Source organism: Sorex araneus, chromosome 3, assembly GCF_027595985.1.
Source record: "Sorex araneus isolate mSorAra2 chromosome 3, mSorAra2.pri, whole genome shotgun sequence".
Taxonomy (NCBI): domain Eukaryota; kingdom Metazoa; phylum Chordata; class Mammalia; order Eulipotyphla; family Soricidae; genus Sorex; species Sorex araneus.
In genome coordinates, this window is record NC_073304.1 from 213,657,791 (window position 1) to 213,795,905 (window position 138,115).

General features: G+C 58.2%; 4 protein-coding genes across 5 annotated transcripts; 2 read left to right on the forward strand and 2 right to left on the reverse strand.

Moving 5' to 3' along the window:
- Positions 1-10,019: 10,019 nt before the first annotated feature.
- On the forward strand, positions 10,020-23,134 carry PPP1R9B (protein phosphatase 1 regulatory subunit 9B). Its single transcript, XM_004608899.2, has 10 exons — positions 10,020-11,975; positions 15,725-15,857; positions 16,651-16,771; positions 18,022-18,126; positions 18,787-18,922; positions 19,332-19,484; positions 19,583-19,636; positions 20,992-21,221; positions 21,456-21,552; positions 21,664-23,134. The coding sequence occupies exons 1-10, from the start codon at positions 10,548-10,550 to the stop codon at positions 21,715-21,717; spliced, it is 2,511 nt and encodes an 836-aa protein (XP_004608956.2). The 5' UTR covers positions 10,020-10,547; the 3' UTR covers positions 21,718-23,134.
- Positions 23,135-27,738: 4,604 nt separating this feature from the next.
- SAMD14 (sterile alpha motif domain containing 14) lies at positions 27,739-44,975 on the forward strand. Its single transcript, XM_055133869.1, has 10 exons — positions 27,739-28,070; positions 31,693-31,747; positions 39,434-39,600; positions 39,966-40,254; positions 41,314-41,401; positions 41,489-41,563; positions 41,644-41,803; positions 42,397-42,516; positions 42,600-42,755; positions 43,304-44,975. The coding sequence occupies exons 2-10, from the start codon at positions 31,705-31,707 to the stop codon at positions 43,463-43,465; spliced, it is 1,260 nt and encodes a 419-aa protein (XP_054989844.1). The 5' UTR covers positions 27,739-28,070; positions 31,693-31,704; the 3' UTR covers positions 43,466-44,975.
- PDK2 (pyruvate dehydrogenase kinase 2) lies at positions 44,464-59,991 on the reverse strand. The gene is made up of 11 exons (XM_004608673.2): positions 59,760-59,991; positions 57,951-58,092; positions 50,838-50,909; positions 50,345-50,529; positions 49,567-49,656; positions 49,328-49,405; positions 46,738-46,814; positions 46,553-46,651; positions 46,292-46,399; positions 45,781-45,894; positions 44,464-45,268 (listed from the first exon to the last, which is right to left on the reverse strand). The coding sequence occupies exons 1-11, from the start codon at positions 59,875-59,877 to the stop codon at positions 45,128-45,130; spliced, it is 1,224 nt and encodes a 407-aa protein (XP_004608730.1). The 5' UTR covers positions 59,878-59,991; the 3' UTR covers positions 44,464-45,127.
- A 10,106-nt stretch (positions 59,992-70,097) lies between these two features.
- ITGA3 (integrin subunit alpha 3) lies at positions 70,098-103,798 on the reverse strand. Of its 2 annotated transcripts, none has more exons than XM_055133675.1 (26): positions 103,684-103,798; positions 102,988-103,220; positions 96,048-96,175; positions 95,631-95,710; positions 93,508-93,757; positions 90,079-90,165; positions 89,535-89,742; positions 88,894-89,090; positions 86,736-86,824; positions 86,486-86,622; positions 86,255-86,341; positions 84,823-84,890; positions 84,615-84,751; positions 83,852-84,001; positions 83,659-83,756; positions 83,221-83,368; positions 82,992-83,060; positions 82,482-82,561; positions 82,307-82,384; positions 81,549-81,651; positions 81,227-81,409; positions 80,748-80,870; positions 80,126-80,239; positions 79,272-79,370; positions 73,657-73,782; positions 70,098-72,538 (listed from the first exon to the last, which is right to left on the reverse strand). In XM_055133675.1, the coding sequence occupies exons 2-26, from the start codon at positions 103,194-103,196 to the stop codon at positions 72,383-72,385; spliced, it is 3,204 nt and encodes a 1,067-aa protein (XP_054989650.1). In that variant the 5' UTR covers positions 103,197-103,220; positions 103,684-103,798; the 3' UTR covers positions 70,098-72,382. The 2 variants fall into 2 exon arrangements, with proteins under 2 accessions (XP_054989650.1, XP_054989651.1); XM_055133676.1 differs by lacking the exon at positions 103,684-103,798 and adding an exon at positions 73,176-73,315 and having other exon boundaries at positions 72,400-72,538; positions 102,988-103,404.
- Between the last annotated feature and the right edge of the window lie 34,317 nt (positions 103,799-138,115).

Sequence of the window (138,115 nt, forward strand, 5' to 3'; positions counted from 1 at the left end):
TTCTCTCCATACACTCTATTGATTCAATGTGGATCCAATAAGCATACCACAAGACTTTTTTCAGAGAGCCAGACAACTAGGTTCCAAAATTCACAAGGAAAAGCAAAGGACTGGGCTGGAGCGATAGCACAGTGAGTAGGGCGTTTGCCTTACACGCAGCCGACCCGGGTTCGATTCCCAGCATCCCATATGGTCCCCTGAGCACCGCCAGGAGTAATTTCTGAGTGCAAATCCAGGAGTAACCCCTGTGCTTCGTCAGGTGTGACCCAAAAAGCAAAAAAAGAAAAAAAAAAAAGCAAAGGACTGAGATGAGCCTGTAAATTCTGTAAACAAATGATCCCTTTCCAAATCCTGAAGCTTATTCGAAAGTGATACTAATTAAAATAATGTGGTATTGGTGCCGGACTAGACAAAGCGATCAATAGAACAGAGTACCCAGAAACGGGTCCAAGCGGATGTGGGCTTTTGATGGATGATGGCAGAGGCATTGAACTCAGTGAGAGAGAATGGTCTGCTCAATAAAAAAGGGGGATGACAATTGGCTTTTCATAAGAAAAATCCTCACACCATCCGTAAATATTCATTCCAGATGGATTAAAGACCTGAAAGTGGGAAACCAAACTTTAAAATAATTAGAAAATGTAGATCTCAAGGGAGGAAAACATTTCTCAGAAGAGGCACAAAGAGTTTTGATCTTCAGAATATGGGCAAAAGAAAAAAGAGAAAGAAAGAAAGAAAGAAAGAAAGAAAGAAAGAAAGAAAGAAAGAAAGGGAGGAAGAAAGGAAGGGAGAAAGGAAAGAAGGAAAGAAAGAAGAGAAAGAAAGACAGAAAGAAAGAGAAAGAAAGAAAGAAAGAAAGAAAGAAAGAAAGAAAGAAAGAAAGAAAGAAAGAAAGAAAGAAAGAAAGGGAGGAAGAAAGGAAGGGAGAAAGGAAAGAAAGAAGAGAAAGAAAGACAGAAAGAAAGAGAAAGAAAAAAGAAAGAAAGAAAGAAAGAAAGAAAGAAAGAAAGAAAGAAAGAAAGAAAAAGAGAAAGGAAAGAAGGAAAGAAAGAAGAGAAAGAAAGAAAGAAAGAAAGAAAGAAAGAAAGAAAGAAAGAAAGAGAGAAAGGAAAGAATGAAAGAAAGAAAAAGAAAGAAAGAAAAAGAGAAAGGAAAGAAGGAAAGAAAGAAAGAAAGAGAAAGGAAAGAAAGAAAGAAAAAGAAAGAAAGAAAAAGAGAAAGGAAAGAAGGAAAGAAAGAAAGAAAGAAAGAAAGAAAGAAAGAAAGAAAGAAAGAAAGAAAGAAAGAAAGAAAGAAAGAAAGAAAGAGAAAGAGAGAAAGAAAAGAAAGAAAGAAAGAAAGAAAGAAAGAAAGAAAGAAAGAAAGAAAGAAAGAAAGAAAGAAAGAAAGAAAGAAAGAAAGAAAGAAAGAAAGAAAGAAAGAAAGAGCCCACTGCAAAAATACGACATTATAAACCACTTTGAAAGACCAGAAACATCTGGAGTGATGAAGCTGGCAGCCCATAACACCAAAGGTTTGTGTTGCGGCTGTGTGAAGGAGTGCCCACAGGCCGTTGAGGTGGCTTTCCTCCTCCTCTTCCTTGCTAATCAGAACCCCAGCTTCCCTCCAAGCCTTCCCCAGCTCCGTCAGGTGATTGGTCTCCCGTGTAGCAAAGCTCAGTCCCTCTGGCTGATGATTGGCTTAGGGCGTACACCTATGAATCGGTGCCACCCCGAACGGAAGAGAGCTCTCCTTCAAGGACTTAAAAACAAAATTATCATTGCTTTTGTTTGGGGGATTATTCTTATTATTATTGCTTTTGTCTGGTTTAAGCCCCTCAGTTGCTCAGGGCTAACAACTTAGTTCTGTGCTCAGGGTTCACTCAGGGGATCCTATGGGATCAAACCCAGGTCAGCCTCATGTGAAGTAAACTCTGCCCACTGTACTATTGCTCTGGCCCTTCCTTCAAGAGCTTTAGGGAAGCAACACTAAGAAAGCCGCACTAGTTTCTTTGGTGCAGGATATCCAACCAGGATCAGCACAGAGAGGCCTTAAACGCCGGCTTCTCTCCACCCAGCATTACTTTCTCCTGCCTCTGGCCATAGCTATCTACACCCAGAGCAGAGGCTTGGATGCAGGTCACAGAGATGACAAGAGCACAGGGGGCTGTTGTGGGAAGATGGGGAGAAGCTGGTCCTACTATCACAGCGGAGCTTCTGAATTCTGCCTTTCGGACACCTTCTCACAGGGGATAATAAAATGTCCCTTTTTTGGTCTAAAACCTCTGGCTGGGCTCTTCGTATCACTTATCAAAGGCTGCGGTAGGTAGCAAGGGTGATTCACCCAGATGGACAAGGAGCACGATAAGCTGTGTGAGCTCATAGGTAGAGAATGCAGATTCAGACGAGATACCACTTCACACCCCTCTGATTGGCAATAATACAGTCAAACAAAAGCAGATGTTGGCAAGGATGTGGTCAAACAGGATATCTCCTACAAAAGCAGCGGGAGGGAGTATGTGCTGAGCAGAGAACATTCGGACTGTTAAAGGTGTCTTTGCTCTTCCTCATCCTCCTCCTCCTCCTTGGTTCACACGTGCTAAAGGTTGGTCCAGGCAAGTTCAACGAGGGATCAGTGTGGCCTCCTTTATAAAGCAAAACAGAGAAACAACTCAATGCCTATCAGCAGCAGAACTGATAAATTGTGGCTTATTCACAGGATGGAACAGTAAACACACTCAAAGAGGGAACCAAAGCCATCTGTATAGTGTGGTTCCCCGGGGCAGGGAGGGTGTAGGGGGGGAACATGTCAAGAGAGAAAAAAGCCACCAAATGATATACACAGTGATCATCCTGGTATACATTCTAATGCAGAAAGTATATCAAGATGCTCCTTTAAGTGTGGAGGGACACAGGAAATGATGGGCTCGATTCATTTAAAGCAGGGATAAAGGGAAGGAAAGTCTGGGCCAGAGGGACGGTGCTTGCCTTACACACAGATGACCTGATTTCGATCCCCGTAAAAACCCATATGGTCCCCTGAGCCCTGCCAGGAGTCATCCCTCACCACAAAGCCAAGAGTAAACCCTGAGCACTGCCGGGTGTGGCCCCAAAATAAACCAAATAAAAGAAATGGGGAAAAAAAAAAGGGAAGAAAAGTCAGGAAGTCTAAAGCCAATCCAACATAACAGTAAGGCTGTGCCTTGTGGGAGTTATGCTGAGTGAAATACGTGAGTGTAGTACCCAGGGCTCATGCCTGACTCTGGACTCAGGGATCACTCCCGGCAGGCTTGGAGGACCACTGGAGGTAACAGGGAACCAACTCAGGTCGGCCACGTGCCAGGCAAGCGCCCTCCCTGCTGTCCTATTGCTGAGGCCCCAACTCTGTGGTTTTCTTCATATCAACTTCCTAGAGAAAGGGTTGAGTTCTGGGCAGTTAGCTGAGAGGTAGGGGTGAGGTGGAGCAGGGAGACTGAGTAGAGAGTTTTAGGGGTGATTACTACACAACAATGCGAATGTGAGTAATGCAGATGACCCGCACTCAGACTGGTCCAAATAGTCCTTCTTGGGCTTTGGGGGGCAGGGGTCAAGACAAGGGCTTCACACATGCAAGGCCGGGCTCTACCCGAGGCCCGCACACTACCTATGTTTTACAATTAAGCATAGTAGTAGGGACATAGGCTGTACGCTTTCTTCTTTTAATTTGTTTTTTGTTTGTTTGGGTTGGGGGGGCACACCCAGCAGTGCTCAGGGCTTACTCTGGGCCCTGCCTCGGGGGGTCACTCCTGTTGTGGCTGGAAACCATGAGTGACACTAGGGATCTAACCCAGGTCCACGAGGTGAGTGCTCTACCCGCTATCTGACACTCCAGCCCTAGGTGCATGGTTTGCTGACAGGAGGTCCCATTCACCCCCCATTCCATGGGGTCCCCTGAGCAACTTCAAGAGACTCGCAAGCACTGAGCTGGGAGTAACCCCTAAGCACTGCCAGGTGTAGCTCCCAACCAAGAGGAGAAGCATGTCATAATACTACAAAACTAGGGACTGGAGCGATAGCACAGCGGGTAGAGCTTTTGCCTTGCATGCGGCCAACCCGGGTTCAATTCCCAGCATCCATATGGTCCCCCGAGCACTGCCAGGAGTAATTCCTGAATGCAAAGCCTAGAATAACTCCTGTGCATTGCCAGGTGTGACCCAAAAAAAGAAAAAAAAAGTAAAAAAAATACTACAAAACTATGAGCTACAAAGGAAACTTTGCATGAGGTTAGGGACTGGAGACAAAGAAAATTTCAGCTCCAACTCACTTCTTACCTAGTTTATGCGAAAGGCCCAGATGCCAAAGTGACATCATGTTGGCACGGTGTACATTGAAGCCGCTGGCCGATTTTCTCTGCGTTTTGCTCTTAAATTTTTTAAACCCTAAGGATATTACATACGCTAAGAATTATTAGATTCTAGAAATAAGAGTTCCCGGGAGGAGCAGGACCGTGTGCTCCCCTTTCCACTCACCCCTACTTCAGACTGAAGGGCCAGAGTGTGGGAGCCCAGAGCGCTGGCATTTGGAAGCTGTATCCGTGCCAGGCTGTCCTTGGCAGGCGGCAGGAGGGGAGGAGAGCTGGCAAGGGCAGGATGCTCGCTCCCTTGACCCGGGGCAGGTGAGGCAAAGGCTGCTGGAGGAAGTGGAGCTAAACCTGTCTCCTGCACGGGGCCCAGATGAAAACTAGGAAAACATCGACACCCAGGAACGGGTGTTAGTAGCCCTTGAAGCTGGCAGTAAGAAAGAGCTCTTTGAATCTGCTGATGACAAAACATCTTACCCAATCTTTCCGGTTATTATTATTTTCTTTCTTTCTTTGACCTCTCAGCATATCTCTGGAGCTCCCACGGCTAGGGCTGTCTGCATTGCAAAATACATATTTACAGGCCCTCTAAGTCTGGCTAAATATAGGCTTTCTTTTGAAGCAACTGATGATTTGGAGAAATCTTTCCTCTGTCCCACCCCTTCCCACCCCACCCCCCACCCCCCAATACGCGTTCACTCTGGCTGCGTCTGGCGCTTCTGAATCTCCAAGAGGGGTCTGTGCTTTCCAAGGGGTGCTGGGTCCAGTGTGAACGGAAGAAAGGGGAGCAGACCGAGGGCTGCAAGGACAAGCCAGAGTCCCAGTCGTGGGGGCAGCCAAGCACCTCCCTTCTGGAGCAATGAGGCAGCTGAGGTAGGAGATGCAAAATGCAGAGTCCTCCAGGGCTGTGGGAAGGGATGTGACCTTCCCCCCACAGAAGGTCCCAGAGGAACTGGGAGAGCTGCAGGCTGGGGATCCCCGTGTTTCACACACCTGCCTGGCCTTGCAGGAAACAAGAAGTACAAAGTGCCCTGAATTAACTGAGGGGAGCTGGAGAAATAGAATAGAGGGCAGGGCACTGCTAACCGGGATTTAATTCCGTGCATCCCTTATGGTCTCCCCCGCCCCCAGCCCATCATCCCTGAGTACAGCTGGGTGCGGTCCAAAATCAAACAAACAAAAAATAAGGGCTGGAGTGGTACTACATTGAATAGGTAGGGCCTTTGCCTTGCACACGGCCAATCTGGGTTCAATCCCCAGCATCCCGTATGGCTCCCTGAGCACTGCCAGGAATAATTCCTGAATGCAGAGCCAAGAGTAACCCCTAAGCATCTCTGGGTGTGACCCAAAAGCAAAAATTAAATAAATAAAAGGTTTAATTGAGAAATGCACAGAGGAATTTTTTTTTGAGTGTGTGCCACACCTGCCCCACACTTGCACATGTGTCCATGTTCAATTACTCATGCCACCAGTGACCCCCAACACCCCAAACTTCCGCTTTATCTCAGGAGCTGTTACTTCGGAACGCAGTGACTGCTGAACAGTATGGGCTGGGAGATGAAATCCGTTTTCTGGATGAAGGACTGTGGAAACTCGGTGGTTGGAGAATGGTTGGTGTGGATTTGATGAGGGTCAAAGGTCAAAGGTCAGCTTCAGAGCCTCCTTTCTGCATCCAAAGTGGTGGGCCCGTAGGGTTATGCTGTGCTCAGGCCAACATATTCAGACATTGCAATAGTACTTTCTGAAGTTTTCAGGGAAAATGACTTGCCCAAGGTCATCCCAAATAGCACCTTTGTGGGACTGGATAGCACAGTGGGGAGGGTGTTTGCCTTGCACACAGCCGACCTGAGTTCGATCCCCAGAATCCCATATGGTCCCCCCGAGCACCGCCAGGAGTAATTCCTGAGTGCATGAGCCAGGAGTAACCCCTGTGCATTGCTGGGTGTGACCCAAAAAGCAAAAAAATAAAACAAAACAAACCCAAATAGCACCTTTGTGTCACTAAACTGATCCCTTGACCCTCTCCTGGCCTCTCTCTCTTCCCTCAGGGCTTAGCCTCTCCTCTCCACCGCCTTCCTCCTTCCCCCGGGGAAGGGCTCCCCCAGGCAGGCTCACTCAGGCCCCTCCAGCACTCACATCCCGGATGTGTGACCTTCCTCAGCCAAGCCCGGGGCCCAGGAGGGCCGAGAAAGGAGTGGAAGGGATGGGTTAACAGGCTCAGGAGAAGGGCCGGAGGGCAGGGCCGCAGTGAGCCTGGCTCTGAGGACCTTGGGCACAGAAACCGTCTCTAGGGCTGAGTCTCCAGGCCCGGGGCGGGAAGAGAAGCCAGCCTCGGCATGTGGCCAAGGCCCCCGGCAGGCCTGGGGCACTGAGCTCTTATCACAAATCAGGCCACACCCCGCCTGCCTTCATCACCCATCTCCGCAGCTGCACCTGGTGTTTAAGACGAGCCTCCAGGAACAGTCCAGAGGGCTCTCATCAGATTGGGGGGCAGTGTGGGAACACAGGAGGCACTTTATCGGGAGGAGGGTGGGGGGCCCATTATCTCTCGCTCTCTGAAGCCCTTGCAGAGAGGGCTGCTCCTTCCCACGCCCCCTCTCACCTGTGCTCCTGGGTCCCAGGACCGTCCACCCAGCACCCAGAGAGGCTGCAGAACTTGTCCAAGGTCACACAGACAGCGAGGGGTAAGAGCTGGGAGGAGCCCTCTCTCTTCCTGGGCAAAGGTGAGGAAGCTACTACTCCAAAGACCACCGGGCAAGCTAGCTAGTCAGGCCCCCTCAGCCAAGGACAAAGGAAGGAAGAACTGGTGGGTTCCCAGGGATAAAGTGGAGGAGAGAGATGAGAAAAAGTCCATCTCAGAGTCCGGGTACCCTCCCAAATGAAACAGCCCAAAGGCTCCAGACTGGCAGAGATGCACCCACTCACAGGCCAGCCAGTTTGCTGGCTGTTAATAGACGAGTGTTAATAGAGGAGCCACTCCTGGCCCAGTGCTCAGGGGTCACTTCGAGTGGTGCTTGTGGAACTATAGGGTGCCGGGGAGCAAACCCAGGGCTTCAGCATACAAAGGAGCTGGAGACGGCTGTTCCCCAGCCCTCTCTGAGCCGTCTCCCTGGTCCCAACAAAAGCGCCTTCTGACATTTCTGGCTGAGGCGGGGCCGGGGATAGTCCTGGACTAATCACCTCACTCACTAGCCTCAGCCTTCCAGGCCAGAGCTCCAAGCTCCCAGACACTTCAAGGCGGTGCCCCCAGGAAGCCTCAGAGTGAGAGGCCGGCTCCTCAGCCACCCGAGCTCCTTCCAAGCAGCTGCGGGTGATGTTTCGGGGGTGCCAGGGTCGCTGGGCCTGACAGCTGGCTCTCGCTCCTCTCCCGCCCACCGGAGCCAGGAGCGTGGGCACAGACCCCTTGGACTGGGACCAGTTAAAATGACTCACCAAAGGGTGTGGGAGATTCTGGGCACACTACCCAGGGGCCTGCGTTCTTCTCCAATCCACCAAGAACTTCTGAGGACACGGGCCCAACCCCCAGCTAGGTGAGATTTTAATTTTTGATCCCAACCAACATCCACAGTGGGTTTTGTGTGCGTGTGTGTGTGCGTGTGTGTGTGTGTGTGTCCAGACCTGAGTCCCAAAACTTGTTCCTGAAAGGAGTCTCCTAAGAGGGATGAGGAAAGAGGGAAGATGGGGCACCAGAGCAGTAGTACACTGGGTAAGATGCTTGCCTTACACTCCAGGGGCAGACTTGGTCCCTGAGCATTGCCGGGGTGATTTCTGAGTGCAGAGCCAGGAGGAACCCTGAGTATCGCCAGGTGTGGCCCCTCCTCCAAAATAAAAAAGAAAAGAGGGAAGATGTGGGTGATGCCCATTCTCTCCCATGGCAAACGGCGCAGCTTCGGGGGGGGGGAGAAGTTTGCAGCCCAGTGAGGCCACGAGCAAGTGGCCTTAGAAAGCCTGGAGTCTGGGTTCATTTCCGGCTCCAGTTCAGTTTCCAAATCTTCCCTCTCCCTTGGCTTCTGGATCACCGGCTCCAGGATTCAGTCCCACTGTGGCTCGTGGCTCCTCCCTGCCCCAGTATTCAGGGTTCCCAGGCGGCTTCCCACACCCCATCTCTCGGGTTCTTTTGCAATAGCTAACGGGGCTAATACCCCACCCAATGCCAAGACACTCCTACAGAGGAGGGGTGGGAGCACTCCCTTTGACAGCTCTCCTAGGCCAGGGGCAGCAGCCGAGTGTGGGAGACTGGGAAGAGGAAGAGGATGGAAGGGAAGAGGGAGGGGGAGGAGGCAGAGGCCCCGGGAAGGCCTGAGATGCAGGAAGCAGCTGGGAGTGTGGGGGGGAGGCTTTGTGCCTGAGTTGTTCACTGGGTCCTAGGGTCCACAGTGTTCATCATTTTCTGGAATCCGTGACTGAGGCCCTGCATGTGGACCTGTCAAATCCGGGAACGTGGACCTCCACCCCCAGGACCTGCTGAGGGATTGAGGGCAGCCCCAGTTCCCTCGAAACACGCAGGTGGGGTCAGGGGGTTACACCTCAAAACAGTTTTCTGGGAGCAAGGTTGGGGTGTACAGGTCATTGTCACCCCCTGCTACTCCACCCCCCCCATACACACTGACCTGAATCCTTTCTATTTAAAATTTTTTAAATTTATTAATATTTTTCTCGTTTTCTGGGCCAAACCAGTGATGCTCAGGCTCTGCACTCAGGAATTACTCCTGGCCATGCTTTGGGGACCATATGGGATGCTGGAATGGAACCCGGGTTGGCCACACGCAAGGCGCGCTCCCTACCTGCTAGACGGACCCTTTGGGTTAGGGACCCAGGTTAGAGCCTTCGAGGTTGCTACTTGGCCCCAGACTCCAGAATTCTTCCTCCCCTTTGAGGAACAGGAGCCTAGGGAGCGGCAGGGATACTGGGGTTCCTCCCCCCTGCAGGCAGAGCAGGCAGGGGGCAGGGTTCCCCCCCCCCTTCCGTAGAGGGCCCAGAGCAGCCTTGGGGCCCCTGGCAGTGCGAGAGCCACCTCCATTCCCCATCTCTCCTCCTCCACCCTCTAGCACAAGTCCGTTTGGGGGTTGGGGGGCGGGGGGGGGGCACAGTTCAGTCCCTAATGTGCCTTCCGGGGAGAAGTTCGAATGCAACTGCCCGGGCCCTGCCTCCCTGGCCTTCCCCTTCACCAAGTCGGGTGGGGTGGGGGGAGGCCCGGGAATCTGAGTTTTCCCACCGAAATGTCCCCGGCGACTCTGGATGCTCGCGGCCTCGACCCTTGAGGGTGGAAAGGAGGGGATCTCTTAAGGACTGGAAGGAAATCGTCCCTCGCTCCTCCCCAGTGATGCCCCGTCCCTTTCGGGGCGGAGAGACGGGGCCGGCACGGCCACCCCCGTGCTCCGCGGTGCCTGCCAGCTATATCGCAGGTCCGGTGGCCCGGGGCCGGGAGCAGCCGCCGGAGGAGGCCGAGCCGGGAGGCCGTGGGGAGCGCGAGCCGCGGCCAGGGGGGTCGGCGGAAGGCTGCGGGCGCGGGCGCGGCGGGGCGGAGGGGAAGGGGAGGGCTCCCAGGCTCCGGCCCCGGAAATCCGATCCCTCTAGGACCCAGAGGTGCCAGTCCCCCGGCGGCGGCGGCGAGCAGGGCAGGCGCGCGGAGCCGGGCAGCCGCCGCTCGGGCAGCGCCGGAGAAAGAGCGAGGCTCGGGGCGCGGGGGGGAGGGAGGGAGGGAGGGAGGCGCGGCGGCGGCGGAGCGGCGGGGCTCGGCGAGCAGCCATGGGCGCCGGGGTGCCGGGGCCCGCGAGCGCCAAGGCCCCCGGCCGGGCTGGGGGGCGCCGGGGCTGCCAGCCGCGCTGACACCGCCTCCGCCGCGGCTGCTCCTGCGCCGGCTGCGCTCGCCGTGCCACCGGCCCGGCCGCCGCTTTTCCAATTGGGGTGGGGGCGACCGTTACCAGGCCGCGGGGGGGCGGCGGGAGCCTTGGAGGGGCGAGCGGGGAGCTGTCTGGGCAGCTCGATTGGGGGAGGCGACCCGCACAGGGCACTCGATCATTTTTTTCCCCCCCTTACAGCCCCATTTTAAATTAAAAAATATTTTTTGGCAGCTGGGAAGGGGAGCCTAAAAAAAAAAAAACCCAAACCCAGGCCTTTCGGGGATTTCTTTTTTTTGGGGGGGAGGGGGCGGTGGTCCCGACTTGGCCAGCCGCCGGGTGGACGGGGGGAGCGGGCCGCCGGGGGATGCGAACCCGGCTCCCCCCATCATGATGAAGACGGAGCCGCGGGGGCCCGGAGGTCCCCTCCGGAGCGCCTCCCCGCACCGCAGCGCCTACGAGGCGGGCATCCAGGCGCTGAAGCCGCCCGACGCGCCGGGGCCCGACGAGGCCCCCAAGGCGGCCCACCACAAGAAATATGGCTCCAACGTCCACCGCATCAAAAGTATGTTCCTGCAGATGGGCACGCCGGCGGGCCCGCCGGGCGAGGCGGGCGGCGGCGGCGGCGGCGGGGGCGCGGGTGCCCCCGAGGCCCCGCGGGCGCCCGAGCGCGGCGGCGTGCGCCTGTCGCTGCCGCGGGCCAGCAGCCTCAACGAGAACGTGGACCACAGCGCCCTGCTCAAGCTGGGCACCAGCGTGTCGGAGCGCGTGAGCCGCTTCGACTCCAAGCCCGCGCCCTCGGCGCAGCCCGCGCCGCCGCCGCACCCGCCGTCGCGGCTGCAGGAGACGCGGAAGCTGTTCGAGCGCAGCGGGCCCGCGGCGGCGGGTGCGGGCGCGGCGGGCGGCGAGCGCGAGGCGGCGGCGCGGCGGCTGCTGCGGCAGGAGCGCGCCGGCCTGCAGGACCGGAAGCTGGACGTGGTGGTGCGCTTCAACGGCAGCACCGAGGCGCTGGACAAGCTGGACGCCGACGCCGTGTCGCCGACGGTCAGCCAGCTCAGCGCCGTCTTCGAGAAGGCCGACGCCCGCACCGGCCTGCACCGCGGGCCGGGCCTGCCCCGGGGGGCGGCCGGCGGGCCGCAGGTCAACTCCAAGCTGGTCACCAAGCGGTCCCGGGTGTTCCAGCCGCCGCCGCCGCCGCCGCCGCCGCCCGCCCCGTCGGGGGATGTGCCGGCCGCCGAGAAGGAGCGCGGCCCCGCGGGCCAGCAGCCCCCGCAGCACCGAGTGGCCCCGGCCCGCCCCCCGCCCAAGCCCCGGGAGGTGCGCAAGATCAAGCCGGTGGAGGTGGAGGAGAGCGGGGAGTCGGAGGCCGAGGCGGCGCCCGGGGAAGTGATCCAGGCGGAGGTGACGGTCCACGCGGCCCTGGAGAATGGCAGCACCTTGGCAACCGCGGGCAGCCCCGCGCCCCAGGAGCCCCAGGCCCCGGCGGCCCCCCTGGAGGCAGCGGCAGCGGCGGCGGCCGCCGCGGCGCCCGAGAGAGGGCTGGGCAACGGTCGGGCCCCGGACGTGGCCCTAGAGGAGGCAGATGAGTCCAGGAAGGAGGACTTCTCGGAGGCGGACCTGGTCGATGTGAGCGCCTACAGCGGGCTCGGGGAGGACTCCGAGGGCAGTGCCCTGGAGGAGGACGACGACGAGGAAGATGAGGAGGACGGGGAGGCCCCCTATGAGCCCGAGTCCGGCTGCGTGGAGATCCCCGGGCTGTCGGAGGAAGAGGACCCGGCCCCGAGCCGGAAGATCCATTTCAGCACCGCTCCCATCCAAGTGAGTGAGCCCCCCGGGGCGCCCCTGCCACGTGCGCGCCTTCGCCCCCGCCCTGCCAGCCGGCTGTGGCAGGCTGACTCAGCCACTGCCACCCAGCCCCCTCCCCAGAAGTTACCACCTGAGGGGGACGAGGGGGAGCTCCAGCTGTTTGGCGGAGGGGGCGGGTTTCCGGTGAGGGCAGCGCTAGGGAGCCACGGGGTTCTTGCTGGGGTGCCCAGGGCCCTGGGGGTGGCACCCTTCAGGCCCAGGAGGGTCCTGGGAAGTATGTGTGTACGTTTGGGTGGGTGCGTGCTGGGATGGGGGAGGAGGGCGCAGGAAACTTCCCGGAATGAAGGTTTGGAGGTCATCTGCCCTTCCCAAGGCCAGCCTGCCACCCTCACCCCAACTTTGCAGAAGTGAAAGAAGGAAGCAGCTCTGGGAGGGTGAGCCGGGTTGCAGCCATGTGACTGGGGGCGACGTGGGGTGCAGGCATGACAGTGGGGCTCCCCGGCTGCCCAGGAGAGTCTGAAGTCCCAGGTCACCCCCGGGGCCTTGCCACATTGGCCTGGGGGTCCCACATTGGCTCTGTGGTGGGGAGGGGTTTCTCATGTTGCCCCTGCACCATTCTCCGGGACTGGCCTGTCAGCTGTAGGTGAGGCCCAGAACCGTGCCCAGGGGCCATGGGGGAGGGTCCTCTCCTGAGGAGCATTAGTGGTTGGTTGGGCAGGTGCCTGCTTGTATGAGGTTCCCGGGTTCCATCCTGGGTGCAGGAGGAGCACCTAGCCACTGCCCCTCCCCCCCCCCACTGGCACTTCAATCATGCCACCTCTGCTGTGCCAGTCCTGGAGTCTTTATTGGGGTGTCCAAGTCACGGGGCTTTCCTGGCCTGGGTGATCCAGCCCTGACTTCTTCCCTGCCAAAACCTCCCCCCACCCATTTGCTAGCAGTTCCCCCAAGTCTCCTCTCAGCTGCCCAGTAAGTACCCCACCCCCATGAGGGCTGAGGGTGCTGCCCTGGCTGGGTGACTTCCCTGGGATTTCCCCCTCCTCCTCCTGGGCAGCGGGCCGGGGGGGCTTTCCCTTCTCCCTGCACCTCTCTCCTGGGACACTGTGTCCAGTGTCGTGTCTCCAGTGGCCTAGTTCTGGCCCTGGTGGAGGACAGGTCCAGACTGTGATGAGTTCAGAGGATGGGCGTGAAGCAGTGCACCATGGAGGGGTCTGGGGGTTCACGCCGGGATTCCCATGGGGGTAGGGTGTGATGGGCTGAGGAAAGGGGGGCTGTGGGGCTGTTTTGGAGGTCATAGGATGTGCATGTGCGCTGCTGTGTGTGTGTGTGTGTGTGCACGCGCGTGCACATGCATGTACACATATGTGCCCGGAAGAAGTTTGGGTGATCCAGATCACCCTAAAAACTGATGAAGGGAAGATGCCATCTGCTAGAGCAGAGGGTGACAGGCGGGGACTCGGATGGGAAAGTGGGCCAAACCCAGTGGTGCATCTCACCGGCCCTGTCCCCAGACCGGGGCGCCCCTGCCGTGCAGTGGGATCGTGCCACCCATCTTCCAGGGCCTGGCTGGGCACCGCGGGTGACCTTGGAACTGGCACTGCACACCAGGTGGCGTGCCCCAGGGGGCTGCTGCCCGAGGGAGGGCCAAGGAACTTTCAGGCCTGAGTGCCAGTTTCTCGGGTCTGTGGAATTGAGGGCAGCCAGTTTAGAGGCAGCTCAGGGTTTACCCTGGGAGCACACCCCCCGCCCCCTGTGCACGAGAGCCAGCCTCGGGGGGTGGGGGGGCGCGGCTGGTGACACTGAGCAAGCCCAGACCCAGCCCTGGGCACAAGAATGCCGGCCAGGGTGCCCGTGGGCCTGCTCCTGGCGCCTCAGGCCTGCAGCCAGACTTCCCCCTCCTTAGCGCTGCCCTCGCCCAGCCTCGCCCCCGCTTGGCTCCGAGTGGTGCCAGCCTGTCGCTGCAGGCAGTGAAGCACAACCGTGTGGGGGACCCCAGTGGAGCTCACTCACCTCCTGCCGAGGGCACCCCTGTCGGGGCTCAGAGCTCGGCCCACTCAGCCAAGATAGCGGGCAGGGGCAGCGGGCAGGGCTGGCCAGGGTCCCCCAGAGCCGGGCGCACTGTGGACTGGTTGTGGCTGATGCCTCCCTGGTCCTTACCTGCCCGGGCCCCCTCGTGTCCCTGGGGTTGGGGATGACTGAGCAGAGTCCGGAGTGACCCAGGCCTGGCCATGAAGCAGAACCCTGGGGCCCCTGGCCATGAGGGGCGGTGGTCCCTCACCCCAGCCTTGGCTAGGAATCCTGGGTGCCCCTCCACAGTCAGCCTGCCCCCCCTCTGAACCCTCCTGGGGTCTCACTCCGCCCCCCCCCCCGCCATCCCCATCTGGTAGCTTCCAGCATCTTCCCCCTCCTGCCCCCTCCTACTCTCGTTGTTCTGCCTCTTCTGCGGCTCTGCCTGGGTGCAGGGGACCCGGGCCCAGTGCTGGACACCTTCTCGAGGATGGCCCGTTCCTTTTCTCCTGGTGTGCTCGCTCATGCCCATGGTCTCTGAGTGGGGTCACTTGGGGCGCGGGAAGGGCTCTTGAGCTCCTCTGGGGTGGTGTGTGTGGTTGTGGGTCCAGGTCCGCCCTGCTCTGCCCTGCTCTCTGCCGCTATGTTTGTGTGTGAGTGCTGGTCTGCCCTGTTCACCCACTGCCTCTGGGTGTGTGTGTGTGTGTGTGTGTGTGTGTGTGTGTGTGTGTGTGTGTGTGTGTGTGTGTGTGTGTGTGTGTGTGTGTGTGTGTGTGTGTGTGTGTGTGTGTGTGTGTGAATGCTGCTCTACTCGGCTCCCAGCCACTGTGTGAGTGTGGGTGCTGGTCCTCCCTGCTCTCAGCCACTGCAACTGTGTATATATAGTAGTGTGTGTGTGAGAGTGTGTGTGTGTGTGTATGTGTATGTATATATATATATATATATATATATATATATATGAGTGTGGGTGCTGGTCCTCCCTGTTCTCAGCCACTGCAACTGTGTATATATATGTATGTATGTGTGTGTGCGTGTATCTGTGCGTGTGGGTGCTGGTCTCCCTGCTCTCAGCCATCATGAGTGTGTGGGTGTGTGTGGGGGTTATATGTCTGTGAGTGTGGTTGCTGGTCTCCCTGCTCTCAGCCATTGTGAATATGTGTGTGTGTGTGTGTGTGTATGTATGTATGTATGTAGGTGTATATGTCTGTGTGTGTGGGTGCTGGTCCCCCTGCTCTCAGCCATCACGAGTGTGTGTGTGTGTGTGTGTACGTGGGTGTATATGTCTGTGAGTGTGGTTGCTGGTCCCCCTGCTCTCAGCCATCGTGTGTGTGTGTGTATGTGTATGTATGTAGGTGTATTTGTCTGTGCGTGTAGGTGCTGTCCCCCTACTCTCAGCCATCGTGAGTGTGTGTCTGTGTGTGTGTGTCTGTGTGTGGGTGCTGGTCCTCCCTGCCCTCAGACACCGAGAGTGTGTGTATATATGTATGTGTGTGTGGTGTGTGTGTGTGTGCATGTATGTGTGCGTGTGGGTGCTGGTCTCCCTGTGCTCAGCCATCATGAGTGGGTGTGGGTGTGTGGGTGTATATGTCTGTGAGAGTGGGTGTTAGTCCCCCTACTCTCAGCCATCGTGTGTGTCTGTGTGTGGGTGCTGGTCCTCACTGCTCTCAGCCACTGCAAGAGTGAGTGTGTATATGTATGTGCTTGTGTGTGTGTGAAGGTGGGTCCCCTGGCGCCCCTCTAATGGGCTGCACCCACAGGTGTTCAGCACCTACTCCAATGAGGACTATGACCGGCGCAACGAGGACGTGGACCCCATGGCGGCGTCCGCCGAGTACGAGCTGGAGAAGCGGGTGGAGAGGCTTGAGCTGTTCCCCGTGGAGCTGGAGAAGGGTAAGAAGGGCCCGGCCATGGGGCCGCCGCCGTGCTGCAGCGTTGGGCAGTCCAGGGGTCCTGGGCTCTGTGCTGGCCAGACCACCGTGGGAAGAAGCAGGATTTCTCAGGACCAGAGAGGGACAGGCCTTGCATGCACCACATGGTCCCCTCCAAAACCCCTGGGAGTCACCCCTGAGCACAGAGCCAGGAGTACCCCCAGCAGGGCCTTCACCTCAGGACGCCCTGCAGGAGGCAGCTATGCGGGAACAGGGCTGGGGGCTGTGTGTTTGCCCCAAGTCAGACCCGAGGAACAGGAGGGACTCGGGCTTGACTGGATTCAGACAGTGAGGGGGGCCTGGCCTGTGTCCCAGGTCTCGTGTCCCCCAGGAAGGCCGTTTGGTTTCCTAAGGTAGATGGGAGCCACGGAAAGATGTTCTAGAAAGACCCCCGCCAGCAGGCCGTGATGGGGGGGGAGCGACTCCCAGAGAAGGACAGTGCAGAAAGTGGGCTTTCAGGGGGACAGAAGAGGCAGGATGTGGCGGTTGGGCTGTAGGCGGGGAGGGAGGGATCCAGGTGACCCCCAGGCTGGCGGTGGGTGGCTGGGGTGCTGGGCAGACTCTGGTGGTAGGGACAGCTGGGTGAGGGGAAAGGCAGGAGGGACCTGCGCTCTGGGTCCCCAGGCAGAGAGGGAGGGGCCTAGAGTCCAGCTGGCTGTCCAGGCAGGTCTCCTGAGCTGGGGGCTGCCTCGGGTGAGAGCGGGGAGCCTGCCCTGCCCACCAGCGCTCCCTGCACGCTCGCCCTCTGCCCGCAGACTCGGAGGGCCTGGGCATCAGCATCATCGGCATGGGCGCGGGGGCAGACATGGGCCTCGAGAAGCTGGGCATCTTCGTGAAGACCGTGACTGAAGGCGGCGCTGCCCACCGCGACGGCAGGTGAGGTCCCCTGGCACCTCTGGGTGGGAGGCCCCACCCTGGGGATCAGGCAGACTGTGTGTGTGTGTGTGTGTGTGTGTGTGTGTGTGATGGGGAGGTTGTATGAGTATGTGTGAGTGTATGTGGGAGAATCTGTGTGAGTGTGGATTGTGTGTATATGAAACTGAGTATATGTGGGGGAGGCTGTGTGAGTATATGGAAGGAGTCTCTGAATGTGTGTGTGTAGGCTGTGGTGTATAGGGGTGTGTGTGTGTGTATGTGTGTGTGTGTGACGTCTGTAGGTGTGTGTATAAAGGCTGTGTTATGGAGAAGTGTGCATGTAGGCTGCGGTATGTGTATGTGAAATCTGTATGTAGGAGTGTGTGTGTGTGTGTGTGTGTGTGTGTGGTTCGGTATATGTGTGCGTGTTGTGGTGTGAGGACTTTGGGGCCACACCAGGATTATTGTGAGCAGGGCTTTAACATCGGGGTCCCTCTAATCTCAGATGCCTTCCATGTAAAGGTGAGGGGTGTCCCTCTGAGGGGGGGTGACGTGGGGGCGAGAGGCAGGGCTGGAGCACATGCTTTACATGTGGAGACCTGGGTTTGGTCCCCAGCATCTCCAGGTATGGCCCAAAAGACAGAGACCCAAAAAGCTGCTAGAGGTGGGTGACCTCATCTGGAGGCTCCGCAGTGGACAGATGGCGTGGGGACGGGGGCAGAGGACAGGAAGGGTGCACGCCCAGCTTCTTCACACAGGGATGGAGCTGGCGGAGCCAGTCCCTGTGGGAGTATAGAGCATGTATGTGTGTCCTCTAGCCGGTGTCCATGTGTGACGCATGGGGCAGGCTGTTCCCAGGGGTAACACGGTCGCTTCCCCGGGGGAGCCTTTATGGAGGCCTGAGCCGAGGGAGGGACGAGGAAGCAGGTGTCCAGGGCCCCGCAGCCTGTGAGGAGCCAGCAGAGCAGTATATCAGGGTGCGGCACCACCCGCGTGTCCTGGGAGCAGTTTACGGGGGTCCCAGGCACGCAGGGCTGGGTCTGAGCAGCAGTGCAGGGATGGGGGGGTGCGGGCGGAGCTCTGGGCTGCCATGCTGCTGTAGCTGAGAGGCGGGGACCGAGTGCCTTGGCAGGGCCGGCGAGTGATGCGTGCCGGTTCCTGGCCACATGCTGCAGGGGCTCCCTGCTCCCCAGACTCGCTCCGTTCACAGCCAGACCAGGCCAGGGCCCTGTGCTTCCTGGGCCGCCCCTCACCCCGTGTCATCCCTTCAGGATCCAGGTGAATGACCTCCTGGTGGAGGTGGATGGGACAAGTCTGGTGGGAGTGACACAGAGCTTCGCCGCCTCCGTGCTCCGGAACACCAAGGGCCGCGTGCGGTGAGGACAGAACGCCACGGGGGCTGGGGGGCTCCACAGGCAGGGGGCTGGCCAGTGCCCACCATCCCCAGCACCTCCAGACAGCCCTCTGGTTTCTGTCGCCAGAGAACCAGCAGGGGTGGAGAATGCCATCGGATTGGAGTCCCCACGGGCACCTCCTCCCTTCTCCCCTGACCGCTAGTAATCCAGGGGACTCTGAGAGGGGCTGCGTGGACGCGCTGTGTCCATCGCTCGTGTGGCTTCTGGGGACCACTCCCTGACCCCAGGGGAGGGTGTCGGAGAGAAACAGGATGTGGGTGGCCATGGAGAGCAGGACCGGGCCTGGAAGTCCCCCTGCTTCCTCTGCATCCTGTCTCCAGTGGCCCTCATCCCGCCCCCTTCCTGACACTCGGGGTGCCCTCCAGACACACCTCTGCAGTCCGGCCCCTCCAGCGCCTGGGAAAAGCCTGGCAGCTCCCGGAGCCAGTCCTGGGCGCCCATCCTCAGCACTGGCCAGTGGCCCGTGGGCTCTCTGGGGAAGGAAACCCAGTAAGGGCCCGGCTTCCTCCGTGCATTATTAACACGGTGGCCTCGGGACCCAGCCCGCTCATTCACCTCCCCTGGGAGGGCCCGGAGAGGCACGGCGGGATCCTGCCGGAGGTGACCCTGGTGTCCCTGCAGGTTCATGATTGGCCGAGAGCGGCCAGGCGAGCAGAGCGAGGTAGCACAGCTAATTCAGCAGACTCTGGAGCAGGAGCGATGGCAGCGGGAGATGATGGAGCAGCGGTATGCCCAGTACGGGGAGGACGATGAGGAGGTAAGGACTCTCAGCCTGGCGGCCAGCGCCACCGCCCCCTGGTGGCCACACGAAACACTCGCAGTCCAGGGCGCTTGCCTGGAGGATACCCCAGACAGTGAGAGCATGCAGACCCTTCCCTCAAAGGACCACTAACCTGACAGAAGGGACACTGCCATAAGCCTGGCCCTGCAGGGAGATGTCCGTTCCCTCTGGGCCCCAGTGAGCGGAAGCCCAATCAAAACTCCCCTCAGGAGACCCGGGCCGAGGGAGCAGCCCAGACCCCGAGCCCCAGAGTGGGAGGGGCACAAACGGCCAGTCTGCTGGGAGAAGGTCTTCATTAGTCTGAGGGAGGCCCCAGGGTGACCCCACTGCTGTGAGGGCTGAGGCTGAGGGGGTGCGGGCCCCTGCTGCCTCTCTCCCTCTGCAGACAGGAGAGTATGCCACCGATGAGGACGAGGAGCTGAGCCCCACCTTTCCCGGCGGCGAGATGGCCATCGAGGTGTTTGAGCTGGCAGAGAACGAGGACGCCCTGTCCCCGGTGGACATGGAGCCAGAGAAGCTGGTGCACAAGTTCAAGGAGGTGGGAGGCGGGGCCTGGGGGTCAGGGGTCGGGGGCCAGGGGCGGGCAGCGGCCTTGGCCAGCCCAGCAGAGCTAACGCCCCTGTCCTATCCTCGCAGCTCCAGATCAAGCACGCCGTGACGGAGGCAGAGATCCAGCAGCTGAAGAGAAAGGTGAGGCTGCCCCGGTGGGTGCGGGGTCTGCGGGCGCCCCCCTCAGCCTCACACACTCACATAGAGGCGTGTATCCGCCGCCTCCCTGCAGCTCGGGTGGGCAGTGGGGTGCTCAGAACAGCTTCCTGCTCGGTGCCCAGTCTCCACCCACCAACTCCTCATGTGCCACAATGACAGTGGCACCAAGGGCTCCCTGGGAGAGGATCCCCATCAGACCTCCAGCCCTGTGCCCATTCTGTGTGTGCAGAGAAGTGAGGGTCGACCGTGAAGACAGGAGCCCAGGTCCACACTGTCCGTAAATCCATTTCACCTGGGCCCAGAGATCAAGACAGAGCGCATGGGACTGCCTGCACACACGTGCATACACAGGGGCACATACGCGTGTGTGTGCGCACAGGCACACACCCATGTGTATACACACATGCTGACAGGAACCTAGCCACACGCACCCACACACCCGTTCGCCCCACAACGGGAGCCCAGCAGCCCTGCCTCACGCAGGTCCGGGTTTGCAGAGCCCCCGCCCCTCACCCCATAGCTATGCGCTGCTCAGACAGCGTCACGGCGCAGGAGAGCCCCAGGATAGGCGAGGTGCCGGCGCTGCCAGATGGTGGCACACACATGCACTATCAGAATCACACACATACCCTCCACAGACGCCTACACGTATGCTGGGTGCCAGCCCGCTCCAGGCACACACGCTCATGGGCCTCTGATGGCACGTCTGTCAGACACAGGCCGTCTGACCCAAGGCTGCTGCCCAAGAGGCAGGGAGAGGTGAGGCCACAGAGGGCACCCGGGCACCCTCAGGAGTGAAGGTTCACCTGGGAGCACCGGCGGGTCACAGGCAGAAGGCAGAGTCTTCATGGTGTGGAGGACACCCCCGGACTGAGTGTGTGGAAAGGGGAGGCAGAGCCGGACGGCCAGGGTGGCTGCGGTGTCCGTGGGCCTCAGGGGGCCTCAGGGAAGGTCAGGGCCTGAGCTACAGAGCTGCAGACGGGCCCCTCGCTCTGCTCCCTCCCACTGCCAGCCCGCTGCAGCCCTCAGGCCCGGCTCAGACACAGGGCGCCCATCCTGCAGATGGCAGCGCACAGGCCCAGTGCAGCCGCTGCCTCCTGTAAGCTACCAGGCTGGTCAGGCCCTGCTCCGGCCTCCTGCATTCCTGGAGTGCGGTTCAGCGCCAGGGCCCCTGGCCTGGGAGCTGAGGCCCACCTCTCCCCTCGGGGTTTCGGTTCTCAGGCTCAGCCATTGCGAGTGGGTGGGCTCCAGAGACTGGCCGGTGCCAGGAAGGATGGGGGTGCTCCCGGGCCCCCCTCTGCCTCCCTCCAACCCGGTGTTGCCCCTTCCTCTCTCAGCTGCAGAGCCTGGAGCAGGAGAAGGGCCGGTGGCGGGTGGAGAAGGCGCAGCTGGAGCAGAGCGTGGAGGAGAACAAGGAGCGCATGGAGAAGCTGGAGGGCTACTGGGGCGAGGCCCAGAGCCTGTGCCAGGCCGTGGACGAGCACCTGCGGGAGACGCAGGCCCAGTACCAGGCCCTGGAGCGCAAGTACAGTAAGGCCAAGCGCCTCATCAAGGACTACCAGCAGAAGTACGTGGCCGAGGCTGCGGCGGGCCCCTCCTCACCCCTGCTGACCTGGGCTAGCCGGGCGTCGAGGCAGCGCAGGCCATGGCCCACGGGCTCTGGGGGGCCCAGGGGAACCTCTGGAGCACAGGGAGAGGAGAAGGGGTGGAGCGGTCCAGGGTGGGAGGGGGCGGCCTGAGGACCCCAGCTAGAGCACCACACCCCTCACTGCTCTCCGTCCCCTTCTCCCCGGGTCCCCAGGGAGATTGAGTTCCTGAAAAAGGAGACGGCCCAGCGCCGGGTGCTGGAGGAGTCGGAGCTGGCAAGGAAGGAGGAGATGGACAAGCTCCTGGACAAGGTGAGGCCCCAGGCCCGGAGCCCTGGTGGCAGCTCCCACCCACACCCCCTCTGGGTTCTGAAGGGAGGGAGGGTCCCTGCGAAAGCTCACTCCCGCTCCTCTGTTCTCCAGATCTCAGAACTGGAAGGGAGCCTGCAGACACTGCGGAATTCCAACTCCACCTAACAGGAAGCACTCCCAGACTGGACAACAGGAGTTCCCTCCCTCTGCCCTCCCTCCCCTGTCCTCAACACTCCACCCCACCCCTGCCAGCCTGGGGACAGGTGCCCCGACACCCCCTCCCCTGCCCCCCAGCTTCAGGGACCAGCGGGCCGAGCACAGGCTCCTTCAAGCGGGCGGCGGCTCAAAAAGCTCCGCTCCTGGGCAGGCTGCCGAGAGCCGGCCTGGATGGTGGATGGACACAAGGACCTGCAGACCAAACTGCCAGCCTTCCCAGCCTCCAGCCTTTGACTCTGGACTGGAGGGGGCCGGGCACTCTCCCAGCATCTCACCGCCTGGCCGCTGCTCCTGCCCCTGGGCCTCTGGACAGGAGACGCCCCCTTCTGGGCCCTTTCCCTGCCCCCTTCCCCGTGCTGTGTGTTCATTCCCGCCCTCCTGCTGGGGGGGAGCATCCCCCCAGAGCCAGGCCCTGCACTGACACTCTTATCCTTCAGGAAAAGGAGTGAGAGTAGGGAAGGGAAGGGGGCATCCAGGACACCTGGTCCCCCGTTTCTCCTTTCCCGGGGCAGCAGTCCTCAATTTTCTCCTTGTGCCTCCCCTCTCCCAGGTGCCAAATAGCCATAACCTCTTCCTGAAACTTCTGCGGCCTCTCCGGGGCCCAGGGTCCCTGGTCGAGCCTGTGAACGCCAGGGAGGAGAGGGGGTCAGCTCAGGCCGGCCTCCGTCACAGGGGGGCCGCCCTGCCCTGCGGGGCCACACCTGGAAGCCTTGTACTAACACCGTGACCCAGCCGCACCCCACTCCTGCCACTCTTTTCCCGTGTTTTGACTGGAGGGCAAAATTTTACTAGTTCTCATCTTTTTGGAGACCAGGGCCGCCCTACCGCAGCCTGCTTTCTAGTGAAATCGATTCCGTTTCCCCACTTGAACCCCAAATTGGGGCTTGGACCAAGGGAGGTGTGACCCCGCCCCAGGTCCCCTCCCCCTTCTGACTCCTCTCCCCTACGACAACCGCCTCTACCTGCCCCTGCACCGTCTTGGTTTGGGTTCTTTTTTTAAAAACAGACACCCTTCCCCCCCCACCCGGGTCCCGTCCGTTTCGGCTTCAAACCCCACCCCCCCTGTAAATAGACCCGGCCATCGATCAGTATTTCTGCCCCCACCGCACCCCTCCCAGTTCCCACGTGCCCCACCGCTGGGAGCGCGGGCTGCCCGGGCAGGCGCGGGCGCGGGGCGCGCGCACTTCACCTCCTGCGCCCCGGCGGGCGGGGGGCGGGGCCGTGGGCGCCCCCGGCCTGCGCTGGGCCGCCCGCCCGCCTCCGCGGGGCCGCGTCTCTGTATATAATATATATATGTATGTATTGTTCCCGGTTTTGTACGGACCATGCCCTCTGTCAGGTTGTCCCCATAAAAGCCGCCCCCGGAGCCTCGCGCCTGGTTTCTTGCCGTGCCGGGAAGCGGAGAGGTCCCCCAGGGGGGTTGGGTGGGAGCGTCCTGCCTGCATCCCTCCTTTCAGCACCTGTGGGTTAACTGGCTGGGCTTTCTAGAGAATTCTGGCTTTTTTTTTTTTAATGGTATTTGGGCTATGCCTGTCAATCGTGCTTTGGGGTTAGCCTGGCTCTGCGCTCAGGAGCCATTCCTGGTGGTGCACACAAGATAATGTGGGATGCTAAGAATTGAATCCGGGGCATCCGCGAGCAAGGCAGGCCCCTTGCCTGCTGCACCATCTTTCTGGCCCCTGGCTGCATCTTTCTAACAAGGCTTCTGGTGGGAATCAGAGGCAGAGTTAAGAGTGGTAAGGGCAGGAGACTCCGATCCCAAGGGACACCCAGCTTCCTATTCCCAGAAGCCGCCTGTGGCGGTGGGACTGGACAGGGGGGAGTAAGGGCTCAAGGGTGGGAGTTGGGACGTCAGTTTCCTTCCCAGATCCAAGGATGGCGGGGTGGGGAGCCGCCAGGCTTTAGGAGCCCAGGTGTGTGGCAAGTCAGTTTGCTTACGCCGTCAGCTCGGATGCCCATGCTCTGGGACTGCAGACACGGGGGTCCAAGCCCAGGGTCAGCTCTGGTGTCCTGTCAGGGAGAAGGGAGAGTCAGAAGGGAATCGGGGCCGAGGTTCTGGCTGTGGCTGCTGGGTAGCTAGGAAGCACGTGGGGGTCCCTGGCCTGCTCTCCTGGGGAGTCTCATTGTCCTTTGCCCTTTACCAGTAGGAGCAGGAGTCTCCAACATCTGAGGGGTCTCTGCCAGCCCCCCACGGTCAGTGGCCTTGGCCGGGATTCTCAGGGGCAATTCTGGAGGCAGCTGTTCCCCCCGGTGGCTCTGTTTACACTAAGCCACGATCTGGCTTCCTGGAGCTTCCATTCAAAAGAAGCTGTAGTGGGGCTGGAGTGATAGCACAGTGGGTAGGGCGTTTGCCTTGCACGCGGCCGACCCGGGTTCGATTCCCAGCATCCCATATGGTCCCCTGAGCACCACCAGGGGTGGTTCCTGAGTGCAAAGCCAGCAGTGACCCCTGTGCATCGCCGGGTGTGACCCAAAAAGCAAAAAAACAAAACAAAACAAAAAACCAAAAGAAGCTGTAGCTCTGGTGCCGCCTAAGACCTGCCACCCACCAGAGCTGACCTGGAAACCTGGGGAGGGGAGGGGGTCAGGCTGCTCCAGGCTCTTCTCTGAGCAGCCAGGACAAGTAGATGGCTAAAGCCCCAATCTGAAGGTCACCACACCTTAATCTGCGACTCCAGAGAACACCAAGGCCTGCCTACACAGGAACCCTGGCCAAGATGTGCCAAGAAACGGTGGCTGGGTCTTTTGGGGGCGTGGGGGGCAGCCCAGGGCTGTAGTGAGGCCTTCCGCTGGTCTAACTGGGGCTAAGTATTCAGGGGGGTCCGAAGGGCCCCCATCTGTCCCCACAGGGTGGGGGGCCTTCACACTTCCAAAAGGGGGACCAAGGAGCGGCCCCCAATAAGCCTGAGCCATGTGTGGCTGCGATGCTGTTTGTGGCTTGGCTTCAGCTGCCTCAGGCCTGAAGTGTGACTCATCCATATGACACACCCATGTCTGGGGCTCTGTCTAGTGACGACAGGCTGGACCATGGGCAGCTTGTCACCTCCGCTCAGCCCTGTTTCCGCTGAGTCCGGGGAGCTGGAGGAGTGCCATAACCCCAGCCCTTACGCTCAGAGAGCGAAATCAGACAATGGCCTTCCTCGGTTCCCCGAAACTAAATTTACTGTGAGGAACGGAGCCCTCCCTGGACCTCCAGCCAGGAAGAGACACACACTCGCTGTGCCCTCCTGCCCCCGCACCATTTCAACATCTCACACCCTCAGGACCCAGAAGGCTATGGGTCAGTCCTGCTCCAGTCACACCCAGATCTCACCAGATGCTGCAGAATAGCAGAGTTCAGGATCCCAGAGAACCCCCAGAGGCTGTCCCTGAGGTGCCACCTCCGCTCCATCACCCAGCCAGCCACCCATGACGGACAGAGCATTCCAGGGACACCCCTAGATCTCCTTAGACAGTTTCAGTCCTAAAGGTTACTCATTCCGTCCCCCCTCCCCCATCCTCCTTTATCCTGCCACCTCCTGCAGCCACTCAGGGATGGATGCAGAGACCCCCTTCAACCTGGACTCCCGCGTGAAGACCCGCCCCTGAGTTCTAGACCCTCAGTGCAGTCAGTCTTCTAGGTCTCTGTGTCTTTGTTCTAAAACGTCATAGAAACACCCACCCCTGGGTTCACAGGGCAGGTGACAGGAGAAATTTAGGACACCCTAGCCACCCCCAGTAGGGACTGTGACATGACCCCCTGGCTGGACTGTCCCACAGCTCTCCACGTCCATTCTGATTTCACTGACTCACAGTCAGCCCACCTCAGTGCTCCAGGTGGATCTCTCTCTCTCTCTCTCTCTCTCTCTCTCATACACACACACTGCCCACCTCATTATTCCACATCCACTGTGATCTCATACACTCACACATATGTGCACACAGACACTGCCCCTCAACTTCTATGTCCAGTCTGAGCTTACACACACACACACACACACACACACACACACACACTGCCCCTTCAGCTCCCCATGTTAGTCCGAGCTTACACACACACATAAGAAATATAAAGTGGAGCAAGGAAAGTCTCTTTAACAAATGGTGCTGGCAAAACTGGACAGCTACATACAAAAAAATGGGTTCAGACCTCTACCTAACACCGTACATACACACACACTGCCCACCTCAGCGCTCCACATCCAGTGTGATCTTATCCAAACATACACCACACATAGGTGCACACTGCCCCTTAGCTTCCATGTTGTCTGAGCTTATACACACAAACACACACATTCTCTCTCTCTCTCTCTCACACACACACACACACACACACACAGAGGCCCTCAGTTTTCCATGACAGTCTGTGCTTACACACACACACACAGATTCTCTCACATTCACATATACGCACAATGGCCCCTCAGCTCCCTATGTCCAGTCTGAGCTTACACACACACACACACACACACACACACAGCCCCCTTGACCCTCCAGTTGGATCTTATATATATATATACTCTCTTTCACATTCACATACATTCACACACTGACCCCTCAGCTCTCCATGTCTAGTCTGATCTCATCCATATACACATGTACTCACACTCATACATGCATGCACATGTCCCACTTCTTGCACACACAAACTCACGCATACATGTATGCATCCCCACACATTTCTGCCCACTCCACCAGTACATACGCACATGTTCTTGCACACTAACATGCACACATGTGCACACAGGCACACCTTTATGTTCCTGCACATTTCCAGTTTCTGCACACACATGCAGTCACGTGCACATACATATGAACACTTGTGCACATGCACTCAACCATACATCCACAAGCCTCCCTGGCCTTGCCACTCTGCCTGCCTCCTGGCCACGTGCCAAGACCTACAGCTACCCACACCCCTCCTCCCGGGTCCAGCTGGTGCCCATCCTGTCACTGTCTCCAGCCCGGTTAGTTCTCACTTGATCTGGGACCTGTCCAGCCGCTGGCCGCGTGGCTGACCTCTGCACGCCTCCCTGCCTCCAGGCTGCGGAGTTGAGCTGCTTTTCCTCCACTGCAAGCCTGAGCTCGCTTATCTGCCCCGCCCCGTGGGGTAGGGCGCAAACCGTCCTTCCTTCCTTCCCTGCACCCCGCAGCCTCACCTTACTCTTGCCCAGTCTCCCTAGCGCCTCTTCCCTCTGCCCACCTGCAAGTAACCGAACAGGTCACTCCTGGTGGACCCCCACCCCCCAGCTCCCCCACCGCCGCCGCAGGCGCCTCCCGGCTCTAGAGTGTCCTTTGTGAACCAGACTCACGGGCCCTGGCACCCCCGCTCGCGTCTCCCCCAACACCGCCGGCCCAGAGCGTGGCCTGGCCCTGGGCCCCGCGGACCTGGGCGCACTCGGCCGGGAGGTGCAGGGCGGCTGCTGAACGGAGGGATCTGGGGCGCTCCCAGACCCAGACGAACCCACCGAAGCCCCCCGGGGGTCTCCGCCCGGACTCCCGCGAGGCCACGGAGTAGCAGCAACTGGCCAGCCGGGTCCCGGGGCGGCGCGGGGCGCCTCCTCCCGGCTCGGCGCTCCTGTGCCTCCGCCCCCTCCGGCCCGCCCGCTCTTTGTCTCCCCTGCGCCCGGCCTCCCCGCCACGCGCCCCCTGCGTCGCCGCTTCCCGGGGGGACCCCCGCCGACGCAACGCACATCCGCCTGCCTGCCCGCCGGCGGCCCCCCACCGCCGCGTCCGGCCCGGCCCGGCGGGGAGGGGCGGGGGGTGGCGCGCTCCCGCTCGCTCGCTCTCTCGCTCGCTCTCTCTCTTGCTCTCTCTCTCTCTTGCTCTCTCTCTTGCTCTCTCGCGCGCGCACTCTCGCTCGCTCTCGCTTGCGCTCGTGCGCGCACTCGCTTGCTCTCTCTCTCTCTCTCTCTCTCTCTCGCTCTCTCTCGCTCTCTCTCTCTCTCTCTCTCTCTCTCTCTCTCTCTTGCTCGCTCTCGCTCCCTCCCTCCCGCCCGCCCGCCGCTCGCACACACGCGCGCACACACGCACGCACGGAGCATCCTTCTCCGCGGCTCTCCGGTCCAGCCCCGCCCGCGCCCGCCGCTTCCCGCAAACCTTCCCGCTCTCCCCACGCCCCCTCCCCGCCCGCCCGGCTCTCAGGACCCTCCTCGCCGACCTCCGCCCTCCTCCCGGCATGGAGCGCTCGGAGCCGGCGCGGAGCCCCCCGCGGCCGGGGTGACGGCCCCCCAGCGCCCCGCTCCCGCCGCGCCCCCCGCCCCAGCACCATGGGCCCGAGGGGCTCCCGGGGCGCCCGACGCTGAAGATGACTGATGCTGGAGGTGAGGGGCCGGGACCCCCCCCCCCGACGACCCCCGGCCGCCGGCCACGCGGGGCCGCGCGAGTGGGTCGGGTCCGAGCCACGGGGCCTTTCTTCCCCCTGTCCCCAGGGGGCCCGGCCAGCCGGCCGCGAGGGTGCCGCCGACAGGGGAGGGGGCGGAGATGGGACTCGCCCCCTGATCCTGCCCCTACCGCCCCACAGCAGAAATTAATAAAAAATCTGCCGTGGGGGGAGGGGGAGCGGCTTAACTCCTTCCTGTCTGGGGGGCAGAGACACTCGCAGCTCCGCTCCAGAAGCGGGGAGGCCCTGGAGGTGCAGAGGCGCCTGTGTACCCCGCCTCTGGACGCCTCTGGACCCTGGGAGGGGGGGTTCCCACTCTGGTCAGAGACCCCCAGACAGCACTGCGTCCTCCGGATTCAGCACTGCCCCCACGCCCCGCCCCCACCCGCTTCCGCTCTTCTGCCCGGCCTTGCCCAGGACCCCTTGGCTCTTGCTGTCTCTCGCTGTCTTCTTGGGGTCCCTCTCCTCTGGCTGCCCCTCCGGGACTCAGACCCTCCCCCAGTTCTCCTGAATCCTCTCTGAGCTCTGGCCCCCCACTCCTTCCTCTGAGCACTCCTTTCCAGCCTGCCTGTGCCCCTGCCCCCCACCCCCTCGGCAAACCCTTTCGCCAGCTCCTTCCCCTGGGTCCCCCAGTTACTCAGAGAGCCCCAGAAGAGGCCAAAGGTCATGTGCGCACCCTGGGAATTGGAAGCTTTGGGGGGGGGGAGGGAGTGGCCTGGAAGGAGCCTGGCTGTGTCCTGCACAACAAGTTCATTTCCACTTGCTGGCAGTTGCCTGGTTGGCATGTGCGTAAGTGTGGAGTGCGTGTGTATGGTTGTATGCGGTGATGTGTGTGTGTGTGTGTGTGTGTGAGAGAGAGAGAGAGAGAGAGAGAGAGAGAGAGAGAGAGAGATTTGCCAGGCTGGGTGGGGGCGGTTGGGGGCACACCCTGTGATGCTCACGGCTTATTGCCGGCTCTGCACTCAGGAATCAGGAATCAGTCCTGGCGGTGCTTAGGGGACCATTTGGGATGCGGGGTGCTGGGGATGGAACTCAGGTCTGCTGCACTGTTGCTCTGCCCCCGTGCCAGGCTGGGTTTTGAAAGACGGGAGAAAGCTGATGGCCTCCTGGCTGCCCTGCTCCCCAGGCGCCTCACTGGACAGTGTGGAGGCTGGGGGCTTAAATCAGACCTTGTGGGCCTCCATTCTTAGGTGGCCTAGGAGGGGGATGGCCTCCAGCACTCAGGCAGCCTCTGTTTTGATGGTGGAGGTGGCGGCGGGGCCGGGGGCGTGGGGGGCGTTCTTATCCTCAGAGAACCTCCTAGTCTGATGGGGAAGACTGGCCCTTCCACTCAAGGAAGTTCCCCCTTAGGGGAAGCAGAGGGCAAGGATGGATGCAGGAGCATGCGGGCGGACTCATGGGAGAAGGGCTACCCAGCCGTGCTTTCTGGGAGAGGCGCCCCTGGGTCCTGGTCACAGGACTCTCAGTGGCTGCAAGATGAATCTGATTCTGTCTTGGAGGCAGCCCATCCTCTCACCTGGCCCCTCTGAGTGGCAGAGAAGTCTGGGGGCTTCTCCTTGGAGGCTTCCTGGAGGTTCAGGATAGTAGGAGGCATCTTGGAAGGCCTGGTCCAGCCCCCTCGCAGGTCTGTCTGTCCCCCGATTCCTGCCCCCAGCACCATGGGGAGGGGGGTGGAGATAGTTTCAAGGTGTCCCAGTCCTGGTGGGTATGTTCCAGCCACTGAAAATCCTCTGACCAGTCCTGTCCCAAAGGCCCTTCCCTCTCCCAAAGGCAGAGGGTCCTCTGGGTGAGCACCCAGGAAGTCAAGGCTAACTTCTGCCTCCGATCTCCTGCCTCTCAGTTTCCCCATCTGTAAATTGGAGTTGCTCAGAATCCTGAGCCTGGGCAGCTCCCCAGGGGCAGGACAGGTCCCTGAAGACTGCGGGCGGGCCTGGCTCCCCTCCTGTCCTAAGGTGGAACGCACAGAAGATCCCAAGGGCCTTTGTCCGTCTCAGGGGGACCTGAGACTCTCAGCCATGCAGCGTGGCCGCCCGAGCTGCCGTGTGCCTCCTTCCCCGGTGTTCCCGCACCTGCGCCCTCAGGCCCTCCAATCCCACAGCTTCTAGGAAGCCTGCCCCCCGGGGGCCCACCACACGGACCCTGCTTCCTCATCACCCGTTCTGGTTTCCCAGAAAAAAATAGCCAGGGCCCAGCCCAGACCCGTCCACACTTCTTCCCAGACCATGTGAGATGCATTCTGGAGACTGGGCTGGTCTGGTTCTGCCCTGAACATGTTTCATCCTCCCCGACCTCTGTGAGACTGTCTGGGACTCAGAGCTGTGTGTGGAGAAGGGGGTCCCTGGCTAGGATGCCAGCTTCCTGGGCAGTTTGGGTCCAGGGACGCAGGCAGGTGGCAAGGCCATCAGGGATGGGAGGGCAGCAGGACCGTGTGAGGGAAGCTGGAGGGGTGGATGGATGGATGGACGGACAGGGCCAGAAATTGGGTGGGTGAGGGCCAGAGAAATAGTACAGCAGATTGGGTATTTGCTTTGCACATGGCCAACCTGGGTTTGATTCCTGGCATCCCAGTCCCCTGAGCACCACCAGGAGTAATTCTTGAATGCAGAGCCAGGAGTAACCCCTGAGCACTGCTGGGTGTAACACCGCCCCCCCTAAAAAAAAGAAAAGACATTAGATGGGTGGCTAAGTGGACAGTTTGATTGAGTAAAAGTGGACAGCTGGGGGCCGCAGTGATAATACAGCGGGGAGGGCATTTGCCTTGTATGTGACTGACCTGAGTTCAGTCATCCCATATGGTCCCCTGAGCAATGCCAGGAGTGATTCCTGAGCATAGAGCCAGGAGTAAGCCTTGAGCATCTCCAGGTATGACCCAAAAAGTCAAGATAAACGAATAAATATTTAGAAAAAAAAGTGAACAGTTAGAGCGAATAAATGGAAGAATGGGCAGGTAGTTGGTTAATAAATAATAGGTAAGTATATGGATGGATGGGTGAGTGGATAGACGGGTAGATGGGTGGATGGGTGGACAGATGGATGGGTGGGTGAAGGATGGATGGATGGATGGACGGGCAGATGGATGTGTGGATGGATAGATGGATGGACTGATAGAACTTGTGTTCTGCTCCTGGCTTTGCCATTAACCTGAGACGCTGCCTTATTCATCCTCCCCTGTTATTTTACTTGTGAAACAATGGGTTTCATCTGCATCTGATGGTGGTTCTCAGATTTAATGTCCCACCCTTCGTGCTGATTGGTGCTCAGGCAGTGCTGCTGTTGGGAAGGCCTAGGACAGGGAAGGCAGTTCAGTGACCTGTGACGGTACATGGGAAGCAACTCAGACAGCACTTCCCTGGCATCTACAGCCTGGACTGATTCTGCCCACTGCCCCATTGCCCCCAGATCTGGGGTATGGTTCAGATGACGGCTCTTCCTAGGGCCCCAGGAGGAGTTACGATGGTGGGCAAGGGGCCTGAAGGCCCCAGGGCAGGGACCCCTGGGCAGCATCTTTGACTCCAGTAGGGACCACTCATCCAGGTCTCTCCCTCCCCTTCATTTTTTTCCAGCCGTCCTGAGTCATGGCTTCCTCAAAACTCCGAGAACTCACCGATGAGGTTTTTGGTAAGTTCTGCATGGTTCTATTGCTATCAGTGAGTCAGTATTCTTCTTGGGCTGCCTGGGATTGGGGGATTGTGGTTCTCTGAGGGGCTTCTGCGTGTGTGTGTGTGTGTGTGTGTGTGTGTGTGTGTGTGTGTGAGTGTGTAGGGGGCGCCCGGGGGTCTGACATCCAATTGGTCACCACTCTGTTTGCTAAGGACAACAATAATTAATGTCCCCATTTTATTTTATTTTTTCTTTTTGGGTCACACCTGGCGATGCACAGGGGTTACTCCTGGCTCATGCACTCAGGAATCATTCCTGGCGGTGCTCAGGGGACCATATGGGATGCTGGGAATCGAACCCGGGTCGACCGTGTGCAAGGCAAATGCCCTACCCGCTGTGCTATCGCTCCAGCCCAATGTCCCCATTTTAATTATTTAAAAACATTTTTCCCTTGGTTTTTGGACCACACTCGGCAACGCTCAGGGGTTACTCCTGGCTCTGCACTCAGGAATTATTCCTGGTGGTGCTCAGAGGACCATATGGGATGCTGGGGGTCAAACCCGGGTCCACTGTGTGCAAGGCAGATGCCTTCCCCGTTGTACCATCTCTCTGACCTCAGTGTCTCCATTTTATTAAGTGCTTGTCTCATGCCAGATACAAGGCTGGCACTGCGTCGCTATCTGTGGTGCCATCGACCCTCATAATAATGCCAAGAAGTGGGGCTGGAGCAATAGCACAGCGGGTAGGGCGTTTGCCTTGCAATGCGACCGACTCGGGTTCGATTCCCAGCATCCCATATGGTCCCCTGAGCACTGCCAGGGATGACTCCTGAGTGCAGAGCCAGGAGTAACCCCTGTGCATTGCCAGGTGTGACCCAAAAAGCAAAATAATAATAATAATAATAATAATAATAATAATAATAATAATAATAATAATAATAATAATGCCAAGAAAGGTGTGCGGTGGAGGCAACTGGCTTTAAAGATCAGAGTGCTAGTGGGGCTCCCAACTCCAGTCTCCCTGTGCGTGGATGTTCCTGGAAACGCAGAGCACAGCTCTGTCTGCCATGGCGTCCCCAGCCTACCAGTGGGGTAGGTTGGAGACATCACTGGGGTGCAAGTCCAGGCATCCCCCTCGGCACCCCCGCATCCACATCGCTCCTCCATGCTGTCTCTATCGTGTAGACTAGCGACGGAGCATCCTGGCCAGGCAGAGTTCCCAGCATGCACTGGGCAAGAAGGGTGCTTCCCAGCATGCACCGGGTGGGACGGCTGCTTCCCAGCAGGTCGAGAGCACAGGACCGAGGAGGGACGTAAAGGGAGATGTGGGGACCGGAGTAGACCCCTGTCGGCCCTTCCAGATGTGTGTGCAGCCTCTAGGGGCTCCCAGCTTCCCTTCCCCTCTCCTCCCACGCCCTTGGCACCTCAGGGCTCTCCTGCCATCCCCTCGTGCCCTGGCAGTGCCAGGATTACTGGTGCCCGGGGTGCACTGCTATCCCAGGGAGAGCGCTTAGCTCGGGCCTGCACCAGGTCTCACCCCTTCCTCACCCGCTTACTCCGAGCCTCCACTGCTCCACCCTCCACCCTTCCTGTTTTCCTTTTCCCAACCTGCTGAGGTGGCCTGGCCCTGCTGGACCGCTTCCTGCTGCAAAAGGCCATGAAATATTCATGCCTCCCTGTTGCCCCGAGCTGGCTCACTCCCTGCTGCACCCCCCCCCCCACCTCCCACCCCAGAGGAAGAGACAGACGGACAGACAGACATGGGGGAGAGAGGGGAGAAAACAGAGAGGGAGGAGGATGCTGGGACCTGAGGTGGCCCCACCCCCCACCAAGAAGCCCTTTCTGCCCCCCAGACCCTCCAAGAGGAACTGGTCCTGGGGGGTCTTCACGAGTGCCCCAGCAGTTGGCACCAGCCAAGGGGTACCGGGGCAGCGGCCGCACCCTAGGCCACACCTTTCCTTTCTGCGCTTCCCTTCCCGGTCACCAGTGCGGGAACACACAGGCCACGCCCCTGGCTGCCTCCGGGGAGGGTTAGCTCTGTTTCTGAGCCCGGCTGCCAGGAACTCTGGCCCGCTGGGCATCTGCCAGATGCCCTCGGGCAAATCAAGGCGCCCAAACAGGGAGGGGACACTCGGTCTCCTCCAAGGCCCCGGGAGACTTCGGAGCCAGTGCCGGAGCAGGGGAACGCTCAGCCCCCTGTCTAGTGCTGGTCTGTGCTCCGGCCTCCCGGGGCTCCGACGCCCTCCCTTCCCCTGGTGCCTCCAGACATCAGAAGTGAAGAGGGAACAGCAGAGGGGCCCCTCCGGAGGAGCCATGTCAAAACCACCATCAGAAATGACCGTCATCTCACAGGCCCCAGGCAGCGGCCACGGCCCCGGGGGAGGCATCGCTTAGCTCAGCCGGCCTGTTCTCTCAGCTTATAACAACTGGCCCCTGGCCGAGGCTCAAACCTTCCAGCCCCCCCGCCCACACCATCCTCTCTTCTTATTTGGGGAAGGGGCACCCCCGGTGAAACTCAGGAGGTGGTAGGGAAGTCCTTCCTGTGATTCTCCACCAACCGGGCTGTGGGTTCAGAGCAAGGGACTGAGAATGTGATGGTGCTGGGGATACCTGCCCCTCCCCCCCGCCCTCGGCGGTGCAGGGGTGCTGGCACCTACCCTAACTGCTACCCTCTCTCTGGCCGATGCCATCCCCTCTCCCTCTTAAATGTGTGTGTGCACCTGCGCGCGTGTGCGTGCACACACACGCACATACACACGTGCTGTTGCCATGGTGACTGGGTTCCCACACAGTTGTGGTTGCCAGGTTCTCTGGGGGTCACACACCAAGACATGCTCCAGCACTCTTGTTTCAGACGTCACACACTTCGAGGTGTCCCTGGCGATCCCACCTGGCCTGTGGGCAGTGCTGGGATGAAACCAAGCAGGTACTCCACCCCGGAGCCCTCCCTGGCCTCTCCCCGGCCTCTGCTGTCCCCCAGACCTCTGCCTGGCCACACCCTCCAAGGCTGCTCCCCCTGTATGCTCAGCACACCCTGTCTCATCCATTGGACAAACCTCGCTCTGCTAACGTGTGCCAGGACATGTTCTAGAAGCACCAAACGGGCTAAAGAAAGGCAGTCCCTGGCCGGGGCAGGGGCCGGAGTCGAGGGGTTAAGGCCCTTGCAGGCGGCCAGCCCAGGTTTGGTGGGAGTAAGCCCTGAGCACTGCCGGGGTGTGGGTAGAGAGGTACCCTCTGCTCAGGACCAGAACGAGAGGTGACCGAGAAAGTATGGGCTTGGGGGCAGGCGTCTTCATCAGCCCCTGCGTGGTGCTGAGTCTGTCTGTCCAATGCTGCCCTGATCCTGGGAGTCTGTCTGACTTGGCTGCCATTTGTCCAACCCAGGCCGTGCCCCTACTCTGCTGTCTCGCCACCCCCCGCCCTCCACCCTGAGCCGCCCTCCCACTCACAGCCCTTCCCTCTCCACCTGCGGGCCAAGGGGACGGCTGTCAGCAGGGAGGGGAGAGAGCAGCCTGAGTACCGGAAGGAGGAGGAGGAAGAGGTGGGGGAGGAGAGGCAGGGGGCACCCAGCTGTGGGTACGGGCTAAGCACCATACCTGCCTCCCCGGCCTGCTCTCAGGCGGGGAACTAGGCCTGGATGCCCACAGCTACCCACCACCAAGAATATGGGCCAGCCAGTGACCTCCTTCTGGCCACAGTCCGGCCACAATGCCTTTGAGGAGCATGTGATACGGAGTCAGGGTGCGGGAAGCTAACCCCTTTATTTCTATTTATTTATTTATTTATTTATTTTTTGCTTTTTGGGTCACACCCAGCGATGCTCAGGGGTCACTCCTGGCTCTGCACTCAGGAACCACCCCTGGCCGTGCACAGGGGACCATATGGGATGCTGGGAATCGAACCCGGGTCAGCCGCATGCAAGGCAAACGCCCTCCCCGCTGTGCTATCACTCCTGCCCCCAAGCCAACCCCTCTAAAGGCTGTGGCTGGGTGAGAGGGGCGTGGGCTTCAGGTGTGGCCCTTGGCAGCACCCGGCTCCAGGTTTCAGAAGCAGGCCGGGAAGATCGCTCCAAGGCGTGGCGCTGGAATCAACCCCTGAGCACTGTGGGGGCTGGCCTGGCGAGCCCCACACTCCTGTGCCCTGCCGTCTCCATGCGGCACTGGGCCTGGCCCCGGGGGGGGCCCCAGCACTGCTGGGCAGGCCTCCCCGAACAGAACATAAGCAGAGTGAGGGCACGCTGACAAGGAGAGAGAAGCGCCTTTGACGCTGCTTCTAGTTTGTGAGACCAAAGAGGGTGTGTGGTGGGGGGCAGGTCACGGATGGCAGGCTGGGGTGAGGGGATGAGGCAGATGGGGGAGGCCTGAGGGAGGGCAGAGGCCGGGCCGGGCCGTGCAGGAGGAACATAAATGCACAGATCATTGTGCTCTTTCTCAGAGGTGCTGCTTCCTGAGCATCTACTACGTGCCGGGCAAGGGCATAGTAATACTTGCTCACCCCGAGCCCATGCTGGGGCCGGGAGAGCATAAACGCACGGGGAGAAGGAACAGTTAGGGCGCCAGAGTGCCATGAGTGGAGGGGGTGGCGGAGGGAACGTGGGAGGGCAGGGAACGAAGAGATAGTGCAGCAGGTATGGTGATTTTCACACAGCCGTGCCTTGCATACTGCCAGCCCACGATTCGGCCCCCCACACCCCGTAGGTCCCCTCTGAGCCCTGCCCACAGCCTAGACTAAGCCCTGAGCATCGCCAGGTGTGGCCCCCAAAACCAAAACATAAAGCTCTGGAGGGAGAGCAGGGGTGGAGGGCGGGGAGCGCTCGGCCCTGGCTGGTTTGTTCGTGAAGCTTCCAGGGCGTGAGGCGGGAAGCAGCACTGGGGCTCCGTGGTCAGGGCTGGACAGGAGAGGGGAGAGAAAGGGCCCGGGTGCCCGCGGGCAGGGGGCGGCGAGGGGGAGGGACCCGAGCCTGCATCCCCCACCCCCACCCCCAGACCTGGGCTCTCACTGTGCAGGCGCCGTAGTGACAGGTCACATCAGGATCACTCAGCCTGTGCGCAGAGACGGGAGGGAGGACTGTGATCATCCGAGAGTCAGGAAGGGGTCAGAGAGATCTGGAGCTCGGGCTTTGCCAGTGGAGCCCGGGGCATCCCGACCCCACATGGACCCCCTGGGCACGGCGCGGAGAGAGGCAGCCCCTGGAAACAGAGGTGCACACAGTGGCTCGAGGGGCTCCCTCCTCCTCTCCCCTCCTCTGTGGTTGTCCCTGCCCAGGTCCCGGTCCGCTCAGGCTCCAGCTCGAGGCTCCAGGATCCCCCTCCGGTCTTGGGGGCCTGTCCCCCAGCCCCCCTCCCCGTGTCCAGCCCCTCTTGGCTTCCTCTCCACTCCTCCCAGGCTACACCCCTGGGCCCCGGGATTCTTCTGAACCGAATCCAAAGCATCAGACCACTTCTCCATGAATATTTCAGTATGTCTCGATGTGTTTGGAGACACAGAGCTAACGGGAACTGAAGGTGGGAGGGAGAGAAGAGTCGGGGCTGGCTCTGGGGCTGGCGCTGGGGCTGGCGCTGCCACTCATAAGGATGGGGAAGGCCTGTGGGGGGGCGGGGCGGGCTGGGGGCACCATGCCTCCAAGAGGAGGTGTCAGGCAGCTGACCCGATGGGACTGGGACTGGGACTGGAGGCAAGGGACGGTGGGGGGAGGGGTGGCTGGGGGACACAGGTCTGTTAGAGGCGAAGTGGCTGGCTCTGTGAATGGCGGGGACAGAATGGGCGGGGTCCCTGGCAGCTACGAGGGGCCTGGGCTTGGAGTTCAGGGGGTGGGGCAAGGCTGGGAACACAGGTGGTATGTGGGGTGGCTGAGGGGGTCTGCAGCCAGGGCTGGAGGGTGGGTATGAGCCTCAGGGGGAGCTCCCCAAAGTACGGAAGAATGGAGGTGGGGGTAGGGAGGGTTGGAGGGCAGGGAGGAAGAGTGGCGGTGAGAGACTGTCTTCTCCCCTCCTGGGGTTCATTCCTGGGTGAGACAGTGGCAGGTGACAAGCTGGAGCAATGTCACCGGCAGGGGTGGCTGACCCCTGAGACTGAGCCTAGGGCCACAGACCCCCGGGAGGGAGAGGCGGGGCTCAGGGAACTGTGGGTGTGCCCCCATGGTCACTGACTGGCAGGTCCCTCTGCACCATTTCAGCTTGGAGCCTTCTAGAAGCTCAGTGGCATGGCCAGAGGTACCTGGGCATGATCTCTTAGGCCAGTGTCCCCTTAGTCACCCCGAGCCACAGTTCCGCTTGTGTCTCTTTTTTTTAATTTTTGGGTCACACCCAGCGATGCTCAGGGCTGACTCCTGCTTCTGCACTCAGGAATCACTCCTGGCGGTGCTCAGGGGACCATATGGGATGCTGGGAATCGAACCCGGGTCGGCCGCGTGCAAGGCAAAGGCCCTACCCGCTGTGCTGTCGCTCCAGCCCCGCGTCCCTGGCCTGAGGCCTCCCCGTTGGCTGTGAAGTGTGGGCCGGTGCCAGTGCTCTGAGATGAGCTGAGGAGCGGCTTGGTGGCATGGAAGAGGCACTCCTTTTAATTTTGTGGGGTTTGTTTTCTGCCACACTTGGCAGTGCTCAGGGTTTACTCCTGGCTCTGTGCTCAGGGGTCTCTCCTGGTGGGTTTGCAGGACCCTGTGCAGTGCTGGGTCGGACACATGCAAAACAAGCACCTCACCCACTGCACTAGCTCTCTGGGCCAGCTCAGCCCCGGGCCCCTCTGCCACACACCTGCCCCACAGTGGCCCGGGAAGTGCCACAAAAGACCCCACCCCTAATATAAAGTAACACAGTATGAGACTAACACCCAAGGACAGCAGGCAAGGGCCAGGAGGATTGCTCCACGGATGGAATCCTGCCTCATGAGCTGGGGGCAGAGGCAGTTGGGGTGGGGAAGGGACCTCGAAGTCAGTGATGGCTGGAGGGATCGCTCGGGAGGGGAGATGTGTGCTGAAAGTAGACCAAGGACCAAACCTGTTGGCCTCTCTGTACCTGTTTGCAAATCATAATGCCCGAGAGGAGAGAGTAAGAAGGAAGGCGCCGGCCACAGAGGCAGGGGGTGGGATGGGGTGGGGATGGAGGGAGGGATACTGGGAACACTGGTGGTGGAAAATGCATGCTGGTGGAGGGATGGGTGTTCGATCCTTGTACCACTGAAACAATCATGAAAGCTTTGTAACTGTATCTCACGTTGATTCAATTAAAAAAAAAAAAAAGATGGGGCTGGAACGATAGCACAGCGGGTAGGGCGTTTGCGGCCGACCCGGGTTTGAATCCCAGCATCCCATATGGTCCCCTGAGCACCGCCAGGGGTGGTTACTGAGTGCACAGCCAGGAGTAATCCCTGTGCATCGCTAGGTGTGACCCAAAAAAAAAAGCAAAAAAAAAAGCCCCACCCCTTCCTCCGTGCTGAGGACCTGTGTCACAGGGACCGTCCCTCCCGTCTCTTCTCTTGCAAAGCCCACCCAGACCTAATCGTGTGGGTGCGTGCTGCTCCGGCCCAGGCAGACAGGAGCAGCTGGGTGCTCGGGTGCTGGCCCAGCAGGCTCTCGGGAGACTGAGGCGCCCCGTCTCCCACCTATAGGATGTGAGATAGTCGCAGTGTGAGTGGTGAACTTCCGGGCTTGCCTCACACGTCTGGTCCTCACGCGTCTGGTCTTTGTGCCCCTCCCCCCCACCCGCAGACCTGGACTTGGCCGTGCCCGAGACCGCCAGGCTGGACAGCAGTCTACACAAGGCCCGGGCGCAGCTGCTGGCCAAAGGCCGGAGACACCGGCCCTCCCGCTCCCGGCTTCGGGACAGCGCCAGCTCCGCAGAGGATGGGGAAGGCTCCGATGGGCCTGGGGGCAAGGTGGGCCCAGATATACGTGTCCCACCCGCCCGTGCCCCTGGGGAGCCCCTTAACCACTCCTCTAGGTACTCCCCATATCAGAATGGGGCACCTCTGGCTGTTACACCCTGTCTGGGAAGGTACCTGCAGGCCCATGGTGCAGATGGGGAAACTGAGGCCTCTGGGAGGCTCAGGAGCAAAGCCACTTGGTTACCAGGTGAAGGACACAGGGTTCACCCCTGTACCCTTCAGCAGGGTGGAGGTCGGGGACCACCCCCCTCCCAGCCCCTCTCAGCGACGCCGCACAGGGTGAAAGCGCCCCCCAGGCCCCGTGGGAAGTGGGAAGTGGGGAGGAGGGTTGGCCGTGAGTGACTGTCCCTCCCCAGGTGACGGACGGCTGCGGGAGCCCCCTGCACCGGCTGCGTTCGCCTTTGCACTCGGGCCCTGGGTCCCCGGCGGGGGGCTCTTTCTGCCTGGAGCCCCCCGGCTTGCGGCGCAGTCTGGATGAGGACGAGCCCCCGCCCTCGCCGCTCGCGCGCTACCGGCCCCTGCACAACGCCGCGTCGCACGAGGGCCTGGCGGCCGCGTCCTGCTCGCCACCGCGCTCCGCGCCCTCCTCGGACAGCTCGCCCAGCTTCGTGCGCCGCTACCCGCGCGCAGAGCCGCACAGCGAAGGTGAGCGCGGCCGGCCTGGCGCCCCCTGCCGGCGCGCCCCGGAACCGCAGCCGGGCGGGGGCAGGTGGGCAGGTGGACCCCCTGGGCACCTGCTGGGCACTGGGTCACGCAAGCCAGCAAGCCAAAGCAGTCCTCGTCTTTGCGAGGCTTGTAGCTCTGCGGAGAAAGCACCGAGTAATTCATTATTTCTAGTTTGGGGGGAAGCAAATTATGGCTCAGTTAAGGATATAGTTGGAAGCTGCCAGAAATTTATCTGGTGTCAGGAGGGCGTAAAGGCTCCTCCGAGTAAGTGATGAGTGAGAAATGGATCCACAAAAGCTGATAATGGGGTCTGGAGAGATGGGTCAAAGGGCAGAGTGCAGGCTTTGCACATGGGAAACCCAGGTTCAATCCCCGCCACTGTATGGTACCCCAAGGACATGGGTACCATATGGGAATGACTCCCTGCGTCCCAATGGGTGTCATCCAAACAAACAAAGCTCCCCAGGCTCCTGACAGTAAGTAGAAATGGCCCCAATTTCTCCAGGCTGGTTTCAGTGTACACAAAGCTTTCATAAACATCCCGCTAGGTCTGGGGAAATAGGCTAGTGGTGTTTGCCCCATATCTAAATTTTTATTTATTTACTTTGGCTTTTTGGGTCACACCAGGTGATGCTCAGGGGTTAGTCCTGGCTCTGCACTCAGGAATTACTCCTGGCGGTGCTTGAGGGACTTGTATGGGATGCCAGGGATCAAATCTGGGTCAGCCGCGTGCAAGGCAAACTCCCTACCTGCTGCTCTGACCCATCACTCCATGTTTCAGATGAAGGAAATTTGGAGAGTTCCAGGTCACACCGCTGGTGAAGGCCCCAGAGCCAGGTGCTAGATTTCAGGAGGTTTTCCTGGGTTAGGGAGATTGTCACATGCACAAATACTTCTACCCCTGGTACCATCTGGGCCCCTGAGCATCTCTGAGAGCAACTCCTGAACACCCCCGGGGGTGGACCCCAAACAACAATTGGCCCCTCCCCTTGTCCTAGTCAAAACCATGCAAGTTCCTTCCTTCTGTGTCCCCCAAAGATGACAGCCGGGATGCCAGCCCGCCTGAGCCCGCCAGCCCCACCATCGGCCTGGACAAGAAGACTCGCCGCAAGTTCCTGGACCTGGGGTGAGTGGAGGATGGGCCGGGGCAGAGACTCAGCTTGCCGGGCACAAGATGGCAAGAGACTCGCTCCCCTCTGCCCCCTCCCCGCAGGGTCACCTTGCGCCGAGCGTCCACGAGCAAGAGCCGTAAGGAGAAGGGCAGTAACCGGCTGTCCATGGGCAGCAGGTAGGACCCCCGGCCCGGGCCTTCCTGTGCCAGGCTGCCCCCTGCCGGGCGCTGCACCCACCGGGGCACTCTCTCCGCAGGGAGTCGGTGGAGGGCTCCGGCAGGTCAGGGGGCTCCCCGTTTCTGCCCTTCTCCTGGTTCACAGACAGCGGCAAGGGCTCAGCATCCTCAGGCAGCACCACGTCTCCCATCTGCTCCCCCAAACACGAAGGCTTCAGCCCCAAGAAGTCAGCTTCGCAGGTGAGCTCCTGCGCTCCTGGCCTGGTGCCCCAGCCAGGGGTGCTCGGGCTGAGGCCTGGGCTCTCCTGGGTGCCCGTGCCCACGCACAGAGCGCCCCCCCCCGGGAAGCTGCCCGGCCAGCCCAGGGCACCGCCTCTGCTGCCCTTCCTGCCACAGAGATGGGGCAGACCTCAGACAGCTGGGAGCCCGGGGGTGTCTGGCCCTCCTGGCGTGGCCTTCCTTATGCCTCCCTGCCCCTTTCCTGACCCCACCACTGTCCTGAGTCCTGGGGTCCTGGGTGAGCAGAGCACAGGCTCTTGGTCGGCTCACGGACTCAGGTGCACAGGGACCTCCACGCTGGACACCTGCAAGCAAAGGGCGGGGTCCTGAGGAACCCTGCTTGGCAGGCTGGGGGGTGTGTCTCTGTGCCCGCATGCTAGCACTGTCCCCCAAAAAGCCCCCTCAGGCCCGAATGCCCCGCATGACGAGCCACACGTCGCATGGGCCAGCCCAGCTCCATGCATGCCTGGGGCGACGGGCCCCGGGCCAAGCTCTGGTGTATCCTGCTGGGTGCACTCACTCGAGTGGGGTCGAGCTCTCCCCTTCTTGCCTAGGAATCCACCCTGAGCGACGACTCCACCCCCCCCAGCAGCAGCCCCAAGATCCCCTGCGGGCCCCGGCAGGAGGCCAAGTGCTCCTACCCCTACCACACGCTGTCCCAGTCGTCTGACGAGGTGAGTGCCCTCCGTGGCTTGCCTGTGGCCGTGGGCACCCACTGGGCACCCCCCCTCACCCCCCTCCCCCGCTCTCGCCCCAGTTCCTGGAGGAGCCGCTCCCTGCTGTGCACCACTGGACCAGCCAGCAGGTGGGCCAGTGGCTGGGCAGCCTCCACCTGGAGCAGTACGCCGCCGAGTTCGCCGCGCGCCAGGTGGACGGGCCGCAGCTGCTGCAGCTGGACGGGAGCAAGCTGAAGGTATGTGTGTGGGGTGCCCAGACTGCCCCCACCCCGAACTGCCAGCCCTGCCCCCCACCTCCTTGCTCTCTCCAAGGCCACGGGTTGGAGACCTCTGACCTCTAGGAAGCATTCTGGGCCTCCCCTCGTCTTCAGTTTGGCCTTTTGCTCCAGCCCAGTTCTCAGGGTCGACCTTGACCCCCCAGGGTCGCTGAACGGACTCTGGGGCTGGCTGCATGGGGGTTCTCAGGCTTGGAGGGGGCCTGGCGGTTGTCAAGGGGAGGCTGGGGTCTGTGACCTTGTGCAGTGGGGTTTGCTCCCCACCCTCTGCTCAAGTTCCCAGGGGTTTCCCAGGGACCTTGGTGACAGAGGAGCTGTGTCCCTGGACAGGTCACAGGTCACCCCTCACCTGTGGGCCTTGGGGGGGGTTGGGTGGGGTGGAGGACTCGACCCCAGAAAAGGGCTCAGTACCCACCTCAGTGCCCACACTCCCTCAGCCCCAGCCCCGGCCCCGCCTGAGGGCAGCCCAGGGCCAGCAGGCCCCTCCTCCCCGCCTGGTTCTTCCGCAGAGCCTGGGGCTCAGCAGCTCTCACGACCGGGCGCTGGTGAAGCGGAAGCTGAAGGAGCTGGCGGCGGCAGCTGAGAAGGAGCGCAAGGCCCAGGAGAAGGCGGCGCGGCAGTGCGAGAAGCTCCGGCGCCGGGAGCGCGAGCAGGAGGCCAAGAAGAGCTAGGGGGGTGGGGAGGGGGCAGGAACGGCCCCCTGGCCTCACGCTGCCTTCCGGACCGATGCCCCCCAGAAGGGAGGCGCTTTGGCACAGAGTTCCCGGGGGAGGGCGGCTGGGGGTAGGAGTCGCTCCTCTCCCCGCTGGGGGGGGGCCAGTGCACTCAGGGTAGCCCCACTCCATACTCGTCAGTGGCCAGGGGTCCCACGGGACCTGCTCGAGGACTCTGGCTGCCCCGCCCCCGTCCCGGGTCCCCAGGGGAGAGAGGACGGTGCAAACGCAGGAGCTGGTGGCGACGGAGCACTCACCCGGCCTGGCAGAGGCAGAGTCTGGGGGGGGTCCTGGAAGACCAGAAGGGTTTACAGCCCACGGGGGCCAGCCCCAGCCCCTGGCGGGACCTCCACAAGCTCCAGAACAGGCACCTGGCAGAGACCCTGTTTCCGGGCAGGCCCTCTGGGTCAGTGGGGTATGTTCTGTTCCCCGACCACATCTGTCCTGGCAGGAGGGGGGCAGGAGGGGCCATCAGACACAGGTGGACCCGCAGCTAGCTCAGTGACTGGGGCACTGGCCTGAATGACCAACGGGGCCGGGGGTCCCTAAACAGAACCCCCCACCTCCTCCCACCTGCCTGGAGCTGAGGGGAGGGACCAATGCATGTCGTCCCCCTTCCCGTCTCGGGGCTGTGGCCTGGGGGAGGGGGTCACCCCTCCCCTACTGGTAATGCTGGGAGGGGGCTTGGGAGAATGAGGGGGCCCGGGCAGCACTGGGCCCAGTGGAGGGGCTGGTGGGCGTTAGGAGTGAGTGGGGTGCCCGCCTGCATGTGGAGGGGGAGCCAGAACTCGATTTCTTTCAATAAACACTTAAGACGTGCAACCTCTCGTCTGCTTGAGTGGGGGCCCTGGGCGGAGACAGGGGCGTGAGTGTGGGGCGGGTCCCCTCCAGGCTGTCCTGGGCGGGAGGGAGTTGGGGGCGTCCTGGGGGCGGCGCAGGAAAGCAGAGAGGCAGGCCACACCATCTCCTCTTTACTGGGGGCGGCCATGCCCGGCACAGGGGAGGCCAGCACTCAGCCCACTGCACCCCTGCCCCCTGCTCGGGAAAGGGGCATGCCAGGCTATAAAACCAGCTATGTACAAAGGGAGCTAGAGAGAAGCACCCCCACGCGTGGCTGGGCGGGCGCCACCACAAGGGGTGCGACGTGGGCTTGGGAGGGAGGACATGCGGGGAGGGGCGGGGGCGCCCTCAGCGTCTGTCCAGTTCCTGCGGGCGGGGCCGAGCACCCAGCGGGGGCTGGGGGGCTGCAGCACCCACTGCCCCGCTGGGAGGCCAAGAGTGCCCCCTCCTAACACTGACAGCAGACCACGCCAGGGTGCTGCGGGGGCAGGAGTAAGACAAGCAGGGGCTGTGGAGGGCAGTGATGGGGGACCCAGGTCCCCCCGAGAAAAGGGGGCAGCACGACGCAGAGAGGAGGACGGCCGCAGAAACGGGCCTCGGGACACCTCCTGGGGGGGGCCTTCCCCAATCCTCAGGCTCTGCCCACAGGCTCGGGGTCTCCATGGAGACAGACTGGCACTTCAGGCCCCGACCCATCACTGCGGTGACTTCGAGACACAGGCGGGTCATCGGGGAGGGTCCAGGCCCGAGGTGACTGTCCCGCGCACGGCAGGGCAGCCCCTAGCTGACGCGGTACGTGGACGTGTTCTTGGGCTCCGTGCTGGGCACGCACCAGTCGCCCGCCTCCTGGATGGTCTGGTAGTGGCGCCAGGCAGACTTGTTGTACACGGGCAGACGCTCCACCGAGTCTGTGGACAGGGCCTGGGGGGGCCCAGGCGGGGCGGGGGGTCAGTCTTGCTGCCCTGGACACTCTGGCCCTCTGTGGGGTGGTCCCATGTCTGCCATATGTCGACAGCAGCCCAGCCCGTGGACCCACCCTGAAAGCCGCCCCCGAGGACGGCCGTCTGGGCCGGCCCCTGCGGAGTGAGGGGTGCTGGGTCCTGGGACCAGCTCTAAGGCCTCAGCAGTTTCGGCACACCTGGCCGTGCTCAGGGCACACTCCTGGCTCCGTGCTTGGGGACCACTCCTGGCGGGGCGCGGGGGACACCGTACGGAACACCGGGGACTGAACCCAGGTCAGCTACATGCATGGCCAGCACCTTACAGGCTGTACTATCTCCCCGGCCCCTTCTCCCCTCCTTCTGGGTCTCGGGGACCAGGCACCCTGAGACTGCTTCCAGGTCAGGGCGAGGGGGTGGGGAGCAGGCGCTCTGGCCTGCCACTCCGTGTGGTGTGAAGATGGGGTCGGCAGCCCGGCGCCCCCCAGGCCTCACCTTGAGATAGATGACAGCGTCCGTGCCGAAGCCCTCCATGGAGAAGAGCTGAAGGTCGCCCTGGAAGTACTTGGCGTAGAGGCGGGAAATGGGGAGCCCATACCCAAAGCCAGCCTGCAAGGGGGTGGGGCGAGAGCAGATGAGGCCCAGGGAGGGGAGGAGGTGTGCCGAGTGTGTGGGGGGGGTGGGGTCCCGAGGAGGAATCCCAGGACTGGAGTGGGGAGGGGAGGGCCTCTGCGGGAGGTGGAGGAGAGGCCAGGAGAGGGCATGGCTCGGTGGGGGGCGGGGGGCGGGGAGCCAACAGGTGAGGGCGAGGGGTGTAGGCCAGAGTCAATGCCCAGGATGGAGAGACCAGGGAGGACAGGAGGGGGGCACCAGCTGAGTGGACAGGTGGAATACCCAGTCTACCCACTGGGTGGACGGACAGACAAACGGATGGAGACGGATGGACAGATGGAGATAGCGATGGACGGACGGACGGACAGAGCAGGGGGGAGAGAAGCCGGCTCACCAGCGGGGTTCCCCCTGTGCCTGGCTGTGGGGTGGGTGCTGTCGAGTACATGTAGCTGAAGAGCCGCTCAATCTTCCTCAAGGGCACACCCCCGCCTCGGTCACTCATCTGTGGGGAGACGGGACACGGCAGGGGCCTTCCAGATCCAGCTCCTAGAGACCCGACCCCCTCCCAGCCTCCCCGCCCCCCAGTGCCCTCCCGAACTCGACTCAGGACAGGGGCACAGCCTCCACCTCCCCTGCAAAGTCAAAGGTCACGTACCTTGATGGACAGGTCTTCCTCCCCCAAGGCCACCATGACCTTGATCGGGGGGAGGACCAGGCTGGACTCGTGGCTCTCCACCGTGGCCCGCATGGCGTTCTGCAGGGAAAGAGGAAGCGAGACAGGCAGACTCCTCTCTGCCCACCCCCTCCACATGGAGGTAAAGCGCCTCCCCGCCTCCTCACCTTAAAGAGCTCGAAAAGCATGTGGTAGAGGTGGGAGGGGACATACACCATGTGGATTGGCTCTTTGGAGTTGGTGGCTGAGGGGAAGTCAAAGAACATAAACTGTCAAGAGGCCAGCAATCATCAGGCACCACCCCGCACTCAGCATCCAGCACACCTACCTCTCCGCTACCCTTCATCTGCCCATCCACCTGCCCACACACCCATCCAGCCTCCATCCATCCGATACCTACCTACCCCTCCATCCATCTATGCACCTAACCATCCGCATACTCATCCATCTACACACCCACCCACCCATATACCCATCCACCCATCCATTCATTTATCCACCCAACCATATACCCATTCATTCATCCATTCATTTATCCATCCACCCATATACCCATTCATCCATCCATTCATTTATCCATCCACCCATATACCCATCTACCCATCCGTTCATTTATCCACCCAACCATATACCCATTCAATTTCATCCATTCATTTATCCATCCATCCATTACCCATTCATCCATCCATTCATTTATCCATCCATCCATCTATCCATTTATCCAGATACCCATCTACCCATCCATCTATCCATCCAATCGTTCATACTTAGATCCATCCACACATCCACCCATACATCCATTCATTTACCTATCTATTCGTTCATTCATCTTATACCCATCCAACCATCCACATACCCATCTGTCCTCCATCTATCAATCCATATACCCATATAACCATTCATCTATCCTTTCATGTATCCATCCAGTCAGTCATCTATCCATCCACATATCCATTGATCTACATACCCACCTACTCATCCATCCATCCATCCATCCATCCATCCATCCATCCATCCATCCATCCATCCATCCATCCACATATCCATCCGTCAATCCATCCAGTCTATTCAATCAAATGCTCCTCCATACAGTACCCATCTGGATGCTGGATGAATATGACTTCTTCATGTCCCACCTATGCAGAGTCCATTCAACCGTCCAATGGGCCTTCAGTCTATGCATCTATTAAAAAATCTATTCAACCATTTTCACAGTACAGATCCAGCCTTCTACCCATCTATGCTGTCTCTCCATCTACCCAGCAGTCTTCCACACAAACAGTACTTTCCCATTCTACATCCAGTATAACATGCACCCGGCTACTAGAGTCTATCTGGAGAGTTTTATCGGCCAGGAAGGAATTTCAAGCCCCGTGCAGGATCCTGGGGACATAAGGATGAGTGAGATCAGGCCTACCATCTTGGAAGTTCAAGCCTTATTCACACTCACACACTCACTCACGAATGGCCTAACTCATACTTACATACACTCCCATACAGAAGCACATACAGAGACAGATACACAAGACCTCATCTCTCTCTCTCATATACATGGTCTATACACTCACACACATGGATTCACACATACATACACAGCCTTTCACATGCTCACACACAGTCTCTTTCTCTCTCTCTCTCTCTCTCTCTCTCTCTCTCTCTCTCTTTTGTTTTGCTTTTAGGGTCACACCCAGTGATGCAAAGGGATTATTCCTGGCTCTGCACTCAGGAATTACTCCTGGCAGTGCTCGGGGGACTATATGGGATGCTGGGAATCGAACCTGGGTCAGTTGCGTGCAAGGCAAACACCCTATCTGCTGTGTTATCGCTCCGGCCCCTAGCTCTTTCTCTCCTACACACGCATGGATTCATAGACACAGCCTCTCTCACACACATACATATGGATTCTCACACACACAGCTTCTCTCTCACACACTTACACACTGATTCTCACATATACACAGCATCTCTCATACACTCACATATTGATTCTCACATACACACAGAGCCTCTGTCTCTTATACACTGACACACACATGGATTGTCATATACACACAGTCTCTCTCACACACTCACAGATATAGGTTATTACCCACACAGTCTCTTACGCACGAGTTCATATACACAGTTTCATTCTCACACACACTCACATACATGGATTCTCACATACAAACACCCTCTCTCTTACACATAGATTCACACATACACACAGCCACTCTCACCCACACATGGATTCACACATATACAGCTTGTCTATCACACACAGATTCTCATGCATAGCCTCTCTCTCAGTCACATGGATTCTCACACGTACACACACAACCTCTCACACATTCACACACATGGATTCTCACATACACACATAGCCTCTCTCTGCCTCTCTCTCTCTCACACACACACATACACATGGATTCTCACATGCAGAGTGCCTCCTTCTCTCTCACACATACACACATGGTACCCAGTGCCTCCTTCACTCTCTCACACACACATGGATTCTCACACACAGTGCCTCTCTCTCTCTCACACACACACACACACAAACAAACACGGATTCCTCACATACACACTGTGCCTCTCTCTCACACAACACGGATTCTCACACACAGTGCCTCTCTCTCCTTCACACACACAGATTCTCACATACAGTCTCTCTCTCTCTCTCTCTCTCTCTCTCTCTCTCTCTCTCACACACACACACACACACACACACACACACTTGGCCTAGCTCACACACTGGACCTCCCCCCCCTCACTCACCATTGACTTCCTGGATCTCCAGGTCAGGGGAAGCCATGTAATACTTGTCGCACAGGAGCTTGGCCATATCATAGGCATCTGTGAAGGAAGGGGGCCATGCAGGAAAGGGGGTGGCATTGGTTGGAACCCCGAGCATCACCAACACGGAAGCCACAGAGTCGGCCCCCACCCACTGGGAAGGGGGGTCACTTCTGGCCAAGTCAGCCCGGAGGGGTCTCCTGGCTGTCCTGTTCGCCTACCTTTCACCACGTCGGAGACACTGCAGTTGGGGTCAATGCTGCCGATGTGCTTGGGGTGGGCCGGGTTGGTGCTGCCGTCAAAGATGAGGGCTGCAGAGAAGGCGGGGTGCTGTGGCAGCGCGCCCCCGGCCTCTGGGGCCCTCCCTCAGGTTTTTAATATTTTTGGTCTTGGGGAACACCCAGAGGTGCTTAGGGGTGACTCCTGGCTCTGCACTCAGGGGTTACTCCTGGCAGCACACGGGAGGAGCACATGAGGTTCTGGGGATCGAACCTGGGCTGGCTGTGTGCAGGGCAGGTGCCCTGCCCGCTGCACTGACTCCCCAGCCCCTCCCTTAGTTTCTCATGTGTGCCACCAGCAAGTGACACCTGTGCCTCTCTCCCGGCCCTCTCTGCCCTGTGGCCCGCTCCGCCTGGTTCAGGGCTTCTGACCTCTGCAGAAGCAAGGGTGTCTTCACAGAGACCTCATCCCTCGTCACGGTCCACACTGTACTGGATTGCTCTGCCACTAAGAAGCCAGTCTAGCCCGCCTGCACTGGAAATCGCTGGTGTGTAAGGACTCACTCAACTCCTGACCACGATTCCTCAACCACCAGAGTGGACACGTGGAAGGAGGAACTGGGCAGCTGCCTCCCAGCGCAGTGGGAGCTGACAAATGCCAAGCCCACGGCTGCTGAGAGGGACTGGGTATGGGGGCTGGCCGAGGGGGCTGGCCGTGGGAGCTGGGTGTGGGGACTGGCCGTGAGGGCTGGCCACGGGGACTGGCCGTGGGGACACTCACTGTGCTGGTTGATGAGCATGCGGATAGAGATGCGGCTGAGGTAGAACCGGTCTAGGAAGTACTGGATGTTCTGGTTGGACACTGGGTCATCGCCGTACGTGTCCTTGTACTCCAGCACGCCCTGGGCCATGGTGGGTACCACATCGTTGTGGCGGTTCCGGATGGTGACCAGGGCTTCCGTGAACCTATGGGAGGAGAGGGCGGGGGTGGATGCTGGCCTGGAGACACACCCCTAGGCTCCCCAGCTCTGGTCTCCAAGCCCCCAACTCACAGTGTCCTCTCCTCCCCTCCCCCAGCCCACCTGCCATCTGGGGACTGCCCAGCAGTGAGGCCTGCCTCCTCCATCAGACTTGGGGGGAGAAAGAATAGGTCGGGGACCATCTCCCCTCTCAATCTGGGCAGCCCCGTGGCCAGCAGTCCCTTCTACCACGGAACTGCGAGGCCACCTCTGGTCCTGCACCTGTCCTCCTGGCACTGGCCTGGTCGCACTCACAGGCTGAGGGTCCGGTGGTCCTCGGGGTCCTTGTCCAGGAAGGCCATAATATCCAGGAGACTCTGCACATACCTGCAGGGCACAGGGCAGTGCCTCAGCTCAGGACGGTCCCTCCCACCCACCGGGGCCTTCTCCCTGGCCCAGGGGCTCCCACATGCCCCTGCCAGCTGCCTTCTGGCCCTTCTCCTCTGCCCTGGACTCCCTCAGCAATACTCCCCTTGGCCCTGAGGACTTCCCCATCCAGGGCATCTCACTAGTGAAGTGGCATCCTGCAGTTGGGTGCTGGGGCCCAAGTCTCTCAGCCTCCCTGGAAATGTCTGTGGGTTTGTCCAGAGGGTCACAGCAGGCAGCGGGCGGCCCAGGGCTAGGCTCAGTGGACGGTCCCCCTGCCCCTCACCACATCTCTGGGCTGGGTGAGCCGGAGCAGGCACCAGGAGCTGTGGGATCAGCCTCGGGCTCGAGAGTCACTTTTCTGGGTGGCGTGGGAAGGGGGTTTGCCCAGCCATGCTTGAACAGGGAACAAGGGAACCAGGGAACCCCTCCCAGGACCGGCGGTTGTAGACGCCTGGGCCTGGGGGTGCTCAGGAACCGAGGGGCCTGGCACATATGCAGCACAGCTCCAACCCTCTGAGCCCATCCCTGACGCCGGATGTGAACTTTTTGTGGAGGGTGAGTGGAACTTGGGGGCTCGGGGGCATGCTTGGCACTGTTCAGGGGAGGGCGACCCCTCCACCTGCAAGCCGGGGGTCAGCGTCCCCCTGACAGAGATCTGGGCAGCTGGGATCAGCTTCTCTGCAGGGGATTCAGTGCACAGGGGGGCAGTGGATGACTGGCCAGCAGGGCCACCCTGAGGCTGGTGCTCCCGGGGAGAGGGAGAGCGGGCAGCTGCCCTGCAGGCACGCTCCGGCCCGCAGGGACGGGGGCACTCCAGAGGGTCTGCCCCTCCCACCACCGCTAGTCTGCAATGAGGAATGGCTGACTGTGTCCAGGTGTGCCGGTGCTGGGCATCCCCCGGCTGGTCCCCTCTTGGCTATAACTGGGCACACACCAGAGGGGGTGTTGCAAGTGGAAGGGCCGCAGAGGAGATCACTGCCTCCTGCCCCCCTCTGATCCCCGCAGGCACTCCAGAGCTCCGCTATCCTGCCTCCCTGGGGGGCCTCACAGCATCCTGCAGAGACATCAGTGCCCATCTAGTGGGAGGCCCTGGGTGGCAGGGGTGGGTGAGAGCCCAGGAGAGTGGCTCCACTGGGCTCGGCAGGTGCACAGGAGGTGGTGGTGGAAAAGACCCCACACTCAAGGTTGGGTGCATGCTCTGGCAGCTGGTCACACCCCTCTGTGGCCGTGGAAAAGGGTCCTCCTGGTCACACACCAGGGAAGGTCCTCCCAGTCATACACAGGCATGGAAGGGCCTAGAGTGTGATGCGGCGGGGTGGAGGGGGGTATGGTGCTGCCAGCAGGTCAACCTGTACCTGCGGGGTGAGTGCGTCAGCAGCCTGATTGTGCCTTCAGGCTTCCAGATATCCCAAAATTGCGGCTGGGCCTTTGGCCAGACCCAAACAACCTGGGGCCAAGTTTACCAAGAAATTAAATGGCCGGAAGTTGGATATGTGGGAGCCACAATCACAAACCACCTCCGGGTCAGCTATACAAGCTCACTTATTGGCCTTATTTCAGAGACCCACAGATAAATCTCAAAAGAGATCAAAAGCCGCAGTTAATCTTGGACCTGCACCTGGCTAGACAGGCCGGGGTAAATTGGAGGCAGGTGGGTTGGCCTGGTGCCCACCCAAGCAGAGCCCCCGGCAGCCGTTTGCTTCCACAATCCAAAAGCACGGCGATACCCCAGCCTGACTCCACCGTCTCAAGACGGACTTCACCAAGATATAACCCGCTGCAAACTCAGGTATGTGCATTTTGTGACGGAAATCTCCAGGCTTTCTGGAGTTGGGGCGGGCAACCTCCCCAACCTCCCAATACTCCTGGAAGCACCGGCAGTCACCCCCACGAATCAACTCCAGCGCCACCCTGTAAGCTCTTCTACTGGCCTTGCTTCAGAGACCCATAAATAAATCTCAAAAGAAATCAATAGCCGCAGTTAATCTCGGACCTGCGCATGGCTGAGCAGAAGACCAGGGTAAATCAGAGGGGGCTGGGTTGACCTGGTGCCCATCCAAGCAGAGCCTCTGGCAGCCACTTGTTTCTACAAAATTTCTCCAAAATTGCCGCCATACCCCCGACCTGACTCCACCATCTCAGGACAGACCTCACCAAGATATAATCTCCTGAAAACTCAGATATGCGGGTTTTGTGACTGAGATCTCTAGGCTTTCTCGGAGTTGAGATGGGCAACCTCCGCCCACCTCCCTGTACTTCGGAAGCCTCGGCAGTCACATCCACACCCTAGAGTGGCCACCCAGGTGAAAAGCTACTCTAGCCTTACCATCCTGATAAAAATACTGAATGCGCTGAACAAACACCATGACCTCTTAGCACCTGTATTGCAAACTATAATGCACAAAAGGAAAAGGAGAGAGACAGAAAGAAGGAAAGTTCCTCCCACTGAGAGAGGGTGGGGGTGGGGATGGTGGTAGGGAAATGGGGGACATTAGTGGTGGGAAATGTACACTAGTGGAGGGATAGATGCTGGCTCATTGTATGACTGAAACTCAATTATGAACAGTTTTGGAATGGTCTATCTCACGAATATTCAATTAAATTTTTTTTTCTTTTTGAGTCACACCCAGCAATGCACAGGGGTTACCTCCTGGCTTTGCACTCAGGAATCACTCCTGGAGGTGTCAGGGGACCATATGGGATACTGGGAATCAAACCGGGGTCGGCTGCGTGCAAGGCAAATGCCCTACCCATTGTGCTATCGCTCCAGCCCCTCAATTAAATTTTTTTAATTAAAAAAAATAAGTAATGTAGAGTTCATGCCCCATTGAACCAGCTTAATCAATGGCTGAATAAACAGCAGTACTTCTACATTAAAAATAAATAAATAAGGAAGAGTGGGATGTGGGGCCCAGGGCTCCCACCGCCCTCCGAGACCGTCCCTGCAGGGAGGGTCCTGGGCTCTCGGACACTAAAGGGAGCCAAGACGTTCTCCCGAGAGCCCTAGCCTGGTGCCCCCAGTGTGGCACACAGGGCCACGCTGCCGTGCTTGGGGAGGCTTCCGGGGCCAGAGCGCAGAGGATGTCGGGAGGTCAGAGTTGAGCCTCAGCATGTCCACCCAGGGTGACTCACTGCCTTCACCGGGCAGTGCCAGCAGCAGAGCCTGTACCTGCCGCCCCCACAGGGAACAAGGTCGCCCCAGATCCCGAGGCGCCGGCTCCTTCTGGAGCTTCCTCCTGCCCAGGTGCCACAGAGCCTCCACCATGCTGAGCAGGGAGGGGCGGGGTGGGGGGAGCGCGGGATGCAGGGAAGGAGGTGGCGGCCTGTGTGCGTGCGCTTGTGTGTGCGTGCATGCTGACAGGTGGTGCCTGCAGCACACACGGGCCTGTGCGGGAGGAGCAGGCGAGAGTGCTGGGCGTGGGTCTGAGCACCTTTGGGGTACGTGCGTGTACGTGACCGTGTGTATGCAAATAGCGAGTATGTGTATATGTGCACATGCTGAATACTGCAGATGCACACACGTGTCTGTGTGTTAAGTACACACAAGCATGTGGACTATGCATGTGGGTATGTATGTTCATGGGGGTGTGCAGGCATGTGTGTGCACGGGTGCCTATGTGGGTGTGTATGCTGTACGCCCCACTGTAACAGTACCCACACCCCCAGGGACAGGGTGTAAGGGGCGATGGTCTTGTGAGGACGAGAGGAGTGAGAGGTGTCCGGCAGCTGGGGGCTGCTCGGGGGGACACTGACAGACAGATCCCCGTCTCTGTGCCGGCTGGGCCCCCACCCATAAAGTGGGGCTCCCACCTCCCGCTGGGGGAGTGCCGGAGACGCTGTCTTTGCCCCGGCGTGCAGCCAAGGGCTTGGCTAGTACCAGGGCTTGCTTGCGGGGAGTGCCCGGGCCACGGATGTGGTGACAGGGGCTGGGCTCGAGGGCAAGGACTGGCTGCTCCAGGGTGGGGGCAGCCCAGACAGGGTTGGGAGGCCGACGACAAGGTCAACAGTGCCGACCTGACCCCCCCATTCCGTTAGTGACATGAAGGACTGGCTGCCTTCCCTCCTCACCTCCCTCCGTGCCTTCTGGAAGCCTGTCTCTGCCGCCCCTGCCCTCGGGTTCATGCCCTCTCCCCAGGGGGTCCACACTGCCCGCCCCCCGAACAACACCCCCCACACTGATCCCTTCTGGGGAACTCAGACAGAGGAGACAGACCCAGAGCGCCCCTCCCGTGAGGGATCCCGACTCGACCGCTCACTAGGTCACTGCCCAGGTGGAGGGGCTGTGCTGACCCTCAGCTTCTCTCTGCAAAGGGGGCAGCGGCGGGGCAGAGTCTCATTGGACAGCTCTCGCCGCATGCAGGCCTCGGGGCACTGGCCCGTCAGCTCACACTGGCCCTGACAATCCCTTCCTGCCTGGGGCTGCGGCCGCCCAGAAGCCCAGAGCTCCTGCCTGCGAGCATCTTAGCGCCTGGAGCAGAGGTGAGTGGCTCGGAGAGGCCACCTGGCTGGCCCACGATGAAGTGTCCAGCGAGCTGCAAGGCCGGCCCACACACAGGTCTGCTGGCCCACAGCCCTGGCCAGTGCTCTCTCCAGCATTCCCCAGACAGGGCCTGAGTGTCCCACGGAACTGACGGACGCGCCAGTGTGTGAGCCCGAATTCCAGGCGGGCAGTCCCCGCAGCCCACCCATGCTCGCAGAGACCACCCACATGGTCTCTGACCACTGTGAGGGCTTCTGCACCCTCGCTCCTTACTCAGCGGACTCAGAGATGAGAACCAGCCCTGCCCAGCTACCTCTGCCCCTGGGTGGTCTCCCGAAGTGTGTGTGTGTGGGTGGGGGGGGGGATGGAGGTGGGGAGCTATGCTCTTGTTGGCACCCTCTGGGCCCTGTCAGAAGCTGCCTGCCCTTGCCCCATCTGTCTGGGGCAACAGGCAGCATCTCTGATTTCTTAGTTTCTGGGCCACACCTGGTGGTGCTCGAGTCTCACTCTTTGCTCCACGCTCAGGGGCCACTTTCAGCAGAGCTCGGGGGACCATAAGCAGAGCCGGGGATCAAACTGCATCCGCTGTGTGCCGGGCCGCACTGGCCCCTCTCTTTCCAGCCCTGTAGTACCTCACTCTGGAAGCATCTCTGGGGCTGACCCTCTGGTTGAGTGTGAACTCTTACCCCCCGCCGCCCCTGCTGCCTCCCGCCTGCCCTCCTCCAAGCCGGCTCCCCCACCAGGAAGCAACTTCTGCCCTAACCCTGACTGGACATTCTTTCCCAGCTTGTGGGGAGTAGAGCGAGTCAGACCCAGCCCCCACGTTTGTGATTCTCCGGAAGGAGTCTGCGGGGGTGCCGGCTGGGCAGGCCCAGCACAGCCCGGCCACTGTTCCAGGAACACAGAGTGCTGGAGAGCCGGGGCAGCTCAGTCATGGGGCCAGGGGCCAGCTGGAGAGGCGGCCAGGGCAACCTGCCGGCCAGGAGCGGAGGAGGCCCGGCGGGAACAGATGGTACTTTCTGTCCCCCACATACAAATCCACGGCGCCCCATGGCAGGAAACGCTGGTGGGTTCACGGGTCCTAGATACAGAGAAGCACAAAGGGGTGAAAACCCGCCTGTCCTCCATGCACCTGCCTGGCTTCCTCGTTTGTACCTGTTGCGCTTGATGCCAAAAGCCCTATCTCAGGTGCCCTGAGCAGGCCCTTTCCTGCCTCGACACCTTGGCACAAACACCTCTGTGCACTTGAACTTCCCTTCCCGTCTGTGTAGGTCAAGGCTCAAACGCCACCACCTCAAGTGTCCCTTCAACACCACACAACCTGCTGGTTCAACAAACACTCAGGGCGCACTAACCAAGTGCCTGGGCGGGCACATGAGACGCTGTTCTGACCCAATGGCATGAGAAAATGGGCCAGGAGGGCACCGGGCCAAGGCTGCATACCTGACGGGTGTTTGGCTACGAGGCGGAGGGGAGCCAGGCCCTCCTGTTTGCAGTGCCTCTGCAGCGAGGGCAGAGACGCAAGTTTACTTTAAAATCACATTGTTATTCTTAGTGGAAAGAAAAAGTAACTCTGTAGTAGCTCCTGGCTCGTGTCTGTCCAGCCTGCACTTTGCTCTCTCTTGCTATGCTCAGGAGGCTCAGAAGGCAGGTGCACGCGCTGCTCCACGACCCTGTCTCAGAGCCAGGAGGTCTGGCCAGAGATGTCCAATCAGGTGCAGCTGCAGACCAAGGCTGCAGCCAGTGAGAGCGCAAACCGCTGGCCTCCCCACGTGACTGGCCACTGGCTGATGCCGTCCACGGACTGATCCCTGCAGAGTTCCCAAGCACATGGAGCTGAGATGTGCCCTCCGTCACCGTCCTGTGTGGCAAGTGCCCGGCTCAACCCCTCCAAAGCTCTTTGGACTAAATGCTGTGCCCACCCTGTATCTATTGTTGTTGTTGTTTTGTTTTTTGGGTCACACCCGGCGATGCTCAGGGGTTACTCCCGGCTCATGCACTCAGGAATTACTCCTGGCGGTGCTCAGGGGACCATATGGGATGCTGGGAATTGAACCCAGGTCGGCCACGTGCAAGGCAAATGCCCTACCCGCTGTGCTATTACTCCAGCCCCGCACCCTATATCTACTGATGTCTCCTCCGACCTAAACGGTCTGGTAGCATGGATTATGGAACTGAAAGATTTGCTTCTTCCTGGTTCTGTTTCCCAGCAACTGCCCCAGATTAAAAATTACCTCATTGAGCCTGGGGTGCCAGGGCAGGTGATGAAGCAACTACATTAGCCTGACCTGGGGATTGGGCTCAAAAGAGGGGGTTTTCCTTGGTGGATCCAGGTTTCCAAGAAAGGAGGGTGATGAGTACACGCAGACTTGAGGCTGGAAACTTGACCTTGGTCCTGGCTCTGGCCCAGGAATCCTCTGTGACCTGGGGGAAGTCTCCACCCACCTATGCCTCCCTGTAGGCTGCTGGGAGCCACTTCTGTGCCCAGGGACGTCGGGCGCCAGCTGTGGGGGGCTCACCAGCTTTGCACCAGCTGCACCGAGGGCGTGCCCAGAACCCGGTCTGGAAGCAAGTTGATCTCCTTCATGATGTTGGCCAGGCGCACGGGCAGCTCCTGCCTGAGGAAGGTAAAGGACGTCTTCTCACACGCATTGCTGGAGCCTGCGGGAGAGAGCAGCGGTCAGCTCAGGAGCCTGCTGGCCTCACGCCTCAGTCCTCAGCCTCCCTACACCCGCCGCTAGTGATCAGTAAACGCTGTTTACTGATCTATGCCCGACGCTGAGAACCACCCACTGGACCGCTCACTTCCAGGGGGTTCGGGAGAGGTGTGAGCTGCGGAGAAGAAGAAAGCAGCTCTCCTCACCCCCATACCGCCCGGCCTGCTCCTGGGGGCCTGCATCCTCACGGCGCCCCTGCACCGGGGCCTGCTTGTCTTTCTTTAGCCATGGGGACAGGGCCACTTTCAGGCTCACGGTGACCTGCTCGGTTCTGATCCCGCATGCCTGTTTCTTTCCTTCCTCCGGAGCACTCGGACTGAGAGGATGGATCCAGGGGGCCGGAGAGCCTGGGAACCATTCCCCCCGCAGCAGAGAGCCTGGCTGAGGGAGCGGCGCCTGGACCTCTGTGCCAGCTGGATGCCAGGGTCACCTCATGTCTGGGCAAGGCAGACAAGGCCTGAGAACAGGAATTCCAAATACCTGGGAGCTCCTGATCTGGCCTCGGGCTGAGACAAGGGCAGGAGGTAGAACTAACCGCAGCAAAGAGCTCAAAGCCCTGGGGTCTTTTTGCTTGCAACTGTCACTTGAGCCTGTCACCATCCTGTGGAAGGGCTTGGTGGTCCCACAAGTGGGCCAAAATGAACTTCGAGCACCTGCTGTGCCAGGGGACCAGGCTGGGCGGCGTGACCACGGGCACACATGGCTTTCCTGGGAGCAGGCGGCTGGCCCAGGGCAGAGGAGCGGGTGGGCAGGTCCTGGGGAACAGGTGCCCCACTTGCTGGCAGCACCCCCCACTTCAGTGACACAGCTGTAACCTGAGTCAGGCTCTGTGTCAACATCACCGGGAGGCCCTGGGCATTCCCGCCAATCCCTGGCTGGCACCAAGGAGATAGTGCGCCGACAGTCAGGCCCGCACAATGCCCACTTCAGTCGCCAGTTGGCACAGCCTCGCGCCTGCTTCACAGCCGCCCCCAGAACGCTGCAAGTGGGTGATCCTGGCCCAGGAATCTGGAGGAGGAGCGGGGAGGGGAGCTCCGAGGACGGGGAGAAGGGGCCTGCTTACACCTCGGAGGTGCCCAGCTGGTGCCAGGTGGCCAGGCGGGGGCAGATTTGATCTTCAAGTGTCCTTGCCCACTGGGACAGCCCCAGACTGCTCCATACTGGCCAGGAAACTCCTTCCCCAGTGGATTCCCTGTCCCCCACCACGGCATGGCTACCCCTCCCACCCTGCCTGTTACCCCCACCCCCGCCCCAATGCCCCCATGGGCCCCCTTCCTCTCTGGGCCGATTCTTGGGGTGGCCAGAGTAACCGTTAGGTGCCTGGATACTCTCCAGCGCCTCGGTAACACCCGTGCCCTCGCCCCCCTACTCTCCAAGACCTCTCACAACCCCAGGGAGGCACCCTGGACCCTCAGGCTCAGGGCCCCCCACTCGCAATGCACAGTCCCAGTTTCTTTCCCGGCCGGTCCCCACTCCCCGTTAACCCTTTCCTGCTCGGTACTCGGCCAAGCGACCCTCTCCTGTCCCTCAGGGCCTCCCCCTCTCGCCCGCCCCGCTCCTTCACGTCACCCAGCGCCCCCAGCACCCACCCCACCCCCGGCCCCTCCATACCGAAGTCCAGAAACTGCTTCATGGACAGCGGGGACGGGGAGAACTTGCTGAAGTGCTCGATGTACTTGGGCGCCCCGGCCAGGGACGCATTCTTAAGCAGCGCGCGGAGCCAGCGCATGGCGGGCAAGGATCGGGGTTCGGGTCCCCGCGGGCAGCACTCGCACTCGGCTTGGCCCAGCCCGGCCCAGAGACGCGGTCCGGCCGCCTCCTTCCCTCCCCCCTGTCCCGGCGGCTCGCTCCAAGCGCGGGCCAATCGGCGCGGCGCGGCGCCCGGACGTCGCCAATGGCGGCTCACAAACAACTCCGGGCCAGCCAATAGCCGCGCACCCCGGCACGTGGCTTTCCGCTGGTCCCGCCCCCTTAACCCAGTGAGTGCCCCGGACCCGCTGTTGTTTTCCGAGGCCCCGCGCAGCGCCCGCCCGCTAACTGAGCCCGCTCCGCCCCCTTCTCCTGGGCCCTAACCCGGTTAACCCTTCCCTACCCCGAGCCCCGCTTCTGCTGCCCCGATCCCACGCGCACTCCTTCTGCCTCCCCGAATCGCGAAAGAAACTGTCAGCTTCGGCTCAACCGACTCCTTTCGGCCCAAGTTCACGGTTCACCTGTGCTCACCTGTACCCGCCCCCTCCCTCAGGGCACCTGGAGTGCTTCCTGTCCCGAGGGCTGTAACTTACAGCCTGACCCTTTGCAACTTGATGATCTTGAGGCTGGCGTATCCTGACTCTGTAAATAAGGAAGGACAGTCCCTGGCACCAAGATCCGAACGGTTCCGGAAAGATAGTTTACTTTTGCAGTCGAAACCCAGCCCCTCCACCTCCAGTGGCCAACCCCTAGGGGCTAGAGGTGGTGGAGGCAGCCCTGCTCACCGGTGCTACGGTTGAAACCCACTTTGCTATTTTCTAAATGTGACCCCCAAAAAGCAGGGAAGCTTCACCCTAAGCTTCGTTAGTTAAGAGTTGAGGAAGGTGGGGCTGGAGCGATAGCACAGCGGGTAGGGTTGTTTGCCTTGTACGCAGCCGACCTGGGTTCAATTCCCAGCATCCCATATGATCCCCCAGCACTGCCAGGAGGAATTCCTGAGTGCATGAGCCAGGAGTAACCGCTGTGCAACGCCGGGTCTGACCCAAAAAAGAAAAAAAAAAGAATTGAGGAAGATGCTGTTTCATTTCGCTTGGGGTGGAGATGCTTCTTCCCTGGGAAGCCCCCTCCTGGTATGCAGGTCCCATCATCAGAACCAGGTGCAGAAAGCTTTCCCTCTTCCTGGTGCACGTTTCACAGCAAGCTGGAAGCAAATGCTACGCTTTGTGCTGGGAGCACGAAACTCAGAGCATATCAGGTCAGGGTCTTTTTTATTTTGGGAGAGAGATGTGTAAGTTCAATAATTATGGCAGCATGTGAGCCCAACAAGGTGGTATGCAAGATTCACTGGAAGGCACTCAGTGCTGAATAAATAACAACCAAGGAACCCGCCGGATACTGCTGCATGCAGTATTTCATTTAGTTAGTTTTTGAGCCACACTGTGGTAGTGCTCAGGGCTTCTGTGCTCTGGAATTACTCCTGGAGGGGTTACAGGGTGTAGAGGATCAAACTTGGGTTGGCCATAAGGCAATTGCCCTGCCCACTGTACTAGCTCTCCGGCCCCTCATTATATAATTTAATTCTCTGGTGTGCTGTATAAAGATACACCCATCTTATAATGAGGACACTGAGGATCAGGGATCATTCTCAACTGTAAACCTATTATGTCTCCTGCTCACAGCTTTTCAGTGGGTTGCTACTTTTTTTTTTTTAATGTAGGAGTACCGCTATTTATTCAGTCACTGATTAAGCTGTTTGAAGTAGGCAGGAACTCTGCATTACTTTTTTTAATTAAATTTTTTAAAAAATTATGGGGCTGGAACGATAGCACAGCGGGTAGGGCGTTTGCCTTGCACGCAGCCGACCCGGATTCAATTCCCAGCATCCCATATGGTCCCCCAAGCACGGCCAGGAGTAATTCCTGAGTTCAAAGTCAGGAGTAACCCCTGAGCATCGCTGGGTGTGACCCAAAAAGAAAAAAATTTTTTTTTAAATTTTCCTAAAGTTAATAATTATTTACATTCAGTATTTCAACACAAATCCCACCACCATTGCACCTTCTCACCACCACTACTTTGAATCTTCCCACCACCACCCCAACCTGCCCCTAAGATAGATGCTAAATAATATATTTTGTACTGCTTGCCGTGAATAGTATGAGGAGTCACGCGGCCACATAGGTGGCCGCATGATCCTAAAATACTAAAATTTTTAAATATTTGGGGTCCGGAGGCATCTCTGTGACATGCTGCTCTCTTCGGAGATTCATTTGTAAGACTGAATTGTGGTGGTTAATGTGCTTACATGGTGCCCAGAGGCAGTTTTTGGGTGTGACTGCCAGGAAACCGGGAGGCAGGGAGATGGGGGGAGGTTGCCCATCCCGACTGTGCAGCCTGGAGTTTTCAGTCACTGGTCCTGCATACCTGGGTTTTTTTTAGCAGATTCATTCTCATGTGTGGACCTCAGGATGAGCCTGTGAAGGTCGGCCGTGAGTATGGCTGCGATTGGGTTCTGGAGGTTTGTGGCTGCCGGGGTTCATTGGGGACAGTCGAAGAGACACACCTGCCCTCTGCGAAGTGCCCCTGTGAAATCAGCCTGGGGCAGGGGTGAGGAGACATCTCTGCGGCATGCTGCTCTCCTGAGATTCTTTTGCAAGTCTCTGAATCATGGCTATTATTAATGTGCTTAAATTGCCTGCTTTTGATCTCTTTCGAGATTTATTTATGTGTCTCTGAAGCAAGGATGACAGATAAGCTTGTATAGCTGAGCCATAGGTGGTTTGTGGATGTGACTCCCACATACCTAACTTTAGGCCGTTTAATTTCTCGGAAAACCTGGCCCCAAGTTGTTGTGGTCCGGCCAGAGGCACAGAGGCAAGTTTTGGATATCAGGAATCCTGAAGGCCCGCTCCATCATGCTGCTGATGCACTTGCCCCGCAGGTACAGGTTGACCTGCTGGGTGGCACCATACCCCCAGGGTGCTACTTATTTTTGTACTGGAGAGGGCGTGCTTGAGATAAAACAAGGGCCCTGCAGTGCAATAAACCCACCAGCACAGCCACCAAGAGTGCTCGGGCCACTAAGTGCTCAGGGGACCGCATGGCACCAGGGACTGAATCCGGTCCAGGTCCTGTGGGGACAAAGCCTACCCCAGACCCCTAATTTTCCCTGACCCCATTCACTTCTTACTGGAGACATTCCAGTTCTTCTCCCCTCTGCTTTGGCGTCACTCTCCAGCCGTGTCGCCCCATAACCCTCTGCTCAACACCCACCAAGCTTGCCCACTGCCTAATGTCAACCTTCTACCTCCAGGTATTTGCAAATCATCTCCTCTATCTGGGCCATTCTTTCTTCTCACCTTTATCTACTGGCCCCCCAGGTCTCAGCTGCCTTGTCATTCCTTCCCCTGGAGCCTTCTCTGACCTTTCCCAACTGGGTTATGGGCTCCCTGCAATAGCTCCCCCAACCTCTGACTCAGCTTCCTGCCCTCCTCCCCCCACTAGACTATAGGCTTCCTGAAGGTCAGGCCATGTCCATCCTACTCATTGCTCTCCTATGCCAAGGCATCTTGTGGCTCTGAGAAGGGAGAAGAGAATGCACAGAGCAGAAGAGGTGGGTATTTTGGCAGTGTGCCATAGAAGGATCAGGACCGAACATTTCATCAGGAGAGCAAGTGAGACAAGAGTTGGTGTAAGGAACACAGGTTTATTCAAGTACTGGCATTTATTGTTCCCTCCCCCACCCCCAAATCATCTTACTCTCTGGCTGGAGATTGGGGATGATGTCAGGGACAGTGGTTGGGAGGAGGGACCCAATCCTGTGACTGTCATGCTGGGGGCAGTGATGATGGTAATGATGGCTGCCTCGGGTAAAGGCTTTGAAATAACAAATTCAGCCTCCACGGGCCTCCTGTGATAGCCTCCAGACACTCTGTCCCGAGTGCCTGGTGTTTGTTCTCTCCTGTTCTTGCCCCGCCATGACTGACTCCTGCTTTCACATTAAGAACTCTTACATGGAAAATACTCCTTTTTAAAAAATTTATTGAAACAGCATGAGATAGATCATTACAAAATTGTTCATGATTGCATTTCAGTCATACAATGTTCCAACACATCCCCCACCAGTGTAATTTCCCAGCACAATTAGGACAGGCACCTCTTCTCTCTCTCTCTCTCTCTCTCTCTCTCTCTCTCTCTCTCTCTCTCTCTCTCTCTCTCTGTCTCACTTTAGGCATTATGGTTTGCAATACAGATGCTGAAAGTCACCATCTATATCCCTTTACCTGCTTTCAACACTCAGTTCTTGTCCAGAGTGATCATTTCCAACTAGTATTGTGATAATGGACCCTCCTCTGTCTTAACTACCCTCCATCTCCCGCACCATTGACCAACCATTGACCAGTCCTCCTGCCCATTTCCCCTGGCCTTGGACATTAGTTTCATACTGTTTTTTTTTTCAGTCCCACAAATGAATGCAGTTCATTCTATATCTGTTCCTTTCCTTCGGACTCACTTCACTCTGCATGATACTCTCCAAGTTATTTATAAGCAAATGAAAATGCTCCTTTAACTACGAAACAGACCAGGCAAAGGCCAAGGGTGGTGAGGGGTTGTAAGAAGCGTCTATGCAGAGAACAGAGGATGAAGCTCTAATGGGTGACTCCAGCTCTCTGCTGCCAGGACCCCCTTAGCTTCACGTGTGAGTTGGAGGTCGTGGCTAGTCTGTTTCCTGCTGAGTTGGGGTGATGTGGGGATTTGGAATGAAAAAGGTTCATGTGATAAGAGGAGTGATTCTTGGTTCCAAGAATTAGTCAGAACCCTTCAAGCCCGTGTTCTCCCTGAAACATGTACCTCGCTTGCTTATCTCGATGTTTCTTTGCTTGTCTGTTTCCACTCTAGAGAAGCCTGTGTTCGCTCTTGAACTTGTACTTCTCCATCCCTCTCCCCTCACATCTTTCTAGAACAGATTCAATAAAAGTTTCTTTCTTAAAAACAAAACAACCCCCCAAACCAGAACTTTGGTAAATGAGGAGTGCCCCTAATAAGATAAGCAGGTCCAACTTTTTGTTTTGGGTCACTCCCAGCAGTGCTCAGGGCTTACTCCTGGCTCTGAATTGAGGAATTACTTCTGGTGATGCTCAGGGAACCAAATGGGATGTTGAAGCTCGACCCTGGATTTGACCACATATCAGGCAAGCGCCCTACCGGCTGTACTACCAAACCGGCCCAGAAGTCATTATTCATCAGTACTTAATGATCCATTAAACCAAAGTGAAAAGTTAAAAACAATATAAAAATTTCCATGGTTGTAAATATAATTTGGTTTATGTAAAATCAGGGCTGGAGCAGGGAGGGCATTTGCCTTGCATGCAGCTGACTCAGGTTCGATTTTTCCGCCCCTCTCGGAGAGCCCGGCAAGCTACTGAGAGTATCCCGCCCGCAGGGCAGAGCCTGGCAAGCTACCTGTGGTGTATTTGATATGCCGAATACAGTAACAACAAGTCTACAACTGAGATGTTACTGGTGCCCACTTGAACAAATCGATGAGCAACAGGATGACAGTGACAGTGCAGTGATACAGTGATATAAAATAAAAACTAGACAATTAAAAAAAAATACTAGATTTGCTGGGACCAGAGACAGTACTGTGGGCAAGGTGGCTTGCCTTGCATGCAGCCAACTTGATTTAATCCCCGGTTCCGATTATGGTCCCCAGAGCCCTGCCAGGAGTGATCCCTGAGTGCAGAGCCTGAGTATTTCCAGGTGTAGCTGCCCCCAAAACAAACAAACAAAATCCCTAGATTTACTAAAGCCTATAAAATTATTTTGATAATATACAATATCTTGGTTTTCTAGGTAAACTACTCAATTTATAATATATTATTGAAATTTTTTCACAACCCTAATAGATTTGTGTTTTAGTAAATGAAAGGGATCAGTGGTTTAGAAGAACTCTATGGATATTAAAAATGCCATTTTAAACCGCTTTTAACAATTTATTCAATTTCATTCCATTTGACCACACATTTCTTTTCCTAAGAAGTTTTTCCGGGGGCCGGAGCGATAGCACAGCGGGTAGGGCATTTGCCTTGCACGCGGCCGACCCGGGTTCGATCCCCGGCATCCCATATGGTCCCCCAAGCACTACCAGGAGTAATTTCTGAGTGCAAAGCCAGGAGTAACCCCTGAGCATCGCTGGGTGTGACCCAAAAAGCAAAAAATAAATAAATAAATAATCAAATGGTTCCTCTTTGCCTTTTCCTCAACCCCCTTTTCCCCTTTAAAAAAAAAAAAAGAAGTTTTTCCTTTTTGTTTTGTTTTGTTTTGTTTTGGGGCCATTCTGGCAGTGCTCCGGGTTTACTTCTGGCTGTATGCTTAGGAGGCCATATGGGATGCCGGAGATCAAACCTGGGTTGGCCACGTGCAAGGCAAGCACTTTACATGCTGTACTATCTCTCCAGCCTCTTAAGTTTCCTTTCTCTTTTTTTTTTCTGCTTTTTGGGTCACACCGGCAATGCACAGGGGTTACCTCCTGGCTTTGCACTCAGGAATTACTCTTGATGGTGCTCAGGGGACCATATGGGATACTGGGAGTCGAACCCGGGTCGGCCGTGTGCAACGCAAACGCCCTACCCTCTGTGCTGTTGCTCCAGCCCCAAGATTCCTTTCTTAATTATTAATTCTAAGGTTCCTGCACATATATATTTATATCCCTATATTCTGTATAACTTTTCATCATCCCATCTCATAAACTGCCAGTTTTTTTCAACAATTTATAGTTGTTGTTTGGGTCACAGTTATCTATTCTCAGAGCTTACACCTGACTCTGTGCTCTGAGATCTCTCCTGGCAAGGCTCAGGGAACTGTATGTGTAGTTGAGTGTGGCCTAAGAACCACTCCCCACAAAAGAAATCCCCCCAAAAGGCCCAGATATTCAATGAACCTTCATCATTAAAAAATGTAGTCAATGGGGCTGGAGCGATAGCACAGCAGGTAGGGCGTCTGCCTTGCACAAGGCCTACCCGGGTTCGATTCCCAGAATCCCATATGGTCCCCTGAGCACAGCAAGGGGTAATTCCTGAGTGCAGAGCCAGGAGTAACCCCTGGGCATCGCCGGGTGTGACCCAAAAAGCAGAAAAAAAAAAAAGTAGTCAAAACAACATCAGCTATTTCTCTAATCAGGAAACATGAATAGATTTTTGGTCAAACAAACATAAGTAGAATATTATAATTTTATGCCCAATATTATAATTTTAAGGATATGCATGCTCTAATTTAACTTTTAAACTTTAAATTAATTTTTTTTTTTTTTTTTTGCTTTTTGGGTCACACCTGGCGATGCACAGGGGTTACTCCTGGCTCTGCACTCAGGAACCACCCCTGGCCGTGCTCAGGGGACCATATGGGATGCTGGGATTTGAACCCGGGTCGGCCGCGTGCAAGGCAAACGCCCTACCCGCTGTGCTATTGCTCCATCCCCCTTAAATTAATTTTTAGTAAATGTTATGCTAGATTACTTATGCTAGATATCTTTAGCCTGCTTCTCCCTTTGGGAGAAACTGGCAATCTTCTGAGAGTTTCCTGCCCACATGGGACAGTCTTACAAGCTTCCCATGGTGTATGCATATGCAAAATCCAGTAACAAGCTGGATCTCGTTCCCGTGACCCTGAAGAGCCTCCAGTGCAACATCGTTGGGAAGGCCAAGTCCCGATAGACTTCTAAGATCTCAGGGAAAGGACGAAATGAGATGTTACTAGGCCTGCCCGAGAAATCAGTGATTAACGGGCTATCGTGATCATGACGATCACGATTGTGATCGTGATCGTTATGCTAGATTAATTCACCCAGAGGCCAAATGTAAGTGTGGTAGGCACACATACAGACACAAATATCTTTATTTTTCTCTTAAAGTTTTAGTCATAGGGGCTGGAGAGATAGCACAGCGGGTAGGGTGTTTGCCTTGCACGCGGCCGACCCGGGTTCAAATCCCAGCATCCCATATGGTCCCCTGAGCACGGCCAGGGGTAATTCCTGAGTGCAGAGCCAGGAGTAACCCCTGTGCATCGCCAGGTGTGACCCAAAAAGCAAAAAAAAAAAAAAAAACAAATAAAGTTTTAGTCATGTACATTTCCACTCTTAACTAACGCACATAAGCAGCGAGTCTCTCCAGGCCCATGCAATGAAGAGGAAATTTCCTAGTGAGGGGCTTCCAAGTCCCGGAGATGCAGGTTTTTAGATTATCCCATGCAGCTCAAAAGGTTTCTTTCCTTTCCTTTGGCCTTTCTCCTTTCCTTTCTCTTTTCCTCCCCTTCATATTCCCCTTCTTTTTTTTTCTCCTTTTGTGTTTTTTGAGCTACACCTGGTGATGCTCAGGGGTTGCTGCTGGCTCTGCACTTGGGAATTACTCCTGGCACAGGGGACCATATGGGATGCCAGGGATAGAATCTGCAAAGCAAACACCTAACCCCTGTACTATCTATCTCTCCAACCCCGATAGAAAAGGTTTTGGTTGTTTTTATCGGTTTGTTTTGGGGTCATGCCCAGGGGTGCTCAGAGCTTACTCCTGGTTCTCTGCTCAAGCACACTCCTAGTGGGCTCAGGGTACCATATGGAATGACGGGGGTTGAAGCCCTGTGCAAGGCAAACACCCTACCTGATGTGCTATCACTCTGGCCCCAGTAGAAAAGGGTTTTTTTTCCATAGAGTCATAATTGTATATAGTTTAATCAACTAGGAAGCTTCAGTGTCCTGGTAATACTATTATGTAGTTGAGTCTGAATTCCCCATAGCTACAGCAAAATAAAGAAACAAAGAATAAAACTAAATTCAGATTCCAACAGAGTTGTTTTAAATCCTCCTACCAAGAAGACAGGTAGAGGGCTCAAAATTTCGTCCCAGGCCCACTGGGTCTGCAAGTGACAGGAGAGCCTCAATAGTTAAAGCTCGCAAATAGCCAGGCCAGGGACTCACCCAGTCTTGAAGTACATTAACTATTTCCAAACTAAAACCATTTTTCTTGGGGCTGGAGAAATAGAACAGCGGGTAGAGCGTTTGCCTTGCACGCAGCCGACCCAGGTTCGAATCCCAGCATCCCATATAATCTCCTGAGCACCGCCAGGAGTAATTCCTGAGTGCATGAGCCAGGAGTAACCCCTGTGCATCGCTGGGTGTGACCCCAAAACCAAAAAAAACCCCATTGTTCTTTACTAACATTGTGCTCAAGGAAGCTGGTGCCATGAGAGGAAGAAGAGGGAGGGTTTCCAGGACAAATGTGCTTTGGGAGTACCAAAAATTTCACCCATGGGGTATGCTCACCACAGGTCAATCAGCTGCCTCTGCTCCCAGTGCCAGAGTACACAGCCCCTCCTGGCAGGCTTGCCAAAATCTGTTACCAAATCCAAAATCTAGATGCATGTTATTCAAAGTCCAAAATCTGAGAGGCAAGAATGAGAGACCCAGCAAATTCATTCAGATGCCAGCATTCTGAGATGTAGCACTGTAGTCCCGTTGTACATCAATGTGCTCAAGCGGGCACCAGTAGCGTCTCCATTATGAGACTTGTTACTGTTTTTAGCATATCAAATATGCCACAGGTAGCTTGCCAGTCTCTTCCATGTGGGCGGGATACTCTCAGTAGCTTGCCGGGCTCTTCAAGAGGGACAGAGGAATTGAACCTGGGTCGGCCACTCCGTTTCTCATGAAACTTCTAGTCTAGGGATTGGGGGAGTCTAGAGTGGTAGGAAAGTGGGCTGGGGGGAGAAACCCTGTCCTGTGGCCAGCAGGTGATGATGATTGGCTTCTGGTAAAGGCTTGGAAGTAATTTCTGCCTCTGAAAGCCTCCTGAGCTTTCTCTCCCAAGGACCTGGTCATTGTTCTCTCCCATCCTTCCGTGGCCACGACTCCTGTTTTCACACCGTTAATAGGCAATGTATGATAATACTCCTTTAACTAAGAAACAGACCAGGGAAAGGCCAGGGGATAGAGAAGCTGTAAGGAGTGGATGCGAACAAGATGCAGTCGCTAATGCTTGCTTATAGATGCTCTAGAATGAAAAATGGCGACTTAGCCTCAGGTGTGTGTGTGTGTCTGGGCTGCTGTGTGTTCTCACCCCCATGCACACATGCACACACACACACACTCACAATCATATGAAACACTGAAGATTGACGGGAAGGATATGAAGACACAAAGATCACACCTTTTTCTTTAGTGGGAAGCGGTCATAAAGAGGCTGAGCTGGTTTGAAGCTTTGTTCAACCTGAGCTGAACCTTGTCAGATTTTTCTTCTTGTGGGACCGGGAATGGAACCCAGGACCTCACACAGGAAAGGTTGACACTCAACTACTCATGCCACATCCCAGGCCAACCTCAGCTGAACTTTGACACTATGGGGTATTTCTTCAGACTCGGTGAATAATCGGGACTTTGAGAGCTTTGGATGGGGGCGGAGTCTTCCTGGAGGAATAGGGCATCCCCCCTGCTCATCTATCAGAGAAGGGGCAAACCCCGGCACAGAAAAGGAAGGGACAAGGTGGGGTGGGGGGGGACAGTGTGTATGTGTGTGTGGGCGACACAGACCACTGGAGGGGGAACAGTGTGGGCCTGGGGAGGCTCTCAGTGACGCCAGACCGGAGGGACAATCTGCTTCGAGGCTTTTACAGACCATCCCTTCCAGACTCCAGCAGAGTCTGCTGAGGGGCTCAGCCTTGGGGCAGTTCACAGAAGAGCCTGGACTTAGTTCAGGATGGGTGCCGGGGGGGCAGCCTTGCTCCAGTCCGAGGGGCCAGTGTGGAGGGAGCAGGGGCCCGAAGCACTGCTGGGAGCTAAATGTTTAGCACTGAGCACTGCGGGGGCAGCTGTTCCAGGCCAGGCCCTGGTACTCCTGCTGATGCTGGCGAAAATAAAAGAAAATAAAGACTGTCTTGCCAGTCTTGGGTCACCGCCTCACCTTTGGGCCGACGACTTGTCATGTTGCTTAGGGGTGCAGGCGGCGGTGGGAAACCATGGTGCCTGGCGGAGCTCATCTCTGCAAGGGTCTCTCCACCCTTACACCCGAACTCTCTGTACCCTTACCTAATATGACCACTTCCTGCCCTTCCCAGAGCCTGGGCACCACAACCCTACCCTCACTTCCCTCCTCAGGGCCACCACGCTGGCCTCCAACGAGCCTTTGGGATTCTTTCCCTCTCTGAGCCTCTCCCTCCCTGAGGTTCTGGATCGGTTGTTTGTAGCCTTAGCAGGGGGAGGGGGAGGTTGGGGGGGGGCAGGTGGCTGGGGGGCATCCGAGTGCACAGAACACTCCCCCGCCTGGAAATCTCCACTTGCCACCTGCAACACCCCGTGCCCCTCGCTTTGTCCTCCTGAGGGGGCAGCTAGTTGGCACAATCACTGTCCACCAGCCGTGGGGCTGGGGAGGAGGCGGGCGTACAAACGGGAGCTGTTTATTGGTGCCATGAGAAGCCTATATACAAAGAAGGCACAAGGAGGGGGAGGGGGCTCCCCTGATACAGTACCATGGAAGGGGGCATGGGGAAGGGGCTCTGGAAGGCAAGGGTCAGCGGAGGTTCTCTGGGACCAGCCTGAGCTTCTAGAATGGGCCTCGGGGTTCAGTCCATGGCAGAGGAGGCAGAGCCAGTGATAGCCATGAAGTGTCTCCTCCTGCTTCCCGGCCCATGGTCAGGGGGCGCAGAGGTGGTTCGGCTGGCTGGGGCAGGATCGGGGTTCTCTCCCCCCGTCTACATTCAAGCGTCGCTCCCTCTGTGATTTCGAAGGGGGCTGGGGGTGGGGCGTGGGGGTGTCTCTCCAGGCCTCTGGGGGCTGGAATGCAGCGGTGAGAAGTGGTGTCTCCCCTCTGTGCGACATCTGTCAGCCCGGGCTTGGCCCCCTCTGCAGAGGACACATCTGTCCGCGCACAGCGTGTCCAGCAGCTGGTCCCCTGGCTCCTTCGGGCTGCACCGGGGGAGAGGCTGTGCAGCGCGCTATGGAAGCCTTCCTGGGGAACTTTCTAGTTCATTCTGTGCGTGGGTCTGAGCATAGAAGGGCGTGCAAAAGTCCCCTGGGACCACCTCGGGCAGGGGCCCCCTGCACTCAGCATGGGTCCTGAGAGCTGCAGCTGGGCGCCTGGGGGCGGGGGTGGGGGAGTGCATGGCCCCGTCAGTAGTTTTCATCTCGAGGGCAGAGTCAGTCCCGTGACTGCGGCTCGAGGGTCCAGTGTGAACAAGGGAGGGTCGCCGAGCGCTGGGCCCTTTTTCCTCCTGGCTCCGGGGAAGGTCCTTTGGCTTGACTCGGGCACAGGCAGAGGCTGCAGGACGTGCCTCTACACTGTCCACCACGCACAAGCACAGTCCACGAGCAGCGGGGGTCCCCGTGTCTCAGGGCACGGTGTCCCAGCAGTGTGAGGTCCGGGGGGAGAAGCCCGTGGCCAGGCAGCACCAGCCACAGGCAGTGGCGTCTCCTGCACCGTCGTGGGCGTCGTTTACGATAAATAGAAGAAAGGGTCATGGGGGGTCAGGGGGGGTGGGAGGCAGGGGTGGGACCGGGGAGGACGTCAGTAGTACGGGTCCCAGCCCTGCCAGCTGGTCACCCAGTGCTTCTTGGAGGGCAGGGTGCCTCCCGGAGGCGGGTAGCGCTCCTCCTCACGGATCCGCACCGCGTGGTACTTGGGCATGACCTGGTAGTACAGCGTCCGCTTAAAGAAGTCGCACTGGAGGTGGGGGGAGAGGAGGAAGGCGGTTAGTGCCAGGGGGACGGTGAGCCCCTCCCCGTGGGGCGCGGCTCCCTCCCCAGAGGAGGAAGGCAGAAGGCAGAGAGGAACGAGGAGGACAGGAACATGGAGACGGGGAGGCAGAGTGTGGATGGGATGACTCGGCCCCATGGTGATGTTGTGTGAGTGTGTGTGGGGGTGGGGGGGAGTGTCACCCCCAGAGTGCCCAGGAGAAGGAATGTGGCTTCTCGGCAGAAGGACCTGCTCCTTCCCGCGGGTGCGGACAGGGAAGGGGGAGACCCTTCTAGAACTTTGCCTCAAGGCCCCACAGAGATGGAGCCCAGCCTTGGCGTGGACCCTTTTCCAAACCCTTGAAAGCTAGGGGACACGGGGAGGAGTTGAGGACTTCCTCCTGGGGGTCTGCAGTCCTGGAGGGAGAGCTGGTGAGCACAGAGACCCCGGGTGCCCCCGGGCCGTGGAGGGGGCACGGAGAGTGGTCGGCCCCGGCAGGGGTGCTGCTGGGGACCCAGTGAGGTGCAGACGCGCCTCGCGGAAAAGGAGGAGACAGGAGAATCAGAGGCGCCCCGCAAGCTGCGGGGCTGGAGGAGGAGGAAGGCCCAGGGGGGGGCCGCGTTACCCGGGTGGGCCGGGGGTGGGGGCTGCCCCTCAGTAGTCGTCGGTCAGCCTCTCTGTTTCTGACGGCTGGCTCTTCACCTCCGCCTTCTGCCTCTTGGCTTCATACAGGGCGCGAGTGCGGGCTCGCTTGAAGAAGCCGCACTGCGGAGGGGAGCAGGTGGGGATGGGCCGTCAGGGGTAGCCGATGGGGGGGGGGGGGCCGGGCGCCCTGGGGCCTGAGCCCCGGCCGGCTGCTGCTTGGTGGTGTGGTCCTGGCTTGCTGCTGCCCGCCCCGCCCCCCACTTCCCACCCCATCCCAGTGGGAGGGAGCACCTGGTGAGTGAGGGAGGTGAGGCTGGGACACGCGGTGAGCCTGGAAGCGAGGGAACAGGTGGGGAGGCCATGCGGGAGGGCGGGGTGAGATGGACGTGAGGAGTGGGGTGGAGGGGCAGCTGGTCGGTGGGCAGGAGGCGGGTCCTGGTTGGGGAGGCTCGGGCTCTAACCTTCCACAGCAAGACGATGATCAGCCCGAGCACCAGCAGCCCGACGCCGATGGCCACAAGCACCAGCCAGAGCTCAATTTCAGCGGGCAGCTCCTCAGCCAGCTCGGAGTCGATGTCCACGGAGAACTGAACATGGGTTGGAAGGGGTCAGCGGGCTTATTAGCCTGCTGCGGTCTCTGCCAGGACCCTGCTGTTCCGTCTGCGGACCATAGGGGGCGCTCGGCGGCTGGGAAAAGCCGGCCAGCTCCCATCCCATTTCAACCTGGCAGAAAGCAGCCTCGTCTTTCTGGGAGACAGCCTGGAGTCTGGGTTTCTGAACCCACGCATCCCGGTTTGGGTACCAGCTCCAGCCCTGAGAGCTGTGAGATCCCAGACAACCGACTGCACCTTTCCATCTCATGCTCTCTGAGACAGGACTCTCAGCAGAGTGGTCAGAGCCTGGGTGTGAGAGGGGCTGAAGCGACAGCACAGCGGGCAGGGCATCTGCCTTGTCTCCAGCATCCCATATGGCTCCCCGAGCACCGCCAGGAGTAATTCACGAGTGCAGAGCCAGGAGTAACCCCCGAGCATCGCCAGGTGACCCAAAAAGCCAAAAAAAATAAATAAATAAAGTATGGGTGTGAGAAAACACTAGCTGTGTGTCACCTTGGAAAAGTTATTTCATCTCTGTTGTTAATCTCTAAAATGGGAATTATAACCAAAGAAACAAAAACCTGGGGCTGGAGAAACAGTACAGCAGGTAGACATCTGCGTTGCACGCCTCCGACCCGAATTTCATCTCTGACATCCCATCCAGTCCCCCACACCCCACGCCAGGAATGATCCTTGAATGCAGAGTCAGGAATATGCCCTGAGCACTTGCCAGATGTGGCCCAAAGCATAAAAACAACAAAACCAAACACCGCTCTGATGGGCCAGAGAAAGCTCAATGCACTGAGAGTGTGGGAAGCTCGGGTTCGATCCCTGCCACCAGTAGGAGCGACCGCTGACCCCCAATCACAGAGCCAGGAGTAGCTTGCTGCCCTGCCCAGCGTCACTGGGTGTGGCAAAAAAAAAAAAAAAAACCAAGAACAACAAAAACCTACCTCCTAGGTCTCTGGAGAGAATTTAGTATGTTCAACGGGCGTAAACTGCTTTGAGCAGCGTGTGGTACAGAGCAAGCATTCCATATGTACAAAAACCAGAACAAAAACAAAGAACGCATCACATAATCTATCATACTTCTTCTTTTCCTATAGTGGAGGTACGTATGTATGTATGTATGTCGCTGTCACTGTCATCCCGTTGCTCATCGATTTTGCTCGAGTGGGCACCAATAATATCTCCATTGTGAGACTTGTTACTGTTTTTGGCCTATCGACTAAGCCATGGGTAGCTTGCCAGGCTCTGCTGTGTGAATACGCCATGGGTAGCTTGAGAGGCTTTACCGTGTAGAAGAATGGAGCCTGGGTTGGCCGCATGCAAGGCAAACGCCCTACCCGCTGTGCTATCGCTCCAGCCCATGTATGTACGTATACATACAAACACCCTATCTGCTGTACTACACATACATATATTTACTGATTATGTTGTATATCATATTTTACACATAGGGAAAAATTTCTTCTGACCAAAAAATTTTTTTTGGGGGGGTGGTTACACCGGATGATGCCCAGAGGTTACTCCTGCTCTGCATTTAGCAATCACTCCTGATGAGGCCTGGGGGACCAAGCGGGATGCCAGGGACTGAACCCGGGTCAGCCGCATGCAAGGCAAGCATCCTATCCACTGTGCTATCTCTTCAGCCCCTCATTTAAGATTATGTTGATGCTCTCTTTTAGAGAGACCACTCACACTCTGCAGTGCTTGGGGCCACTAGGGCTACTTCCTGTGGTACTCAGGGGCCATCGGGACCCCAATCTGCAGTACTGGGAGTTGGGGCAGGAGGTGGCCAGGACTGAACTCAGGGCCTTAAACTTACTATTACATGCATTGTACCGCTTAAGCCAGAGCCCTGGCCCCTATTTTGATTATTTTAAAGCTAAAGATGATTAAAGATTCCTAGTAATTTTAATCCCTGGGAATAACTACATTTAACATCTTGGTGACTCTCTTTCCATACGAATGTATGCATGCACACACATACACACATAAATTAGTTTTAGGGTCACCCCCTGCGGTGCTGCTCAGGGGCACCCCCCAGGTCAGAGCTTAGGGCTCGGTCCCTCTGCTGCTTGGAGAACCATACATCCTGGGGCTCCAACCTGGGCCTCCTGCGTGCAAAGCATGTTCTCCAGCTCACTGAGATTTCTCTCGGATCGTTATCCTTCTAGCGCACATGTTAAACATCTATCCCTTGTTTATTTTTGGCTTTTTGGGTCACACCCTGAGATGCTCAGAGGTTACTCCTGGCTCTGCATTCAGGAATCATTCCTGGTGGTGCTCAGGGGGCCATATGGGATGCTGGGGATCGAACCCCGTCAGCAGTATGCGAGACAATTGTTCTCCATGCCATACCATGGCTCTGGCACCAAACATCAATCTATTTCTCCCACCTTAGTGCGCCTTCGTGACCCACACACTCCCCTATGGCCTGCTTCCTTTAGTACTTCCTTCCATCTTTCAGTGTCAGTTTATAAAGATCAACCTACTCTCTTCAGAGGACCGCACAGCCATTGTAGGAAATGTATCATAATTTATTGAAACCCACAGAAAGGCAGTTAGAATGATTCCAGCTTTATATCACTATAAACAAAACTTTTAAATGGCCCCATATATTTATCTCTGTATAGCTGTCCAATTAACTCCTGTAGGTGCTGGATCAAAGGAAATGGGCATTTAAAATTTTAATAGATATTGACAAATTTGTCTCCAAAAATAATCTATCAACTTAGGCTCTAATCAATAGCATTTTCTCCAGCCTCATCAGAACCGGATAGCATTATTCTTTTTAATATTTTCTAATCTGACAAGAAAAAAATCTTGATGTTATTTTTATTTCTTTCCTCTTGACTCAAGTACTTATATTTCTCCCTAGAGACACGGCCTATTTATGCTTCCCTTTATCTTTTTGTGGGGGTGGGTTGGGGCCATATACCGCAGCTCAGGAGCTATTTGTGCTCAGGGGATCATATGTGGTACCAGGGAAGGAGTGAACTGGGACCAGTTGCCCTCATACACACAACTTCACTCCTATATTATTTCTCTGGCCTCTCCTTTTTTTCTTTACAGAAATATATCAAGGGGGCCGGAGCGATAGCACAGCGGGTAGGGCATTTGCCTTGCACGCGGCTGACCCGGGTTCGATCCCCGGCATCCCATATGGTCCCCTGAGCACCGCCAGGAGTAATTCCTGAGTGCAAAGCCAGGAGTAACCCCTGAGCATCGCTGGGTGTGACCCAAAAAGAAAAAAAAAAAAAAGGAAATATATCAAGATAGGCTTGTCAGATATGCTGTAAACTTTTATCATTTAAATTTTTGATTTTGTTTTGGAGTCATACCTGGCAATGCTCAGGGTTTACTCCTGGCTCTGCATTCAGGAATCACTCTTGGTGGTGCTCGGGGAATTATATGGGATGCTGAGGACTGAACCCAGGTCAGCAGTCTGCAAGGCAAACACCCTCCCCACTGTACTGTCACACAGGCCCCCATGCTATCACCTCTAAAAAGACCAACACACTCTTGACCCTGTTAATTTCTTCACCATATACTTTTTTCTGTGTACAGATTCAACATTTCATCTAAGTGAACTAGTGCAGCCTGGAGGAAATTCAGGTAGCTGGGAGCATGCTTTGTGTGTATAAGTCCTGGCTTCAGTCCCCAGCACCCCGAACCCACAAGGCACAGGCAGGAGGGGCCAGTGGCTCCAATATCACTTTTTTTTTGTTTGTTTGTTTTGTTTTTGGGTCACACCCAGCGATGCACAGGGGTTACTCCTGGCTCTTCACTCAGGAATTACCCCTGGCGGTGCTCAGGGGACCATATGGGATGCTGGGATTAGAACCCGGGTCGGCGACTTGCAAGGCAAACGCCCTACCCACTGTGCTATCGCTCCAGCCCCTCCAATATCACTTTTTTTTAAAAATGAAAGTAAAATTCGTATAGTCCTTTTTTTTAAAATTTTTCCTGTGATTTCTGTTTTTTTTTAATTTATTTTTATTTTGGGGCCCTACCCGGTGATGCTCAGTCCTTACTCAGAGATCACTCCCAGCAGGGCTCGGGGGGCCGTATGGAGATGAAACCCCGGGCTGGCAAGACAAGGGCCCTTCCTGACATTCTGCCTCTTCTCCCCAACTTCCTAGTTTAATAACATCATTCCCTTTTCCCACAGAGATTAGTATAATTTTCCATCTTTTTCTTCTGGCATATTAGTTTTATTTTTTAATATTTAAATATTTCCTATAACTTAAATATATTCTTATTTATGGTATGAGGTAGTTTATCTTCATTTTCCAAATGTGTTCGCACAGTACTACTTAATAATCTACTTTCCTCAACTCATTAAGAACACCATCTGTTGGGGCTGGAGCGATAGCACAGCAGGTAGAACGCTTGCCTTGCATGTGGCGGACCCGGGTTCGATTCCCAGCATCCCATATGGTCCCTTGAGCACTGCCAGGAGGAATTCCTGAGTGCATGAGCCAGGAGTAACCCCTGTGCATTGCCGGGTGTGACCCGAAAAGCAAAAAAAATACAAAAGAAAGCAAAAAAACACCATCTATCTCATAAGTGAATTTTTATTTGGTTCCATTGGTCTTTCAGGTAAATTTTAGGAAACCATTTTAGTATTTGACCTGCCTCCAATGTCGCCTGCAATTCTCCACTGACATCCCTTTTCACACAAATGCCAGGCTGTTAGTTACACTGGTTTTTCTACATGCAACTCATCAAGTTTGCTTTTGTTTTGTTTTGCAGCCACACCCAGCAGTGCTCAGGGCTTACTCCTTGCTCTGCACTCAGGGTTCACCCCTGGTGGGATCAGGGGGCCACAGGGGAATATGGGGATGCGGGAGATCGAACCCAGGTCACCTGTATGCAAGGTAAGTACTCTACAAGGTGTACTTCTGTTCCTCAAGTTTTGGAACTTGCTTTCAATTTCCTTCCTTCCTTCCTTCCTTCCTTCCTTCCTTCCTTCCTTCCTTCCTTCCTTCCTTCCTTCCTTCCTTCCTTCCTTCTTCCCTCCCTCCTTCCTTCCTTCACTTCCCTTCCCTCCATCCCTCCTCCTTTCTTCCTTCCTTCCATCCTTCCTTTCTTCCTTCCTGCCTTCCTTTTTGAGCCACACGCAGTGATGCTGGGGGTTGCTCCTGGCTCTGCACTCAGGAATTACTCCTAGTGATGTTCTGGGGACCATATGGGATGCCAGGAATTGAACCTGGGTCAGCCTCGTACAAGGCAGACGCCCTCCCTGCTGTATTATCACTGCCTGTTTTCAGCTTTGCAGGTGGTGGAACATCCAGAGACAGGGCAGAGACGATCTCACAGGGCCAGGGCACGGGGTGGGGGTGCCTTTAAACACTTCTATTCCAGAGTCCCACAGACCCGGCTCTCAGGGCGCAGACCCCAGGAGGCCCCCCTGGGCTGAGGACCGCCCAGCTGAAGCGAGCACACACCCCTCGGGCTGGCTGGCAGCCACTCACCGCCACTGTCTTGTTCTCCATGGTGACGGTGCGCGTGCTGGTGCGGAGGAAGAGCGTGGCCGTGCTGGCGACAGTGACTCTGTCAAAGCCTTTGTAATCCTGGAGGGGGGCACGGGGCACAGCAGCCGGTCAGGCCCCGCCGGGCGTCCCGCTGACCCTAGTAGGCATGCCCGCCCCCCAGTCCAGCTCAGCAGCCTGGAGGGCCGCCCCACCACACGCAGGCACGCAGGCTGGTGGTTCCCTTTGCGCCCAGGTCCCCACCAGAGGGCGGGCACAGTCCACAGCACGCACAGGCGTGGGGTCACTCCGTGCTACCCCGGCCGTACACAGCCTGGGCAACGGAAACCTTCTGGCCCGCCCGAAGGACAAGGTTTTACGATCCCTGCCGCCAGCGGGGCCAGGGGGACACGGCCGGTGTGTCCAGAGAGGGCGGGGAGTGTCTGCGTGACTCCTGAGGGAGTCCTGCGTGTCCGCAGGGGAAGATGGGCCGTTTTCAGCAGGGAAAGTCTGAGGGAGACGCCGAAGGCTGACCAGGCGTGCACCCGCGGGGGTGATGCAGGGGACGGAGTGGCGTGGAGGAGGGACAGCCATGGACAGGCAACACTAGGCAAACCCTTGAGTGGTCACTTGGGGCTGGAGACAAAGGTCAGGTCGTGTCCACCCGCTGTCAGGCGGGCCCGGGAGACCTTACTATAGTGGCAGGTGGGGATCTCAAGAGAATCCAATGCATCCCTGCCACATACGCACATGCATGCACACGCCTGGGACACTGCCTGTCTCCCCACACACACACAGCTCGGGCCCCCCCACCCCTGGGGCCGGCAGTGGCAGAGATGCCCATCCTGGGCACTGACCTCGATGAAGGTGCTGTTCCACACGCGCGCCTTCACGGTCACGTTGGTGACCAGCGGGGTGTCGGGAATGGGGCACTCTAGCCACACGCAGCGGGCACTGTCACTGCCACACGTCTGAGGGGGGCGGAGACACAGCACAGAACCTTCCGGGTAAGGGGTTACCCCTCATCCTCCACTCCACCGGGATCTGCCCTACCCAGGGTGGACCCCCAGGGGCCCGGCCCCTCTCTGCCCCTCCCCCCACGTGTCCACATGACATAGTTCTGGGCCGAGCACACACATGAATGCCAGGAACAAGGGGAGCAGGAAGTGTGGTCCCTGCTCAGGGGTCGGGCCTGAGCTCTGACACCCCATTCCCACGCCCCTCTCAGGCTCCTTTCACCTGGGATGCCTCCCCCTGCGGGGTCTCCACGGGCCAGGCCCGCCAATCTGCTTTCCCCGGAAGGTACCACCAACCCCTGGGTCTCCCCACCTGCATCCCAGCCCTCAGCCTGGCATCTGGTGCCCTGTGCTCACTGCGCCCCAGGGGCACTGCTCCCTGGGGACCAGCACCCACCCCACCTCCTCCACAGGGCTCCCTGCACTCCCAACCCTGAAGTCCATTCCCACCCCGGTCGCTCACCAGCGTGGTGCCAGATTTGGCCTTTTTCACTGAAGCCAGAGTGACAGGCGTGAGTGCCGGGTCCACCTCTGGCTCCAGCTCTCGCCGCCTGCGCTGTGGAGATGGTGGCCTGTCCCCGGGGGCCTGAGGCAGGAAGGAGGGAGCTTTGCTAAGCAGAGGTGGGAAAGGCTCCCAAAGGGATGTGGGGTGGGGGGGTTATGGGCAATAGGTTTTCTTTTTCTTTTAAAAGAGTATTAATCACATATTTTTGGTTTGGGGTCACACCCGGTGATGCTCAGGAGTAACTCTTGGCTCTGAGCTCAGAGATCACTCCTGGCAGTGCTCACAGGACCATATGGGATGCTGAGGATTAAACTGGAGTCGGCTGCATGCAAGGCAAGTGCCCTCCCGCTGTGCTATCAACTCCAGCCCCCCTGACAGGGGGCTTCCTGCTGTGCCACAAGCAAGGGAGGAGGGAAGGGCAGATCCAGGGTCCTTACTGGGAAGGAGAGGTTGAGGGGGTTGATGAGGCCCCCAGGGGGCTCGCAGGGCCAGGTCTCGTTGCCCTGGACGGTGATCTCCGTGGGGTACAGCAGCCACTTGCCATTGGAGACTTCATAGGGCCACTCCAGCCCTAGGACCAATGTCCCCAGGGCGGCCAGCCCTTCTGCCATCGGACCCACCTGTGGACACAAGGAGTGTCATGGCTCTGGATGCCATCTTACTACCCACTCCTCATGTCCTGGGACCCTGGACCAGGGAAGAAGACCCCTGCCCCCCTGCCCAGGAGCCTCTAGTCCTGAGTGCCCCAAGCATCCTTACCCGGAACTCGTACTTGAGGGGGCTTCCCACGTCCTCCACGGTTTTCATGCCAGACTCGCCCATCACCGTCCCCCCAAAGAAACTCTGCAGCCGGTGCCGCTCCCTGGGGGCACGGAAAATGCAGTGGTCAGGGGGCTGGAGGAGCCTGGCAGAGTGGGGATGACCACTGAGGAGGGTCAGCCACCGCCCCCGGACAGGAGGGGGCCTGCCAGTTCCTCAGCCTCCCTGAGACTCAGTTTCCTCTTTCCTAGAGGCGCTCACAGTAGTGACTTCTGTGAGAAGCCAGTGACACGGAGGGTCTACACAGTCCTTAGCATGATGAAGGACAGACGGGTCCCACTCCTAAAAGACTGAAGGGCCCCTCCTTCGCCTGCTGGTGGACCCCTCCACTGCCATCTTCTTGGCAGGGGCACTCCTAGGAACCCAACCGCATTCCCCTCACGGCTTTCTAAATAAAGTTTTTTAATTCTCTGGTTTTGGAGCCACACCTGGCAATACTCAGGGCTAAACCCTGGCGATGCTCCAGGGACCATATAGAATGCCAGGGCTCAAACCTGGGTCCACCCCGTGGTAAGCAAGCGAGTGCCCTCCCCTCTGTGCTATGGCTCCATCCCCTTCCCTTGCAGCTTTAAAGGGAAGGGAAGTCTGGGGGTGGGGGGGAATATAGGACCGAAGACACGGCCCAGAGAGGGGACCAAGATCTTGGTCCCCCTCGGAGGCAGGAAGCCTTAGCGGGCCAAAGAGGAGGAGGCACCCACATGCTGAGAGAGGCCTGGAGTGTGTAGTCCACCAGCAGAGTCAGGGTGACGGGCTGCAGGTCGTCCTGGCGACTTGACCTGGCGGAGGAAGGCGGAACAGGGGAGCCGAGGTGGCCTTGCTGGGGCTGTGGGCGTCCCTCCCCCGTGGGCACCCTGGTCTCGGGGCGTCACTCACGTAGAGAGTTGCAGCTGCACCTGCAGGTCCTTGGTCTGCAGAGTCACACCGTTGACTTCAAAGATGATGGACAGCTCCATCTGCCATGGGGTCAGAGGGGGATGGGGGGCATATGGAGCCCAGCAGGGAGGAAGGGGCTGAGCTCTGTGCTGGGACCCCACGACCTACTTGACTTCCCCACCCCCCTTGTCTGTCGGTGGCTGTACGACTCTGAGCCTGTTCCTGACACCTTCCCAGTCCATGAGAACTCTCCCCCAGGAAGAGAGCAGAGAGCTGCACTCAGGCCGACATACAGCAGGTGCTCCGCAGACTGCTCTGTCTCTGCGGCTTGCTCAGGCTTTGTGCAAGACTCCAAACCCGCCCCACAGTCCCAGGTCTCGAGGTCCCTCCCTTTTCCCTCTCCTCCCCTCCCCACTCTGGGTCTGCATGGAAAAAGGGGGAGAAGGGAGGAAGCAGGCAGGGAGAAGCTCAAGACCCAGGGGGTCTTGGCAGGTCTGGTCTGGGGCTCACCCTCTGGTTCCGTTTGAAGGGGTTCCCCAGGTCACAAAGCAAGGTCCCGTTGGCCTGGCAGGTTCCAGACTGAGGAAAGAGCCATCAGTGAGTCAGTCGGGGTGGGAGCAGGGTTTGTCCCACCCTCTCCTGGGGCGCTGGGTCACACACCCTCCCAGATGTTCCCCCAGCAGCAGAGACAGAAGGCCCGGCCCAGAGGGAGCCAGGGGACACTAGGAGCCGCACTCACGGGGCGCACTGAGGACAGCAGCAGGGCAGAAGGCAACTCCAGAGTGAGCAGCGCTTCGTGGGCATCTTCCCCAGCCCGTTCGGGGGTCGGCGTGTTGGTCACATTGACGCTCAGGAGCAGTTTCCGAACTTCTCCACTGTACTGGAGCCTGCCGGCAAGGGACCCGGAACTGAGCCCCAAGCCCCGCCCCTGCCCCTGCCCCCTGCTAGTCCCCGCCCCCCCGCCCTGCCCTAGTCTCACCTAGCCAGTGGAGTGCATCCTTCTTGGCCAATCACATAGCTCCTCTCAGACGCTCCTCCCTGAGGCCCCGCCCCTTAGACCAACCCTGCTCTCCCCAACCAATAGGGCGCTGTGCCACAGCTGGTTAGTCCTGAAGCCCCGCCCCTTTCCCGAAGCCCCGCCCTATCCCTGGTGGACCAAGCACTGGCCAGAGCGCACCTGCTCAGCTGCTGGCCTTGTTCCGACATGAAGGCTGCCTGCATCTGCAAGTTGCTGTCACACCTGTTATCGGGCCCGCATTCCTTCTGGAACTGGACCTGGGGATGGACGAACATGTGGGACCCCCCCCACGATCTCGCCCTCCAGCCCTCCCAGCTCCACTCTTCCGCCCCCCACCCCTCGCCCCACCTACCTCGACGTGGTTCTCCAGAGCCTGCGCCTGGTTGAGGACCGGGTAGGCGTCCAAGGACCGCAGCCCCAGCTTGGGGCGCTCGGGCATTCGCAAAGGTAGAGAGTAGTTCATGGAGATGATGATGGGCCGGAGCTTGTCACGGACGTTGTCCTGGGAAGGAGGGTGGGGTGGTCGCATTCTGCACTGCCCTCCCCTTCAGGTAGAAACCTCACATGACCCTGAGTCCCCTCCATCCCTGAAAACACCCCAAGTCACCAGACTGAGCCCTCCCTGGCCTGATCATCTTTCTACCACCTTAATCCACAAGAAGAGGGATAGCTTCCATTAGAGACCACTCTGGGAGGGGGCAGGACTGGGGTCCTGGGGTGCTTTCTATCCTTTTTGTTTGGGGAGGCCACACCCGGCTGTGCTCCAGGGATAGTCCTGCCTCATGAGTTCAGGGATCGCTCCTGGTGGCGCTTAGGAACCATATGGGATGCTGGAAAAGCCCCCTCCATTTCTACCCTTTTGCCTTTAGGTGGGGTGGGGCTTACGCCTCACTCTGGACCTTTCTCCCCAAGATGAGCTGGTTCAAATTTGGCATGTTCACTTTTTGGGGAGATGATGAGCCCTTTAGCTCCCACCCAGTGGGGTGCACTGTACCCCTTTAAGACCTAAGGCCTTCCAGGTCATCCTCCTCTACTTCCATCTCTGGCCTGGGGGGACTCTGATTCCCCACTCCAGGGGTGATGGAGCCCTTGTCCAGCCCATGCTCCTTCCTCACCATCAGCAGCAGGTCCAGGTGCTGGCACCGCGTCTCGGGCATGGAGAAGAAACCATGGAAAACAGCAGACTGGCTGCCCGCAAAGCGAAGCCGGGGTGGCCGGCGCTCCCGGTCGGCCTCCACCGTGTAGGCCAGGGCTAGAGGGGGTGGGCAGGTTAGCAAGGAGCCGAGTGAGACACCCCACCATGCCCTGTTCCCCAGCACTCACTGATGTTTCGCCTGTAGTTCGGGTTCCCAGCACTCTGGTTGTAAGCAAAGCACAGCTCCACCTGTAAGCTGTTGGGTCAGGGGGGCGGAAATGTAGAGAAGGGGCCTGGTCACAGTCAGCCCCAGGTTTCAGCCCTGGTTCTCACCTGTTGTATGGGGCAAGGAGAAACCAGGGCCCTGGGAAGTGGGGGAGAAGGGAACAGGTCTGGGATGTCCTGGCCTCTACTCTCCCAGCTCTCTTTAGGACCACTGAAAATAGGGTGAGAGGTCGCCAATGGGGAAACTGAGACCCTGAGATCAGAAGGAGTTCCTGGAAGTCATCAGTGGCAGGCCCAGCTCGACCTCCTGCAGGGTCCTAGTCGATTTCTGCTACCACCCACTCCTCTGCCCTGTCTCCCTTTGCTTCCTGATCCCATCCTGTCCCCAGTCCCCTCATTCCACAGCCACCTGGCTTCTCACCATCATTCTCACCATCAGAGCTACTAGGAGCTTCCAGCAGCACTGCTCAGGGCTCTGTTTGGCCTCCTGTAGTTTTTTTTTCTTTTTTGGGTCACACCCAGCGATGCTCAGGGGTTACTCCTGGCGGTGCTCGGGGGACCATATGGGATGCTGGGGATTGAACGTGGGTCGGCCGAGTGCAAGGCAAACACCCCTACCATTGTACTATCACTCTGGCCCTCATGTAATTATTATAGCCACCCTGTGAGCTGGTTCCTCTTTTTTGGTTTTTGAGCCACATGCTGGCGCTCAGGGCTTACCCCTAGCTCTGTGCTCAGGGATCACCCCTGCCGGGGCTCGGGAGATCATATGGGATGCTGGGTCTGCAGCCTGCAAGGCAAGCACCCTGCCCACTGTAGTATCATTCTGGCCCCTGCACCGTTAATTCGCATTCACTGTTCTACAGGGGAGACTCTATGGCAGCTCTCTGCCACAGCTGTTTCCTGAGTTTCCCTCTTCTCTCTCCTGGGAGCTCACTCCCCAGAGTGTGTCCCTACCTATGACAGCAGCAATAAGGCTGGGGTGTGAGCCAGGCTTAAACTAGAGAGCTCACTCCTAACCACCATGCCGTACTGCACCCGATTCCCCTGTCATCTCCTGCAAGGAATTTTGCTCTTGCATAAGGCTGGATAAGGAGGGTCATGCTTGCCTCGAGAACCAGTGCTCAAGGTTGGAGCGACAGTTCAGCAGGTGGGGAATTTGCCTTGCACGCGCCCGACATGGATTCAATCTCTGGCACCCCATGTGGTCCCCAGAGCACCCCCAAGAGTAATTCTGGAGTGCAAACCTGGAGTAAGCCCTGAGAATCGCTGGGTATGGCCCCAAAACAAACAAATAAAAAAAGAATCAGTCCTCAGGGTGTGGTTGGGGGGAGTCCAGGACCTGCCTGGCCCCTGGGTGAGGTATCGAGAAGGGGGGTGGCTGGGGGATCTCACCAGGAGGTATCTGTGCAGTGTGCAGGGTCCAGCACGGATGGCGTGGCCACCAAGGTCCTGTACAGGATGTTAATGACAGGCCGTGCCCTGCACAGAAAACATGAACATCAGGGCTGCTCACCGGGCCCAGGCCGGGCTGGGGCAGGTGCTGGAGCTAAATGAACGTGGGGTGCTCCGCCCACGGGGCTGGAGGCGACAAGGTCCCTATGCACGGGGGGGAGGGGGGCTCACCGCAGCAGCACGATGCGGTCCGACAGGCTCCCCACCAGCAGATCGGGGTAGAAATTGTCGTCCACGTCCATCTGCCCACTCAGGGAGTAGCCGAAGGTGGCCAAACCGGGCAGTCCCAGCTGCTCAGCCTGGATGATCTGGGGACAGATGGGAGTGGTGGGGAGAAGGGCCTGCAGGGTGAGCTCAGGGGGCAGAGGGTGGGCAGTGAGGGAAACAAGGGGTGCCCTCTCACTCCCCTGGGCCTCCATACCTGCTGGGGCTGTTTCAGGAGCCCCCTGGAGCTGCCGTGGTAGATGTACACTTTGCCCAAACCCTCGAAAGGGGCTCCCACTGCAATGTCTGGGGAAGAGATGCAGCGGGTCACTCTGGGGGCTGCGGACCCCACATCACCATTAACCCCCTCAATCAGGCCACAGAGCCCAGCTTGGCACTGACCTTACTCTGCCAGCAAGCTCTGAGCATGAGGGACCAAGCATGGGGGGGGCTTATGGGGAGCACTGGGGCCACTGGCACCTGAGTACCTTCTGTGCCAGTGGGTCCGGCATTCTCCTTCCCACCATGCTCCCGACCCCTCCCCCAGGCACCTGCCTCCTCTAGTGACCTTGGCCTGCAGCCCCCCCCCCCGCCCCCCGCTTTATAGATGAGGGCTCAGACCCCGGAATTCCCTAGCCACTAGGAAGCTGAAAGGCGACAGCTGAGGCCAACGTCTCCAGCACACAGCTGGGTGCTAGTGACAGGCCTAGAGTGAACGTGTTAAATGGCAAGACTTAAGTATGTAACTGCATTAAAAACAAAGCCAAACAAACAATGAGGAACCCTTCCCCAGTGCTTCTGAGCTCTAAGTTGGTGTGGGAAAGCCGCTGGCCAGAGAGCTCTGCGGGGAGCGGAGGCGGAGCCCCAGGCCCCCATAGCCCTTGTCTTAGTTAATGGAACTTTCTGGCACCTATTCTGGCCCTTTGCAGGCTCCTCCCTCTTCCCCATGGCTGACAGCGAGCTTCTGGGAAACTGTCTGGGAGGCTGTTGGGGACTGCCAGGCCTGCCGGGGGGGCCCCCATCAAGTCCAAGCCCTTGGTCTGTCCCTCTTCTAACACCCTAAGTCCCACACAGCACAGGTGGTGGCCCCTCTCTCCACGGCTCACGGGTTCCAGCTCCTGTCGTGCCACACCTGATGGGCTGCTTATATATTCTGTAACAGGGGCCAACATCTGGTAGTGCAAGGGAGTTGGGGGCCACTTCTGGCAGAGACTGTCCTGATGTGGCCAGCAGTGCATGGGGACCATCGGGGCCACACCCAGCAGCCCCCCAGAGGCCATGTTGTGCCAGGGATTGAACTCAGGGCCTTATACTTGATGGGCAGGTGCTCTACCACTTGATTTATCTTGGTGGCCCCAACAGAACACATTATTTATTTTAGGTCTTTGGGTCACACCCAACAATGCTCAAGGGTTACTCCTATCTTCGTGGCCCCCAATATATGTTATTATTATTATTATTATTTTAGGTTTTTGGGTCACATCCAGCAATGCTCAGGGATTACTCCTAACTCTGTGCTCAGGAATTGCTCCTGCAAACTGGAGGGTCATATGGGATGCTGGGGATCGAGCCTGGGTCTGCCACTTGCAAGGCAAACACCCTACCCGCTGTACTATTGCTCCAGGCCCCAATACACTGTATTACTGATTTTCTTCTTTATTTATTTTTGCAATGTCAGAAATTGAACCCAGGGCCTCACATGTGTCAGGCATATACTCTACCATGTAGCCACATGCCCAGCCCCTACACTACTGCTCTTAATTCTTTTAGCCTTGCTTCCCACTATCTTTCTAGAACCATCTTTAAAGATATACGGGGGCTGGAGCAATAGCACAGCAGGCAGGGCGTTTGCCTTGCACGCAGCTGACCCGGGTTCAATTCCCAGCATTCCATATGGTCCCCCGACCCGAGCACCGCCAGGAGTAACCCCTGTACATCTCCAGGTGTGACCCAAAAACCAAAAAAAAAAAAAAGATATACAGCTATCATCTCCCAACCCTGTTCCCTCAGGACCATCCCCCACACTATTACCAAAATATAAAGACCCCATTCCTCTGCCTGACTTCCAAAGCACCCGCCTCACACTCCCATCTGTCTTGCAGGTTCATCTTTACCATGATGGTGGCTAGAACTGGGTTACAGGCACATATCCTACCCTCAGGCTGCACCCCCTTGTCCCCCGACATTGTGTACACCCAGCCCAGCCATAGGCCGCCGCTCCAGGAGGCCCTCCGAGCTTGCCTCTGGAGCCCCCTGCACTTCCCTCCTGAGAGCCCTTGAGACCGGGCCCCTCTTCATTTCCTGTGGGGTCCTGTCAAGTGTGGCGTGCAGCTGGCCTTGTCACTGGGTATGCGGGGGCGGAGTCTGGCCCCTACCTTGAAATCCGTCCTGGTTGATGTCACCAATGCTGGCCACAGAGAAACCGAAGGCGGAGCGACTGGGACCGTGGAGATGGAGGGAGGGCTGGGCAGGGAAGGACGTGCCTGCCTGGTTCATGAAGACATAAACGGCACCCCCTACCTCCTCCTTCCTCTCGAAGTAGTAGGGGGCACCCACCAGGAGGTCTTGCCATCTGTGGGAGAGAGAAGGACGGGGGAACGGGGGGTGTGAGGCCAGCCCCTCCCCCGTAAGCCAGCTGTGCCAGGGAAGGCACTCAGCTCTGCTGGTGGCACCTCTGGCCAGGGGTCATGGGAAGGACATGGAAATGCCCTCATGACCCCTCCCTGTGAAGACACATGTCAGACAGAAGCCGTGCAAGCACAGGGCATGCCCCCGAGAGTCAGACAAAGGGCAGAGATAATAAGACAATGAAATGCACCCGGCTTGCAAATAACAGGCAAATGCTCAGAATCCCGTAAGACACTATTCTAAGGCCACCAGAGGGCACGGACGTGCAAATCCCGACAAATGACAGCCAAATGCACGCGGGGAAACCTCCACGTCTCCGCCCTGCCGTGGGCTGATCTGTCCCTGTCCCCGTTCTCCCTGGCCCCGGTGAACATCCCTGGATTCTCACCCATCATTGTTCAGGTCTGCCAGGGCAAGGGCGCTGCCAAAATAGGCGCCCACCTGCGTGCCCTCCAGGATCTGCCTCCTCTGCAGGTCTCCGCCCGCCTCCTGGCTCAGCAAGAGGACAGCGCCCACATGGTGGTGCCGCGGGGCACCGGTCACGATAGTGATGTCCGTGGGGTGCAGGACGGCGCTGCCCACCTGTGTAGAGTACCCTGGGACGGGAAGACGGTGGTCAGTAAGCTTTGTCCCTTTCAGCTCTGGGGCTCCCTCAAGCCTCCACACCATCACCTGGTCTTCAGTTCCCAACTGACCGAGAACGTGGACCCTGATGCCCCCAGTCCTACCATGCGCTGGACTCTTGTTCTGTGAGGGGAGGGACTCTGCCTCTTGGTGCAAACAGTTGGTGCTCAATAAGTATGTGCTAGTTGAACTAAAAGCCACTAGGTAACCGACATCCTGGCCTTGCTCTTCCAGGCCAGAGGGCTGGGAATGCACCCCTTCCTCCCCCCAACCCCCGCCCCCTCCAGTGGGCCGCCAGAAAGACTCACCGATATAGCGGTTTCCTTCTTCCTCCGGGTCCTTGTAACTATATTCAAAATAATCCCAGTCCTTCCGCTGAATCATGTAGCTGTTTCCTTGACAGGGATTTGGGGAGAAGGAGCGTAAGGTGCCACCCTTTTCCCTACTCTGCTCAGCCCCACCTCCCAGACAGAGAGGATAATAACCATTTTATTAGTAAGCACTTCCTCATCTGCAGATCCTCTTTTGCAGTTCAATGAGGCTGAATTATGACCCCATTTTGCAGATGAGGAAAATGAGGCTCCAAACTGTGCAGCGAGGGGCGGAGAGTGGGCTGGTATCTAGTGGACCAGGCTCCTGGAACTGAGGCTGGGCTCTGTGCCATTAGCTTCCCCTGGTCCTGCCCCGAGGTAGGTGGAGGCTTCCAACCCGGCCTGACCCCAGGGTCAGCTGTCAAAAAGAGATCTGGCTGGGGACAGGGAGGAAAGGCAGGTTCTGAAGGACCAGGGAGACAGGACAAAGAGGTCTTCTCAGAGGTCTGCGACTAACCCCCATGCCACCCTGGCAGTCAAGAGAAGATTTGGGGGTGCCAGAGCAACAGTACAACAGGTAGGGCACTTGCCTTGCACACAGCTGACCCGAGTTAGATTCCCGGCATCCCATATGGTCCCCCGAGCACCACCAGGAGTAATTCCTGAGTGCAGAGCCAGGGGTAACCCTGAGCATCCCTGGGTGTGACCCAAAAAGCAAAAAAAAAAAAAAAAGAGAGAGAGAAGATTTGGGGCTCCCCTCTACCTGCTGATTCTGTGACAGTAAAGGTGCAGATATTAGGAGAGGGATGACTTGTGTCATCCCTTTGTGGCCAACAGACAGAGACTGGGTGTGAGCTGTCAGACATCAGAGAGGCAGCCTGTGGCAAGATACAGCATGCCCACCCCCTTTACCATGTGGGGGAGATGCTCCGAGACCCCTCCCAGGTAATGAAATGATGGACCATGGCAATCCCCGTCTATACTGTTTCCCCTATATACCCCCTGCGAGGGTTTATGAAGTCTCCACCGTAATAGGTTCCCAATGAGAACCAAAAGTCTGGTAAGAAACCAAACCTCACAACACCATGCTCTAAGAAAAGCTCTGTGGATGTTCTCCCCTCCTTCAAAATGCCTGACTGTGTGCAATGCTTTTGGGGGTAATTAAATCCTCAGAGGGCAAAACTACAGATGAGTGTTGCTTGTGGATGTCTGACCCAACTCTGCAGCTGCCCCCCCTGCAAACAAGACAAACTCTGTGGACAAACTCGCAAAGTCCCCTCCACCTCTGAGTGCTGGAGAGAGGGAGTGAACCATGTAGTTAGTGGGACTGTTGCGCGATGCCTGAGCAATCAAAAATCAACCCGGGGGGATGGAGCAATAGTACAGCGGGTAGGGCGTTTGCCTTGCATGCGGCCAGCCCGGGTTCAACTCCCAGTATCCCATATGGTCCTCTGAGCACCACCAGGGGTGATTCCTGAGTGCAGAACCAGGAGTAACCCCTGTGCATTGCCAGCTGTGACCCATAAAGAAAAAAAAAAAAATCAACCAGGATGGCTCCAGAAGAAACATAACGTAAGATTCTCGGCCCAGGGGCTGGAGCGATATAGCACAGCAGGTAGGGCATTTGCCTTGCACGCGGCCGACTCGGGTTCGATTCCCAGCATCCCATATGGTCCCCTGAGCACCGCCAGGAGTATTCCTGAGTGCAAAGCCAGGAGGTAACCCCTGTGCATTGCCTGGTGTGACCCAAAAAGCAAAAAAAAAAAAAAAAAAAAAAAAGGATTCTCGGTCCAGGCAGGGAGCACAGCAGGCTGAGCAAGGGCTCCACCTGCGGGAGGCCTGGAGTCCAGCCCCAGCAGCACATGGTCCCCCAAGCACTGCCGGGAGTGACCTGAGAGCTGCATGCTGGGAGCAGCTCTGAGCACCACCTGGTGTGACCCAACAACAGAAAGAAGAGGGGCTGGAGAGACAGTACAGTGGGTAGGGGCTTGCCCGTCACGCAGCTGACTGGGTTCAACCCCTGGCACCCCATAGTGGTCCCCTGAGCCCACCAGGAGTGATCCCTGAGTGCAGAGCCAGGAAGAAGCCCTGAGCACCGCTGGGTGTGGCCCCCAAACAAAAACAAACAAACAAAAGAAACTTAATTAAGAGCTGCTGTGGGCAGCGGCAGGACAGGGCTGAGTGGAAGGGGAACTCTTTCACTCTTCGCTTTACCAGATCTGACCACATGACTTAATTCTGCCACAAGGAGCCTGTTGTATTCGTTTTTCAAGTTTACAGGTGGTTAAACTGGGGTCAGACAAATCCATGATCCAAATTAGGCTTCCCAACTCCCGTTGGTCTCAGTAGAAATAATATGAGTATTATTACACTCATTTTCTATAAAATGGGTATATACCCTACCTTGTGAGTTTTCCTGTTCATAATTTTTTGTGCTTTGCTCCTTTAGAGATGCTCAGGGCTCACTCCTGGTGGTGTTCAAAGGACCATATGTCGTGCTAGGGATTGCGCCCGAGTCAGGCGTGTGCAAGGCAAGTGCCCCACCCACAGTCTGATATCTCCAGCATGCTCCCTGCCCCCTTTTCTGTTGGTTTCCTTGTTTCGTTTCCTTGTTTCCTCCTCCCCTGACCCCAAGCAGAGATCAGGGATCGGGGCCACTTGGTGACCATCTGGTGAGACTCTGCCAACCTGGCTGGCAGTTCAGTACACGGGTAGCAAGGATGATGCACTGGCCCTGCCATGCTGAAGACTGTTTGTACCACTCCAGCGTGCTTGGGTGCCCACGTGGTGCCAGAGTTTGAACCCGGGATGCCTCTGAACACTGAATTCCCAGACCCTTCAGGAGTCTATGTTAAAAATTAGTAAAGAGAGGGCTGGAGAGATAATACAGCAGGCGGGGCACTTGCCTGGCATGTGTCAAGCTGGGTTTGATCCCTGGCACCCTGTATGGTCCCCTAAGCCTCATCAGGAGTGATCCCTGAGCACAGAGCCAGCAGTGAGCCCTGAGCACACTGGGTGTGGTTCCTCCCCCACCAAAAAAAAAAAAAAAGAGTGAAGATGTGTTCAGAGCCAGATGCAAAGTAAGTGCTTTAAAACAGCTGAGTGGGGGCTGGAGTGATAGCACAGCGGGTAGGGCGTTTACCTTGCACGCGGCCAACCCATATGGTCACCTGAACACCACCAGGAGTAATTCCTGACTGCAGAGCCAAGAATAACCCTTGTGCATCACCGGGTGTGACCCCAAAAGAAAAAAAAATTTTAAAAATCCTAAAAATAAAATAAAATAAAATAAAAACAGCTGAGTGGTAGCACAGGGGACCCGTCTCTCCCGCCTGAGGGGTGGGGGAGGTGGGCCGGCTGTCCTGGCAACCATCTGGACAGGGGCTGTACCCCCACCCCCGCTCCGCGCCCTCCTCCGGCCCCCACCTTTCCAGTTGTAGGCCCCGGGGGCGCCGAAGTAGACGGTGTTGTGGGTGAAGCCGCCGCTGACGCCCAGCTGGCACATGCCCGTCTGCAGGTAGTTGTTGTTGCTGTCGCACATCTCATTGTGGTAGGTCTGCCACTCGTCGTGGGAGTCCAGCTGCAGGTCGTTGCCCCGCACGTAGCACTTGCCCACCATGCGCCGCTGGTCCTCCTCCCCCGACCACAGCACCTTGGTGTAGCGGTGGGCACAGACCTGGGGACCACCCCCAAACACACACAGCCTGAGCACCGTGCGGGGGCTGGGACAGTGGCGCAGCCAGCCGCCACCCCCCACCCCCGCCCTGCACCCTGCACTCAGAGGCACAGAGCAATCTGAGGGCTGGGGGCACACTTTTTGTTTCTTTTATCTTTTGGGGAAGGATCACACCCTGCAATGCTCAGGAGTTACTCCTGATTCTGCACTCAGGAATTATTCCTGGTGGTGATTGGGGAACCATACGGAATGTCAGGGATGGAACCCAGGTGAGCAGCGTTCAAGACAAACACCCTCTATAGTATCACTCTGGCCCCTAGGGGCACCTTCTGCAGAGGTGGATGGCGTGGGGGTTGACAGCCTGGCCCAAGGGAAAGGGAAAGGTGCTGGAGCAATAGTACAGCGGGTAGGGCGTTTGCCTTGCACGCGGCTGACCCGGGTTTGATCCCCAGCATCCCATATGGTCCCCCGAGCACCGCCAGGGGTGATTCCTGAGTGCATGAGCCAGGAGTAACCCCTGTGCATCACCAGGTGTGACCCAAAAAGTCAAAAAAAAAAGGGAAAGGAAAAAGGACGCAGGGACTTGGGGTTCCGCTCTTGGGTCTCCGAGGAGCTAGACGCAGAGCAGACAGAGGGACGGCTTCTCTGCAGTGGCCAGAGGACCCTGCCCTCACCACGAGGTGAGAGCCACAAGCACGGGGGCAGCCCTTCTGCCTGCTGCTCACACAGTCACACTTCTAAGTGTTCCGAGGCCCCTGTGGGGGGTGGGGGACCTTTCACGGAGAACAAACCTGGGACCCCACATCTGGGTAGAGACGGAGAAGGGGCCAACCCAGACTGTGGGCCTGCTCTGAGCACTGCAGCTGGGCTGTCCCGCCTCTCGCCCACCCGCCAGAACCCCGGCAATGGCAATGGAGGTGCTTTTCGAACGGCCTGGGTGCTAGGGAAAACCCGGACACAGACTCGGTTCTGGTTCTCTTGCCCTGGTGCCCCCCTTCCTGATGTGAGTCATTGCTAACAGTAGAACGTGGTGTGAAGGCACGAGGGGGGTTGCAGGGGACGCCACTGTGGCTGGAACCTACCCCACCCCCCTCAGGAGCCATGCAGGGGGGCACCAGAGGTCTTGGTCTGCATGAACCAAGACAAACAGTATGGGGGGGCGCAGACGTCACCACACGGTGGCTAGGGGAGGGGGTGGGTGGCCACTGATGGGAAGGGGACAGTTTCTCTGCAATGCAGCAAATATGCTCCTGCTCCTCCGTGGGTACTGGCTGCCCGTGTGCATAACTGGTCAAAACCGATCGCAACCTCAAAACTCTGCATTTCTGCGGTGCCTGAACTTCATGTGACTTAAAGAACAAATCTTTTTTTTTTTCCTTTTCGGCTGTATCATCAACCTGGAAACTGATACCAGCGCTGAAGAATGTGGGCACGGGGGCCAGCGGACAGCAGGGAGAGGCCTCGACACACATGAGCCACATAATCCGGGCTCCCGGGGCTGCAACGCTTCCGCCCGCCTCCCCGGAAGGAGCGTGCCAGCCCACACCGCCTCAGGGCCTCGCTGCCCTTTCCCTCCTCGGAGTCGGAGTTCCCAATGCTCTCTGCTCAGTTCCCACGGAGGGCTCGCGGGTGAGGGGGGGCCAGGGGTGTGTGCAGGGAGGATGTGGGTGAATCAGACGGAACCCGGCCGGGCTAGCCCTTGGAAGATCACCGGCCCCCACCCCACGAGAAAGGCAGGTACCCACAGCGCCCCACAACTGCACTCGAGCATGGGCGAGACCCCAGCCCCCAGCCTGAAGCCCCCTCTTCTGCCACCCCGTCTCTCCCCTAGCACCTCGGCGTGTGTCTGGGTCGAGAGGGGCTGCCCACTCACCAGGACTCTGCCTGCAGGACCCTGGCTGGCCACGGTCACCCCCAGCCACATGTCTTCAATGATGTGGTGATTCGGGTCACCTGCAGGGATGATGACACGGAGGGATCATTGAGTCAGGGCACACCATCCTCCCAGTGCCCGGGCCCTCCAGCGGGCAGGCTTTACCCTCCTGGGATGCCCGCCACACACACACACACACACACACACACACACACACACACACACACACAGACACACACAGGGTACCTCCCTGGCCCCAGCAGCAGCCTGCACCTCGTCCCAGATGACCCCGCTCTCCGCGGCCCCCTCTTCTGTGCTGGGTGAGAAGCAGCTGGGCCCTGCCCGGGCCAGTCCCCTCTCCCCTCCTGCCCTCTCTCTCCATGCCACCCTCCAGCACGCCTCGGCCCTGTGCCTCACTTTTCTCCGTGATGTCCATCCGCTCGCAGTCGTCCTTGAGGCCAGTGAGGGGGCACGAGTACACGGCTCCAGTGCGGTTGGTGTAGCCATCAGGCACGGCCAGGTCCCGGGGGGCGCCAGCGAGGAGCCTGGGGGTGGGGGGCAAGGGGGCAGGTGGGTCTGGGCTCTCCTCCCCACGGGCGCATCAAACAAGCCCTCAGCCGGAGCGTCCTGGACACCCGCTCTGCTGCGAGCCAGGTGCTCGCAGGGGGTGGAGAGTGGAGATGACCCCTGGCACTGCCCTCTAGCAGGGATCAGGGCAGAGGCGGGCAGGAAGGAGCCAGACACCCATGGTCAGCTGCAGGAAAGGGCAGCAGGGCCGGATTCTGCGGGGGCAGTGCCCCCCCAGGTCTGCAGTGGAGGACGGGGTGTGGGGAGAAGCGTGTTCCCCAGGTGGAGAGAAGCGGAAGGCACTTCCAGCGAAGGTACAGCCTGTCCACAGCCAGGAAGCATGAGCAAGCCGGTGACTCAGTGGCTGTCAGGCCCTGGGGACAACTGAGTCCTGGGGCCGGGGAGGGTGGGCTCAGAGGCCGCAGAAGGATTTCTAGCAAGAAAGTAACCAGGCAGGCCTCTGGGCCAGATGCAGGAGGCAGGCAGGAGGGTGGCCTGGGCCCCACAGCGACCCAGAAGGATCTCGCCCAACCCCACCTGACATGGGCACCTCGGGGCTGGGGGAGGGGGTAGGGCACTGAGTATCCCCAGGGCCGAGCTCCTGGACGGCGGACGTGAGTGTGGGGTGGGCCAGACCACAGTCCTGGTTTCCGGGCACCCTGCCCCCGCCCCTGCCTCCTGCTCGTCTTAACGACACAGTCCCCACGTTCCTGCAGAACGCTTCGGGCCCAGCACCCTGCCCAGACTGGACCAGGAGAGGCGGGCCTCGCCCCTGACATCACATCTCAGGAGGGGCTCCTGGGGCGTGTGATGGAGGCAAACCCTCAGCCCGCCACAGCCCACCTGCATGGAGGCCTGACATGGGTGCACAGCACCTGCACCCCGAACGCTGCCAGCCCCGCGTCCGAAGAACCCTATCCTTTCTTCTCCACGCAGCCTCTGGGTGCTCAGCGGGGGCCACCCCACTTCCGGGGTCCCCGCACCTGGCCCCGGCCACGCAGTCGTCCCCCCCTTCCCCCGAGGCTCCCCGCCTGGGCTCTGGGCTCCTGCCAGAGTCTGGAGGTGCCTGGCAACAGCCCTGCGGGGACCTGTGCAGGGAGCGGGTGGGGCAGGGCCTGGGCATGCCGGGGCCTGGGCGCCTCCGCCCGCCCACGGGGTGTCAGGAATGCGCCGCTGCAGGGCGCAGGGGGAAGGGGCGGGACCTCAGCACAGCTCGGCCTCACCTCAGGTAGGTGCAGCCGCCGCCGCTGGCCCCCGGAGCAGGTGGGTGGCAGTTAGCCACCTGCACGGGCCCGGGAGGGCGAGTCCACTGCGTGACTCACTCCCTGAGGACAGTTTGTCCCGGTGGTGGGGGAGAGGAGGAAGCCGGGAGCCTCTGCAGGAGCCTAAGGCCAACATCTGGGGTCCCTGGAGCCTGGAGGGAAGTTTCCTCTCCCTCTGTGAAGGGGGGACGGCAGCTGTGCCCCCACCAGCCTGTCCACGGTCTCATGCAGCCACGGGGCTTTCTGGGTGCAAAACCACAGCTGAAGGGAGCACCCATGTTCTGATTTCTTTTGGCCCCGGGACTGGCCTTTCCAGAACCCAGGAATGTCCGTCCACCCCCTGCCCTCCCGCCGCCCCCCCCCCCACATTGGGGAACCTGGAGCAGAGGTGGGGGAGGGGCAGGGACGGGGATGGAACACTTTTAGGAGGTGGGGACCAGCGAGCTCCAAGTGTGGGCTTGGCCGGGGCTGCCCAGGTCCTTCCAGGGCAGAAGCCCAGGTCTGGCTGGAGGAGGAGGCAGGGGTGTGGCTACCGTGGCCCTGCGGGGTCTCTGGGGAGCCCAGCTTGCACTCCCGGTCGGTCGGTCGTGTGAGGCAAAGCAAGTGCTGCTGCCAGGCCACTGGCCCATGCTGCCCTGGCAGGGGGCAGAGGAGCAGAACGGCCAGGCCCTCCCAACCCCTTAGTCTCAGAGGCGACGGAGGGACCCCTCCTCTTATAAGGCTTTGCGGGGTACCCTGAGGACAGGGCTGGCCCTGGGTAGTGGCCACTGAACTGAAATAAATCCCCTGCCTCCCCACCCTCCCCCTGCATCAGCCCGTGCCCACTGATGGGCAACGGGGCAGTGCCAGTGCCCTAATTCTGGCCCCACATCCCAGCCCCTCCCCCCAGATTCCACAGGGAGCCCCCCCCATCCCACCCCCACAACCCCCTTAGAGTATTTTTAGCTCCTACTTGGCCTGCGCGGAGGCCCTTTAAGGCCCTCTGGCTCCCAGCCCGGGATCCAATGGGTCTATAGCCAGAGGCCTGGGCGTGGAGGGGGAAGGTAGGTAGGGTGCAGGGGGCCGGGCTCAGCGTCAGCAGCAGTCAGGTAGGGAGAGCCAGGGGGCAGGAGGGCAATGCAAACGACCCGCAAGCGAGCACCCACACCCTCTGTTGGGGCTGCACACCCAGCCCTCCCAGACCACCAGCCAGGGTGGCGCAGCCGTCCAGGGGCTGCCCGGCGGCTCTGGGAGGAAGGAAGATGGCAGACAGCCGCCTTCCTGGAGTCAGGTGGGTGATGGGGGCGCCGGAAGACCAGCCCCTGAGTGAAACAGCCCTTCAAGGGCAACCAACAGCTGCCCTTTGATCTGCTCAGACAGCCCCTCCGGGTCTCTGGGCGCCCCCCTCCCGCCGTGCCTCGGTCAGGGAGAAGCACCTCCTTGCCCTGCTACCCCCCCGCCCCCGACCGCCCTCTTCCCCAGCCAGTTCACAGCAAACGGAGCCACTAAGCAGAAAACACAGAAGTGGAGACGCCAAGGGATTGAGGGGGTCGGGGCCTGGAAGTGTTCAGGCTGGCGGTCAGCTGCCCCCAAAGAGCAGACAGTCCCCGCGGGGCAGCGGGCCGGGGAAAAACTGGAGAAAGAGTCAGTCAGGGTCTACCTCCCCGATGCCTCTTCTCAGGGGGCCCTGGAGGGCTTCAGGGGGAGATTCCCATGAACTTCGAGGGACAATGAGGCCGGCAGAGCGGCCAGGGTCCTGGCCAGCCTCCACTCCAGGCCGGGAAGCAGGCTGGGGAGGGGCCGTGCGGGCTCTGAGTCCCCAGCTGGGGGGCGGGGAGGGGGGCCGTGCTCTCAGACGCCTGGATCCCAGCCCTGTGCCAATCCTGCTGCCCGAATTAACCATCTCCCCAGAGCCTGCTCCCGTGGTAGCTGAAACAGCAGCCCTCTCCCGTCCCCTCCCCTACTTCTGCTGCCCACCCAGCCCCCTCTCTCCCCTTGGTGACTCAGCCCAAGAACCGGAGCAACAAGCCGGAGGAAGCCAGAGATGCAGAGAGAGGCTTGGTGGAAAGAACACGGTGTGTCTTTCCCCTTGCCTGGCACCATAGCGCCAGCCCCTGTCGGACCCCTGCAGCCATTCTTCACACCGCCTCCCCTCCATCCCGCTCGACGCGGTGGGCACCGACCCCCCGGCCCATGCAGGCAGGCAAGGTCGAGCCCCTCTTCTGATTTTCCTTTCCTACGAGGCTAGGCTCCCCCCGGCCTCCCGCCAGTCTGAAGCTCCCTGGCACGGCCGCGTGGACTGGAAGTGCCCTCAGCACGCAAGGCCTGGTGCCGGCGGCTACGGCTGCAGCGCCGCTTCCTCTGGCACGAGCCTCGCGGGCTGCCAGGCGTCTGCCCCGCGCGGGGAAACGTGTTGCAGGAGCCCACGGCAGGTACGCTCGTCCCTGCCTGCCTCAGCCATGACCTCATCTTCGCCATGCCCCAGCCTTCCCCGCCTCCTGCCGCCCAGACACCCTCATTTCCAGGCAGGGGTGAGACGGGAGCGAGCACCCACAGTCCACCTCACCCAGGAAGGGGACGGCGGACTGGGGGCCCCGGGCGGTGGGGGCGGGGTGGCCCACCACCAGTTCCCGGAGGAGTTAAGTCCTTCTCCTGTCCCCGGGGTCCCGGCCTCTCGCTTCTACTCCACAGTGCTCACTTCCAGAGCCTCAGGAATGGGGATCTGGCTGGGGTGAGCCGCTGAGGCCGTGGGCAGAAAAAAAACCTCGGTCCAGAGACGAAGCCCGTGGGGCAGGCGAGGGCACAAGGCTGGGTTTTAACCATTTTTAGAAGAAGGCGTCCTCTGGGAGGACGACGGGAGCCGGGCGCTTTCCGGAACAGACACTCGGGGGTCCGAGGCACCTCCAGGGGTCCCCACCTCTCCCGAAAGCCTCTCAGCCTCAGGCTCAGCGCTTACTGGGGCCCAAAGGCTCCCCCTCCGGCCCTCCGAAAGGACTCTGAGGCCCACTAGAATACAACATGGCAACTGGACCTGTCGCCCCCGGGGCCCTACGCCCAGGCAGCTGCGCTCAGCTGGCCCCACAGCTGGCCGCCCGCGCGAGCAGCCCAGCTGGCTTGCCCCGACACCAGTGAGCAGATTCGGAGAGCTGCGCTGAGCCAAGAGACAGACACCACCGGCCCCCTCATCCCCGAGGAAACCCCGAGCCACCTGCCTTCCCGGGTTCCTTTGTTTCAGAACCTGCTGGGGTGTCCCCAAGCAGGAAGAGCACAGCCTCTCTGCCAGGCGCTCTCGGGGTCAAGGAGAGACAGCCAGGTCATGGCCCGCACACAGGGCCCTTGGCGTCGCAGCAGGCGAACGCTGAGCATTTGATACACACTGCCCAGGCTGAAGGCCACTGTCCCAGCCTTCCCCTGCAGGGGGCCGGACCCTCCCTGAGGAATCGAGGGCTGGCTGGTGGGAAGGTCCCAGGGCAGGCCTCGAGGCTGGAGCCTTTTCTCTCTCCACAGCTGGCCTCTGAGTGGCCAACAGAGGCAGGAAGAAGCAGATGTGGTCCATGTGTCCCAAAGTGGGTGACATCACTCCCCCTTCCCCGCCCCCCTGCCCCGGAATGCTGGAACCAACCGGAAGGCAGTATAGTAGCCTTGGGTACCATGATGGGGAAGGCGGGTAGGTGGGTGGGTGGGGGCCGTTCCATTTGTCTGTTTAAGGAAGGCAGAGTTCCAGGGCAGGCTCTGAGTGTATTTTTCAGCTTGGGACCCTCTGATCTAGACCTGGGTCCAAACAATGGGGAAAACTGGTCCCGAAAAGGAAGCTTTTGCTCAAGGTCACGCAGCCCGGGGGTGGGGGGGGCGGTGTGGCCAGAATCCTATTTCCTCTGATTTCCAGTCTGATCTCTTCAAAAGTGGCTGTCTTAGAGCCCGAAGGTTCAGCATTGAAAATTAAACAAGGATCTTCTCTAGGCTGACAGAAAAGAGCACCAACAGGGGAACCGGTGCTGATGGTCAGGTGGGGTCCGTCTAGAGGAAGGTCAGCTTAGACCAGACCCAAGTCAAAATCACAAAGATCAGGCTGGGAAGGAGAGCGGCGGCTTCTGGGGAAGTTCCGTGGACTTATGGCCAAGTTCAGGTAGGAGCCTGGGCGGGGGCTGGGCCAGGGGCTGGGCCAGCAGGACGTGGTCACTGCTGGAACGGAGTCTGGACTTTGGACTGTGTAAGCTTCCTCAAGTCTCTCAGGGCCTCCACCAGAGCTGGAGTTCTAGCACATCCCTTATCTGGGGCGGGGAGAGAGCTCCAAGGGCTGCCAACAGCCTGCCAACCCGGGGCTCCTGTTTAGCGCCTGGCCTCCTGGGGTCTCACAAGCACAGCCTGTGCCTGCCGCCCTCCGGGTGGCTCCCACCTCCCCCACCAAAGTGAGGCAAACAAGAAACCAAAATGAGGAAATGAGGAGCACACTCTTTGTCTGACCATCCTCTCCGGCTCCCTGGGGTTAGAAACTAGGCCTGTGGATTTTGGATTTCTGGTAGCTGCCCCAATGCAGAGAGGAAGCGGGAGCCTGCCGGTGGTGGCCTTCCCTCCCCAGGCAGCCCCCCATTCCCCGGGACACAACACCGGGGAGGAGTGGGGGGGCCCAGCATCTGCGGGTAGGAGTGGGGGGGCCCTGCATCTGCGGGTGGGAGTGGGGCGCAGGGGGGGCTGAGCAGCTGGGTTTGATCTCCCACCCCTCTCCAACGCGCAGGGCCCTTGCCCCCTCCTCCTTGCAGCTGTTGGGGAAGGAGAAGAGAAGAGAAAAACACCATTTCCCTCTTCAAACCAAAACAAACACACTCAGGGTCGAGGATTCAACATGAATCTGTGGAATGCAAGGAAGATGTCTGGTGGGAGGGAGGGGTCACGCGGGGGTGGGGGAGGAGACCCAGGCAGCGGCTGGGACAGCCCATCCGCGCCCCCCCCCCACCCTATAGGGGTCAGAAGGAGCACCTGGACAGCTCCAAGACGCCCAGACGGGCCCATCCCCTCGGGCCCATCCCCTCGCTCTCGGCAACCGCCAGGCCGGGAGAAGGCGCCCAGGCGCTCTGCGGAGGGTGTGGCCGGCTCTGCAGAGAAACTGGGAGATGCGGGGGTGGGGGGCGCCTAAACGCTCATGTTCAGAGCCTCTTCCTAGGGAAGCGGAAAGGGGCTCCCCTAGGTGTCCCTCTCCCCTTTCCCCTGCAGCCCCGGAGCCTGCAGAGAGGCGCCTGGTACAGCAGGACAGGAAGGGGACCTGCGCACGGGGACTTCTCCTCCGTGCTCAGTCAGGCTCAGGAGGCCGAGGGGCCGCGTCTAGACAGGGTTCTGGCCAGGTCAGCAGCAGTAGCCGGTGATTACTGCCCACCCCCCCACACACCCATCTTCTGCTTCCCGCCAAACCCCAGCCGCCCGCAGCCAGCGGGCTCCCGGGTCCCGCCCCCTTCCATCCCCATCTCCAGGCGGGTGGCCGCCCGGATTGCGCCGACCCCGGCTGGGGTGGGGGGTCCCGCCCCCGCCGCGCGCCCCCCGCCAGCCCCACTCACAGGTAGCGCTGCTGCCGCTCCGTCTGCCGGTGGAGGGCGACCGAGTAGCCAAAGAGGCTGCCAGGGTTCCAGGCCTCCTTCACCACCAGGAACCGGGTGTCCAGGTTGAAGGCGGAGGCGACGCGGCCGCCGGCCGCCACCATCAGCACGACGAGGGCGCAGAGCCGGGCGCGCGGGGCGCGCGCGGCCCGGCGGGGACCCGGGCCCATGGCCGGGGGCTGGCGGGGGGCGGGCTGGGGGTGTGCGTGGGGGGGGACCTGTTCACCTGCTCCCCGCCTCGCCCGCTCCCGCTCCGCTTCTGCCACGGGGGGACGCGCTCCGATTCGCCCTCCCGGACCCGGCGGGTGTCCACCGCCTGCCCCGACGCCCGCCCGCACCCGACTCGGGCACCCGCCCCGCGCGCTCCGCCCCGCCCGCCCCGCCGCGGCCGCGCCCCCTCGGCCGCGCGAGCGCCGCGCACCGGCCTGGGCGGCCGCTCGGCACCGGCGGGACGAGAGGGAGGGTCCCGGGCCGCGCGCCCCGCCTCCCCGCGCCCTGCCCCGCACCTCCCCACCTTGCGCGCCCGGACCCGGCTCCGCTTTCCTTCCGGGGAAGGAGAAAAGGTCCCCGCGCCCGCCGCCGCCTCTTAAAGGCGCAGCGCGGCCCCGCCCGCCTCATCCTTCCCGACCCGGCTCCGCCCTACACCCCCCTAAACACCTGTCCGCGGCCCCCACCGCCTCGGACGGCCCCTCGCGGCCCCTCGCTTCTCCTCCGGGCGGCAGAGGGGGTCCGGGCGGGACCGGGGGTCGGGTCGGGGTGTATTCCTGCCGCTGCGCCCGGAGAGGCCGCCCTGCCCGGCGCAGCCACCCTGCCCGCCCTGGCACGGAGCGCCCTGGCGCTTGGCGCATCTGGGCATCGACGTCCGCGCGCACACCCCAGCGACACCCGATTGGTCCCCAGACAGGCTGTGAGACCGGGAAGGACGGCTTTGATGTCTCCGTTTTTGTTTTGTTTTGTTTTTTTCCCCCCTACTCCTTCGCATTCAGCCTCTGCGCGCTGGAGATTTATTTCTCTCTCCCTGCCCAGCCGCTCCACCCACCCTGATCCTAGCTGGGAGCAGTCTCTCCGGAGGGCCCCCCCACCCCGACCCCAGATATTTAGCGGTGGGAATAAGGAGCGAGGCATGGCTAAAGTCACTAGCGTCGTTGGTGGCGCTTTCTTGCAAGGGACGTGAAAGAGAGTCCTTTCTCCTAGGAGGGCGGACACCGCGTGGCCTGGAAGCCGGCCCCTGGAGTCTGGCTCATTCAGCCCAGCCTCCAGGGCCCCGAGCCAGCGGAACCCGCGTCTCCTCCTCCCACTCCTCCCATTCCCAGAGACTTTTGAAGACTGGGCGGAACGCAGGTGTGCAATGGGTGGTGCCAGGTAGAGGCAGGTGGGCGGGTCGCCAAGGGCTGCCTCTGCGCGGAAGAATCTAAACTGAAAGGAAAATTCAGGCGGTCACTGTCCACTTTCCTGGCTGGCACTTAGATTTCCCTTATCGCCGCAGAAGAACCCGATTTCTCTGGGCTCAAGCGAGCCTTCTTCCTTTTGGCCGGGGAGTTGCCGTGCTCACGGCTCACTCCCTTGAAGTTTCCGTTTGGAGCACTTATCTTCAAGGGCTTATAATGAGAAAACAACAAACGTGTGGAAAACCCTTCTGCTAAGCGCTTTACAGATATTAATACATTAAATCCTCCAAGCCACCTTTGAGGTGTTATCTCTATTTTGAGAAGAGGAAATTGAGCCCCTGGGGAGGTTAAGCAAGGTGGGGAAGGTCACACAGCTGGGACTGTAATCCTGTGCTGTTTGACCCCAGAGCCCTTCTTGGCTGCTCATGCTAATAATTAACGTTTGTACAATACTTGGGCCAGACCCAGCTTTGGCAGAGCCTGAGCCTTGTGTAACTGGGAGACCTTTCTAAGGTGAAGAATCAAGGGCCAGAGAGATAGCACAGCCGGCAGGGCGCTTACCTTGCACATATCCGACCCGGGTTCAATCCCCAGCACCCCATATGGCCTCGTACGCTCTTCCAGGAGTGATTCCTGAGCTCAGAGCCAGAAGTTAGCCCAGAGCACCATTGAATGTAGCCCCCAAACAACCACCGCCCCCAAAGGAGAAGAATTTGAAATCAGGGGTCCACAGTGAGATGTGGAGCCAGTGAAGGGACTTGAGTGATACGTTTATCCTCAGGGTTCACTTCTCATCAGACTGACAGGGGAACCTGGGCATTCCAGCCCCTCACCTGCTAGGTGCAGAGGCAGGCCTCGACTGACCAACGCTGTATCTTTAAGAAGCAAACTCCAGACAGATGTTGGTCAGCAGATACACATGCTTAAACAGAAGCAGCTGTGATAACAGCTTTAGCTGCAGAGCTGGGGGAGAGGACACTTGTCCCTGCCTGCCCTTGAAACGACATTTGTTCCTGAGCTGCGCCTCCCAGAGCCACCAGCCTCTCCACATCCCGCCTGACGGAGGGGACCTCTAGGGGTCAGGAGACATCTGGGGTCAAGCAACAGGAAGCTGACCCAAAAGGAAGCCCAACAGTTGTCTTGCTCTCCAGGCCAGCAGCTGACCCCTCATCCCCCCCCCACCACCACCACCCTGTCCCTTCAAGAGGGCAGGGACTAGGGTAGACCGTAGTGTCGGCAGAGGTCCCCCCTGGAAACCACTCTGAGACCCGTGGGATGCCAGGCGGGCTCTGTGCCAGGCGTTATCTCTGGCCATCCCAAACAGGAATGACCAGCATGTCCGATCCCAGGGCTGGGAGCAGGAAAGGGATGAGGGATGGTTTTTCCACTCGAGGGGAGTGTCCGGAGGGAATGTGGGAGCAGGAGCAGGGTCGCCTGGCAGGGGGAGGGCTGGAGCTAAGGAATGTAGGGGAGTGTCGCACAGAACTGGGGGAGATGGGGAAGAGTGGAGGGAGAGAAGGAGACGGAGAGGGTCTCCGGACAGCAGAGGCAGAAGGAGAAGCCCCCAAGTGTAGGCTGACAGTCTGAAATCTACAAGTTTCGGGGGCTGGAGCAATAGCACTGCGGCACGCGGCCGGCCCCGGCTCGATTCCCAGCATCCCATATGGTCCCTTGAGCACCACCAGGTGTGATTCCTGAGTTCAGAGCCAGGAGTAACCCCTGTGCATTGCCGGGTGTGACCCAAAAAGCAAAAAAAAAAAAAAAGATGAAATCTACGAGTTTCTGGGGCTTTATTATTCGCAGCCTCCTCTCCTCCTCCTTGTGCTTTGTCAAGTCAGCCCCTCCCAGAGGAGAAGGGACCAGGGCCTGAGAGAGAGTACAGCCTTGCACGTGGCCGACTCGGGTTCGATCCCCAGCACCCCATAGGGTCCCCCGAGCACGGAGCCAGGAATAAGTCTTGCGCACCGCTCGCTGTGGTCCAAGCAGTCCCCCACGGCAGACTCACTTTCACATCTGTACAACCCTCAGAGCGAGTATCCCTCTCTGCCCCATGCCCACACCTGGACAGGACCAGAGGAAAGCCCTGGAACCACCCTCTGGGACCACAGAGATTTGGAACGTGCCGGCCCCTGGGAGAGCTAATATTCGCCCTGGCCTCACTCCCTATCCCTCAGAAAAGCTCCAAGCCAATCATCCCTCCTGGCTCTCCTCAGAAACCTCAGCTATGTAAATAATAAACTTGGTCGTACCCTGGATGCGTGCATGGCGTCACATGTCCTGACAGAAAACCTTGCTGGGGGCCCGCATTTACCTCTGCGGAGGTCCTGACAAGCCAAAAGCACGCTTTGTGTGTGTGTGTATGTGTGTATGTGTGCGTGCGAGAGAGAGAGAGAGAGAGAGAGAGAGAGAGAGAGAGAGAGAGAGAGAGAGAGAGAGAGAGAGAGAGAGAGAGTGTATGTGTGTGTATTTCTGCTGTCAGTCACCATGGCTTCCTGGAGGAGGATGTCTGGACTCAGAAAGACTGGCCAGCCAGAGGGAGAGAAGAAAACATCGAAGTGAGGGTCTGGTTTGGGGAGACGCTTTCCGGTGGCAGCAGGGACACCACCTCTTCAAGCCCCCGGGGGGGGGGGGGGGGCGGGCAGAGCCGAGTGGGTGGTCAAGGAGAGCAAGAGCCTAAGGCAGCGAAGTTGCCTGTGTAGGCGCCTGCCCTGATTCTCTATGTGGGTTGCAGGAGGGAGGAAATCAGATAAACCATTCACACCGCAAGCTCCTCCCCGACCTTCCCTGGTGATTTGCATTTGCAGTTCAGGTCAGTTAGAGACCTGGCCCCTGCCGAGAGAGGAAACCTGGTCTGCTCAGCTCAAGAACCGCTGGGGGCAGGCGGGGGAAGAAAAAGAACAGCTCGGGAACCTTGGCACCCATGGGCAGCTGGTGGAGGAATCAAGAGGGAGGTCAAAATAGGGAAACTGAGGCAAGAAAGTAACGTGCCCAAAGTGTGCACGGGCAGTAGACAGCCACTGAATACCGTGGTCCCACTTCTGCCTCTTTCTCCAGCAGCTGCCCCTGTGCTCCCTGATGCCAACGGGCTAAACCCACAGCGCAGTGTGGGGGCCAGGGAGGGCTGGGCCATGGGGGGGGGGGGGCAGGGAGGCTGCTAAAAAGGACTGTTTAGGGGCTGGAGCAATAGTACAGTGAGGTAAGGCGCAATGGATATGGGATCCCCAGCATCCCGTATGGTCCCCTGAGCACCACCAGGAGTAACTCCTAAGTGCAGAGCCAGGAGTAACCCGTGAGCACTGCCAGGTGTGTTCTAAAAACAAACAATAAAACAAAACAAAGACTTTTTTGGCTACTGCGCAAGTTGGTGGCGTTGCCAGGGGAGACTGTGAGGGGTGGGGCAGGAGCAGGTACTTTGATCACTTGGGCAAGGGGTAGAACAGCTGCCCAGGGCTGGGTGGAAAGAGGGAGGGGAGAGAGAGCTGGGAGGTGAGGGAGACGCAGGGCTCTTGCAGGACTTGAACTTGGGGAAGAGATGTGTGGGGCATGCCGCAGGGAGGGGAGGGCCAGAGCAGAGGGGTCTAAGGATAGAGGGGCGAGGACCCCCAGGGCTGTCTGATGAGCGGGCCCAAAACATCATGAAACTCCCAGGCTAGAGAGGAGATAGTACAACAGGCCAGGCACTTGCCTTGCTTGAGGCTGACTCGGGTTCAATCCCTGGCACCACAGACAGTTCCCCGGACTCTACCAGGAGTGACCCCTGAGCACAGAGGCAGGAGGAAGCATCCTGCTAGCTCCTTCCTCCACAGGGTCCCCTCCACTGCCCAGGCCTGGCCTGATGCCTGTGTCCCACCCCCCCTTTCCTGGTTAGGGGGTCTCCATTTTTCTCTATTTCATGCTAAGGTGAGTTTGGGGGCCATAGGGACCCACGGGGAATCAGAGCGGAGAGACCAGCCCCCAGAGCCTTGCATTTCTCCGGGGAGAAAGAAGAGCTGGTGCAAAGTGGGGAGAGAGGCGGGAACTTCATCCCCACCCCCCAATAATCCTGCGAGCACCCTTAAATATGTTTCTGAGGGTGGAGGGCTCTGGCTGGATCTGTGCACTGGGGAATTTCCTTTTTTCAATCATTTTTATTTTATTGGGGGAGCTTGGGGGGCACCCTAGTAGTGTGAAGGAATCATTTCTGGCTCTGTGCTCTGGGAACATACCTAGCAGTACTCAGGAGACTGCATGTAGTGTGAAGAATCGAACCCGGACAACCACATGCAAGGCACGCAGCTTAACCTCTGGATGGTTTGAATTACTTCCCCCTTTTCCCTCAATGTGGTTATGCTATTGATTTGAAATTAGTTGATTTTGAATTGCCTTTGGTTTTTAGCCTTCCCTACCAGTCTCACTGATTTTCACTTTGGGGAACTGCCAGATCACTCTGCTTCCAAATATCAAGAAATAGACCAAAGGGAATAAATAGGCAAATGTCATTCTTCCCCTCCCACACACTTGTAGGTAAGTAAACCAACGTTGCTTCCTGGTTCATTCTTTTGCACATGTGTTTTGTTAAGGTAAGCAGGATATTTCTGTTTCCCTATTTCTTCTTTCTTACAAAAGGTCACACATAATTTATGTGTACTTCTTTTCTTTTTTTTTTTCTGGGGGAGGCACACCCAGCAATTTTCAGGGGTAATATTTCTGGCTCTGCACTCAGAGGTCACATCTGGCATTTGATCGGGTTGGGGAGCGGGGGGCATATAGGATGCTGAAGATCGAATCGCGGTTGGCCACATGCAAGGTAAGTGCCCTACCTGCTGTACTATCTCTCTAGCCCCTTCTTTGCTTTAATAAATAAAAAATGTGCTTAGTTTTCAATAACGACGCAAAAATGTATCTAGGTTTTGAGTCCTTGAGTGACAGTGCTCAGGGGACCATAGGAGGTGCTGGGATTGAATCAGGGTCTGCCGAAAGCGAAGCAAGTGAGCACCTTGACCCCTGCCTGAACTGTCTCTATGGACCTCCCTCATGGACGTTTTTAAGAAATAATTTTTGCTTTTGTTAATCGTGGGGGTCACTCTCGGTGGTGCTGGAGATGGAGCCCAGGACCCCTGCAAGGAATGTGCTCTACCCCTCAGTCTCAGCCCCACCCCCCATACACCGGTCCTTGGTTACCGGAGACAGCGTGTCTCTGTTTTCACGTGCCTGTGAAGGCAGAAGGAGAGCGAGTGTTTGCCGAGTGCCTGCTGTCGCTAGCCCTGTACGTGTGCTATTTTATTTTTGTTTTGTTTGGGGCCCACACCCTGCATTGCTCAGGGCTTACTCCTGGCATGGTCTGGGGTACCATACCTGGTGCAGAGAACTGAACCTGGGTTGGCTGCATGTAAGACCAACGCCCTGTCCCTTCTGCCATCTCTCTGGCTGGGTATGCTCTCTTCTGACAGCCCACTAGGGGCCGAGTGATGTCTCCACTTGACAAAGAAAAAGATGCAGAGGTGGGGCTGGAGCTATAGCACCTCGGGTAGGGCATTTGCCTTGCAAGCGGCCGACTGGGTTCGATTCCCAGCATCCCATATGGTTTCCTGAGCACCGCCAGGAGTAATTCCTGGGTGTAGAGCCAGGAGTAACCCCTGTGCATAGTCAGGTATGACCCAAAAAGCAAAAAAAAAAAAAAAAAAAAAGATGCAGAGGTGCAGGAGGGCTGAGTGAGCCACCCTGCCCAATTCGTCCCCCTCGTCCCCCTCCCCTCCCCTCTCCTCCCCTCCCCTCCCCATCACGGGCCCTCACGCTTTCTCTCCCTCCTCACCTCCCCTTGATCAGAATCCAGAATCCCATCTGCTCTCCCTGCCGGAGGGGCCCAGCCCTGGGTTACCACAGCTCCCGGCCCCTCCAGCTCACGGAACCCTCCTCTGATTGGGAGCCGGCCCCCTCGGAAGGGCAAGCCCAGGGGCTGACTTTGGTTCTGGGTGTCGGCTGACTGCACTCCGTGTTCTAACTCCTCTCCGCCTTCTCCCCGCCACTTCCACCCTCCCAGCAGGCCCCTGTGAAGAGAGCCCTCAGCCCACCTCCCCCCTGCCACCCCTAAGTCTTTCTCCTCCATGCTGGCCCCCTGTCCCCATGCTCAGCTCTCCCGGGCCTCCTCCAGCTCCAGGCCACAGCTCCTGAGATCCAGAGCATCGCCGACAGGCTCAGAATCTCCCCCTCATCCCCACAGCTACACCCCTGTAACTGCCTGCGTCACAGGGTCTCATCTCTGCTCCCGTAAGTCTGCAGTCACCCCCAACTGGTTCAGACCCCTTGACCCACTGCCCAGAATGCCCTCTGCCCTTTGCCCCTTTTACTCAGAAAACAGCCACATGTCTTCGAAAACTTCCATGAGCTTACTGTGTGTGTGTGTGTGTGTGTGTGTGTGTGTGTGTGTGTGTTTGGGTCACACCGAGATGCTCAGGAATTACTCCTGGCAATGATGTTCAGGGGACCATATGGGAAACTGGGGATTGAACTTGGGTCAGCCACAGGCAAGGCAAATGCCCTCCCCTCTGTACGATCGCTCCGGCCCCATTCGTGACCACACCTGGCTGTGTCAGGGAGCACTCTTGGCTGGCTCCGGGGAACCTACAAGGTGCAAGGCAAGTGCCCCACCCGTTGTGCTCTCTCTGGCCCCACCTCTCATGAGTCTCCACTTTCTTTCCTCGCCCTGCCCCTTTCCTGTACTACCTTCCCCCACCCTCCCGCCCTCCCCTACAATCACTCTTGGTTCTTGCAGGCCTTCTACTGACTTCTAGCCTGGACTTGCAGTGCGAGTGTGAAATGCCTGGATCACCTTCACCTCTCTCAGCCTCAGTTTTTCCCACTGTAACTTGGACATAAAGATACCAGACTTGGAGCAGGAGAGAGAGATAGTACGGGGGTTAGGGTGCACGCCTGGGCACGTGGCCGACCCTGGCTCTGTGGTACCACATGACCCCAGAACTCTCCCAGTGTGGCCCTGGAGGCCCTCGAGAACTGCCAGTGTGACCTGGGTGAACCCTACTACCACAGCACCGAGAAGCCCCTCAACCTTGGGCCTTAGGATTGGACCACTGGCCTGATTGACCAAGAACTGCCAGGAGAGGCCCCAGTGGCCCCTGAGCACTGCTTGGGAGGTGCATGCCCTCCTCCACCCCAATAAAACAGTTAACAGAGTCTAGGGCCTCGATGTGGCTCAGTAGTAGAACACTTGCCTTGCATACATGAGACACTGAATTCAATTCAATTCAATTCAATTCAACTCAGTTCAATTCCTGGTACCACCTTTGTCTCCCAAGCACTGTTTGGGGTGACCACCAAGCATCTCTAGGTGTGGTCCATGAAAAAAACCCAACTGGGCTCACAACTGCTAAAAAGGGCCGCCGTGGCCGAGAGAACTGGGGCCCGATGGGGCCCTTTTGCGAACTCTTGTCCTTCCGGCCCCATGATGGTCTCTCATGCTCGTAGGTCTTCAACCACTGTGGGTCAAGTCACATACTATTTATGTCCCTGGGCGGGGACTATGTGGAGGTGACTTGGGGCGGCCCTGCTCGGCTCCGAAGAGCCTCCTGGCTGGTCCCCTCCCCCGCCCGTCTTGGCTCAGATGGCTGAAAAGGAAAGTCAGGCCCCAGGCATGAGCAGCGGTGCCCACTGACTCACTTCCTCTCACCCCGCTCCCCGCCAGGCCTGACTGAGTAACACAGGTTGTCCTCCACCCGGTCCCCATCCTGTCCCCACATGCCCCCCGCCCCTCGCAGCAGCCAGCACTCCTGGGGGACAGAAGTGGGGAGAGGAGGCATAGGTCTACTGCCGCCCACCCAGGACCCCCGGCCGGGGGCCCAGAGCCCAGGAGCAGCCCGGAGTAGCGCACCCCACCCGGCCAGCAGAGACTTTCCCCGGGAGCCAGCCCGGCCTTTGATGTCACTGACCTCGAGAGGGCTCCAGGCAGTCGGAGGGGCCCACAGGAAACACCCAAAATAGCTCTCGGGGGGCCCCCACCCAGCTCCCACGGGCCAGCTCCACCATCCACCTCAGCCCAGCCTCTCCCCCCGCAGCCCCTGGGTTATCCGTCTGTGTTCTCCCAGAGACTCCAGAGGAAGATCCCAGGGGACTGTCGCCCCACCCCCTTGCTGCCGTGCCCCTAGGGGCTGACCCCTGGCCGTGACTTCGGGGTCCCCCAGTTCAAGTTGCTAACTTGCCTCTCGTCCTCTTGTGGCTTCTTTGTCTGTGGAGAGGTCACGCTCCTCTGCCAAGTCAGGGGAGCCGGGAGCCGGGCACAGGCCCCATGCCCCCCACGCGAAGCTGCCCCCTTCCCCACCCGTGCTGGGGGCGGATATGGGAGCGCTCAGAGGCCTCACGGGCGAGCCTGGCGTGCACACATTCGAGGGCCCATCCCCAGTGGCAGGGTGCCCTGGGTGCTGGCAGGAGTGACCCCCAAGCACTGAACTGGGAGTAGCCCCCTGGGAGGTCTTTCAGTACCCAACCCAGAGCCTGCCTTCTGGCCTGGGTTCAAGGCCTCCTCCAGCACCTACTCACTCCAGCCCTGGCCCTTCACTTCCTCCCTGCTTCCCTACAGAGCCCTGGGGGTGACCTCCAGCTCCCCAGACGACTCCCCTTCTCAAGGGGTGGCCCGCCATCCGGGCTCTGTCTCTCTCTGAGTGGCGTTGGGCACAGCTGCCTAAGCTCTCTGTGCCTTTGTTTCCCTAAACGGGAGTGGTTGCCCCAGTTATGGTGTCGTGGAGAGAAAAGGGAGTGCGTATGGCAGTAGCCACCCAGGAGCACGGGGCGTGGTGGTGGGTGGCAGTGAGCTCCCCAAACAGCGGTGACCCCCACCCCCGGCAAAAAGCAGCTTGGATGCTCCCCTCACCATCCTTCCAGCAGCTTCTGCCACAGTGCTCTCCTCAGAGCCACAGTCCGTGATGTCCAGTTGCCCCCGTGGGACTCCGAGGCCAGTGGGATGCGGCTGTTTCTATGTCAGGGGGGCAGAACCCCAAAGCTGCCAGAGCAGTCCGCAATGGGGAACCCACCAGGGCACCCCTTCTCGGAGGGGCTCAGTTGACTGTCCCCAAGAGCCTTGCCTGAGACACCCCCCCACCCAGTCCACTAAAATGGGAAGATGGGAAGAACGGGCAAGAGAGGGTACCCGGAAAGATTTCCTGGAGGAGGAAGAAATCAGGGAGAATTAAGGCTGAGAAAAGGTGCTGTCAAGGTGCTAAGGCCTCTCTGTGTGTTCCGTTCCTTGGCTCTCCAAAGGAGCCTGGGAGGGCAGACACACTTTCCCCTCCTCCAAGAGGGAAAGCAAAAAAACAACCCCAAAACAACAGCTCCGACTGGCAGAGTGACATGGGCACTATCACGCGGCTAAATTCGATCCCACGTCTGCTGGGATCAGAGCGGAGGGCAGAGCAGAGGCTGGGCGCTGAGGCGGGTGAGAGAATTCCAAGCCCAGGCCAGCTGCCTACTCGGCCAGGGAGGCAGTGGGCGGGGCGGAAACGGTCACCAGAAAGCAGGGGCACGCGGCAAACAAGGGGGTCAGGAAATGAACTGGACTCAGGGTCCTTCCTCCCGGCCCGCCCTGTGCCCCGGGCCGCTGGCCGTCTCCTGTTGAGGCTCTGTCTCAGGGAACAGGGGCAGCTGGGCGGGAGCCCAGGCCGCGGCCCTGCCCCGGGAGGAGCCAGGAGGGACCAGCCGGACCTAGGCCTCCAAGGCCTGTGGTGGGGAGGGGCAGGGCAGAGCGCCAGGGGTCCGGCCCAGGGGGCCTCTGAGGGGGCTTGGCTGAGGACTGAAGGCCCGGCAGGCCTGGGGGCCCAACTCAGCAGGACACGAGAGGCCTGGCCCTGCCTGGCCTCCGGCCCTACCGGGTGACCCCGATCGAGCTGCGGAGCCTCCACCCCCCCATCAGACCAAGCTGCAGTGCTGGAATGTTCGCCACCGCTTGGGCCCCTTCCAGCTCTGACGATGCAGTTCTATTAATTCTTTTACTCGCTCGCTGACTTGTTATTTCAGCGTACTACATAGTGGAGCTCAGTAAATCATAAGTGGGCAGAGTTTCGGGAATAAGCCACGGTGGATGGGGGGGCAGGGAAGAGCAGGGGTTTTCGAATCAGGTTCCCACTCCCCTCCCCCTTCCTTTTGCCCTCACTGTGCAACCTCGGGCAAGTTACTGAACCATGCTGAGCTTCCGTCTCCTCATCTGCAAAGTGGGGAGAACTGGTAGATTCCATCGGGCCCAAGCAAGGATTAAATGAGGTCATCTAAATGTAAGGCTTGGGGAAATGTCGGCCTGTGGTGAGGCCCAGCAAACATTAGCTGTTAATGTTCTTTGCAGGTAAGGCTGCGTTGGGAGACAAGGGTTAGGGATGAAGTATCAGAACAACATATTCTATGGCAAGAGAGGCAGAAAGAACCAGTGCAAGACGAAGGAATACCCCCTAGCACTTCTGGGGGGCCCACAGATGGAACCCCCAGCAAGGCTGGCCTGGCTCCAGAGCCCTCCACCTTTGCTGGGCCTAAGTGCCCTGGATCTTGGGTCCCAGTGTCGAACCCTGTTGGCCAAGAATCTCTAGGAGTGGCCCCTGTTCCCCAGCCAGGCCTGCTTGGAAGGGGCCTCCTCTGAAAAAGAAAACAAACAATTAAGAAAGAGATGAGGGACCAAAGAGATAGTACAGCGGGTAAGGGGCTTGCCTGGCATGTGGCCAGCCCAGTTTGATCCCCAGTATCCCATGTGGAGCCCTGCCACATGGGAATTCTGAGTGCAGAGCCAGGAGTAAGCCCTGAGCACCACTGGGTGTGACGAAAGAAAGAAAGAAAGAAAGAAAGAAAGAAAGAAAGAAAGAAAGAAAGAAAGAAAGAAAGAAAGAAAGAAAGAAAGAAAGAAAGAAGAAGGAAGGAAGGAAGGAAGGAAGGAAGGAAGGAAGGAAGGAAGGAAGGAAGGAAGGAAGGAAGGAAGGGAGAGAGAGAGGGAGGGAGGGAGGGAGGGAGGGAGGAAGGAAGGAAGGAAGGAAGGAAGGAAGGAAGGAAGGAAGGAAGGAAGGAAGGAAGGAAGGAAGGAAGGAAGGAAGGAAGGAAGGAAGAAGAGAAAGATTTAAACAGATATCTCACCAAAGATTATGTAGGCTGCGAACAAACGCGGCACTCAGCATTGCATAGCATCAGGGAGACGCAGATGAGACAGCGTGCGACGCTCCAGAAGGCTGAGACCCAGCAGGCTGACAGCACAAGGTGCTGGCAAGGTGTCCAGCAGCAGGAACTCTCGTTCACTGCCGGTGGGAATGCAAACAGTCTGGCCACTTTCTGTGCGCTCACAGCAAACTTAGGCGCTGACCAAAGCTTCCTTTTCCGCTTATGTGGCTGTCCTAGCCGCTAGATTGCTAACTCCTCCAGAACGAGGATTGTGTCCTACTGACCTCTTTATGTCCAGCATCTTCGGCTGTTTGTTTGGGGGTCACACCTGGCAGTGTCAGGGCGCTTTCCTGACTCTAGGCTCAGGCGTGACCCCTGGAGGTGCCCAGGGGACTGTGAGGGGTGCCAGGGAGCCAAGCCTGGTCTCAGCCATTGTGGGCGCCTGGAAGACAGCTCTCCGGCCCTGTGTTGCATACCCTCCAAGGAGGGGTTCAATAAAATGCCTGGTGAATGAACAAAAAAGGAAAGAGTTAGGTCCAGCCAGGGCCGGTGGAGGTCAGTGGCGGGGCAGATGATGTGAGGTGGGCCTGCAAAACCCGGACGTGTCTTGTGGGTTGATTTTTCTCTTTGGTGCTCCCTGGCACCCCAGAGGCCCAGATGCAACTGGGTGTTTTGTGAACATTCAAGGTGTGTGGGAAGAGGAGCAGGGGGAGGGCTGATTCCCACATGCAAAAGAGCACAGCCAGGCACCTGCCTCAGACCCTGTGCTGAGGCGAGCTCTAAAGGACCTTTGGATACAAGATTCAAGTCTGCCAGTTTCCAAGAGGACAATGTAGGGGGAATCGTGATTCTGGAACTGGCAATAGAGCACCAGCTCTAAACACCCTCTCCCCCCAAATACAAGCAGCAGTAGGAAAGGGAGATCAGGGCTGGAGCCATAGGACAGCAGGGTGGGCGCTGGCCTTGCACACAACGGACCCGGGATCAATTCCTGACATCTCATATGGTCCCCAAGCCCCACCTGGAGCCATCCCTGAGCACTGTGCCAGGAGTAAGCCCTGAGGATAGCTGGGTGTGGCCCCCAAACTAACAAAACCAAAAAGAAAGAAGAGAGAGAGGAAGGAAGGAAGGAAGGAAGGAAGAAAGAAAGAAAGAAAGAAAGAAAGAAAGAAAGAAAGAAAGAAAGAAAGAAAGAAAGAAAGAAAGAAAAAAAGAAAGAAAGAAAGAAAGAAAGAAGAAAGAAGGAAAGAAATAAAGAAAGAAAGAGAGAGAGAGGGGCCGGAGTGATAGCACAGCGGGTAGGGCGTTTGCCTTGCACGCGGCCGACCCGGGTTCAATCCCCGGCATCCCATATGGTCCCCCAAGCACCGCCAGGAGTAATTCCTGAGTGAAAAGCCAGGAGTAACCCCTGAGCATCGCTGGGTGTGACCCAAAAAGCAAAAAAAAAAAAAAAAAGAAAGAAAGAAGGAAGGAAAGAAAGAAAGGAAGGAAGGAAGAAAGAGAAAAAAGAAGGAAGGAAATAAAGAAAGAAAGAGAGAGAGAAAGAAAGAAAGAAAGAAAGAAAGAAAGAAAGAAAGAAAGAAAGAGAAGAGAGAAGGAAGGAAATAAAGAAAGAAAGAGAGAAAGGAAGAAAGAAAGAAAGAGAGAGAGAGAGAAAGGAAGAGAAAGGAAGCCAAGGTTAGTGGGTGACTCTGGGAATCCCAGAACCCCAATAAAGTATCTTGAGCCACAGCCACTAACTGTGCAAGAGCCAAGAGCACCACACTAAACGCTTCCACCCCCAACTCCGGCAGACACACAACAAAGCAGCACGGGCAAGCCTTGCTACCAACAGCATAGACAGGGAAGGAGAAGAAGGAAAAGAACCTGGAAAGATAACCTGTAGAAAGAACAACAAGGAATTTGTTTGCTTTGGTTTGCTTGTTTGTTTGGGCGTCACCCAGCAGTGCTCAGGGCTTCCTTCCAGTTCTGGCTCAGGTGTCACTTCCGGTGGTGCTCCCAGTACCATACGTGATACTGGGGATGGAACGCAGGTCAACCACGTACAAGGCAAGTGCCTTAACACCTGTACTATCTCTGGAAGAGAATATTTGTGAGTCTGACAAGGGATTTGTATCTAGAAGAAATTCTTCCACCTCAATGGTAAAAAGGCAACCCACTTACAAGCGGGCAAAGGGTCCGACGAGGTATTTCCCCAAAGGCAGACAAGTGGCTGACAAGAAAGCCAAGGGCCCCGAGTCAGTAATCACCCACAAAGTGCACATCAAACCCACATGGAGCTACATCTTCACACCCGCAGGGGTGGCTCGGAGGAAAACTCAGGTGTGTGCTGAAGATGGGAAGGAGTTGCAGGTGCGTTCGTTGTGTGGGAATGCAGGGTGATGCAATGGCTTGGAAAGCAGCCGAGCACTTCCTCCAGTGGTTCTACACACACTTGCTATTGGAGCCAGCTGTTTGGCTCAGGTATGTGCCCTGGAGAAATGACACACACTTTCACACAGATGTCTATCACAGAGCTGGTCCTGAGATCCCCAAGGAAACCATGATCCTCCGGATGATGGGTCGTAGCTGTGCACGTGAACAAGAGGACGCGTATCCATGACTCTATGGATAAACCTGCCCAACAAAAGTCACTTAGCCATAAAGACAGTTTGCCTAAATTCTGGTCCCACCTTCTCAAGAAGCCCAGAGCAGAAAGCCAGCGATCTAATTCCAGAGTTGGGAGGGAGGGGCAAGTTGTCTAGTGAGAGGCAAAGGGTAGGGAGTTTCTTTCTCTGTGTGTTCCTTTGGGGGAGAGGGGTCACACCAGTGATGTGCAAGGGTTACTCCTGGCTCTGCACTCAGGAATTATTCTTGGTAGTGCTCAGGAGACCATATGGGATGCCAGGGATTAAACTTGGGTCAGCTTCCCACTATACTATCTCTCCAGCCTTGTATGGGGTTTCTTTTGGGGGTGAGGAAAATGTTGCAGAATTGGTGGTGATGGTCGTACAGCTTTGGTTCTATATCCGGTCCTGGAATCTCACACTTTATATGCATAAGCGAGGGTAGAGAACAACTTACAGGCATTAAGGCGCTTGCCTTGCAGGCGGCTAACCCCAGCTTGATCCCTGGTACAGAGTCAGGGCGAGCCTGACCACAGCTGGGTATGGCCCACAAACCAAAATAAATAAATAAATAAATAAATGTACAAGCTGTATAACATGTAGGTAGTATCTCAATAAAGCCACACACCCCAAAATGTTGGGGGGGGAGAGAGATAGTAGGGGGCTGGAGAGATAGTACGGCATTTGCCTTGCACATGGCTGACCCACATTTGATCCCTGGCATCTCATTATGGTCCCTGAACACTTTCTAGAATGATCCCCTTAGCACAGAATCAGGAATCACCGTTGAGCACTATTGGGCATGGCTCCCAAACCAAAGCCTGAAGGAGAAAAGAAAGAAGATAAGGACAGGCAGGAACCCAGCACTACATTCCCTGGGGAGAGTTTTAAAAATTTAAAAAAAAAAAAATTAAATTTTAAAACTTGGTGATGCTCAGGGGTTTCTCCTGGCTCTGCACTCAGGAATTACTCCTGGCGGTGCTCAGAGGACCTTATGGGATGCTGGGGATTGAACCTGGGTCGGCTGCGTGTAAGGCAAACGCCCTCCCCGCTGTGCAGTCGCTCCCGTGCTGACCCCTGGAAGATGTGTGTGCGGGAGAGTGTCACTGGCCTGGGCTGTCTCGGTGGCATCAGCAGACACTTAGGGGGCTCAGAGGATGCCCCACTGCCCCTGCTCTGACCACAGGCCGCCCGAGGGAGCGTCTCTGACGACCCTCTCTTCACCGCTCACGCATCAGACTGGCTCAGGGTGCCGCCAGCTGCGGTGCCACCGGATGTCCCAGCAAGGCCGGGCTGACGGGGCTGGTGGAAGGAGGGCAGCTGCTCTACACGGAGCAGAGCGGGGGAGGGCAGCCCGGGGGCAGCGCCAGCCAGGTCCCCAAAAGGCATCTGAAAGACATCTGAACCCATGTTTATCCAAAGACAGACAAATGGCCAGTGAGCGTTTCACATTCTCCGTCCTCAGGGAACGAGGGCTCAGTCACAGGGCTGCCCAGTTCACTCCCCCTGAGGTGGGCAAGGAAGGGGGGCAGGGACCTGGACACAGCCGGGGGGGGGGGGACCACCCTGGCCTGGCCCTCAGGCACCCTCGCTCTTCCTGGAAGGGGAGCTCTGCCCGCTCTCCTGGCTCCCGGCAGTCCTAGGAATTTCCAGACCCTCCACGACCCAGACAGACGCCCCGACCACCCCAATGTTTCCGGAGCGGATGCTGGGGGGGGTCTCCACATCCACCCCAGCTGTGTTTATGTCCCTTTTCCTGGAAGTGAGACGGGCACCGGCCGGGCAGGGCAGGGTGGTGGGAGGGCACCGGATCTGGGGGACCGTGAGAGCCAGAGGGTGGGAAGGGAGCTGGGCTGGCGGGGGACACAGTCTGTGGCTCTCAAAGTACGTTTTTCCCACATGGCCATTTGCTTCCCGCCCGTCCCCCCTCCCCCCACAGATGCCTGCTATGACCCCGGGCTGAGAGAGCAGGGCCACTGGCCGGGTCTGGAGTCTTCATCTCCCGTCCGAGTGGCTGTTGGCCTCGCCCCCAGGCTCAGGCCCGCGTGCCCGATCTCATCTGACCCACAGCTCTTACTCCGCCACTGCACAGGCCAGGAAGCCGAGCCCAGAGGGTCCACTGGCTGGCCTGTCCCCCTTCCCCGTCCTGAGCACAGCCCAGCCAGCCCGCACCCACAGCTCCTGCCCAGGCTGTGGGAAGGCGGGAGGGGGTCCCCCAAGACTCTCCCAGCGCCCCTGTCACCAGCAGCCAGAGTGACGGCTGACTCCCACCTGCCTGCACCAGATGCTGCCCCCAAGGTCAGGGACAGCTGAGGACTGTGACCCCTCGCTCCCAAACAGGGGGACCCCAAGAAGCAGCTCCCCCTCCCAGCTCTGAACCCTGGCAGGACTCAGCAGACAGACTGAGAGCAGACAGATGGACAACCGTGCTGGAGGGGGTCCCCGGGAACAAGAGGAGCGGGGGAGGGGCCGAAGGCTGTATCCCCCTTTCCGAGATACCCCCAAACGTGCACCAAAGGGAGGAGTAGGTGCTGGAGTATAGCCGTCAGCAAGGGCCTCTGTGCCCCGGAAAAAAGGGGCATCTGGAGGGCCCGGACCAGGACTCCCCCTTAGGGACTCCGGCCGGACCCCCGCTCAGAGGCAGAGGCGGACGCTGCAGCCTCCGTCCCCCCACGAGCTTCTGTGGCTGCAGGAAGGGGCTGGCGGAGAGGGGCGGGCACTGCTCACTCCCCAAATATTTACGGACCGTGTTCCCGGCACTGGGCGCCGGGCCAGAGCTCCGGGTCAGCCCCGCTGCGGCCATTACTCTTGTCTCACTTGGCTGAGCAGGTTCTGGACACGGGTGGGTGGGAGCGGGGCGCCCGAGGGCCGGGCCATGGGCGAGGCCCAGTAGCGCCTGCTGGGCGCTCCCGGGGTGCGCTGGCCCTGGCTGCCACCTGGCAGTGCCCCAAAGGCTCTAGCGGAGGGTGAGGGTGCGGGGAGGTCCGGAGGGGCCCGCCCAGGCCCCCAGGAGGAGAAGGGAAGCGCTGAGATGGTGGGGGAGGCAGGGACGAGGCCCCCAGGGCCAGGCTGGGTCAGACGAGCCGCTGCCTGCCGTACATCCTGGGCAGGAGGCCGGGCCTGCCGCCGAGCCCACAGGAAAAAATAATCAAGGAGCTGACAGGGCCGGCTGGGGGGGCGAGAGGGCGCGGGCATTGCCCAGGGCCTGTCCCCGACTCCAGCCGAGGCCCAGAGAGAGCCACGGGCCGCCCGCCCCCCCTGGAAGCTTAGCTACAGTGTCAGGGGTCCGGCCTGTGCCGCCCCCTCCTGACTGACTGGCTGCCCCTCTCCTCCCCGCTGAGGACCTTCTGGAACCTTCTTCCTCACCCCCTTTTCCAGCCGCCAGGGCTGTCTCCCTCTGTCCCCATGCCCCTCTGGGACAGGGACTGAGGTGTCACCCGACTCAGAACGGGCTGGTGGAGGGTGCGGGCCAGGAGAAAGGGCCTTGGGTGCCCTTGGGGGCCGAGGGCCCAGCCCCGGCTGCTCTCCGCCCCTTCCTGCCCCCACTGGACTCAGGACAGTCAGCCCGAGGGAGGGGCCACGCCTCTCAGACCCAGAGTGCCCCTGTGGACAGTGGGGTGGGGGCTGGACCCGCTAGCCCCCCTCCTGCATTGGCGGGTGAGGGGAGGGACTGTCTGGCAGGGGGGGTGTCCGGGTCTCTTTGCGGAAAGTGCTGAGTCAGGACAGTGCCCCCCGGGGAGGGGGCGGGAGGCGGGGGGCGGGGGGGGGGGGTCCTGGCCCCACTGGCCTCCCCACCTTCTCCCCGGGCTCTGAAGCCCCTTCTGCTGCTCTGCTCTCCCTCGGGAGTTGGGGGACCAAGTCCATACTGGACACCTGGGGGCAGAGAGCAGGGCCTCCTACAGTCAGCACCAGGGGTGCGGGGGGGGGGGGGGCGGGGGGGAGCAGACAGCCTCTCTTCCACTGCGGCTGTGTTCTGGAGCGTGGATGCGACTCGGCTCGGCTCTCTGTGTGGAAATCTGGGAAGGCTTGCTGGAGGAGGCGACCTTGGGGTTGGGCCTTGATACAGAGGAGACTCAGATATGCCTGCTATGCCCCCCTCCAGCTCTGTCCCCCCCACCCCACCCCCCAGGCTGCCTCTCAGCTCCACATGGACCTGGAGCCTCCTTAGCACAGACCACAGCGGTTCCTGCCTTGCTATTAACCCCCTCCCGCCCCCCAGGCTGCTTCAGTGTGGGTCCTCCCAGGGCACGGAGGACAGAGAAGGGGGGAGGCGCCATCCATCCCCGAGCTCAGGGCTGATGGGTGGGGGCCTCGAGTCACCCTGGGGCTCTGTCTTCCCCCGCCCCTCCTCCTCTCCATTCTGCCCCAGAAACTCAGGCTCCCCTCAGGAGAGACCCTGTCCCCCAGCCCCGCTCCTCCCCCCTCTCCCCTCTCCCCCTCCCCCTCTTTCCCTTCCCCTCGCTCCCCTCCCCTCTCTCCCTTTCCGTCTCCCCCTCTCCACTCTCCCTCTCTTCCCCCTCCCCTCCCCTCTCTCTCCCTCCCTCCTCTCCCCCCCCCCTCTCTCCCTCCCCTTCTCCCCCCACCCAGTCTCTGAGCCAGGAACTCTGCCCACCCCTCTCAAAGCTAATTTGCTTTCTTTCCCACCCCACCTAACAGAGCAAACTGAGCACCCCCCCACCCCCACCCCTGTCCCCAGACAAAGCGACTTTCCACTTTGCAGGACCATTGCAGACTGAGGGCCAGCAGAAGAAAGAACAAAGTCTTTGAACCGCCCCCACTCGGAGCTGTGTGGTTTGTGGGGAGTTGCTGAGGCTCTCTGTTCCTCCTCTTTGTTTCCCAGACCTGCAGACTGAAAAGCCAGTGCGTCTTCTTACAAGCACACCCTAAGTAACCTGAGCCCAGAGAAGCTGATCTGAGCATCGCCCCCTCCAGCTGCCTGGTCCCCCCACCCCCCACCTCTACCAGACTAGTTTTGCCTGTTTTTGAACTCTGTAGACAGAACGAACGTGTAGTCCGTGAATGAACGAATGGACAGAATCACCCAGGTCTCCGCGCAGCTTTTTCCCTTCTGCTTTTTAAAAAATTTCTTCTCAGGGTTAAGCTCGATCAAGGTTGTCCTAGTTCGGTGTGGTTCTCGCCTTCTTATCTCTGGGTGGAACAGCCGCCACGTGGGGCTGAGCCACAGCAGGCCAGCAGGGCTCCTGCCTTGGCCAGGCCAACCCGGACCCAACCCCGGACACTGCGCACAGGCCCGCGCGCCCACCCAGAAGTGACGTCTGAGCCAGCCCTGAGCACCGCCAAGTGTGGCCCCAATTCCAAGTACTTCCACACAACACCGGCACCTGGTCCTTCCTTCCCGCTTTGGTTTCAGCTTGAAATTGTCAGGTGGCTCTGAGCACTGCGTGGGGGGCTACCCCAAAGTGGAGAACAGACCCCCCACGACTCGAAAGGGGACACCCCAGTGCAACTCGGCTCCATGGCCTTCATGGAACCCTTCATGGTCCGAAGTATGGAACACGAGACTGCCCCCCCCCCCCCGCTTTGTCCATTCCTGCCCTCCCTTGGGGAATCAGGCGAGAGCACTGACTAGCCCCGGGTCCCAGAGCGGGTTGACCCAAGGAGGAATCAGAACTTGAGGTTCTTGGATCCCAGCCCTCACCAACTCTCTCTGTGATCAGGACATGGAGTAGCCAGAGGGCAGAGGCGTGCATCTGTCTTTGGAGAACAGCATACCTGCTCAGGTATGGGGTCCAGTAACCAGATGTTCCGTGTGTAGCTGGGCAGGAACACTCCCCCCACCCCCCACCCCCATCTGGAGCAAGAGACCAAGGGTCTCCAGGGCTGGGGGGAGGGGGAGGCCAATGGAGGAACTGTCCAGTGCCATTTGGGGGACGGGCACAGGCCAGACGTGGCAATGCACAGGGGTCACTCCTGGCTCTGCACTCGGGAATCCCTTCTGGCGGTGCTTGGGGGACCCCGTGGGTGGCCAGGATTGAGCCCAGTGTGGCTGCGTATCGCTCGGCCCTGCCCAGTGCTGTTTGGAGGGAGGTCTGGGGGTGGGGACTCTCTCCTGGACATACCTGGGAGAGTGGACTGAGACCCCAAGGACATGAAGCCCAGGACTCTGGAGCTCCAGGGAGCCCAGTGCCAGGAAGAGCAAGTCCTGGACCCTGGGAGATGGGGAGAGCAGGGGGGGGGGCCGGGGCAGAGCACCCCGAGTTCCCAGGTGAGAGAGACCGTGAGGGGAACTCCAGACGCGTCCCCCACTTCCTACCCCAGACTCTGGGGATGGCAGAAGAGAGAAGAGAAATGGACAGAAAGGAAGAACAGGACAGGAAAAGCATCAGGAGCTAGTCATGGGGCCATGGTGGAAGGTTCTGGAAAGCCCCCGGGGAACCCAAGCTCCAGGTCTGGGGGAGAGGGAGGGATTGGAGGTTCGCAGACTTCAGAGAGTGAAGCCGGGCAGCATTCTCAACTGCCCCCTCCCTGCCCACGGGGAATGATCGGAATGTGATGAGCTGATAAGCCTGGGACTCCCCCCCCCCACCTGGCAGAGTGGGGGTCAGGGGGCTTTGCCACCCCCACTTCTCAAAGAGGATTTCTGGGGGGTGGGGCAGGTCTTAATGGCCGCAGGCACAGAGGGTGCGTGTGTGGGGCGTGGGGGGAGGGGCAGGTCCTGGGGGCACTGTTGGCAAGGCCCCTGGGCCCAATGCCAAGGCCATGGGCATGGCTAGATGCCTTGCAGCTGAGCTGAGCTGTGACTCAGAGGGTACAGTCAGTACCCGCTGAGCAAGGGGCTTCCCAGCAGCTGGGCGAACTGGGTAGGAGGAGAGAGGAGAGGAGAACCAGGCCCACCTGCCCAGGGTCTGCTTCCCAGGGGAGGCCCACGGCTGACCACTCCCGGGGGGACCCCCAGGGAGTCACCCCACCCTCTCCAGAGCCCCAGAGCTCAGGAAGCGGCCAGGACCCGAGCTCCTCACGTTTAGCTCTGGGCACTTGGACCCTCGGCAGAGTCCTCAGCACCCCAAACCCAGGAGTGCACCCCCTGTGGCTCCCACTGAGCCGGTTCTGCCAACCAACAGCTGCAGCTCAGGGGAGACCCAGATCAAGGCTGGAGCACCCCCAAGGGGCCAGGAGAGGAGCCAAGCACGAGGAAAGGAGGAAGGCGCTGGAAGCTCCCTGGACGCCCGCCCGCTCCCTGACCCCCACCCCGGGGTGCTCCAGGCACCCACTGCCTGCTCTCAGGGTGCGCCTTGCTAGGAGGAAGGACCAGAGCCCAGCAGAGGGAAGGGAGGGAGAGAGAGGGAACAGGAGAGAGGGAGAGAGGCTCTGCGACGAGTCAGGCCTGCTTGGAGGAACCCCGATGGAGCAAACCCCAAACCCTGGACGCGGCTGCACCTCAGCCGCCCTGCAGGGGTGGGAGAACAGGGCTCCTGGTGGCCGTGCAAGCCCGCTCAGGCCCCCTGCGCGATGCATGGCTCCCACCGAAGGACGCGGACTGCCAGGGGACTGCTCCAGGCAACAGGCTGACCCCAGACACCGCCACCACCATCGGGGACCTTGGGGACCCCCTGGGCGGGGAGCGTGGTGACGCTGCGCAGGACCTGGGCTCGGGGTCCGGAACGCAGACCTCCTGCCGGCCACTCCTGCCTCCTCCTCACACCCAGCCCAATGCCTGCTGGCACATGTCAGGGCTCCAGAGCGCTTGGGCAATAAAAAGCATGAATGAATGAATGAATGACCCAGTCAGCAATCCCTCCGCCAATCCCAAATCCCCGCTCTGTGGAGTGGGCGAGCCTGCCACCTGGTGACGGTGCAGCTCACTGCAGCCCACGGATGGGGCTGGAGGGCTGACCAAGGTCCGGGCTGGAACCAGAGAGACTGCTGGCGGGCACGAGTTGGGTAGGGGGCAGAGAAATATGCCGGCATGAGGATGGCCCTGTTCGAACCCCGGAACCATGTGGTGCCCTGTCCATGGCTGGGTGCAACCCCGAAGGCGCCTGAGCACTCACTGCAGGAGCCCGGTAGGAGGCCAGAATAGAACTGCATTCTCTGCCCTTTGCAACGCTTGCTGCCAACTCCCCCGGGGCCCCATGCAGAACTAGGAGCCTTTTTCTGACACCCCTTTTCCTTCCCCATAAAGAAGGGGGCAAGTGTAATAGGTGTGGTTCACAGGCGTCCATTCTCCCTGCCTCCTTAGTCATGGAACCCCTCTTTGACTTGGGGCAGCCTGTGAATGACCACAAGCCTGCCTCTTAGCTGCGGCAGCTGGGCACAGCCAGGCCTCACTGTCCATCTGCCCAGCCCCCAGCTCAGTGTTTGGGCCATCAGGACACACCAAGGCCCTTGGCAGGCCTTTGACTCCACCCGGTGTACCAACCCACTTTGGACACCCCCACCTCCTTGGGCTGGAGAGACAGTTCAGGGGTTAAGTCACTCACTTTGCACACGGTCCTCCCCTGTTCTATCCCCAACATCCCACAAGGCCACCTGAGCACCACCAGGAGTGATCCCTGAGCACAGGGCCAGGAGTAAGCCCCCGAGCACTGCTGAGTGGGACAACCCCCCCCACACACACACAAGTTCAACCCCCCTTAGCCTTGGGCTCAGAAGCTCCACTGAAATCCCTCACATAACAGTGTCGCCACTGCGCCCCTCAGCCCCCAGGATCTCCCAGCTGGGCCATGAGGCTGGGCAGGGCAGGGGCCTTGGCCCACTGTACCCCTCACCCCCCCTCCCATCCTGAACTGGCTCTCCCAGGGCCCCCGCCCCATCTCCCTGGGAAGCTGTCCTGTAGAGGGACAGGGCAGGAGCCAAGCCCCAGAGAGAAGGCCTAGCGGGGTACGGGGCAACAGGACAGGGGGACAAGACAGCAAACCCCCTTTGCAAACCAAAGCATGCGCATGCTCCTCTCATCCCTGGGTGATGGGACAGGGGGGTTGAGGGGGGGAGGGCTCCAGTGGGAGGGGCTGGGAATCGGAGTCGGGAACCAGAAAGGGTGGGGGAGATCCTCATGTATGGAGCACGGGAAGGTGCTTGGGTAGGGCCGGAAGTAGGAGGGGGTTCTCGGAGTGCTGGTGGCCATGCTGCACTCCCGCGGCCTACGGGCCGGCCAGGCCACTAGGTAAGGCCACTCGGGCACCTGGTTTTGCCGAGAGTTCTGCGCGTGACTGTCTGGGACAGCTTTCCCCGGCACGCAGCATAGACTGGTGCTCTTGCAAAGTGAGCACCGAGCAGGTCCAGATTCAGTCACTCACCTGACGGCTGAGGCACTCCTGGGCTGGGGATAAACGCCCCAGAGTCCCGGAGACGGCCTCACCCCCTGCCACGGGTGCTCACGCCCGGAACCACGTCTCTCCACCCAGCCACGCCGACTCAGTCCTGCACCTGATGGCTGAGGCACATCTGGGACACACTGGGCTGGGTCTGGGGGGCCCGGATTCTGGAGATGCCGGGCTCACGCCCCGAGCTGCGTCTCTCGGCCCCTGCCTCCCTCGTTTCCTCCCGCTGGCTCCTCCTGCCCTGCTAATTGGCCCCCTAGTTGTGTGTCCTGGCCTTCGATAGACGTGATTTTTCACCTGTGCCCCTCGGAACATCCCGGGGGACCTGAGGGGGTCGTCAGGCCACCAGCTGGGTAGTGCTGATCTCTAGGGAGAGACCCACCGGCCGACCACCCACAGCGGCCAGATTGCTGCCACAGTGAAGGAGGCAAGGACGAAGGAAGCCAAGTGTGCGTGAATGGACACCAGGGGCCAGAAGGTAGAGAGAAGGAGGAGCAGGACTGGAAGATTCTAGGGAAGGGCTCTCAGCTTGGGGGACTCGGGTGTGTATCCTGGAGGGCTTCTTGGAGAGAGCTGACACCTGATGCTGGAGGCAGACACAGGCCATCTGGAGCCCAGCAGTGAGTGACTGTGGTGTCAGTCGAGAAGGGGCGGGTGGGGGGGGTCTGGGTTGAGCCGCGCTGTGGGGTTAGCAGTGTTGGGGAGACAGGAGGAGGAAGTCACTGGTTGGCCACGGCGGCTAACAGCCTTTCACTCTTTCACTCAGTGAAGGGTCTGGGGACACTTGGGGATGAGGACAGTGAGCGGGGTTTGAGTCCCCTCATCCAAGAATCTGGGAGGCGGTAGGTAGAGTCCATGTGCCCGGCCCGGGTTAGGGCTGGGGCTGTGACTCTGGAGAGTGCAGAGGAAGAGAGAGTGGAAGGAACACTGAGAACGCAGCAGCCCCCGGCCTGGCTGAGGTGATCCATGTCCCCAGAGCCTCCCGGTCCAGGGGCTGGAGTGACAGCACAGCGGGCAGGGCGTTTGCCTTGCACATGGCCAACCCGAGTTCGATTCCCAGCATCCCATATGGTCCCCCAGCACTGCCAGGAGTAATTCCTGAGTGCAGAGTCAGGAGTAACCCCTGTGCATCGCCCAGTGTGACCCAAAATGGAAAAAAAAAAAAAGAACCTCCCGGTCCAGTCAGTGAGAGACGCATCACAGACCGCTCAAGCCAGTCAGGCAGGCGATCAAATGGAAGCATGTCTATTTGGCTCCAGGGATCTGGCCCAAAGTGATTTAGCGGAAAGCCCTTGGCTGGCCGCCTGCCTGCGGGGTAATGGCCAGGGAGAATGCTTTTGCCGGGGGCGCCGGCTCCTCTCTCTTCTGGTAAGAGCCTCGGGGTCTTTAGGGAACCACTCCTCCCTGCTCCGGGCCTGGGCTGGAGGCGGGCAGCGCCCTGGGGCACAGACCAAGGGCACCGGCAGAGGCGCAACTGCAGGATGAGGGGCCCGAGAGGGCATCCCAGCCAGGACTGCTGGGTGAGGCTGCTGGAAGCACACGGGAGGCAGGCCCCCCTCCCCCTGTGCCCCAGACCACCCTGCTGACGGCTGGGAGCGCCAATCTGGGACACAGCCCCGGCAGAGAGAGGAGAAAACCAAAACCGCATCATCTATAATATATGCATGCTTTAGGACTGCCACCGAAAGTTATTGAAATGGGTATTTAATTGAAATTATGTTATTCTCTATTATTTACCTCCCAGGCCCATAAATATGACTTAAATAAAACAACAACAGAACCAGTTAAAAGAAGCTGCCCGTGCTAATTCTTCGTAGAGCCCATTGAAAACTAAGGCACAAGACAAAGAAAACAGTTTTATCACGTTTCTCTCTGTCCTTGGGTAGAGGAAAATGCATCTTAACTGTTTCTCTCTGGTTTTTTGTTTGTTTGTTTGTTTGTTTTTTGGTTCACACCCGACGATGCACAGGGGTTACTCCTGTCTCTGCACTCAGGAATTACTCCTGGCGGTGCTCAGGGGACCATATGGGATGCTGGGAATCAAACCCAGCTCGGCCGTGTGCAAGGCAAACGCCCTACCCACTGTGCTATCACTCCAGCCCCATCTTTATTTTTTTTTAAAAAGGTGATTTTATTTTATTTATTTTTTTTTTGTTTTGTCTTGTCTTTTTTTTTTTCTTTTGAGGGTGGGGGAGCATGCCTGATGGTTCTCAGAGGTTACTCCCAGCTCTGCACTCAGGAATTACTCCTGGTGGTGCTCAGAGGTTAATACGGGATGCCCAGGTCGGCTGCATGCAAGGCGAATGCCCTACTCGCTGTACTATCGCTCCAGCCTCTGTTTCTCATTCTTTATTGAATAAATTCTGAGAGCTATATTATTGCGTATTCTAGAATAACATTTTCAGAAGAGCATAAATGTATTTGGGAAAATTAAATAAACATTACCCATATTTCTCCTCCGCCTCTTTGGTCCTCACGTGGTAGTGTTCAGGGGCGACTCCTGACTCTGTGCTTGGAAATTATTTCAAGGTGCTCAGGGGACCATGTAGTACCAGGAATCAAAGGCGGACCCTTGTACTCCAGCCCTAATTTGTGGGACGTTGGTGGTGGGGTGGCGGGGGGTGGGGGGCATTGGGATATATCCAGTGATGCTCAAGATTTACTCCTGGCTCTGCGCTCAGGGATCACTGCCAGTGGTGGTGCTCAGAGGACCATAAGTGATGCTAAGGATTGAACCCGGGTCAGCTCCATGCGTGGAAAGCTCCTGACCCCGGTACTCACTCTAGCCCCTGGGTGATTCATTTCATGCAGGGAACGGGAGTGGGGTGGGTTCTGGGTGGCCCGTCTCCAGCAAAGCAGGATTCTGGACTGTCCGTTGATGCTTTCTGGGATTTGCACTTGGATCGGGAGGCTGAGAAAGGCAGTTTGCACTCCCAGAGTGGGGTCCCTCGCCCAACCGAGGACTGAGGGAGCCCGAGGGGTCAGCGAGCGAGACACCTGCTCTGCTGTAGCTGCCCCGGCACGGGGTCTCGGCTGCCTCTGATTCCCTTGGGAACCTTCCCACACCGCTGCCCTGGGCTGGGGGCTGCTCCTGGGCGGTGGGAACAGAGCATCACGTCCACTGGCCCTGATGGTGAGCAGGGCCTCTCGGGGGTCTGCAGCTCCGGCACCAATTCCCACCACAGACAGACAGACAGACAGACAGACAGACAGACAGGAGAGCAGCCTGTGAGCTCTGTTCCTCAGGAGCAGCCCGACTCAGACAGATGCCGAGTCCCGTTTTAGTAAAGAAATGAAGAAAACCTGCATTTGGGGTGTGGCTCAGCGGCAGCCCTCGGGCTGTGCATCCGTGAGGCCCTGGGCTCAGAACTGGCATGGCGACAAGAGAACAGAAAGTCCGGGGTGGGAGGGAAGGTACAGCAGGTAAGGCGCTCGCCTGGAATGTGGCCAGCCGCAGCTCAAAACCCAGCAGCACGTGTGGCCCCTGAGCACCTCCAGGGATCGTTCCTGAGCACGGGACCGAGGAGAGCCCCTGGCAAAACTACTTTCTAGGAAGAAGAACGAGGTGCTGGAGCGAGAGTGCAGTGGGGAAGGCACTTGCCTTGCACGCTGTCAACCAGAGCCAGGACCCAGGGCCATGTATGGTCCCCTCCCCCCCAACCCCACCAGGAGAGATTCCTGAATACAGAGCCGGGAGTAACCCCTGAGCCCTGAGCATCACTTGGGTGTGACCCCAAAACCAAAAAAAAAAAGGAAGCAGGAAGACCATTGGAAACTCCATTTTTCAAATCTAAGAACCTAAGACCTCAGGGGAACATTTTTTTTTGTTGTTGCCTTGATGTGGTCTTGCCTTGCTGTAAATAGCCTTAATGTGGGTAAGAGCTGATAAAATTAGCTCTCTGCTGTCAGAGCTCAAGGCATCTGTGATCAAAATTTCTCTTTCTGCGGGTGGAGAGATAGTAGAGTCGGTAGGGCCCTTGCCTTGCGTGCCCTAATGATCCCTGAGCACGGAGCCAGGAGTGATCCCTGAGCACAGAGCCAGGAGTAAGCCCTGAGCACCACCGGCTGAGGCCCAAAAACCAAAAGCAGGGGCTGGAGCGATAGATAGCACAGTGGGTAGGGCATTTGCCTTGCACGCGGCCGACCTGGGTTTCCTTTCCCAGCATCCCATATGGTCCCCTGAGCACTGCCAGGAGTAATTCCTGAGTGCAGAGCCAGGAGTAACCCCTGTGCATCGCCAGGTGTGACCCAAAAAGAAAAAAAAAGAGCAAAATTTCCCCCTCAGCTATCCCCCCGTCCCCCCTCCCGTCCGTGCACCCCCCTCCCCCCCTTATGGACTTGTGAGTCAGGAAATAGAAGTTGCCGTGTTTCACAGAGCAATCCGGGCAAGCTTGGGTCCGAGGGTGCCGGCAAAGCACTGGGGTGACAGGACCGTCCCTGCTTTACAAGCACTCGCCTACCGAGGAGGTCCCACCCGCGCAGTTCACGGTGCAGGGGGAGGGGGGAACGTCTCCCCGCCCCTTCTGCATCGGGGTCCGCCTGCATTCCTTTCTGCACCGTGCACAGGCCTTGCTTTTGCCGATCGACCTCCTCACTCCTGTTATGTGTCTCCTCCCATCTCTCATGGAAACAACAGCCGTGGAGCCATCCCCCCTCGCCCCCCTCCTGAAGCCACTGGCGCTGTATCCTAATGGAATTATTCTCATTCTCATTATCTGAGCTCTGAGGAAATGTGGCCGCAAGAATCACATGGTTAAAGCTAGAACAGTGAGGCCGAGTCAAAGGCAGCGGGGGAAGGCCCAGGTGATGGCCCACTGGGATACGCACTTAAGCCACATCTCTGTGGGAGGCAGCATGGGGCTCCCTTAGTCCGAGCCACATGCTGGGGCCGGTGTCCGTCCTGCACATGTTTGATTAGATTTACGCTTATTTCCCCCAAACTTGAGCAATTGCAGGGGGCACTGTGTTTTTATTTCTATTTCCATGCTCCTTTGTAGAAGCACAATTGATTTTTTTTTTTGCTTTTTGGGTCACACCTGGCGATGCACAGGGGTTACTCCTGGCTCTGCACTCAGTAATCACCCCTGGCGGTGCTCAGGGGACCATATGGGATGCTGGGAATCGAACCCGAGTCAACCGCATGTAAGGCAAATGCCCTACCCACTGTGCTATCGCTCCAGCCCAGCACAATTGATTTTGTGTGTTGATTTTGTATCCCGAGACCTTGCTGAGCACGCTTATTAGTTCTAGGTTTTTCCTTTTTCATGTTTTGCAGATTCCTTGAAATTTTTTTTAAGGGTAGAATATCACATCATCTGTAAATTAGAATAGCTTCATCTCCTCCCTTCAGATCTGTACTTATTTTATTGTTTATTTTTTAAAATATGACTTCCTTGTAATTTGTAAGAGTCATTCAGATTTAATTGGCAAATGAATAATGCTTAGATAAATAACAATATTGGAAAGGACCCTTTACTAGGTATCTGGAGAGGGGTCCTTTACTAGAAATATGTGCTCTTTTTTTTAATTAATTAAATTTTTTTACAAAGCCATTCATGGCTAGAGTTCAGTCATATGGTATTCCAACACCCATCCCTCCACCAGTGTACATTTCCCAGCACCAGTGTCCCCAGGTTCCCTCCCATCACACACCCCCTCCCCACCCCGTACTTATTTTAATTGCTTGCCTCGCCTTCTGAGCTGGGGAGCAGATCCAGAGCTCTGACCTGAGGGGAAGGCATTTAGCCGCTCACCGTTAAGTAGGCTGTTCGATGTTCACTGCCAAGGGTGGGTAGTCCTCTCTTCCCAATTTCCTGAGCGTTTCCATCCTGAATGGGTGTTGAATTTTGTCACATGTTTTCCCTGCATCAATTGCTATCATAATGTGCTTTTGCTTCCTTAACCTTTGAATGTAGGTGATTATCATGGAATCATTTTCAGATATTGAGTTATCTTTATAATCCCTGGAATAAATTTCTCTTTGGTCATGACGTATAATATTCTCACATCAATGCTGTAATGTTGAATCTCCTTGCTAATGGTTAAAGATATTTGTATCTATAATCTTTAGGGGTAGCTGTGTAGTAGGTAAGCATTCCTTTCTTTCTTTCTTTCTTTCTTTCTTTCTTTCTTTCTTTCTTTCTTTCTTTCTTTCTTTCTTTCTTTCTTTCTTTCTTTTTGGGTGACACCCAATGATGCTCAGGAATTACTCTTGGCTGTGCTGGAGGGACTATATGGGATGCTGGGGATCGAAGAACCTTGGTCCGTCGCATGCAAGGCAAACACCCTACCCGCTGTACTGTTACTGTGGATCAGGCATTCCTTTTTAATTTAATGATTTATCCTCTCATTGTTTGGAGGCAAATATATATATCTGCTTTTCTAAGATGACTGAGAGCAAATTTACACAAAATATTTTTTGTTTTGTTTTGTTTTAATTTGGGGGCCACACCTGCCAATGCTCAGGGCTTACTCCCGGCCCTGTGCTCAGGGATCATTCTTGGCAGGCTCAGGGGACCATATGGGGTCCCAGGAGTTGAACCTGGGTGACCTGTGTGCAAGGCAAGCGTCCTGGCCACTATACTCTCATTCCAACCCCTATACATATTCTTTCCACCTTGATTTATTATTTTTTTTTGAAGGCCTACTCGGTGCTAAGCCGGGAGCCAGGTGTGAGGTGGGAGAGGGCCCCGGGCCTCCTGCCTGCAGAGCACGTCTCCAGCCCTTTGCGCTCTCTCCCCATTCCGTATCTTGATACTTTTTCAATTTTTTTTTTTTTTTTTTTGGTGCTCAGGGCTTATTTCTGAATCTGCACTCAAGGGTCACTCCTGGTGGGCTCGGGGGACCATACATATATGGTGTCTTAATTTTTTCACCTGGCAATACATCTCACTGAGAGTGAACCTTAGGAACGAAGCACACCAGGGGAATTACTCCAGTGACTAGTGTGCATTCCCTGCATGCCAGAGACCGGGTTCCACCCCTGGCACCGCCAGAAGTAACCTCCCCCCGACTCCCTCACAGAGCTGCAAAGAGCTTCTTTGTACCTACAGGTATGCCCTCGAAACCAAAATAGAAATAAGTAATGGGAAATGGTGTTGTTGGAATATTTAAGAATCACTTCTTACACTGAAATAACCATTAAGGGGCTGGCAAGATAGCACAGCGGGTAGGGCGTTTGCCTTGCACGTGGCCGACCCGGGTTTGATTCCCAGCATCCCATATGGTCCCCTGAGCACCGCCAGGAGTAATTCCTGAGTGCAGGGCCAGGAGTAACCCCTGTGCATCGCCAGGTGTGACCCAAAAGCAAGTAATAATAATAATAATAATAATAATAATAATAATAATAATAACCATTAAGTTGGCAATAGACAATGACTTCTGTGTTTTTTTTTTTTTTTTTTTTTTTGCTTTTTGGGTCACACCTGGCAATGCACAAGGGTCACTCCTGGCTCTGCACTCAGGAATCACCCCTGGCGGTGCTCAGGGGACCATATGGGATGCTGGGATTAGAACCCGGGTCGGCCGCGTGCAAGGCAAACGCCCTACCCGCTGTGCTATCGCTCCAGCCCCATGACTTCTGTTTTTTAAAGTCGATTTTTATTTATTTATGTTTTGATTTGGGGGCTACACCTGGCAGTCCTCAGGGTTACTCCTAGATATGTACTCAGAGACCACTCCAGGCAGGGTTTTGAGTGACCGGAGATGGAACCCAGGTCGGACATGTGCAAAGCAAGTACCCTTCCTGAAGTCCTATTGCTCTGACCCCAAAAATGACCTTTTTGAAATCTGAAATCTAATTTCATTAATTTATTTATGTTGGTGTTTGAGTCATACCTGGCGATGCTCAGGGATTACTCCTGGCTCTGCACTCAGGGACTATTCCTGGCAGTGCTAGGGGACCACGTGGGATGTCAGAGATCAAACCTGGGTTGGCCTACGCACTGTACTATTACTTTGGCCCCTGAAATCTGAAATCTAACTAAAACAACAACAACAACAAAACACTGTCACTGTCACTGTGATCCCGTTGCTCATCGATTTTGTTCGAGCGGACACCAGTAATGTTTCTCATTGAGAGACTTATTGTTACTGTTTTTGGCATATCCAATACGCACGAGTAGCTTGCCAGGCTCTGCCTCGCGGGCTCAATACTCTCAGTAGCATGCCGGGCTCTCTGAGAGGGGTGAAGGAATCGAACCCGGGTTGACCGTGTACAAACACCTTCCTTGCTATGTTATCGCTCCAGCCCGTTATCAATATTATAAATCATAAAATCATAGTACCTAAAAAAATAAACAAAACCTAACAGTTTCCAGAAGAGTGCATAATGAGGAGAGGAGCTTTAAAATTTGGAATCACTATTGATGGCTCAGATAATAAAGCGGCTTTGGAGTTGGAGTGATAGTACAATAAGGGTTTTCTTTTGCACTCAGCCAACCTGGTTTGACCCCTGGCATCCCATATGGTCCCCCAAGCCCACCAGAAGTGATTCCTGAGTGCAGAGCCAGGAATAACCCCTGAGCACCCCCGGCTGTGGTCCAAAATACAAAAATAAAATAAATTAGAGCAGCTTTGGCCCCACACGACAGAAATACACCAAGCTTTGCAAAGCTACTGCAAAAAAGTGACTTAGCAAATAAGTCGCTATATTCTTTAGCAAGACAATAACCCTGGGTGAAGCAAAAAATTCTAATTCCCGTTATCATATTACAGAATTTTAAATGCTCGTCTTTTGGGATCAGGAGATAGCGCAGTGTCAGAGGGCATGCCTTTCACGTGGCCAGCCTGGGTCCAATTCCTGGCATCAGACAGTCCCCCAAGAATTGTGGGGTACAGCTCTGGAGCCCCGTGAGCACTGCTGGGGTGACCCTAGTATCCCCAACCCGAAGGGCCTGAGTAATACCACATCTTCAGGAGGTGTCTGAACAAATATAGAATATAAATAGAAACCAGAGTGATAGCACAGCGGGTAGGGTGTTTGCCTTGCACACGGCCAACCAGAGTTTGATCCCCGGCCTCCCATATGGTCCCCCAAGGAACGCCAGGAGTAATTTCTGAGTATAGAGCCAGGAGTAACCCCTAAACATCACCAGGTGTGACCCAAAAAGAAAAACAAAAAGAATATATATAAAGAGACAGAAAATTTTTGAAAGAAGGGGCCAGCGCAATAGCTCAGTGAGTAGGACGCTTGTCTTGCTCGTGGCTGATCAGCTTTGATCCCTGGTATCCCAGATGGTCCCCTAAGCCATGCCGGGAGTGATCCCTGAAAGCAGAGCTAGGACTAAACCCTGAGCACTGCCAGGTGTGGCCTCCAAAAACAAAAAAGAAAAATTGGAAAGAAATCAAAGCAACGTTTTCGAGGAAGGGGCAGGAGAGATAGTACAGTGGGTAAGGCTCTCCGTGTGTCCCCTGTGCACCACAGGAGTGATTCCTAAGTGCAGAGCCAGGGTAACCCCTGAGCATCGCCAGGTGTGGCCCCCAAACAAAATAAAACCAAACAGACAGGGGCTGGAGCGATAGCACAGCGGGTAGGGTGTTTGCCTTGCACACAGCAGACCTGGGTTCGATTCCCAGCATCCCATATGGTCCCCTGAGCACTGCCAGGGGTAATTCCTGAGTGCAGAGCCAGGAGTGACCCCTGAGCATTGCCGGGTGTGGCCCAAAAAGCAAAAAAAAAAAAAAAAAAACCCAAACAGACAAGCAAAAGACCCTCTGGAGTAAATATTGCAGTCGCTGAAATGAAAAAAGTCACTGAATGAGGCTTGGCAATAGATAACAGCAAACAAAAGAGTCATGAACAAAAAGAAAGTTGATGGAAACGATCCTGCCTAGAGAATAAAAAGGGAAAAAATGATAAAAAATAAACAGAACCTAAAAGATCTGTGAAATACCCACACCTGAACTAAGCAAGTCCCAGGAGAAGGGGCTCAGAAATAATATTTCAAGAAACAATGTTTAAAAACACCCCGGATTTCATAAGGCACAAATCTACACACCTGAGAAGCTTAAAAACTCCCGTCTTGGGGCTGGAGTGATAGCACAGCGGGTAGGGCGTTTGTCTTGCACGCGGCCGACCCGGGTTCAATTCCCAGCATCCCATATGGTCCCCTGAGCACCACCAGGGGTGATTCCTGAGTGCAGAGCCAGGAATAACCCCTGAGCATCGCTGGGTGTGACCCAAAAAGAAAAAAAGAAAAACAAACAAAAAACTCTCACCTGATGCACTTGAAAAGACCCGTACAGAGGCCGTCTCCTTGAAAGGGGAAGAGTCGGGCTCTGACGCTCCTCGGCTCAAAATTCTGAACAGTCCCTCATTTCACAGTTTGAAGTCCTGGCAACCGCCCACACTCTTCCCAGCCCCCTGATGGTATCTCCAGGCATGCTCCCCAACTCTCTGGTCAGTAACGCTGGCCTTCTTCTCAGCCTTCAAAACCATCAGGCATGTCCCCTGCCCCTCACCCCAGTTCAGGACCTTTGTACCAGCCCTTCCTCCCACCTGCCGTCTCCATGGATGCCCCTCCACTCACTCCCTCACCTCCTCCTGCCTCTGTTCATGGGTCACCTCCGTAAAGTGCCGTTTTTGGGGGGTGGCAGGGTGGGAGTCATGCAGTGAGGGGCAGGGAGAGCTCTTTGAACCATCTTCTCAGCTCTGTACTTGACTCAGCCACTTTACCTCCACCCATCCCTTCTTTAATGT

Bases quoted from the DNA above. Each gene is read 5' to 3' on its own strand.
- PPP1R9B (XM_004608899.2), top strand. From the start codon at position 10,548: ATGATGAAGACGGAGCCGCGGGGGCCCGGAGGTCCCCTCCGGAGCGCC. The intron at 11,976-15,724 runs GTGAGTGAGCCC...CTGCACCCACAG, and splicing joins TCAGCACCGCTCCCATCCAA to GTGTTCAGCACCTACTCCAA. The intron at 21,222-21,455 runs GTACGTGGCCGA...CCGGGTCCCCAG, and splicing joins ATCAAGGACTACCAGCAGAA to GGAGATTGAGTTCCTGAAAA.
- SAMD14 (XM_055133869.1), top strand. From the start codon at position 31,705: ATGGCTTCCTCAAAACTCCGAGAACTCACCGATGAGGTTTTTG. The intron at 41,402-41,488 runs GTGAGTGGAGGA...CCCTCCCCGCAG, and splicing joins CGCAAGTTCCTGGACCTGGG to GGTCACCTTGCGCCGAGCGT. The intron at 41,564-41,643 runs GTAGGACCCCCG...CTCTCTCCGCAG, and splicing joins CGGCTGTCCATGGGCAGCAG to GGAGTCGGTGGAGGGCTCCG.
- ITGA3 (XM_055133675.1), bottom strand. From the start codon at position 103,196: ATGGGCCCGGGTCCCCGCCGGGCCGCGCGCGCCCCGCGCGCCCGGCTC. The intron at 90,166-93,507 runs GTGGGGGCCGGA...ATCCCTGTCAAG, and splicing joins CGGGGCCTACAACTGGAAAG to GAAACAGCTACATGATTCAG. The intron at 73,783-79,271 runs GTGAGTGGCTGC...ACCCATGTTCAG, and splicing joins TGGAGAACAAGACAGTGGCG to TTCTCCGTGGACATCGACTC.
- PDK2 (XM_004608673.2), bottom strand. From the start codon at position 59,877: ATGCGCTGGCTCCGCGCGCTGCTTAAGAATGCGTCCCTGGCCGGGGCG. The intron at 45,895-46,291 runs GTGAGCCGGCTT...ACCCCCTTGCAG, and splicing joins GCACAGGGGGAACCCCGCTG to GCTGGCTTTGGGTATGGGCT. The intron at 45,269-45,780 runs GTGAGGCCTGGG...GGGCCCCCCCAG, and splicing joins ACGCTGTCATCTATCTCAAG to GCCCTGTCCACAGACTCGGT.